This window comes from Centropristis striata, chromosome 12 (genome assembly GCF_030273125.1).
Source record: "Centropristis striata isolate RG_2023a ecotype Rhode Island chromosome 12, C.striata_1.0, whole genome shotgun sequence".
In the NCBI taxonomy this organism is placed as follows: Eukaryota; Metazoa; Chordata; class Actinopteri; order Perciformes; family Serranidae; genus Centropristis; species Centropristis striata.
This window is the reverse complement of record NC_081528.1, coordinates 24,624,044-24,766,447: the sequence shown is the minus strand read 5'-3', so window position 1 is coordinate 24,766,447 and position 142,404 is coordinate 24,624,044. Positions and strand designations below refer to the sequence as shown.

At 40.5% G+C, this 142,404-nt stretch overlaps 10 protein-coding genes across 19 annotated transcripts in view; 4 read left to right on the top strand and 6 right to left on the bottom strand.

Moving 5' to 3' along the window:
• Positions 1-9,276: 9,276 nt before the first annotated feature.
• si:ch73-43g23.1 (serine/arginine repetitive matrix protein 2) lies at positions 9,277-17,453 on the bottom strand. Its single transcript, XM_059345455.1, has one exon. The coding sequence runs from the start codon at positions 17,451-17,453 to the stop codon at positions 9,375-9,377; it is 8,079 nt and encodes a 2,692-aa protein (XP_059201438.1). The 3' UTR covers positions 9,277-9,374.
• Positions 17,454-22,481: 5,028 nt separating this feature from the next.
• rmnd5b (required for meiotic nuclear division 5 homolog B) lies at positions 22,482-28,640 on the top strand. Of its 3 annotated transcripts, none has more exons than XM_059346639.1 (10): positions 22,482-22,567; positions 24,106-24,282; positions 24,439-24,581; positions 24,665-24,802; positions 25,004-25,104; positions 25,412-25,578; positions 25,834-25,999; positions 26,193-26,295; positions 26,387-26,541; positions 26,668-28,640. In XM_059346639.1, exons 2-10 carry the CDS (start codon positions 24,144-24,146, stop codon positions 26,729-26,731), a joined length of 1,176 nt encoding a protein of 391 aa, XP_059202622.1. In that variant the 5' UTR covers positions 22,482-22,567; positions 24,106-24,143; the 3' UTR covers positions 26,732-28,640. The 3 variants fall into 3 exon arrangements, with proteins under 3 accessions (XP_059202622.1, XP_059202624.1, XP_059202623.1); XM_059346641.1 differs by having other exon boundaries at positions 22,492-22,523; XM_059346640.1 differs by lacking the exon at positions 22,482-22,567 and adding an exon at positions 22,687-22,823.
• A 1,904-nt stretch (positions 28,641-30,544) lies between these two features.
• n4bp3 (NEDD4 binding protein 3) lies at positions 30,545-70,987 on the bottom strand. Of its 2 annotated transcripts, none has more exons than XM_059346392.1 (10): positions 70,808-70,987; positions 37,379-37,650; positions 37,104-37,275; positions 35,000-35,209; positions 34,199-34,320; positions 33,853-34,048; positions 33,678-33,770; positions 33,332-33,583; positions 32,896-33,148; positions 30,545-32,346 (listed from the first exon to the last, which is right to left on the bottom strand). In XM_059346392.1, exons 2-10 carry the CDS (start codon positions 37,615-37,617, stop codon positions 31,949-31,951), a joined length of 1,935 nt encoding a protein of 644 aa, XP_059202375.1. In that variant the 5' UTR covers positions 37,618-37,650; positions 70,808-70,987; the 3' UTR covers positions 30,545-31,948. The 2 variants fall into 2 exon arrangements, with proteins under 2 accessions (XP_059202375.1, XP_059202376.1); XM_059346393.1 differs by lacking the exon at positions 70,808-70,987 and adding an exon at positions 63,112-63,198.
• On the bottom strand, positions 39,162-41,812 carry LOC131981887 (uncharacterized). Its single transcript, XM_059346394.1, has 2 exons — positions 40,344-41,812; positions 39,162-39,743 (listed from the first exon to the last, which is right to left on the bottom strand). Exon 1 carries the CDS (start codon positions 41,693-41,695, stop codon positions 40,763-40,765), a length of 933 nt encoding a protein of 310 aa, XP_059202377.1. The 5' UTR covers positions 41,696-41,812; the 3' UTR covers positions 39,162-39,743; positions 40,344-40,762.
• Positions 70,988-72,674: 1,687 nt separating the features above from the next.
• On the bottom strand, positions 72,675-77,893 carry LOC131981733 (platelet-derived growth factor receptor-like protein). The gene is made up of 7 exons (XM_059346164.1): positions 77,729-77,893; positions 77,352-77,503; positions 77,099-77,241; positions 75,830-75,981; positions 75,381-75,674; positions 73,578-73,717; positions 72,675-73,229 (listed from the first exon to the last, which is right to left on the bottom strand). The coding sequence occupies exons 1-7, from the start codon at positions 77,805-77,807 to the stop codon at positions 73,029-73,031; spliced, it is 1,161 nt and encodes a 386-aa protein (XP_059202147.1). The 5' UTR covers positions 77,808-77,893; the 3' UTR covers positions 72,675-73,028.
• A 923-nt stretch (positions 77,894-78,816) lies between these two features.
• On the bottom strand, positions 78,817-84,702 carry LOC131981732 (cationic amino acid transporter 2-like). Its single transcript, XM_059346162.1, has 11 exons — positions 84,333-84,702; positions 83,540-83,695; positions 83,285-83,450; positions 83,051-83,187; positions 81,944-82,166; positions 80,805-80,941; positions 80,610-80,712; positions 80,377-80,513; positions 80,059-80,225; positions 79,680-79,788; positions 78,817-79,596 (listed from the first exon to the last, which is right to left on the bottom strand). The coding sequence occupies exons 1-11, from the start codon at positions 84,700-84,702 to the stop codon at positions 79,463-79,465; spliced, it is 1,839 nt and encodes a 612-aa protein (XP_059202145.1). The 3' UTR covers positions 78,817-79,462.
• Positions 84,703-89,118: 4,416 nt separating this feature from the next.
• Positions 89,119-105,820, top strand: anxa6 (annexin A6). 3 transcript variants are annotated; one of them, XM_059346123.1, is made up of 24 exons: positions 89,119-89,248; positions 90,283-90,338; positions 92,832-92,916; positions 93,034-93,242; positions 93,343-93,433; positions 93,522-93,601; positions 93,722-93,778; positions 94,457-94,550; positions 95,339-95,434; positions 95,524-95,582; positions 95,760-95,882; positions 95,978-96,036; positions 97,296-97,374; positions 98,430-98,511; positions 98,597-98,691; positions 98,881-98,994; positions 100,811-100,901; positions 100,984-101,063; positions 101,282-101,335; positions 101,432-101,525; positions 101,641-101,736; positions 101,852-101,910; positions 102,603-102,725; positions 105,346-105,820. In XM_059346123.1, the coding sequence occupies exons 2-24, from the start codon at positions 90,336-90,338 to the stop codon at positions 105,403-105,405; spliced, it is 1,983 nt and encodes a 660-aa protein (XP_059202106.1). In that variant the 5' UTR covers positions 89,119-89,248; positions 90,283-90,335; the 3' UTR covers positions 105,406-105,820. The 3 variants fall into 3 exon arrangements, with proteins under 3 accessions (XP_059202106.1, XP_059202105.1, XP_059202107.1); XM_059346122.1 differs by having other exon boundaries at positions 102,603-102,740; XM_059346124.1 differs by lacking the exons at positions 97,296-97,374; positions 98,597-98,691; positions 98,881-98,994; ... (6 more) ...; positions 102,603-102,725; positions 105,346-105,820.
• Positions 105,821-111,557: 5,737 nt separating this feature from the next.
• Positions 111,558-123,461, top strand: tnip1 (TNFAIP3 interacting protein 1). Of its 4 annotated transcripts, none has more exons than XM_059345951.1 (18): positions 111,558-111,621; positions 112,716-112,898; positions 113,467-113,610; positions 113,759-113,844; positions 114,054-114,113; positions 114,823-115,032; positions 115,693-115,787; positions 116,259-116,424; positions 116,653-116,745; positions 116,858-116,923; positions 118,260-118,391; positions 118,523-118,651; positions 118,732-118,866; positions 119,369-119,494; positions 119,968-120,051; positions 120,607-120,732; positions 121,002-121,086; positions 121,794-123,461. In XM_059345951.1, exons 2-18 carry the CDS (start codon positions 112,751-112,753, stop codon positions 121,883-121,885), a joined length of 1,977 nt encoding a protein of 658 aa, XP_059201934.1. In that variant the 5' UTR covers positions 111,558-111,621; positions 112,716-112,750; the 3' UTR covers positions 121,886-123,461. The 4 variants fall into 4 exon arrangements, with proteins under 4 accessions (XP_059201934.1, XP_059201932.1, XP_059201935.1 ...); XM_059345949.1 differs by having other exon boundaries at positions 120,517-120,732; XM_059345950.1 differs by lacking the exon at positions 111,558-111,621 and adding an exon at positions 111,643-112,568 and having other exon boundaries at positions 120,517-120,732.
• On the bottom strand, positions 123,324-128,901 carry gpx3 (glutathione peroxidase 3). Its single transcript, XM_059345953.1, has 5 exons — positions 128,762-128,901; positions 126,906-127,053; positions 126,686-126,803; positions 125,811-125,910; positions 123,324-124,149 (listed from the first exon to the last, which is right to left on the bottom strand). The coding sequence occupies exons 1-5, from the start codon at positions 128,834-128,836 to the stop codon at positions 123,931-123,933; spliced, it is 660 nt and encodes a 219-aa protein (XP_059201936.1). The 5' UTR covers positions 128,837-128,901; the 3' UTR covers positions 123,324-123,930.
• A 4,629-nt stretch (positions 128,902-133,530) lies between these two features.
• Positions 133,531-142,404, top strand: part of dctn4 (dynactin 4) — an 11,414-nt gene continuing 2,540 nt past the window's right edge. Inside the window, exons 1-12 of one of the 2 annotated variants that reach the window (XM_059346592.1) lie at positions 133,531-133,721; positions 134,476-134,546; positions 134,685-134,863; positions 135,068-135,111; positions 135,726-135,833; positions 136,705-136,725; positions 137,285-137,358; positions 138,944-139,056; positions 139,152-139,261; positions 139,369-139,442; positions 140,297-140,351; positions 140,943-141,050. In XM_059346592.1, coding sequence (XP_059202575.1) covers positions 133,587-133,721; positions 134,476-134,546; positions 134,685-134,863; positions 135,068-135,111; positions 135,726-135,833; positions 136,705-136,725; positions 137,285-137,358; positions 138,944-139,056; positions 139,152-139,261; positions 139,369-139,442; positions 140,297-140,351; positions 140,943-141,050 — 1,092 coding nt within the window. In that variant the 5' untranslated portion in view covers positions 133,531-133,586. The remainder of the gene's footprint in view (positions 133,722-134,475; positions 134,547-134,684; positions 134,864-135,067; positions 135,112-135,725; positions 135,834-136,704; positions 136,726-137,284; positions 137,359-138,943; positions 139,057-139,151; positions 139,262-139,368; positions 139,443-140,296; positions 140,352-140,942; positions 141,051-142,404) is intronic. The other variant, XM_059346593.1, reaches the window with a different exon arrangement.

Below are 142,404 nucleotides of genomic sequence, written 5' to 3'. Positions count from 1 at the left end.
AGTGATATAGATGCAGTGGTGGAAAAAGTATTCAGATCTCTTATTTAAATAAAAGTACTAATGCCACACTGCAGAAATACTCCACTACAAGTAAAAGTCCTGCATGCAAAACTTACTAAAGTAAAACTACAAAAGTATCAGCATCAAAATGTACTTTAAGTAAAAGTAAAAGTACTCGTTATGCAGAAAGGCCCCACTCAGGTTTTTTATTACTATTCTAAATATATTATTGGATTATTTGTATTGAAGTATTTATGTAAACAGCGTTTAAGAAGATATCGCTCATTTATACTGCTTTATATCATGATCATATTTTATGTTAAATCTCGACCTGAAAAGTAACTAAAGCTGTCGGCTAAAAGCAGTGGAATAAAAAGTACAATATTTGCCTCTACGATGTAGTGGAGTAGAAGCATAAAGTTACATGAAATGGAAATACTCAAGTAAAGCATAAGTACTTCAAAATTGTACTTTAACACAGTACTTAGTTACATTCCACCACTGTATATATGTCACTAACAAATTTAAGTATGGCCCTTTTTTTTTTATTCTAGTGTCCCAGTAAACTATGCCAATGTGACAGAGATGCAGGATCCTGAGCTTCTAAATTAAATTCAACCATCTTTCATTTTTTTTATCTACATCCATGCATTTCCAACTGTGATATTGCAAAATGTCTACTGTAAAAAGGGCCTATTGTTTGACTCTGTATTTTGTTCTGCACTGAGCACATACCAACCTGCATAACATTTTCCAAAACATACCTTTTTGAATGCATGCCCTGTTCATATCATATCAAACAAACGGCTAAGCCTTAGCAGTGCCGCTTAGTGCTTCAGGGAAGGTATGACAGGGAGCTTATTAATCTGTTATCACACTGTACCTCCACCCATCAGCACAAAAACAAACTTGACTGGAGGCTGACTTTAATCCCTGATATGAAATGTTCTGCATTCTATCATGTTTTGTTTCTGGTGAGAATCAAATGTCTCAAATGGGAGATTACGAATGTCTTCTTGAGAACACAAAAACAAACACTTTGCTATATGTTGCATGTTGTCTGTAAAAACATCTCTCTGGCTCAGGCATGGAAAAATAAACATGACACCTATTTGATACTAACCACAAGCAATCCGGGGGCAAAGACCTGCATGACAAATGATCCAGTCAACAAAACTATTAAGTGGAGTTTCCGGCACGTATTGTTTGTTTGCTACTTTGGATGCTTGTGTTGTTAATCCCATGGTTACTGTGATTGACAGGATGAGTGGGGTTATTAAATCCAATCTAAAATGCTCACTCCTGTAATTTATGTGTAGTAGTCACTTAAAATGTGAATGTGTCAGTCCCCCTCCGTTCTATAGAGCTTTTTAGTGTCCTTGAGCTCATTTTGGGGGTTTTCCCACCCACAACGTTCAGTCTTACTGCTGTCATCGTGGGCATTTCCAGCTGTGGCAGCTCTTTTCAGTGAAAAATGTTTGAAAGTGCTTTAAACATGCATTCTTTATAATAACCAGCAGGGGGGGACTCCACCAGTTGCTAAAATATGTCAGATTTTATAGAAGTCTATGAGAAAATGATCCCACTTTCCACTTGATTTATTATCTCTACCTCTAGTGGAGATAAAAAAAAAATAAAATTGACGAATTACTATTGAACTTACATGTAATTTTGCCACAAATACAACTACAAATGTGGGCTAATGTTGCTCCTTATCTGTTTTATCAGCAGTTCCCAAACTATATTAGTAGACATATAGTATAGTACAAAAGTAGTACATACAGCTTCTCAAAATATTTTCTTTATTTTGCATTAATAATTAATAATCATTATTTCTTCTGTTATACACATTCCTTGTCATTTCAGTAAACACTTCTCTTTTGTTAGGCCTATTTATTCATTATGTTCAGTGTCCTCTGTTTTTAAAGACATATAATAAAATAATAAAAAACCTATATCAAAGTTTCCGCAACCCCTCTGAGGGTCAGGACCCCCACTTTCGAAAAAGTGTGCTAGATAACCCTCACAAATCTGTCAATGCATGTTGAAGACATTTTCATTAGTGTGACAAGGTGTTTTTCACCATTTTATGCCAATGTTGCAGTTCTTTGGTATCACACTAATTGATTAGAAGGAAATGGATTAAAGGAGCAAGTTCAAACTCATAAAGGAAAAAAAGCATCTCAGATAACACTGATGGGGAACTGAAATGACTCATTCATTCCAAAACACCTCCACAGAGGCTCCACCAAACCCATTTTTCTTGCAAAACTGTGAAAACACAAATTAGCTGCTGACTTCTGTGCTGGTTGTGTTTTTTCTAAAATATTTCATAATAAAGGATTCATGAAAAACAGCCACTTGTCAACTTTGATCCACTTAATAAAGGAATATTAAACTGGATCGCCAGTACAAAGTCCAAGTGTGACGTCAACCTTGTCTGGTAATTTCTCACCCTCTGTCTAACTTGCACACACCTCTCTATCAACTGTTTGGCACCTTGGTGTTGACCTGCATAGTTTCATGCATATTTTTGTGCTGCAATATCTTAAAGTCTTTTAAAGTATGTACCATGGACAATATCAATAAATATTCCTGTTTCCTCAGAAAACTGTGACATGGCCGCATTACTATTATTAGTTTCGGCTCTAATGTCTAATAGTTGGATTATTAAACGTCTGATGTCTCCGGTCTGTGAGGCCAGGGCCACCCTTGCATGACTCATTACTTTTACCTCATGCTGGAGGAATCCAGTGACCCACACACACCAACAACGAACCTGACCACTGAACGAGACCAAAGGCCGATTCCCAGGAGATTCCCTCACGTTAATCTCTGCCAGACCTCTCTGCAGTTGGCTGCAGCCCATGTGGGCTAACATCACAGTCCAACTCAACATGTAGAGCTTTAAGGACCAGTGTAGCGAATAGCTGACATGGCATGGTATCAATAAGAATTTAGACATGTCATCAGCTCTGAGTGATTCAGCACGGAGGCAGCAAACAGCTTGTTCCTGTCAATAACTCACCTCTCTCTCTCTCTCACACACACACACACACACACACACACACACATGCGCTCAGTTTCTCTCTGCTCATTCCTTCCATTCCTCATTGATCTACCATCCAGGTCCTGGGAGGAAGAAGAGGAGGAGGACGGGTAAAGTGATCAGGCTATGACATCATGTTTTGGCTACCTCATCCTCAACGAGTGTGTTTATGTGTATGGTGTGTGTGTGTGTGTGTGTGTGTGTGTGTGTGTGTGTGTGTGTGTGTGTGTGTGTGTGTGTGTGTGTGCCCCAGTCTTGGAGACGAGGCTAGACTCATGCAATAAGTAACAATTTCCTCCCTAGACATGAGGGGTCTTGGGACACTAAAGAGACTAGACTAGTCTAGACTAATGAATTCCATGATAAATGAAAACATCTTCTTATAAAGCCTTTTTTTAGCCTGTTACAATGTAGGCCTTCGTAGCTCATATAACAGTAATCTTGGGCGAGAACATTGAGTGTACAAGTGTAATGTAGCACTCAGCCAAAATCAATATTTAAAAACAATTGTTGTGGTTACTGTACAGGTGAGTCATGTAAAGCTTATTAATTTATGGCTGATGGGTATTATTACCGGGCTGAAGCAATAAAAGGAGATGACGTGAAATCAGACAGGTAGGCACCCCACCTGGTGGAGAGCGAGGGACGTCTGGGTGACACACTCTGGCGCGCCATTATTATGCTGTGGTTGCGAGGCAACAAGGTGAATGCCGGAAGCTATGGTTTCAGGTGTAACGTCTCACATGGCCCTCCTTTATCTTATCTCTGCTCTTCTTGCTTCATGCACCGTCTTTCACAATCAGCACCTGCACGTAGGCTGCCCCGCCCACTTCCTCCAGGAAGACAGCCTTTTATGGACATTAACCTGAAGGTACAGGTAAGGCAATGTTTGAGAGAAAGAGGAGTGAATTTTGTTCTCCCTCTCTTATTAATCAGCATTTCTCAAAGTGTCTTCTCCGCTTTTACAGCCTTTCATAATCAATTAGATTTGCCTATGGTAGTGTCAGGCAATAGCTTACTAATAAAGAGCTATAAAGGAAAACTGGGGGAATGGTGGACATTAAATCAGGAGGAATAATCAGATGTAATCTTTATATGAACATTTTTGCACATCTTCGCTTTTTTCAGGATAAATGCCAGCAGTCATTTGGTTGCACATGAGGCAATATAGGCACAACAACATATATATTATTGATGCAGTGAGATGTAACATGTATTTTAATGTTGTGGCTTGCTCAAAAATTCTATTCATTTTTTATACTGTTCAGAAGTTTAATTTACTGTATAATAATGCACTGAATTTCATATACCCTTCGTAAGTTTTCAAAATCTTAATCTGCAAGGCAACTTAACACATCACATCAACTTAGTCAACTAAAAAGTACAACATTTGCTTCTGAAATATAGTTGTAATGGAGTAGAAGCCTAGGACAGGTGTTTTAAATCAGGTGTTTTTTTAAAATGAGGACTTACAGTAATAATGTTGGCGTCTTTTCTCAGCTAAGATTGACCTCTGTTTGTTCACATATAAGGTTTCCAGCCAGACACAGGTTACTAATATCAATGTCTGACAGGGACCAGACATTCTCCTCATGATCTGGTCTCCTTCCTTTGATCGATACATCATCACACACACGGACAGTCATGGACAGACTAACTGACACACAAAGTGCTCCTTTATTTCTGTCTGAGTTGGCGATACAGTCATCATTAGTACGCATTTCGCTTTTATAAACTATTGACATCTAATCTGTGACCGCACAAGCAGAGGGCATTCGCTGGAAAATGTCAGGAAGCACATTGCACATTTTATTCCAAACAACTAACTTATCATCCCTTAAAACGCTGCCTGTTATCACGCTGCCTGGCCCATGCCACCCACTCTTTTCTACATCCCTGATAGGAGAAAGACAATGCAGAGAGGAGTTTTCCATTTCAGCCCCCCCAGTGGGTCCACATCAAACGTGGCTCCGGAGTCAAACCCACCCACTCACCCGCTCACTCACTCCTGGGTGCGGCATGCATGATGGGACTCCTGCAATGTGTGTGTCCTCACATCGTGGGGTAGAAAATTGGTCACAGAACCATAACAATAACAGACACACTGGAAAGAGCCCAGAGCCCTCCTAATGATGTCATGGCGTCTAATAGTGTGTTGTATGATTGGAATTCACCGTAGTCTCACACACGATGGGAATGATGTGTCTGGAAAATGTTGATGAATGTTAAATGAAGAAGCTACATTATTATAGTAACGTACTTTGCTAATTGAAATCAGTTAGTTAAAGCAATTATATCTCCACTGTACTAAGGGTTTCAGGCATGAGATTAAGAGACAAAAAGCCCAACCTCTCATACATGCAAGACACACAGAATTTATAGTTGTTGAGCCTTTTTTTTTTGTAGTTTTGTCATTTTTAAGTAATTTGAAGCACTCATCCCTCTTTGCTTTGTGTCCGTCTGCCATCATATTTGTAATTGTTTTGGTGTTTTTGGAGTGTGTCTCTTGTTGGTCGTTTTGAGCCTCTTTGTGGTTCCTTGTGTCTTTTTGTGGTCATTTATGTTTTTTGTGGGCCCTTTTTCATAGCTGTTGTGTGTTTCTTTGTGTCTCTTTGTAGTTGTTGTAGGTGTATTGGTGTTCGTTTGAGTCACTTCCTGTTTGTGTGCCTCTTTAAGTAACATTTTATAGGTGAAGGCCTATGGGGACCCTGACACTTCAGAGCCCCGGGCCAGTGCACAGTAGACTCTAACAGTAATCCATCCATCCATCTCAGCTAGTTTCTCATTTTAGACACAGACTACTTTAGAAAAAAAGACAACACAGCTACACAATATTGGGATTTGTTTCAAGAAGCAGGTGTACTTCTAAAAACATTACAGAACAGGTCTTTAAAAAAAAATTAAAGTCCAGGGTTTTACTCAGTAACATTGGACTCTGTTGAGCTGCCTCTTGGAACGGTCCCAAGGTGTGTGGAAGTGTGTGTATTTGTCTGGAAGTGATTTATTAGGTGTGCCAGGAGGTTTATATGGATAAGTGTGTACTCCAAAGGTGTGTCTCTAATTGTTATCCAGGTTGTGACAATACAGGATGAAGGTAATAAACTTGACTATTTAAACACTACATTCCATTGAGTGGGAGGAAGTTATAGGGAGATGCATTCAGTCTGGGTTCATTTTCTATTAACTACTAATAAACAAGGGCTCATTTTTGAATTTGAGATTATTTTTTAACCTTTGTTCTATCCTTAGTGTGTTGTTGTTACATGCTGTTGCTGTGCAATTATTACTTTTTAACTGATAGACAAATCGGCCACCTCTCCTCTCAGTTTTATGACCTGCCACGATTACACAGGTAGTGTCCTCCTTAGTCACACATTGGCTGTTGTGGGGATGAAACCTAATCAGTAGGACATTATAGCATCTTTCTCTGATTCAGCGTGCGTACCTAATCATAAAAAGTTGTAAATTAAACTCCCGGGCTGAAAATTACCCATATTTAGACACCACACATTATACCAGGTGCTCTCAGTGTAATATCCCCTCCAGATGTGTTCCTTTGAGCTGCTTATTTCACATGAAACAGTGTTTCGTTTAATCAGGCACACACACACCCACCCACACCCACACACCCATACACACACACACACACACACACACACACACACACTAAATCCCCTCTCAGCTACTGGTCAGACCTCTCATTAACTTTACTGCCATCCACATCAAAGATAGGGGAGACTAATTTTGTCCCTCTGGACGAACAAATTGAGCTCTGGTTTCACTTAACAGGGTCAGGTTTTGATTAAGAAATCATTAAAAAGTGTTTTACGGTGAACAGGTCTTCTCACGAGAGGTTAGGAGATTCAGTCATACCTACAGGGTTGGACTTCCTGTGCTGCTCTAGTGGTCTCTGGCGCCCTCCAGTGGCCGGAGTAGCGAAATGCGCTGAAACAAATTCACAGTAACATATAGGGGGGACCTCTTTATAATGAACGTTGAAGCTTTTTTCTGTCTGACAAACATCTTTATGAGTTAATATGATCATGTAACCTAGAAATCAGCACCAACACCACTGTTTGATGGATATAAATCAAGGTTAAAGGCAGGGTGGTGCAGAGAAAATAAGAGTGGCAGGTGCTCAAAGTTTGAAAAAACAAAACAATGAAACAATATTAAAGCGTATCAAAATGCCAGACTTCTTGTTGTGCTTGTTAGTGTTTATAAATATTATTGTTGTAAAAACTTTAATTATCTCCAATTCAAGTCAAGTCAACATAATTGATTATGAAAGTAATTAAAGTAAAACATGCCTTGATATCATAAGTTAACAGCTTACCGTGTTAAAAGTTTGAATAATAAACTATACATTTCTTTACCTCCACTTAAAACCATGTGGCATAAAAGCTGCAGTAAGTAAATATTAGTACCCAGTACATACAGAGATAGAACCAACTCAGATAAAGAGGCACTGATAAAAATTGAGCTATTAAATAACAAATAATAAATAATTAGATCCGAAACTTAAAAACCTTATCTCAGATATAGTAGACATTCTTTTCAGTCAAATATCAAATATAAATATATAAATAAATTACCATAAAAGTAGAGAACACCAAAAACACATCAATAAGTAAAATGCATGAGATGGTTTATCGATGCACAAGTCATGGACACATTCTTAGCATACACAATATATACAGTACTATAAGGTTATGAGTTACAGATCAGTGCTAAATAATAAAAAAAAAATATTAAGACAAAAAGCAAATTAAAAAGTTATTTCTACTATTACATATATATATATATATATATATATATATATATATATATACACAGAACCACTTTAATTCAGGATGAACAAAGTCCTCAGTTACTAGCAGACCTGCACAGATTCATTCAACTGACACAAATCAACAGGCGACTGAACAAACACGACATGCAAAAAGGAAGAAAGTGCAAATGGCTTAGAGTTCTGCAGTTCTGTCCTGCTCACTGTAACATCAGCATCAACAGCTTTAGTGAACAGACGAACCAAGCGCAGCACATAATGTGACCTCAACCACTGCACAGCAAGCAGTTAATACTCACAGACAACCACAGGTGAGCGTCACTGTGAGTCCAGACTATTTATCAGAAGAAGCAGCACTGCGTAACGCTGTGACTATAAATACAACAAAAATGATAATCAATAACTAAAAACGCACCATCTAAACGCTGCCACTGAGTGTCATGCTGAGTCCTGGATCACAGCTGCACGTTAGAATAACGGAGGCTACGTCACGTGATGACTTTTCACCTGCCAAAGGTCATCATGTGACGTAAACAACCTGACAGCAGTCATGATTTTTATAGCGAAATTATTAATAATTGGTACGTTTTATTCTCTATAAGAGCCACAGATGGGCTTTCAGAACAAAAAACAAAAAGGACATGAAAAAAAATGAAATACTATTATAACTTGATGAAATAGCACTTTGGACATCAAGGTGCAAATGGGCAGGTGCTCATGCTCTCTCAGCTGCATCCTCATCCACATCAAATTTACAAATTTTTTACTCTTACCTGTAGTGCTATTTATCAATGTAGATGGTTTTCCCCCCTGAAAACCAAACATGAGAGATTACACTGTCCTGAATTTAACACAATCTCTAATGAAGTTACAGGTTGAATTAACATTTCAGATGAATGTCGAGCAAGCTCGAAAGTTTTAGTATTTAACACCTTACTTACATAATCTGGCTGCACTCCAGAAGGGATATGTTGAAAGGTAGATAAAAGCATGGGAGAGCTGAGTTCATATGTGACATATTTTATTGGCATTATTATTGCAGACATGATGTGCACAAACTCACTCATCCAATATTAGAGAAACACAATAATAAAATAAATATGAGGTTCTTTGAAAACAGTATTTTCAAGTTTGTTTGAAGATATTTGTGGTTAAAGTACACACATCAGTAAATCAGTGCACCTATTCATTTGTATTACCTGTGCATTACTGATCTCAGTATGATGTTCTTTCCCTGTATCAAAAGTGACAAAAATTGCAATAGATCATTTTAGATTTAGGTAATAATCTTAAGAACACCTCATAAAAAAGCGTACTCTCTTGTGTTTTCAAAACTATTAACTCAAGAATCATACATATATTAAAGCAGCCTAGCACAGAACAAGCAGCAGCAAATAAACAACAACCAAAGAATTGCTGTCTTCAGATGCAATGTGAAAACTCAAATAACATTACAGGCTAACATTAGACACCCCCTCTGTACACTGTGTATTTAAAACCCTGCAGGCTCCAGGAAGGCGGCCTCTGTCCTCTATTTCAGGACCTTTTCCCCCCAGTTGGGGGAAGGTTGGGGGGATGTTTGTGGTAATAGTCCGGTGGGGTGGGATTGGGGCTCGCATTCATCCCTGTAGGGACATAATACATACTCTCCAGGTAGCTCTGGTCCAGTGGTGGATGGTTCTGGGGCTCCGGCTTTGACCCCTGACCAGAGGGATTCCTGTAGCTGACCCCAGGCCCACCTGGGTGCATTGTTGGTGCAGCTGAGGCCTCAGGATATCGGGGTGGCTGAGGCTGAGCCTGGGGGTGGGCTTGGGGAGGAGGAGCTGCATAGGGCATGTACTGCGGAGCAGGGGCATACATGTTGGTGTTGTGGAGAGATGTGTAGGGGGCTGCTGAGGGAGGATACAGACCTGAATGTGACATTGCCTGCTGTGGGATGAGCACTTCCACATATTGGCCAGTCTCTGGGTCAAACAACATTTTCCTCAGTGGCTGTACAGGCACCTCGATGTAAAAATACTTCCCTGTCTCAGGATCCATGAGCACTCTGCGAGGTGTCTGTCCAAAGCTGCTCTCGGAGTACAGACTGGAACTGTCACCCCCATATTCAGAGCCGTAGGAGGGCCCTAGACTTTGAGGGCCACACAGGTACTGGGGATCCATAGGGGGAAGGCCAGGAGAGTGGCTGTGGGCAGGATCACTGTAAGGAGCCCCAGCCATGCCTGGTGGCTGTTGCTGGGGGGATCTGTGGACAGGGGGTCGTCGAGGGTCAATATGCTGGGCTGGCTGCAGTGGCCGTTCAGCAGGGCAGGCCTGCATGAGTGAGGGGTGAGGAGGGCAGGGAGGAGGCTGGTGGAGAGGGTGGTACATGGCCGGTGGCTGGCTTGGACCAATAGGACTTGATTTTGGAGAGCCGGGCTGATAGCTCATCGGCTGAGGGTCAGGTCGGCACTGGTGGGGACGGAGAGGTGGCTGAGGGACTGGGTAAGGTAGTGCCTGGCCTGGAGAGTGTGGAGGGGCGGGAGGGGTGAGGTTATGAGGGCTGCGGTGATGGTGAGGAGGGGTGAGGCCAGGGTGGGAAGGGCAGCCAGCTGTGCAGGAGCAGGGAGGAGGGCGGGAGGAGGGTTGATAGCGATTTGACCTTCTGGGAGTCAGATCTGGGAGCATGAGGGGACTGAAGCTCTCTCTTTCATCGTAGCTCGGAGGGTCATCTGAGGCATAAAAACGCAGGTCGTCTGCCCTTTGGGAGCGCTCGCTGGAGAGCGATCTGCGACATGGTTGGTGTGAATATCCTGGCACTTGTGTTGTGGAAACAGCTGCGGGTTGTTTTGTGTTGTTTGAAGTTACCGGCATAGCTTGTTCATAAGGGTAAGCCGTCCTGGGATACTGTGGTTGACGGTCTGGATCCACAACAGCTGGCTGACTTGGTTGGTTGGCTCCAGCGGAGTCAGGTCCAGCAACAGGGTTTACTTTCAGGTCAGATGCTGGACCTGGAGCTGAGGTCAAACCTGGCCAAGTGGATGATATTGGAGCTGTAGCTAAAGTTGTGGGTCTTTGTGTATATCTAGAGCTCTGAGGTGAAGCCCCTGGCTTTTGCTGCTGACCTCTGTCATTAGACACCTCTGTCTCTGGTGATGCTGTGGGCTGGTTTGAGAGGCTGGAGATGTTGGTTGCTGTTGTTTTGCAAGGCGGAGGCTTGAGGCTGGATACTGCAGACACTGCTATCTTTCTTGTATAGTTTGATGTTGATGTGGACTCATTGGAGATCTTTCTATAGATTGTCGGTGAGGACACTACAATTGTTTGAGACCTCTCCTCTGCTTGAGGTTTTACAGTAGATGTGGTTGCTGATGACCTTTGCACTTCAGTTGGCATTGCGCCTAAATCTGCAGGTTTAAATTTGCAGCTTGGTTTCGGAGGCACCACAGGCTTTTGAGAATTTTTAGCTATAGATTTCACTTCAATGGTTTGGGGCCTGCTGTTTCCTGTCGTGTTTGTGGGCGTCTCTTGTTTCTGTGTTTCTTTAGACATCGACTTGACCTCAATTGGCTGTGGTCTGAATCTTCTCACTGCAGGAGACCTTGGTGGGAAAGTTGGATCTAGTCTTTTCACTGCCTCAAAATCTCCAATTTCCTTCTGTTTGGTGGGAAGTGGCGTTTGCTCCTGCGTATTCCTCATTGGAGAAACACTTTTTTGCTTAGCTGTGTCTTTTACTTCAGGCTTACTGCTCACTTCCTCTTCTTCTCTGGTCTTTGTAAGAGGGTCTGTGTTGTCAGATGCTGCTAAGGGACCAGATGTGGTGGATGAGGAGGAGAATGTCCTTTCTCTGTGAGACTCCATGCGTCCTTCATCTGCAGGAGTGATGGTCTGAAGGGGGATCTCCAGGCAGTTGACATGCTTCCGGGGAACCCCTTTACTTCCAGCTGCATTCTGGTTGTCACCCACCACTGCTCCGATGTCAGCTTGGTAGCCTTTTTCCTTTAATAACATGGAAACTGAGTGACCACTGCTACCGCTAGGAGTAGTGGGCCCAGGTGAAGGTGAAGCAGCTGGGGCTTGGGTGGGAATCTCTTCCTGGGCTGGAGATGCAGATGTCTTGCACCTGCTGGATCCATCCCTTATCAACACAACAGCAGTGGACACCTCTCTTTCCTTACTGGGCAGTTTGGGGAGGCTCCCGAGCATGGGGGGTTTCTTGTCTGTTCTCACCACCGCAGGTTTGTCCTCATTGTCTAACACTTTATGCATTTCTGTCAAGGTCTCTGGTGTTTCTGCTGCCATGTTTAGATCATGCTGACATGGCTTTGCAACTGCAGTGTCTCCTGTTGTGTAATTCATTGTGTTTGCATTCGAGGGTGATTCTCTGCTCACCTTCGTGACAAGCTTCGGAGAGGCCGGGGGTTTGTCAGCTGGTTTCTCTGAGTCTCTCTTGCTGCAAGACATTTTATTTTTGTCTTCTTTCCAGCAAACAGCCTTATATTCTATTTGCATTGGCTGTGAACGAGACACAGGACTTCCTTTGCTCTGAAGAGGTGGAGTTAAAGATAGAAGCTTTGAGTCTTTTACCTCCTCTTTCTGCTCCTCTTCCATTTCCTCCCTTCTTATCTCGTGCCTCACCTCCTTCTCCTCCCTTGTTATGATCTCCTCACTCCTTTCCTCTTTAATTTCTCCCCTCCTTTCCTCACTGAAAATGTCCACCCTTTCTTCGTCCACATTTGGTGGCACTGCAGCACTTGTTGCCTTGAAGGACAGATTATATGTGTTTTTTACAAGCCGTCTCACATCTCTAACTTTATGAATGGGGACCTTAACCTTCCCATTTCCTTCTTCTTCTGTTTTCTCATCTACACTGGTATCTAGCCTCTCCTCCTTTATATCAGGTGAAGAAGCCTCTGGTTTGTTTTCTGCCTCAGGTGTGAGACAGACATTTAGGGAGGCTTTCTTTTTCTCCACGGCTTTGACTGTAATCTCCTGTGTTTGTGACATGTACGCGCCCTTGGCACCCTGTTGCAGTTGTTTATGGTCCTCTGTGTTTTCACATTCCTGGTCTCTGTTTGTCACCCTGGCCTGCATGCTGCTGGCTCCAGTAGCAGAAGGAGCTCCTGCGTTCCCGGTAGTGGCATTTGCTGAGTCACCGCCTTCCCTCCCGTCCCATGTTTTACCGTCATCTGCTCGTTGCACTCCAGTTCTCGACTGTTTACTATCAAATGGCACTTTTAATTCCGATCTCATTTCAGATCTTGATGAAGTTGCATTCCTGCTGTGAGAATCAGCCTCTTCACTCTCACTCAGTGAAAAGTTAACACTTCGGCTGCTGCTGGATGAACTTGGCCTGTTACTGGATCTCACTCCGAAGCATTTTGGAGGTTTGGCTTCATCCTTTGTGCTTGGTTCTCCTCTCGCAGGGAAACCCTCAGATGAAATACTATAATCTGACTGAAGACTGGAGCTCAGATTATGTGAGTCAGGTTTTGGGGATTCTTTGATTGGCACCGCTGCGCTCTCTGCTGATGGGCTGTTTAGCTCAAAAGTGGGGCTTTCTTCTTCTCCTGCTTGCTCATCGGGTGTTTTATCAACACTCTGCATCTTCTTGGACAACACACTCTTAATAAGACAAGTGGCCATCTTGGTTTTCGTGCACGTTTCATCCAGAGAAACAGATTTCTGGAGTTTTCTTTCATTTTGTTGATTGGGCTCAGGGCTACGCTCAGAAGGGTAGCATTCTTGCATTGCTGCTGGTGTACTGTGTTGTCTCATCAATGTTTCTCTGGAGTGACTCTCTAGAGAGGGGCTTTCCGGCATCACTGGTAACCCAGGACTACTATTTTCACTGCTCTCATCCTGCTTTCCTTCCGCATTACTCTTTCTCTTCAGCTGGATCTGTCTCTTTGGCACTCCTCTTCTCACCCTCCTGGGCTCCTCTCTTTCCACAGCAACATCCACACACTCAAAGCTGCCCATCTCATAGCGCCTTGATGGATCCAGGCCATCTGAATAGTATGCAGATGGTTGCTGGAAGGAGAGTTCATCATTGTCCAGCTTGGGAGCAGAGCCCCTGAAGTCAGCGTAGGCCGGCCAGGCGGTGCTGACCCCAGCTGGGCTCTCCTGGGTAGATGGTTGAGAAATGTTGGTAGATGAGCGGTGGCTGGAGTTGTACATGTCAAGGTAATCTACCTCGGGGCTTGACAGGCTGCGGAAAGCTAAGTCTGTAAACCACTTCACCTCATCGTCAGCATCATCAAGCTCACTTCCCATGCTGGAGCTGGAGCTCTGGCAGGGCCTGTTTGTGCGTCCAGGAGCACTGTTCCTGTGGTGGGGTGCAGGAGGTTGAAGCCGTCTGCTGGGACCACTACCCCTGGGGTCTTGTTGGGAAGCAAGTCTGAGCAGACTTTGTTGTTGCTGTAGTTGTCTGGTGGCAAGCAGGCTCTCTGGATAGGAATGCACTGTTGGCAGTCCCTGACGGGTCTCTCTGCTTGTGGGAGCTGTGCTGCGACTCGCAGGCCCTTTTCTATTCCTGGCATTGAATGACAGCTCAACCTGTTCCCCTCTGTAACTGGCGTCCCCCTGCCAACCCATCCCCTTTTCAGGAACCCGCTCCTCCCTCTTTCTCTCTCTCTCCATCTCCCTATTCCTTTGCCTCTCCCTTCCTCTATCCTCCTCTAGCTGCATTTCCCTCTCCATTTCCTGTTGCCTTCCCTGCCTGACCCAGTGGGCCTGGCTATTATTGTCATCATTGGGGCTTTCCCTATGTGTCGCCACTTTCTTTAAATTACCACTGGAAGAGGATTTTACAACCTGAGAGGGGCTGCGGCTTCTGTTCTGCCACTGTCTGTAGGGTTTCTCAGGGGCTATGATGTGGACAGGTGTAAACCTGGTGAGTGGCGGAGAGGGAGTCCGTCTTCTGTTTACATGGTGGGCCATGTCCTCTGGTAGCCTCTCTCTGTTTTCACGTTTAACTTTGGTTGACAGCTGTCTTCTGGCAAGCTCAGGTGTAAAGGCTGGTTTTAATGGGCCGCTGTTTTCAAAAGTTAGGGGGTAAGTAGTGAATTGAGGCTGAGGGTTTTCAATTTTCTGCACAGGTGAGGTGGATGTAGTCTCTTGGACAAGTGAAATATTTGGACTACTGTCCTTCGGGACAAGGAGATTAGGGGAGGGGGACTTGATTTCAATGGGGGGATTATTATTATTATAAATGTCTTCTTTCTGAACAAAGATGGGGTCTATGGTTTGTTTTTTCTCAGGGAAGGAAGCTAAACTTGAGTTATCCTGAAGGTTTGCTTTCTTTGGTGTTGCTTCTCTATTCTCTACTTTTTCCTCAGCTAAGAAATGCGAAGTGGACACAGGGGACTGAACGGCCGCCAATGGTGAACTGCTTTTTATTTCAGCAACAATTAATTTGTCTCCCCTATCTAATTCAAATAAGGGTGACACACTCTCTTTTGCTAAATTTGTTGGGTGCTCTTTTTCTGTAATATCAACTGAGAAGGAATCGCACTGAACCTCAGGAGTATTTCTTAGAGGCGGAGTAGGCCGTGTATAGTGAGGGTGGTACTCAGTCGAGAGGGTTGCTGGTGAAGGCTGACGATAACTCTGCTCCGGAGATAGGGCAACAGGAGACAGATCTCTACTTATTTGCTGAGGGGATGGACTTTGATACTTGTCTGATAATGGGGTTTGATATCTTGGCTCAGGTGAGGGAGTTTGATGCTGTGGCTGAGGCAAAGGTGTTAGGTACCTGGGTTGAGTTATTTCAGGCTGCAGGTCAGAGCTTGTGAAGCCCGATATATGAGGTGAGTCTCTTGGTGTCCCAGGTGCTATACTGCTCTGTTTACTGTCTCTGCTTGGGGTAGGGCTCCTTGCTTCAGGGGACAAAAGCGGCCTATCTGTTTCTGGGGTGGAGAGACGGGAGAGCTCAGGAAATGGGGGACTGTCCCTGTCCTCCGGCTGAACAACAGAGTAAGAAATCCCTGTGATGTGAGGGGATGAAGTGAGGCTTCTTGATGAGGCAGGGTGAAGCTCTAGGAAAGGCGATGCTGATGTTGTTTCCACTTCAGGAGACAACGCTTTCCTGATGACCTCAGGTGAGGATGCTGTAATCCTGATTTCAGGTGAAGGAGCAGTATGTCTGCTGCTCGCAACTTCCGGTGATGGAGATAAGCTATAACTAACAGGTGAAGACACTGGGGTCCTGCTTTCAGAAGGTGTTGAAATGTGTCTTATTTCATGTGAAGGGCTGGGAGAAGGAGTCCTTGTCCTAGCTGGAGAAGCAGCACTGAGCAGGCCAGGTGAGCGAGCTGTGCGTCTTAAATCAGACGAAACTCGACTCTCCACAAGCTCAGGAGATGTTGCTATTGAAATGACAGGTGAGGGAGGTGTGTATCGTGGAGCAGGTGTAGACACAGCACTCAGAAGTTCAGCTGTATCTTGGCTCTCAGGAGAAGTGGCTGTGTCTCTTCCTGCAGGTGACTGATTTGAAATCAGTTCAGGGGTAGGATCTTCGATATCAGGCGTGGAACCTCTGCTGAGGAGATCAGGCAGGGAGACCCTTCCTCTAAGCTCAGAATAAGGAGATGATGTTTGAGTATCAGGGGAGTAGGGTCTATTCTTCAGGTCAGGAGAGGCCAGCGTTTCTCTCGACTGGGATGATAACTCTGTACTACTGCTTGAAGGTAAAGGAGATGAAAGGTTGGCTCTAGATTCAAAGGCTGATTCTGTAAAATCTAGAGAATAAACTTTGGATGTGGGCTCAGGTGAGGGACTGCTGTGTTGAATAAAGTAGTTGCTTGTTTGCTCAGGTAACGATTGGGTGTTCGCTGATTCAGAGGAGGCTGAGCTGACACAGTTCCTCGGCTCAGGGGAGGGACTTGGAGATAAAGACTGATGCGAGGGGCTGTTGTACCTTTCTTTGACAGTGGGAGTTGTTCCTCTGGATTCCACTTCTAAGTGAGCTTGTCTAGGACTAGGTGATGATGGTGAACATCTTTTTTCAACTGAGGAATAAGACAAGGATGACGCTCTCCCCTCTGCACTGAGGGTATAGGGACTATTATGTCCAGGAGAGGGGGTACTCTGACCACTGTAGAGGCCTTCTAATGATGGGCTAGCTGCACTTAGCTGGGGTGATTTGCTTTTTGGTTCTAAATTTGGGCTACTGTCCTCAGAAACTTCTGGATGCCCTGAGCTTAGTCCCTCACCCTCCGCCTGCCTCCCCTCTGGAGAATCGCTCTGCAACGGCGGGCTGTAAATCCTTTCTGTTGAATCCTCAAAGCCCTCTTCTCCTTCACTGGAGCCCGGCGCGGTGTGGTAAGAGCCTGATGAGTCGTTCAGATCATCCGACGGAGGTGATGCGGCAGCTGTCCCGTCCACCTCCCTCTGGGAAGGGACAAAAGCCCCTACAGCAGGGCTGCTTGAGAGGGAGGTTGACTCACAGTCGTCTCCAAAAATGTCACACAGGCAGGTGGTCTCAGAAATGGCACTGCGCTGACTAGGGACGTTGATGATGTCGAAGATTTCGATGTGGTTGGGGGTGCCGTCACGATGACACAGGGAGAAGGTGTGGCGGGGTGCACTGCGCAGGAAGGAGTAGCTGTCCCCCTGGAGAGTCCAGCTGTCCATCGCTCGTCCACAAGCTCCAAATTCTCACTGTGGCCAGTCCAGTCTGCTCGTCTCGTCTGCTCTGGGCTCTGTTCCTGGACTGGAAATAAGATACAGTCACCTGGGAGATGTGTAGCTCATTCATTTATATCACCAGTAACAGTGATGAATATCATTAACAGGCATATTAATAGCAAATACAGAGGCTAAAGAGTGCATTGTTCCTGTTTTGTTAGCATACAACAGCAAATGTAGCTTTTAACCTTCACATTTCTGAGATATTGTAAACTTCCAAGGTGTGCAAAACATAAATATACTTCTTTCATTATGCAATTAAAAGCAACAGCAAGCAACTTGAAATTAACACAGTTGACACAACTCAAACATTCACTTCAACCTAATCAAAATATTTTAAATTCATCTCTACATGTGCTTAAAAGCTACTATTGTGCAACCTATTTTTACTTGCAAAGACTGAGGTTTATTCATTTTACATATAGGGAAAGTCACAATAGTGAAATACGCTCTGCCCCATACATAACCTTTATCTAAACTTTCCACATTGCCTTGGTGTAGGACTGATTAAAGAAAGAGAGCATGCTCCCCATGCAAGTAGAGACAGACAGAATGATTGGTACTGTACCTTTGGCCAATGATGAGGCTTTCCCAAGGGCATCGAGTTCCTCTGTGTTGCGATATCTTGCCCTCATCCACCAAACTGTCTCTCAAAATCCACAGCGCACTCCACATTTACAGGACCCCTGTGCATTTGCTGAATCCAGGACTGAGCAGCTCTGTACAGCCCAGTCTGACAGAGCCACGCTGGCCAGACCACTTCAGAATGTAAAAGGCACTGCCATGTATCGGATTTGAATAGAAAGAGCAAAGAGGGGCATCTCGCTCGGACCCATTACATCCTGTAACGCTCCCATCTCTATTTCTGCCCCTCCCCTTCGAGGTGGCCTCAGAGAAACTGCTTACAGAGTCCAACCTGGATCTTTTTTCTTCTCCAGGCTGGGGTTTGGTTGGACATTGGCTTTCCTGTGTGAGCTGGGCTAGGGGGCGGCGCTGAGGGGGGTGGGTGGGTTTATAGTTAGCAGCAGGTGCTGATCCAGCCAGGACGGATGAGTGCGCCTGGAATCTGACACTTACAGCCAGATCAGTCACAGGGCTCCTCTATATATAGACCCATACTATCGGGGCCAGATAGCCATAGCTTTAACTGTTGGCCTGGGAACACTGGTGGGGAAATACAAAGCTTGAAGTACAGCCCACACATTGTCCACTTAACCTCTATATGAGGTTAAACTTAACACTTAGGGTGTGGTTACTGTTTTATTATTTGTGTGTTTGTGTGTGTGTGTGTGTGTGTGTGTGTGTGTGTGTGTGTGTGAACGCTAAGGTATAGCTGAGGTACCACGGGTCAAAGGTTGACATAGACCACCCAACTTTGACAGCTCACATGCAGAACTCCTGTGAACAACATTCGGCAAGGTGCTCTCACATGTCTGAAGACACGTTTTTCTTTTTTTGGATATTTTATGTTCCATGATCACTACTACCAATTATTATTTGTTTGCTGTTTCAAATTCAAATTTAAGCTTTCTTTTCATACAACACAACATCTGATCAAAAGGGATCTTTATTATATTACTGTACTCATTATTGTTGCCACAATAGCAGTACCCTTTAAGCCACATTGTGGCTGTCTGGGCACGTTTGATTGCAGGGGGTTTGTATAAGCTCTCTGTCCCTAACCTAATACCTCATGAGATTATCATTCATTCTCAGTCATTAAGTCACTCAAAGCAAACCAATGGAAAATCTTTGATTGCAGCCAGACTGAATGTTGCATAAGGCTGCGACTGAGGGTATATTATATCTGTCATATCAGGCTGTTTATACAATACTGAAAAGCAACTATTATATGTATGGCATCATACATAATCTGGTTGACGTGTCAGACATACGTTGCCACAAGTGCGCACATTATTAGTCTGGCTAGCCATATCCATGACCTTGGTTAGCTCTAATCACTGAGCCTTACAGCAGCTATATATCATTCTTATATCATTAATTCTGGATAAACTCATTATTTTTCATAGACCCCACTTCAATGATATCCTTTAAATGATTTCATATTTTACTAGAGGCTCTAATGACACGAGAAACATGAAGTATCATCCCTCTTTACAGGCACTAAGGAGAGGATGGATGACATGACACACATACAGTAAACTGGTGTATACTATTTCATTATGTGTTATAAATACACAGATATTACTTGAAAAACACTGAGTGAAAGTGTAAAACATGATCAGAAGAATAAAGTTGGAGAGGACAGCACACATGCATGTGTGTGCTGGAGATAGTGTGAACTTAAGAGCGCAGAAGTGCTGATAAATTTGAACCTCTGTGGTTATGGCAGCACAGTAGACTGGAGGAGGACTCAGAGGGAAAGAATGATGAGCTCCTCAGCAATGGGGAGCTTTAGTCTACATCACTGATAGATTAGTCACACCAGCCTGCTCAAGGCCAAAGACCTCACCCACCCTCAGCAATGCAACACACCACTGAGCCGTGCATAAACAATTTGCAGTGTGGGCATCTATAAGTGAACAAATGTGTAATAATCCTCTAAATCAACGGGCTTGGCAGAGTGGCTGATCAGCACCCACATGTTGAGGAAATGTCAAATGTGGTCTGGTATAACACTTCCTTATGTGTGAGGATAAATAAACATGTCTTACTTTTTAAAATGTATGTCATCTGCTAATGTCCTATCTGTGGGATATGATGCTAAACAAGGGTCCAGTCTCATGATGGGTTATTTAAGACCCAAGTATTTATGACAAACAGTAAGAATATAAACACAAGATCACATTTCAAATGTATCTTTTTTTTAACTGACCTAGTTCTGATTTTAGGTCAAGCACTATACAAGCCACATTTCTAATATTCAGTGGTAGAATGTAATGTAAGATTTGCAGCTTTATCTTATTATAAGTTATAGCGATATAGTATAATTATTTAGAAGACATTTAAGGGGCATTTCTCCTGATTTAGTTTCATTTTGCAAATTACATAATAATTGAATTAAACAAGAAAGCAATCAGCAGATCAATGAAATAAAATAAAAAAAATGCAGCCATATTTACAAAAATAGGTCTCATCTCAGCCAATTACAAGACATTTTTTGGATGATTAGGTTATCCTACAATCATGGAAAAAAATTATTAGACTAACCTTTTTTTCTTAAATTTCTTGTTTATTGTGATGCCTGGTATTTGTTTGGACAAATATAATGATAACAACAAAAATAGCTTATAAGAGTTCATTTAAGAGCTGATATCTAGCCATTTCCATGGTTTGATTGATAACGATTTTGGTTAATATCAAGAAAACCAATGGAAAATTAAAGTCTTGCGAGCTATTTTTGTTGTTATCATTATATTTGTCCAAACAAATGTACCTTTTGTTGTACCAGGCATTAAAATGAACAAGAAACTGAAGAATACAAGGGTGGTCTAATAATTTTTTTCCATGACTGTATATACAATAACAAAAAAAAGAAAAGAAAAATAGCTCCCCATTGACCAGCTACAATGAAAAAAAAAGTTGTTGTCTTCAAAATGCCCCAGGGCAAGAGATACATTTCGTCACACTGTTAAAATAATCGCCTAAGTCATTTTTTGTCAATTTTTTTTTTTTCCTAAATCATCTCCTCATGATGCCGGCCACCTAGCCTGGCTAACACCAGATCTCATTTGAGATTTGGTCTGGACACCAGCCGTTCATTTCTCTGTAGAGGAGGTGTGGTTTACGATCCTCCAGAGCCGTTTATTGGGCGATTAGAATGTCTATCAAAAGCGTCTGTAGGTAGCTCTTAGCCAATCAGATCAGTTATACCAGATGACGTAGTAGAGCAACAGAAATGGATGTTTGTTTTGTGTGTGTCTGTGAGAGTGTTGCTTGCTGCTTTGTTTCTCCAGTTCTCGCTTTCTGCAAGATTATTTATTTTCACGCTTTATTCCCCCTCATGTCATTCAGCCACACACATCCACTGATTTTATGGGCAATAATCAAGCTGCTGCGGGTCTCTCGGCGGCTCTGCTGTCCCCCAGCTTGTGGCGAGATCACCGGCGGTGACCGGCGGTCTCGCCGGTGCGGCGCTACGAGCCGGCGCTACCGGTGATCTCGCTACGAGCCGGGGGACAGCGGAGCCGCCGAGAGACCTTTCGCCTTTCAACTTTCGCTCTAAACTATTTAAAACACCATCTACAGCTAAAGAGAGTTTCGCGTCTGCAGCAGCCATGTTGGATCCGGAAAACCACAAGCTTCCAAGTGCCGAGGGCTAAGAATGCTTCCTGGTTTCCAGACTGGATGGAGGTTCGAAATTAAATTCGAGCGCGCAAGGCAGTCTGGGTATACCCAGGCTACCGGCCACCTATGGTAAAATCGCCTACATCCTCAGTTAATCAGATCATGTGATTTTACCCCTTTAAGATAATGGCCTATGTCAAGTGTATGACTTAAGCTGATTTATTATGCCTAAGTCGAAATAAAATGTGACTGAGGCAATTTTTTTAACATGCCTTTGTGACTCAAGCAAGATATGGTAACACGAGTTACCATAAGACTGACATGAGCGTGTCATAAACATGACATGGGATGTGTCATGAACATTAATGACACTTTGAAGTAACATTAATGCTCATGATACTTGTCATGTCATGTTTCTGACAGGCATTCATTCATTCATTCATTTATTTCTCTTAAGTTACATAATTTACACACAGTGTTATTAGCCTACTTACTGTTATTCCTTTTTCAGTGAAATGATCAATAACTGTCATATGTTACACTTTTGGTGAAGTTTTTTTGTGTTTCCTGCAAAACTTGAAAAAATGAATTCGGTGATTATTTTACCAGATGACGATTTGATTCAAGTGAAGCTTTGATTGTAGCCGAAGAGCAGCCGGTGTTTGATGTCGCAGAGAAGAAGACTTTTATTGTGAAATGTCCAGTAAGAGCAGAATGCGACACAGGAAGTTCCGCATCACGACTGCTGGTCAAGTGTTGCCATAACAGGCAAGTGGCTAACGCTAATGTTTGCTAACTAATTAGCAGGATAGGTGAGTGGCATTTATTTAAACATATCGTATAATTCAGTTAAAAGCCGATAGGTGTTTTAAACGTTGGGATATTACAAAATAATGAAGACAAGCGGGTTGTCATTGTCTCCTGAAATGATTTGGGCCTCAGCAGCTGGCTAACATCAAGCAGCTAAGCTAAGCTTCTGTAGCTAGCCAGTCACTGTGATACCGTTTGTTTATGTTAGCTGAGCGGCAGCTTTATTTTCTAAATTACCGCATCGAATTGAAATACATGGTTAGTATTTTGTGGCACCCCGTCTTTATCATCTTTAGTGAGTATTATAAATACAAAATGTGGCTTTTCAATATCATAATAGAGGTGTAGCTGTCGTTTATGTTGGTTAGCCTTATTACGGTGACTGCTAGGTGGACATTTTCTGTGTTCAGCTTATGAGCGGTGAGCTACAGCAAAGCTATCACTGTTTATATGTTTTCTAATAAGAAAATAAGGATGTTGGAATACAGACCAGCTCCTTAAACAAAACTACTGATCAATATTTTCTTTCGTTACCTGATATCTACCGTAAATTATACTTTGTCTGGTAGAGACGCTAGTGGAGTGACGTTAGTAAACACCAGGCCGCAGAGTACACAGTGTGCCTGCGTTTAATGCTGTTAAGGCCTCACTAGTTGTTACACCAGGCCAAACTTTTAATCAGGGCAGTGCTGGGTCGGTTTGCCTTCGGAAACGACTCTTGTTTTACAGAAAATTGATCTTAACCAGCTGTCAGAGGTCGTTTTAAAATGCTGTACCTCAGCGCCTGGGCTGTCCTGTTCAGGTGAAAGCTGTGTGACACTCATTTGATTGTTAGTATGACATCGGGTTTATCAAATATTAAAGGCAACTGGTTTGTGACATTAAAATATGGGAATGGGGATCCTCTTTCATCTTATCGATATGTCTACAATCCAAGTTTGTAGGATTTTCTGCTGTTACATCCACTACAGAGAAACCAAAACATAAATATTTTGAGTCTAACCAATACATCAGCTGTTCTAATTACTAATCACTATTGGCTTGTTTGATGGCCAAATATAGTTTAAAGTAGTTTAGAAACAGTGTTGCCATCACATGGCATTGAGATTTTTAATTTTTCCCCATTAAAGGGGCATGCCTAATATGTATATTGATCAAAATTCTACAGTACAATAACATATATCTGTAAAATAATGTAATATGCTTTAGATTGAAAAAAGAAAAAAGAGCTGAAGTGATTTCCAACTTCAAAGTGCATATTTTTAGGTTTTGTGCTGTGGGTAAGGTGAGACAAACCGTGGAAAGCCATTGCCTTTGGCTTTAGGAAATCAAGATCAACATTTTTCACCACTGTTAACTATTTAAGTCAATAAATTGTTTAAATGGTTTATTTATTTCTAGTCCCCAAAAATCTAAATAACATGTTATACTTTTATTAAATTAATTAATATCTTTGGTCCATATATATATATATATATATAGGCTTTGACCTGTACTTTTCTCTCATTATGTTTTTTTTTCTTTTCTTTCTTAAATCTAGGTGTTGTCGTTGTGTGTGTGAGTGTTCCAGTCTAAACCATGGAACAGTGTGCGTGTGTTGAGCGGGAGCTGGAGAAAGTGCTTCATCGCTTTGTAATGTACGGACACCAGTCTGAGGAGAGGCTAGACGAGCTCCTGCGCAGCGTCTGCGAGATACGAGGACAGCTAGTTGCTTTTGGTAAGAAAAACTGATAAACTCAAAGCGACTGAACAATATGACAATATAAATAAGGTCAATTTAATGTTATTCATAGCAGTATTAATTTCTTTGTATTTAAATTAAATGGTTATGCTTCATTCATTCTGTACATTTCTTCCTTTTTCTCACTTGCAGGAGTACAAGATGCAGACTTATCAGTCCTATCTCAGACTATGGCACAGTGTTGTAAGAATATCAAAGAAACAGTGCAGATGCTAGCCTCCCGACATAAGGACATCCATGGCAGTGTGTCAAAAGTGGGCAAAGCCATTGACCGGGTAAGGACGGGTAGAACCATTCTAAAACATTTAAACTTTGGTATCCATTCTGTATATTTAACCCCCGATATGCTTCTCTGCAGAATTTTGATGCAGAGATCAGTGCTGTAGTGGCAGAGACGGTGTGGGACACCCCAGAGAGACAGAAATACCTGAGCGAGACCATTGTGGAGCACCTTTACAGACAAGGGATGCTTAGTGTAGCAGAGGATCTTTGTCAGGTCAGTAACTGTGAAGCTTTCATAATGTTTTTGGTCTAAATACAGTCTGAATGGCTTTAAAATGATTCCTTTCTTAATTATATAAATGCAAATTAAGTAAAGCAATAATATGGGGCTTCAGATCTAGTTTAATCCTTGTTTTATGTGATGATTATTTTTGGAAAAGAGAGCTTGATAACTCAACACTTGTCTGTTTTGTAGGAGTCTGGTGTAGTTATAGATATGAGTATGAAGCAGCCTTTCCTGGAGCTGAACAGAATCCTTGAAGCTCTGAGGATGCAGGACCTCAGGCCGGCACTTGAGTATGTTTTATTTTTCTCATTATTTGTGTCTAGACCATCATCATCTTTTGTAAAGAGAATGAAAGACTTTCCACAAATAGGTCGAGACAGAGGTTGACGTTCTAGCTGTTCAATGGACTTTATGGCCACTTAAAAGTTATCACTTGTATAAAGCCTAAATTAAGTGGATACATTTCTACTAAGTTTAGGTTTACTTAGGTCAATCTCTTTTGAATACATTATGATGATTAAAAACTCTCTTTAGGGTGTTGATAACTTTAAGTGTCGACATAGTTGAATTAACATATTCATGCCTGTGCTCTCTTAGGTGGGCTGTGACGAATCGGCAGCGCCTCTTGGACCTGAACAGCAGTTTAGAGTTCAAGTTGCACCGCTTGTACTTCATCAGCCTGCTCAGTGGTGGAATTGGCAACCAAATGGAGGCCCTGCAGTATGCCCGGCACTTCCAGCCTTTTGCCTCTCAACACCAGAGAGGTAGATGGCTTACAGTGTCATCACTGTGACAATTCTGACACAAAAATGCTTTACTTAAGTCGTTTCACCATTTTTCTTAAACATGAAAGAATTTGAAGCTCTGACTCTTCTAAGAAGAGCCCCGTACAACAATCAGTGAAGTGTTTAATGTTCCTAAGTCTAATACACAACTATTTTGAGGCTCAGATTTTTTATGTAATGTTTGTTTTTGTTGTTTTTTCATACTTTTACTTTTTTTGGTTTGTTTTCCTGCAGATATTCAGATCCTGATGGGCAGTCTGGTGTACCTGCGTCATGGCATTGAGAACTCTCCGTACCGCAGTCTCCTGGAGACAAATCAGTGGGCTGAAATCTGTAACATCTTCACCAGGGATGCCTGCGCTTTACTGGGCCTCTCTGTAGAGTCTCCACTCAGTGTTAGGTTAGAAAACCATGGACAACACACAAGATCTAATCTCTGATTCTCTGTAAACTCTTTACTTTTATACCAAAGTTGAGGCTAAAGTTGAAACTTTTTGCATTGTCATTGCTGCACTTTAAGTTAAGCATGTGTGCTTAAAATATTTAAATTACAGTCAAACTTTATCAGCACTGCCATGTCTATTTCTCTGCAGTTTTGCATCAGGCTGCATGGCACTGCCTGTACTGATGAACATCAAGCAGGTGATAGAGCAGAGACAGTGCAGCGGCGTCTGGACGCACAAAGATGAGCTGCCGGTAAGTCTGTCTGAATTCCCAAACACCATGTAATGCTCCTTTTCATTCTTTTTTATCGTACAATTGATTCAAATGGTGTCTTTTCTTATAGATTGAAATCGACCTGGGGAAGAAGTGCTGGTATCACTCTGTGTTCGCCTGCCCGATCCTCCGGCAGCAGACCTCAGAGAGCAATCCTCCCATGAAGCTCATCTGTGGTCATGTTATCTCCAGAGATGCCCTCAACAAACTGACTAATGCTGGAAAGTAAGTCAGCAATACAGCTAATTCATTTATTGTGATATGTATTCATAAGCCAAGAGAATAGTCTGTTTAAACCACATAACAAAGGACACACTGTAACAAGTGTTCCCACTCTCTTCTCCTCCTCAGGTTGAAATGTCCGTACTGCCCCATGGAGCAGAATCCGTCACATGCCAAGCAGATCTACTTTTGATACCGCACACTTTCTTCACGAGTAAGGATGAAGTTCCCTGGAGCTCTTTGCATTTCCAGGACCATTTGCTCTGGCCCTTTTTCCTCTGTCCCTGGCCTCTTGGCCTGTTATTGTAAGCATTAAGGTTTTATCCCAGTGCTCCTCTGGACAGCCTTGGCCATCCCGTAACCCACCTCGGACCTTCCAACTTTGCGTAGTATACAGCGGGGATGGTCCAACTACAACCTGTAGTAGAGTGAGGAGTCTGTCAGTAATGAGAACATCCTCACGAAGAAGCACCTCTGAAAAATGTTCATTCATTGAAACTCATTTGCAAATGCCTGCAGAGTTATAGGCTTATCTTTTTAAAGTATGTAATACTTTATAGTGTTTGTTTTCTCGGCTTTATCGACTGTTTGAGTTGGATGACTGCTTCTTTTTTTTCTTTTTTTTGTGACAGAAGCAGTTGAATGATTATGGATGGGTGAGTGTGGGTAAATGGTATGGACAGACAGTTTCTGGTTTCAGAATGGTAATAAACTTCTATTACACATGAGAAAAAAACACAGAAAAACAAACTGTGTTTAAGGTTTATTATTTGCTGGTGAAGGGAACTGTGGAGGTCTCACTCGAATGGAACTCTTGATTGTGACCCATTACTCCTCCATAATGTAATAAAGGCCTCACGTAGCTTGAAAGTCACTGTTGGCTGATCAGTAAAACAATTAACTCATGAATGGTGGAACAGCTTTTTTTCTTTTTTTTTTGTGACTGACTGCACCAGCAAGATTTTCCTCATTGTAGAAGCCATTTGTCTTGTTCTATGTATGTATTTAACAAACAGTGACAAAAAGGAAAAGAAACAAAAAATATATACTACTGTGAAATGTGCTTTGTTTCTATTTTTCATTGCAACCGCCACAACGGCTCATGTAAAATAGTAAATTAAACTGAACAGCAACGTGCATAATCAACACTACTGCGTGACTCTCAGAACTACCGACTCAACAGTTCTAGTCACGGTTGTGCCATCGCCTCACTCTGCCCCTGCATTGTATATCCTAAGCTTGCAAGCCATGTGATTTGGAGATGTAAAGTGGTGTGATGGTAGCCGTATGGTCTGACTTGCAGTGACTGTAGGCTTGTGATTCAGCTTTACTCGTCGTGGGTGGGGAAGTCCTTCAAACATTGTTGTTTAATATATACTTAGAAAATGCCTCTGCTGCATAGCGTTTATTTGAGATGGAGTCAGAAAAGTACATTAATGCATTTCCTCAGGGCTCATTGTAACAGTTCATACCACACTTTGCAGTTAAAGTTGTACATTTATATAAGGAGTCTTGAACAAAGATTACCCATATTTCACTGGTGAGGCTGATAGTCTGGGTTTTATTGTATATATTATTCAGCTGGTGATGTGGAAGCTAACACTGGGAGAAAGGGTGCCACAAGGTCCAAGGAATTTGGATGTAAAATACAGTATGTTTAGATCAATAGTGCAAGTTCCCCGGTGTCCTCTTGAAAATGGTGATGTCACCTCACACTCTAGTGAGGCTCATTTGTTCCGCAAGCACCGCACCAGCATAGCTCACACTGACAATGCAACACTACACTCAGTTTTAAGTCAGAGTTTAAACATTTTTATCTTGGTTTAATTTGGAAATGGGTTTAAGCACATGTTTTGTGTGGACTTTCACTGAATTTCCTCAGTTTTTTTCTTTCTCTCTTTGGTTGACAATCATTCATTGCTTCTTCGAGTGTTCCTTCAGATAGACTGCTAGAGCTCCGTACTTCTGTCGTATTAATTTTGTTGAATGTTTGCATTTCCTGCTTTTGTGTGTTATGCAACTTTTATTGTAAATATTTATCCTCTAACATGTTTCATATACTTGCATCTGAAATTAAAATAAAAATTTATACTCCGAGTCGATTTGGAGGCATGTGGTGGCATTTGGTAGTGGCCTGCTCTCACCATAACTCACTGACCATTTTGCTTCATGTTTTAACATCTACTTGGCCTTCCTTTTATCACCACTTGGTGGTGCTATTGCTGCATTATTGATACTCAGACTAAAGCTTCAAGTCTGGAACAGGTGAAACATGAAACTTGGTTGTGTTTTTCTTCAGTTTGTCATTCTTCTGTAGAAGTTGAGTATAGACTTGGGGTTCGTAAAAAATCTTGAATGCTTAATTTGATTAGGAATAACCTTGGATTACACTGTGCTCTTTGAAAAATGCTTGGTTTTCAACATAACTGACATTTTTCCACAACAGACACTGAGTCCTTATAGTACAAAAAGCACAGGTGACATCGATAACATTAACGATGAGTTCCCCTAATTGGAATGCAACCATTATTAGCCTTATTAAATACACCTGTGCTTTTCCTACTGTGAGATATCAAACATATCTGGTGTTTCATCGACACAATCACTCATAAACCAACATTTTTTGTAATCATCCTGTCACCATATTTTTAGTTGTCTCAGACAAAACACAGTCAAATGAACAGCTGCAAGGTGACAATGACTGCTGTGGGTATAAAGAAACTCTATGGCTTTGAGAGTCTGGGAATCTTTGGTTTGATTACCAAAATGCTTGAAAAGTGCTTGTTTACTGTATATGCTGCTTTTAAATATGTCATCTTAGAAATGCACCTTGAAAGTACTTACATTTGGAAGCTAGAGGGTTTTATTTGAAAAAGTTACACAACAAGGAACCTTTTTTTCCCTGCATAAATTCTACTTATGTTAAATAATCATGTAGATTCATCAGATAAACAGCAGTGATGGCATTCGGCACTGCAACCCTCCTACAGAGTGATAACATGTGAGAGGTAAGAATCTTTTCTCATCCCACTTCAGTAAACCACTCCTGAACTGTGCAGTTATATTAAGCCCCAGTTTATATAATGTTTTAAATGCCTTGTGAGTCAGCTGCAGCTCATAGCTATTCAGATTACGACCCGGTATGAAAAATAAACCTGCGTTATGGACTTACATGTGCAACTTATTTTTCACACTATTTTATAGATATAACCCTACATAGACATAAACAGAACACATGGATTAAAAAAAAAAAAAAAAAGTCAAGTGTTAAGCTTTCATCCCTGCCAAGAAATCCTTGGCACTCTGTTTTAGTTTGATGGTTTCCATAGAAGTGCTTATATTCAGGGATCCTCCTGTGTTTCCATCTCAGCTGACCTTCCACCTCCCCTGCTGTCTGTACTGCAGGAGATGGTATGTGAAGACTGGCTGGGGCAGAGCAGGGAGGGCCTCAGGGAGAGGCCGAGATAAGGATTCAAGGCTCAACCTCTAAATGCCACATTAGTCCCAAAAGCCTCCACCGCTCTGTTGTTCATTCTGTCATAAAGCTCCTGTCCTTGGGTTTTATTGGCACGCTCTGTGGAGATTTTAAGCCCCTTCAGAGCAGGCAGGCAGGCGTCTGAGCCCTCGGGTGAATGCCATCAGTTACACTGCTAACAATTTGACAAGCGATTCTGGCGAGTTTAATTCAGGAAACGGAACACAGAAAAGCCTGTTAAAAAGCATTTTTTGCTGCCTTGATTTACACAAAAACGCCATCAGGGTTTGAAACAGCTTTCACACCACTTCATGAATGTTTATTATGAATCCAAAACATTATTATACTGTACAGTTTTAATTCCAGTAAATAGACAAGAGTCACAGTATGTTGAAAGGTCGGTTGATAGCTGGCATTGAATGTTCATATATTAATAATAAACAATACAAGAGAACAACTGTGTGTGCCATGCATTTTATAATGTTATTGGCTGGGTATGTGCACCAATAAGCAGGGCAGTCATGTTCAGCATCTTAATCTGTTGATTACATCATTGCAATCAAAACTTGTGCCCATTTAAGACAACTGTGTGCTTGAAATACAATGACAAAAAGGCAGATTAAATCAAAATCACATTATGTACAAAATATATATATCTCACCTGACAGGAGCTGGAAGTAAGAAAACAACATTTCTTAAGTATGGTACACAGTTTTCTTGATGGCAAAGACATAGCATTAGTACCTTGGCACCAGAATGCTTTAATCCTTGTTAGGTAACCCAGAGATGCAGCTCTCCTCACAGAACCCAGGTGAACCCTGAATCCACAGAACCTTCTGCAGGGACTGAACAGCTGCTCAGATGTTACTGGGCCACACTAAATCCCTTTGGTTTCCTTTGGTTACTATCAAGACTATACACCAGTCCAAACCAAAAAGTAACACGAGATAGAAACAATCAGGTTATCAATTTTCTCATTTACAGGTTTATAATTGGACAGGAGTCTTGAGCCCGATAGTCTTGGTGTTTGGCTATATTTTTTTTACAGAATTGACACCACATCACCAAGGATAGACCAGGCACAGACAGCAGTGCTGTGCAGCTTCCCTTAGTATTTACGTGTTCTGTAGGATGTTATTGGTCCAGTCCTTGCAGGATCAGGGCATCAAACAATCAACGATGGTGCATGGGCAGAGAACAGGAAAGGGACATGAGACCCGTTTTGCCAGGAGAAGAAGAAAAGTAGAATAAACCCTATGGAAAAAGACATCTGTGAATCAGTTGATGCATTTTTTGTAAGAAAAGCTCAGATTTTGATCCAATTGATCCAATAACATTTAAAAGGTCTAAATGAGCTCAACGATAATATAATTTTATCTGCATTCAAGTTAGCGTATCGCAAAACCAGAGGTAGCCAGCTCAGCCAGCGGAGGTCTCTAGTTTGCTTGCTCTATAGTCCCATAGATGTGAAAGATCTGTGTAGTTTCATACACAGAAGTTGGCTTCATCGCCACGACCAACTTTCATAGGAATGAACAGGGCCCTGTAAACTGACACTGTATAGGGTCCTTTTAATGTGAAAGGGGCTGTTTTCCCCAATGAAGCGGAAACATAAATGGCTCATTATTTAGACTTAGTAAGGGATCATTTCTACATATTAGCTTAAAATTACACATCATTTTGTTTGAGGAATGCAAAAAGTAATTTGACTTAGAAATTCTAAATTGAAATGATTTAATCATACTAATTACTATCTAAATTCATTTTTACTTTGGTCAAAACTTGTTTCTTAAAATGCTTATCTTAGTAAGTAAAAATGTTTTTCAACTCAGTAAGTCTATTTTTTCTCTTCTCCTGGTGGGCGTGGGCTTCTGTCGAAACCATACTTGAGGGAGAAAACAGTTTGCATTGCAAATGCTGGTAAGTCTCTCACATTTAAATTTCAGAGGATTCAATTCTATCTATCCATGGCAAACCAGACGAAGGCCTGTCTTCTTGTTTTTCACCCGCTCTCTCACTCCTCAACTCTGGCACTTCCCTTTCCAGTGTCCCATTCCTGCTTCCTCCACCTCCTCCTTCTCCTCCTCCTCCGCCTCCTCCTCCTTGCTCTCTGCCGGCCCTCAGCAGGTACAGTTCCCTCTCCAGCGCTTCATTGCGGTGGTACATGTCTAAGTAGCTGGCCTGCAGCTCCTTCTGGTAGCGGATGACCTTGTCCTTTTCAGTCTGCCATGTCTGCCTCTCCTCTTCAAAAGCCATGGCCTGGGCCTCGCTCTGGCGTCGCTCCAGCAGGAGCTCTGCACGCAGACGCTCCTCCGTAGGGCCCCCGCACCCTCCTGCAATGAAAAGGTTCACATGGCTTCAACTACAGTCCAGCAGAGCCGTAGGGGAAATATAATGAAAGACATTGGCTGCTTTTTAAATGTGCAGAGAACTCTGCTCCTGACCTGGTTAGTGAGATAACCTGATTTTGGTTCCAAGCTTATAAACATCATAACTCAAAATAGCCCAGATGAGCTCCAGCTGTGTTGATAAGAGACACAGTTTGGATGCCTTACTTTCTGTGATATTAAACAGGCATGTGGCATATAATCATCTTCCTTATTTTACTAAATTGCCTCAAGTTTTCCATGCATGTCAGCTTGGCATGTACAGCCTCAAGTAGGTTAGAAATACTGTGCTATTTTTTTTCCTGTGGTTAAATGTTGATGGGTTAGATCTCGTCTTCTGAGACTTGCTAACAAATCAACAAATGGCCTTCGTGTCTTATCTGTGCTTCTGGCGCCTCAGCATGACTAATGTAAGGTGTGTTCCTTCAAACCATCAAAGCAGGTCATTAAAATTCTGCCAGTGACGATTAGTAAGAGACAGATACATAAAATTACCTGTTGCCCCAGCTGCAGGACTCTCCTCAGCTCCTTTCCCGTCCTCATGTGCATTCTGAGACCTGCGGCGCTGCGTCCCCTGCAGGACTAGCTTTAGCGCTTCTAGCTGGCCCTCCCTGTTGCGCAGATTTGTGCGAGTCTCCCTGAGCTGCGTCTTTAGCTGGAAGATCTCACTCAGCTTCTGGGTCACCTCCGCCTGGGAGTCCCTCAGCTGCTGCTTCAACAGGGAGATCTCCCCCGACTTCTGGCAAACCTGAGAGATAGAGTAATGGGAAAATGAGGGATAGGGGAAGGAAAAACATACATTTTTACTGACTCCTGATTATTTAAACAGGACAAACAAGGAAGGAATTCAGCTATCTCCCCTGTCCCCTGTAATTACGGCTGTCTAAGTGCTTCTCCCTGCTATAAAGTGCCTCTCCTCCCAAGGCCGTACCTCCCACTGCGTCTCCTCCAGAGTCGGACTGGTTCTCTTTGCGATGGCTCCGGCCTCTTGGCTCTTTTCTTTATTCAGGCTGTCGAGCTCCTCTTGCAGTCGGTTCTTCTCCTGCTGGGCCTTGAATAGCTGCAACTGCAGGCTTCGCTGGGAGCGCTGGGCATGCTGGGAAACCTGACGCAGCTTGGCGGCATACAGGCGTTTCAGCTCCTCCACCTCCTTCTCCCACAGACGCTGTTTCCCTTCGAACACCTGCATGCGGCGAGCAGATGGGGGTCAAACTTCAAAAGAGAGGCAGATGGATGAATAGAGTGCTGGTGAGGAACAGACAGACAATGAGATTCACCTGAGCAATGGCGCCCTCGCTCTCGTCCAGGTTTCTTTTCATCTGTTTCAGCTCGTGTTCTTTCTCCACCAGGCGCTCCTCCAGGTCCCGAACCTGGAAAACACAACACTGTTACTAATCTGTAAATCATTCTGACCGGCTCATCCTCCCATCCTTCCATCTGTGCAGTACTCACCACCTCCTCAACAGACAGGGAGAGTGTCCATTCATAAGGGGGCGGAGCCTCCCCTCCATATGGAGCCAGACGGCTCAGGGTTGCCATGCTCCGGCATGCCATCTCTCCTATGGCCACGCCCCCTGGTCCTACAGCCTTGGGGCCCAGAGAGGTGCGGTCCAGGGAGCCAATGGTGTTGATGTGGCCCATAGATGCACTAAGGGTAAAAAAGAACCCCCCCAAAGGCTATTAAAATCTCTTCCATTATAACCACCCACACAGTCATTAAGTTTAAAAAAAATCAATTATAGCAACACTTCTTTTGAATATAAAGTAGAGCTAAGAAGACAATAATGCTGCAGCAGACCTGATGTGAGACAGGTGTGGGCGGAAGGGAGGCCGGTATGGCGGCAGGCTGCTCATGGAGTTATGGCCCGAGTCTGACAGGTTATCATCCTCCTGGCTCATCCCACGCACCGAGGAGAGGGCCTACACAGTCATAATTATACAGTTATTCATCACTGCAACACAAATGAGATTTATTTTAGTCCAAAATAATGGTTGAATAAAATGACAAATCGTGAGATGTTAATTGTTTTGCTTGTGTAATCAGTGCACAAAGACTGAATTCAGTTGTTCCATGTCCCATAGTTTCACTTTAACTGAAGTCTATGAAAAGATTTTTGAGATATTTTGATAAGTAAACAAACACATAAATTGGCGAGCCATCTCCTTGGCAGAAGCAATAACTGGGCATGGATTTCAGATTTCTGTTAAGATGTTTCCTGCTTCTTGGTGTTTTAAGCACATTAACCTTGTAAATGCTCGGCACCTGTTCATTCTGGGCTTTTTTTAGGGCTGCAAATAACAATTATGTTCAATATCGATTAAATGATTGGTCGTTTGTATCTAAACTGAAAAAAAAAAAAAAATGCCCATCACAATCTCAGCTACAGATGACATCTTCAAACGTCTAGTTTTGTCCGACCAACAGTCCAAAACCCAAAGATCTTACAAATCACGAGTTGAGATACTGGATTTTTACTGAATTTTTTTCATTTGTAAAAAAAAAAATGACTCAGGACAATAAACTGGTTATTATAAAAGTTGCACACCTAATCATGTGAACTGAATCAAGACCTGAAGTACCAATAATGATTTTAAATACCTTGTTACCACTGGAAGTCGGTCCTCCATGACGGGAGGGCGAGGAGGAGGAGGAGGAGGTGGAGACAGCTTTGGGGACGTGGGCGTAGGCTCTGTGCAGGCCGTTGGAAATGCCATGGTCCACATCCTCCGACTTGGAGGAGGGAAAGAGGTTTTGCATGGAGCTGAAATTTTTTGGGGTGACCGGCTTGAAGGCAGACCTTAAACGACCCTGAAGGGAAAGAGTTGATGGCACTTTAAGAGGATGCAAAGATATAAAGTAGCAGAGTGAAGGCTAAAGGGGAGCGAGAGACCTTACTCACAGCGAAGGGTACAGGGACAATAAATCACAATGTTTCTATTAAATCAATGCTGTCCCACCCTCTGTGTTCTTAGCGTTGATCAATTCAAGCAAAAAAAAAAAAAGGTGAGATTTGATTGCTGCAATAAATTCAGCAACACAGCAAGTGGCAGACTTTCAATCTGTGCTGGTGGACTTGTGGAGATTTAAGGCTGATTTATGCAGTGGGGTGCTGCACCATGTTGCCAGAGATGTATAAATGTGATACTGATCAATTTAACACAGCCCCAGCAGCCCGTCACTGGCTGTTTATCATTTATAAACAGAGCACAATGGGAAGTCATTCAGCTGCATCTGTGAGGCTCCTCCTTCCTACTGCTTCACTTCAAAGTACCATAATACCTTCAAGATTGCCCTGATTCATTCAATCTGAAAAGTATCTGTTTGATGAAAGCGGGTCTGGTTTCAGGATCTACATTGGTAATAGTTCAGTGTGTTGTGGCCTGATCACAAGATATGTTTGACATATGCACATGTGCATCTGTGTAGAGGTGTGCAGCTGGATTTTTTTGTAACAATGTAGGTCAATTTAGCATTTATTCATTTACTGTCTTTGATTTTTAACTATGTGCTTGTAGAGGCACTCAGTCTCATTCTTCGACTTTTACTGTACCGCTTTTTGGATTCAACAAACGGTATTTGCAATGCAAACGGCACAACAGCACAGCTTTCTTTGTTTTAAGATGTTCAACTGAAAACTTGAATTAAAATTCATGTTCAACGCACGGTCAAAAAACTGTGTATCCATCAATATCTGAATCAAATTTAAAGCATTTTTACATTACAAAATTATGCATTTTAGACCATTTTAAAACTTAGGAATTATAATGAAATTATCATGAGCAGTTTTTAATCCTTTTTAAGTTAAATTATTATCATTAATCAATAAGTCCTTTTTTGGCTCTTACAGTGCTTTCTCCTGTACAAACAATCATTCTGTGCAATATTCTTTACCGCTGCTTTCCTTCATTTTTTCTATACTTCAAGTGCACTTACTCTCAATGTTTTATATATTATACTATACTACTATATTAAACTGTAGCTATGTACATCGTCGATTTTATAAAGTTTCATGTTTTATGTGGTTGTCAGGTTTTTAAAGCAATAATGGAGTGGCACCTGTAATCTCATTGTATTTATTATATAATGACAATAAAACTTTCCATCTATTCTATCTAGGGCTGGGCGGTATATCGTTATTACGAGTTATACCGATATATTTTAGCAAGAGATATGTAGTTGAGACACTATCGCCATACTGATATATAATATCTTTTGATGTCGCCTTAACTCATGACCGCTATTTGTTTGCTCCCCTCTGCAAACAATGGTTCTGTAATTTAGGGGGTATTTCAGATTGCAGATGAAGAGAATCTGAATCTGATGAAATTGCTTCAACGAGTTGGAAGGTTTTGAATTCGATAAAGTTTTAAAATAAAACAAAATAAATAAAATTCTTATGGCGTTGAGTTAAAACGAAACACTTTGCACGTTTTGTTTAAAATACCAATATATATCGTATATCACCAGTCGGATATGAGTTTTGGTCCATGTCGCCCAGCCCTAATTCTATCTAAAAAGTTTTTTAGTCTTTAACTATTTTACTTTAACTATTTCACTCTTTTAATAATGTAATGTACCTGATGCTCAAGAAAAATATGTTCCTTTGATAAAATTCAAGATTAAATTTAAGATTAAATCATCCAAAAATAACACAGATATTATAGGATTGACATTTTCCTGTGTGTAAAACTACAATATTTACCTTTTCGTACTTGCCCCCACTTGGCAGTGAGTTCTTTGTCAAATCTACTTCGGTGCCGTCTTTATGGTAGACCTTGGCGTATAAGCTGTCCTCCTCACGGCCGCTGGAAGAGCTGAGGCCAGGGATAACGTCCTTCTTACCGTCACTGCTTGCGCTTCCTTTTGGCTCTTTTCTGGTTGGAAACACAGAAGGTCAGCTGGGGTCAAGTCCTGTCATGTTTTATAGCACCTCCCAGACTATGTTTAAAGCTGCAGCATGTGAAATGGGCTTCTCACCTGGTAATGTTGAGGTAGTTGAGCAGCTCTCTCTGGGTGAAGCCTTTCTTCAGGAGGCCGTTGCTCTGTTTGGGTCTCACCTGGGGCACTGCACGGCTGGCTTTGGTCGGGGACACATCTGGCCTCTCCACCAGACTGCCTACGCTTCCCATGCCGCAGCGGGACGAAAGGGGCAGCGGGTTACGGTAGTTTTTGTTGGGGCCACGGGTCAGAGGAAGAGTTTGGACTGAGGTTGCCATTGGTTACAGGGTACTACGGGGAGGTAAGGTGCTCTGTAGAAAAGAAAAACAGGAAGGTAAAGTAAAAAGACCTGTTTATAGTAAATAATAAGATGATGGCAACATATGATTATAGGCTTTCTTTGAAGAGGCTTCCTGCTTCATGTCAAACTGTTTTAAGCACAGCTGTTCATTGTGGGTTCAAAGGATGCTAATAACATTTATGTTCATTACTAACTGAATTTCTCAAGTAACTGATTAGCAGTTCAGTTCACAAAAAATGTCAGGAAATGATAAATAAAATGCCCATGGCAACTTCTCAGCATCCAAGGTCTTCAAATGTCTTGTTTTGTCCAACCTAAAGTTGTCACAATACTAGAATTATCTAAAAAAATATCTAGTTATTATCTAACTACAATAACCAAAGTCAAGTCTAGATCCAGACTGATATGGGTTTTTGAGACATATGCCGACACTGATTTTAGAGGGGTAATAACTGATATGGTGGCTGATATGGAATTTTTTTTAACTGGGATGAAAATTAACAAATTAACAAAAAACATTTTTAAACATTATCTAACATTGCTATAAATTATACAAATAGTGTATTACATTGTTATTCAATTCTATGAATTATAAGTGAGAAAAAAATAATAAATAGGAATAAAACACCATTTCTTAATCACGGCAAAAAACATTTTCTACATTATATATTGTGTAAAAAAGTTGTCAAAATGGCACATGTCAAACAGAATAGACACAGATACTGATATGCCTTTGATAGGCCAATATCGGCCGAAAATATCAGTCAACTGAGATATCTGTCAGGTTCTACTGAGGACCATGAATCATAGCGACCCGTCCAATAGCTGTTGAGATATTTTAGTCTGGCTCAAATGGATGGACTATCCAACAATGCCATTAATAAAGCCATGCTGCTAGTATGGCTAAAAAAAATGAATCTCTGTGTCTTCTCTCCTCTACTGAAATAGACTCCACCTCTTGGCCCTTCACTACCCTGTGTGGATGTTGGTCTCTGGAGGAACAGTCGGAGCCGGCAGAAGTTTCATCAGCTGTGTTTCTCGGTACAGACAGCTGTCTCAGAGCACAGCTACAACAACTCAGCTTCCCACAACATCACAGCACTTTACTACAAAACAAACACAAAAACTGACCTCCATGAACACCCCATTATAGGAGAACAACGGATGTCACATTACAAAGAAGACAAATCCCAAACCAATCTGAAAATGTCTATATTTCATAATGCAGCTGTTAGAGCATCAGCGTTGCCTCTGAGAGGCTTGTGTTATCCTCTACCAACAGACAAATCCAAAGACTACAGGATCACGTGGATCTGGGATGGTTGTGTTGTTGTTTTTCTGAGGTAGGGCAGCATATGTCACACTACAATCCTGCTACATAACCCTGATCCAACTAGGTTACTACAGCAGGGCTCATTTCCTTAAAAAAAGTGAAAAAATCTGACCGAAGTCTTTTGGCAACAGTACAGATTGTGGTCCATAAATCAAGTGCAGCGGCAGCTTATTTTGTTTGTGTAACCCGCTAGGTGTAATAAGGTTACTAATGAATGGACCAGGACTAGGTTCGTAGAGGAGGGTTGGAAGAAATGGACAACCACAATGAATAAACGGAGCCACGTAGTAGTTTAAATGTAAGTTCAATGTATTGAACCAAAAAGTTTGAATGGAAAAATAAAAATAAAATAAGAAAATAAATTCAGTATTTTTACAACTGATCTTTCAATATTTCAGTATTTCTTTTCAATATAAAACAACAAAAAGTGTCCTCATAGGAAAGGTAATGTCCCTTTAATTGTCCTTTAATGTTCCTCAATGTTCCTTCAGTTGTCCTTTAATGTACTTGGTGCTGCAGCGCGCGTTATTCAAAAGTCAAGTCAAATCAGGGGGAAATAAAATAAAATAGTCAGGGGCACAAAAGTCAGGTGTGTGTGTGTGGTCCTACCACAGACACACTCAGTTACGGTGAAGAAGGGCTGGATGTCCTCCTCAGGCTCAGGTGCTGGTTCTCTGCTCCTTTGGTATCACTGGCTCGCCATCTCCTTCCATGAGGAGAATCCCGATCCATATCTACGGTAAGTTCTGAGGGTGCTCAAAAAACCTAGCCTGTATAAAGACAGGACTATTACTAAATCACTCATCAAACTTCTCTGTTATGGCCATATTCAAATATCTCAACACACAGGATGCAATACTGGAACTCAGTAGTGATGGAATTAATTATCGTTTTAACTGTTTACCATGAGATATGGTAATTTTAGATCAGTTTCCATATGGAATATTATCAATTTTAACCTTTTTTAACCATTGCACACATGTTCATTAAGTTATGAACTGAAAAATGACAGAATGCACCTTTAACACACATTAAAATATTAAATTCAAGATTCCAGAGTGTCTGCCTCTGTTATGAATTAACCTTTTTAGCAGTTTTCAACAGAACACACATCTTTAACCAGTGCATCTTGAAATAAACACACAGAAAAATACCCACAGCAGTAAAATAAACAGCACACCCCATTTCTCATCAGATTAACCGAGCAAAATGTGCAGCTTTACCTCTGGACACACACAGTAAACAGTAGCGGCAAGTCACGTTCATGTGTTTACAAGTTTTCGGCCGTGTCGCGGCCCAATACACACTGTGGCTACTGCTGTTAGCATTAGCTAGCACTAATTAGCTCTAAGTTAGCTCAGGTAACTCACCAGGTCTCTGCCGAAAACAACAACACACAGGTCCTCGACAATCCCTCTGCTCCCGTTAGGTGCAGTTTCCAGACTTTTTCTGTGCTCTAAAGTGAGTTAACAACCGCCGGTTTTTGTTTACTAAAGAGTGACTTGCTTCGGTATTTCTCACCTGCTCGTCATGGCTGCTCTCACTCTGACTCTCGCGAGAAAAGGGTGGAACTACTTTTTTTTTTCGAAAAATAATATACAAATAAATACTGGGTGTGTGCAAAATAAATATAAATGGGAAAATAATAAATAAATAAATAATAATCAAATAAGGGTTGATAAATAAAAATATATATAATTTCAAAGAACTAATAATATTTTTATCCCCAATTATGTACTGGGTTACACCCTCCCCTTTTAATTCTCATGCACGTCCCGCTGCATGTTTATTACTCTACAATAGGAGTGGTGATTTCAAAAGCTTGACTCTGGGACCAATAATCCTTATTGTCAGTATTCAGGGAATCAATAAAAGCTTCACTTAACCCTTGGAATAGTGACTTAACGACTGTGACTAATGGGTTGCCTAACTGAGGATAATCAAGTCTTTTCATTGGCTGACGAGTTCTCTCAGATCTCCGCACAGGTTGAGATGGGTCTGAGTTGTCACTTTGGGTCATAGCCACTGGTTGGTCAGCCACCACTTGATTTTCTGTCTGCATGTAGCTCATTTCAGGTAGGTCTGACCCATCTGCCAAGGTGTTATCTGGCATGGATGGAGGCTGGTTAAAGAGACTGTCTCCTGCCTCAAGGTCAGTTTCCTCATTTGCTGTGACTCCATGTTCAACATCTGTCTCATTTGATTCACTCTCATTTTCTCTTTCAGGTGGTTCCAGATTGGGCTCCCCATCACTTGACCTCTCCATGGAGGGACTTCCAGGTAAGCGTGGGGCTCCAGTTGACATTTCCCGTAAGTTTGTTCCAGTTTCAGGTAGGTGTATTCCAGTTCCAGGTAAGTGTATTCCAGTTCCAGGTAAGTGGTTGTCAGGTTCCTTTCCAGGTTTTCCATGTCCATCCTTTTGTTTGTCTGAGTTCAGTTTTTGTGTCTCATATATTTTGATGAAATGTGTCTCTTTTATCTCCTCTGATGGTTGAAACTGATAACAGATTTCATCATCATCATTCTCTTGGATCAAGTCGTTATCCTCTGCTTGAGTGAGACTTTGTCGAGTTTGTGGTCTTTGAGGCTTACTGATACGCTTGGGCTCCTCTTCTTCCGCCTGTGGAAGAAAACCACAGGGGAGCAAAAGGTCTCGGTGGAGCGTTCTCAGGGGACCATCTTCTTTCTCTGGTTTCAGTGTATACACCGGTAAGTCTCCCATTCTCTTGGTGACTACATACACTATTGGCTCCCAACGGTCTGCCAGTTTGTGTTTACTTCTGAGACGAAGATTTCGGACTAAGACCCGATCCCCGACATCCAACGTGGACTCACGGATAACCTTGTCAAACCTTTTCTTGTTTTTCTCAGCCACTTGGCGAGAGTTCTTGGTGGCTACTTCATAGCTCTCTTTAAGATGAGTTTTCAAGGTTTTCACGTAGTGAGAATGTGAGAGGGTCTGTTTGTTGTTTACTGGGAGTCCGAAAGCGATGTCCACGGGCAGCCGTGGCTGTCTGCCAAACATTAGCTCGTATGGGGAGAAACCGGTAACATCATTTTTTGTACAGTTATAGGCGTGTGTGAGGGGTTTCACGTAGTCACGCCAGTGGGTTTTTTCTCTGTCCTTCAAAGTACCCAACATACTGAGCAGGGTTCGGTTGTAGCGCTCTACTGGGTTCCCCCTAGGGTGATACGGACTGGTTCTTACTTTTCGTATGCCTAGGAGGGAGCACAGTTCTCGGATTGTGTGCGACTCAAAATCTCTCCCCTGGTCACTGTGGAGACGCTCGGGGAATCCATAGTGCACAAGGAAATGTTCCCACAGGCACCTTGCCACCGTGGTCGCCTTTTGATCTCTTGTGGGAATTGCCACAGCATACTTAGTAAAGTGATCTGTTATCACTAGAATGTCTTTTGTGTTCTTGCTGTCAGGCTCTAGCGAGAGGAAGTCCATACATACGAGCTCTAGCGGCCTGGTGGTCTGGATGTTAACGAGTGGAGCCGCCTTATCTGGTGGAGTTTTTCTGCGGACACATCTCTCACATGTCTTTACCTTTCTTTCGACATCTGAGGCCATTCTCGGCCAATAGAAACGAGACCTTACAAGTTCGACTGTTCGCTCTATCCCTAGATGGCCCATTTCGTCATGAAGGTTTTGCAACACAATGGACCTGAGAGTCTCAGGGAGAACAAACTGCATGATGATTTCGGTTCCAGAGAAGCGCTTTCGGTAAAGAAGATCATCTTGAAGCTCAAGACGCTTCCATTCTTTCAAGATCAAATGAAGGTCAGAGGAGTCGGCTTTGAACCCAGCAGGTAAGTTACTTCCTGATTCTAATAGGCGGATGACTTTGCCAATGATAGAATCGTTTCTTTGTGCCTGCATGAGATCAGAGTGACTGTACTTCGGAATTGTGAGGAGACCATTGTTTAAATCTTCCTCCTCAAAGACAGTAGGAATGGCTGCAGAGGACATGGCAAGAGACTGCACAAGGCCAAAAGATGGTGCATCATCTAGCAAAGCTGTATGCCTCTGACAGGTTGCAGTGACAGTATCTGCAAGGAGGAGTTGGGGTTCCGCGTCCCTTACAGATGACAGAAGATGAGACCTGAACTTCTCGATGCGTTGGCATTCCTCTTGAGAGACCACGTCGTCCACAAGCGCCCCGTGAGGCCTTCTGGATAGACCATCGGCGTCTAGATTCTGTCTGCCAGCTCTGTATTTGATGTCGAAGGTGTAAGTTGACAATGCTGCAAGCCAGCGGTAGCTAGCGGCGTCTAGCTTCGCTGAAGTGAGCAGGTAGGTTAAAGGGTTGTTATCTGTAACAACTGTGAAAGTATTGCCGTACAGATAATCGTGAAATTTGTCTGTTATGGCCCATTTAAGGGCCAAAAACTCCAACTTATGAGCCGGGTATCTGGACTCACTTCGAGATAAGCCTCGGCTTGCATAAGCGATCACGCGTGTGGTTTCTCCTTGTTTCTGATACAGGGCAGCCCCCAACCCTGTGGTGCTGGCGTCTGTATGAAGGAAGTAAGGCAGCTTTGGATCAGCATAGCCAAGCACAGGTGCAGAGGTGAGTTGTGCAATGATTCTTTCAAAGGCTTGCTGACATGAATCACTCCAGCGTTTCCCAAAAGGTTGCTTGGGGTCAAGGTAGTTACCGTCAGTTGGAACAGGTTTGCGACCTTTGCGCCGAGGTGGATAGCCGGCGGTGAGAGAGGTAAGTGGTTTAACTATTTTTGAGTAGTCCTTCACGAACCTCCGGTAATAACCGGTAAACCCAAGAAATGACTGGAGTTCTTTCAAGGTTTGAGGTCTTGGCCAGGTTTTTAACGATTCAACCTTCTCAGGATCTGTCTTTACTCCCTCCCTGGACACAATGTGTCCTAGATAGCGAACGGAGGACTGAAAGAACCAACACTTTTCGGGTGAGAGCTTGAGCCCGTATTCTCTCAGGCGTTCAAGGACATGAACAAGCCGGGTTTCATGCTCTTCGAGTGTGCTGGAAAACACTATTAAATCGTCCAGGAAAACGAGAACCTCTTTCAGGTTGATGTCTGTCATACATTTCTCCATGAGCCTTTGAAAAGTGCTCGGAGCATTTGTTATTCCCTGGGGCATACGATTAAATTCATAGAACCCAAAGGGGCACACAAAGGCTGTCTTTGGTTTATCTGCCTCACACATCTCGATCTGATAATACCCCGATTTAAGGTCCATCACAGAAAACCATTGCGACCCGGCAAGGGCAGAAAAAGACTCCTCTAAATTTGGTAATGCGTAGGCATCACGGATGGTCTGCAGATTTAGTTTCCTATAATCTACACATAACCTCACATCACCATTCTTTTTTCGCACCACAACAATGGGCGAGGAAAACGGGGACTCAGACTCTTTAATGACACCAGCATCTAAAAGGGCTCTGAGATGCTTTTTGACTGCCTCGAAATCATTGGGGTGAACGGGTCGTGACCTCTGTTTAAAGGGAGTATCGTCTTTGAGGTTAATGTGATGCTGAACCTTCGTCGCATGACCGAAGTCGAGGTCGTGGTGAGAGAAGACATCGGAGAAAGTGTTTAATGTTTGTGTGATCCTGTGTTTCCATTCCTCAGGAAGTGATGATGAACCAAAGTCGAAGTTCAAGGAAGACTTTGGGTCCGTGCTCTGCTGTTGGGCAGAACAGTTAGCAGTGATCGGCTGGTCACTTTCCTCTGTGGGCGAAGGATTTGGAATGACACGATCAGGGGCAACTAGCTCAGCGATCACACAGTTGGCAGGAAGTGTGATGTCATGATTTGTCTCGTTTCTCAGGATCACTGGAACTTTGTAGGGACCATGCTTTGGCAGAGTGATGAGGCAGCAATCGACAAAGACACCGCCTGGCAAAGATGAGCTAGTTGGCTGTTCAAGTAATGCCCACTGTTCTGACTCAGCTTGGTTGGAGTACACAAAACCCTCAAACAGAACTTTCTGGTTTGCAGGTAGAACATAAATAGTTTGACCTTTAAGTTTCACCAGACCAATTTTGCCACTTTCAGTTTGTTTCTTTCTGACCTTAAGTGTTTTCAAGACCTGCTGATAGCCGTATGGAACGGACTGAGAATGAGGTAAGGACTCGCAGTGCAGGTCATACAAGGGGTCAAGAGTGTTTGTGCCAATTAGCAGAGGGGTATCACTGTTTGAACGGAGATCAGGGACAATGAGGGCCAAGGTGAGTATCTCAGGTTCAGTTTCCAAAAAGTTTTTTGGAAACTTTATGTTTGTCTCCACATATCCTAGATATGGGACGGTTTGGCCATTGGCCCCCTCAACTTCAAGAAGCTCAGAAATGGGCTTAATGGGGTGCTCAGCTAAATGGTCTTGGTAGAAGGTCATGGATATGGTGGTGACTTGTGAGCCGGTATCCAGTAAGCAGCTGCAGTCCACTCCATTGACAGCCACTTTGGATGTACACTTGCTCCCCACAAGTCGACTAGGCAGTTTCTTGTTGTAATGTGCGTCAGTGTTTAAGCTTATTGCTTTCTTTGTGTTTTTACAATTGGGACGTTTCTCATCCCTAGCTTCTGTCTGTCCCACAACAGAAGCTTGACTTAGTTTAAATCAGATGTGTCAGTGGTACTATTGTAGCTTTCCCACACGTGCTGCTTTTCTTTGAGTGCTTTTCTTTTGGCAGCTACTAGCGCTGGGTTTGGGTCTTTGCTGCATCCTGAAGCAATGTGAGCATCCTCCCCACATCTGAAACAGTACCACGGTTTTGGTCTTGGTACTTTTGCTGTGATTTGTTTGATTTCTTTAGCGCCTGGTTCAACTTTTGTTTTTTGTTGCTGTTTTTTGTTCCCTTTTGACGCAATTTTTACATGTTCGTCTGTGCATCTGGCTTGGAGCTGTGCTACTTGGGCACTAAGACTTGCAAGCTGCTCCCTGAGATCACTATCTGCAGTGGGAGTATTATCAGGAACCATCATGGGGTAAGAAATGCTCGTGTCTGGTATGCATGTGGTTTGTAACTGTGTGACAGCTCTTGTTTTTGTCATCCCCAAATGTTGCTTCATTCTGGTTGCTTTACTTGACTGCTTATCCTCCTCAGTGCGCAGTAGTAGAAGCAGTTCAGCAAAACAAGGAGGGTCGTTTTTCCGCTGTTCAAGCTGGAGGTTGGTCAGCAACGAGCCATCCCAGCAGCCACGACAAAACTGTCGGAGAAGTTGTTTGTCCACATCACCAGGAGGTATCCCGCCTCTGCTGATCACTGTGCTCAAAGCAGTGTGTAGTCTCTGCAAGAAATCAGAAGCTTTTTCACCAACATTCTGGTTAGTGTTCAAAAAGCGAGCAAAGAGCTCATCACCATCTTCCACTGCAGCATAAGCTGAATCAAGCAGGGTGAGGTAAGTCTTAGATGTAGCTGTTGGGCCTAGTGATTTCACTACATTGGCTGCTGGCAGTGAGAGGCTCTCCACAATTTTTCTGACAACTTGGGTATCTGAGATGGTGGGGTCATTTAGGCAAAACTCTACACTGCTGCGCCAAGCATCATAATCAACTTCAAAAGCTGGGTGGGGAACTCTCCCAGAGAAAGGCTTCAGCTTGTAAGACAAGTTGGAATGAGAAGCTACTTCACTGCTCTTTACAATGTGCTCGACGATGACACGTTGCACTTCTGGTGTGCTGATCAGATCGGCTGGGATTTGGGGGGATTGCATTTGTCTGTTTTGGAGCACAACAGTTTCAGTGGTGGTTACAGCAGGGTGAGATGTGACACTGACTGAGCTTGCATTTTCAATTGCAGGGGAAGCAGGTGGTGTGGCTTGAGATTCACATGTAGGGAGTAGTGGCTCTGGTTCTGCAGGAGTTTCAGTGACATTGGCTTCTGCCCTTTTCCCCACTGATTTTCCTATTCTCGCCAACTCTGCCCTCACAATGTCTTCATATGATCTACTGCTCCTCATTGCTAGATCTCTCAACTCAGTCAGGTAAGCTACTGTAACAGAAGCACTGATCTCAGCACTGTAGACACTGGCTAGGCTTTCAATGTGGTGAACGACACCTGGGTCTGTGGTGGGTCGATGTAAAGGTAAGTATTTCTCTAACTCATCGACTGTAGCCTGATGTTGAAACTCAACAATAGCCTGAAACTCTTTGTCTGTAGATGGAATTTTAACCACCCTGGCTACTGGCCCATATTCTTCCAGGAAGTTAAATGCTCCTTTATCAAGTTCTGAGTTAGTTAGCCCACTGACTAAAACTGCATTCTGAATTTTAATGTTTTCTGTTTTGATTACAACCTCCATTTTTCAGATGAATGCAGAAAATATTTTTGAATCAGAAGACGATCTGCAGTCAAACTCAAGGTAAGTATACAAAATTTACTGTTCGTGGCTCCAGTTACTTAACTGTGGTTTGTGTCAATGTTTAGTGAAAGGGTCTGATCACAAATAAAACCCTCCTGGCTGGCTCGCCAAGTTTTTGCCTGTAACCCGCTAGGTGTAATAAGGTTACTAATGAATGGACCAGGACTAGGTTCGTAGAGGAGGGTTGGAAGAAATGGACAACCACAATGAATAAACGGAGCCACGTAGTAGTTTAAATGTAAGTTCAATGTATTGAACCAAAAAGTTTGAATGGAAAAATAAAAATAAAATAAGAAAATAAATTCAGTATTTTTACAACTGATCTTTCAATATTTCAGTATTTCTTTTCAATATAAAACAACAAAAAGTGTCCTCATAGGAAAGGTAATGTCCCTTTAATTGTCCTTTAATGTTCCTCAATGTTCCTTCAGTTGTCCTTTAATGTACTTGGTGCTGCAGCGCGCGTTATTCAAAAGTCAAGTCAAATCAGGGGGAAATAAAATAAAATAGTCAGGGGCACAAAAGTCAGGTGTGTGTGTGTGGTCCTACCACAGACACACTCAGTTACGGTGAAGAAGGGCTGGATGTCCTCCTCAGGCTCAGGTGCTGGTTCTCTGCTCCTTTGGTATCACTGGCTCGCCATCTCCTTCCATGAGGAGAATCCCGATCCATATCTACGGTAAGTTCTGAGGGTGCTCAAAAAACCTAGCCTGTATAAAGACAGGACTATTACTAAATCACTCATCAAACTTCTCTGTTATGGCCATATTCAAATATCTCAACACACAGGATGCAATACTGGAACTCAGTAGTGATGGAATTAATTATCGTTTTAACTGTTTACCATGAGATATGGTAATTTTAGATCAGTTTCCATATGGAATATTATCAATTTTAACCTTTTTTAACCATTGCACACATGTTCATTAAGTTATGAACTGAAAAATGACAGAATGCACCTTTAACACACATTAAAATATTAAATTCAAGATTCCAGAGTGTCTGCCTCTGTTATGAATTAACCTTTTTAGCAGTTTTCAACAGAACACACATCTTTAACCAGTGCATCTTGAAATAAACACACAGAAAAATACCCACAGCAGTAAAATAAACAGCACACCCCATTTCTCATCAGATTAACCGAGCAAAATGTGCAGCTTTACCTCTGGACACACACAGTAAACAGTAGCGGCAAGTCACGTTCATGTGTTTACAAGTTTTCGGCCGTGTCGCGGCCCAATACACACTGTGGCTACTGCTGTTAGCATTAGCTAGCACTAATTAGCTCTAAGTTAGCTCAGGTAACTCACCAGGTCTCTGCCGAAAACAACAACACACAGGTCCTCGACAATCCCTCTGCTCCCGTTAGGTGCAGTTTCCAGACTTTTTCTGTGCTCTAAAGTGAGTTAACAACCGCCGGTTTTTGTTTACTAAAGAGTGACTTGCTTCGGTATTTCTCACCTGCTCGTCATGGCTGCTCTCACTCTGACTCTCGCGAGAAAAGGGTGGAACTACTTTTTTTTTTCGAAAAATAATATACAAATAAATACTGGGTGTGTGCAAAATAAATATAAATGGGAAAATAATAAATAAATAAATAATAATCAAATAAGGGTTGATAAATAAAAATATATATAATTTCAAAGAACTAATAATATTTTTATCCCCAATTATGTACTGGGTTACATTTGCAAATTTCCTGTCCCTCATGAAAAGCACGTGTATCCAAATCACACAGTGTGCTTTCATAAGTCTAGTCTGGCCTGAATACATTTTCCACAGATATGATGGCTGTCTGTGTGCCATTAAGTTTCCTGTCAGTCACTGCAGGCAACATTTTGTGGAGAAAAGAAACACGACAATGACTAACACTTTCTCCTGACTTTGACAAAACTGAACCAGTTGCCAAGTTACCCTCACACCTACCTAAGAGGCACTATTGTTTTGTCAATTTGAGTTTGAGGCTCTTCAGCTCGACGCTGCAAATCTTCTCTCAACATCGTCTGTCAAATCACCCACATATCCCCTCCCTTCCTTCCTTTCAGACAACCTCATTAAGGCTTACTATTGATTTCACCCTTTTGACCCGCTCTCTTCCCGTGCATAAACACCCCCAGCAGCCATAAACCATTCTCGAGACCATAAAACACACAAACACGCCGCAGCCTCTCTCACTATAAACAGGACCCGAGGGAGGCAAATTCCCCTTTTGTGCTCAGCCAGCTTATGTGGCGTTCATAGAACAGGTAGAGTTTAAAGGGCCATACCGCACGTTTTACTAGTTTTAGCCCATTAATAACCAATATTGAAAACTTCACATTAGTGCTAATCATTTTTCAAACCACATCATAAATCTTAAGATTATTTTCTAACAAATATGTTGTTGGTTTGAATGAATTTAATTATGAAAATAAACCAGAGAGGCTTAAAAGCTGCTTCTGATTGGTAATCCATCACAAAGAACAGTTAAAAATGCAACTGATATTAGAGACAAGGCTGCCAAAAAACACTCTACTGTAAAGGTATGTTGTCACAAGATCCAACCTGAAAGATCACCAATATGCAAACATGTACGCTGTTTTTATTCCTGCACTGGAAAAGGTGCTGTTTGACAGATGACTCTTAAGCCTCAGATATTTGAGCGTCCTTAAATGCACCAACGAGATGTGCTTTCAAACCTGTTCCTGCTGGCCCCTGCACTACTGTAAAGCAACAGTAAAGTAAAAAATGGCCACTTGGATGATTGATTCTATACCTCAAGCAAGATTCAGGTCGCTGCAAGTTGTATGTTTGACATTAATTGGGCTTGGAAGTTAAGAAATCATCATGTGGAAACTTGGTTTAAATAAAATGTACATTATGTACATGGATGATTGGTATGGTGGTTGCTTAGGGGATCAAACCTGGGCTCATCACCAGGCAACATGGCCAAAACCTTATATCTCCATATCTCAAAAACAGCATATACTGTATATCATGATATAGCACAGCAATATATAGGGGAGGGCGATATGGGCAAAAAAAAAATCTTAATTGCTTTTTAAAATTTTCCGATAACAATAATCTAACAATATCCTTTGAAATGTGATTTCTTTACCAAAAAAAAAAGTTAAAAGTTAAAATTCTAGTTGCTTACCTACCTCATCTGTGGGTGGACAATGTTTTAGAACAACAGATCGTTTATTTTCTTTAAACTTAAGCATTCAAGAGACTCCCAGTTAAATTTCAATGTAGCGACACCAAATGGGTAAACACCAGTTTTTCTTTTTGAGATATTATAAATGCTCGATAATGTAAAATTGCATATTGTCAAAACGTTAACGTAGATGATATATATTGTCCACCTCTATCAATATATCACAATAGTTCTCTGGTAAATAAAAAAATAAAAAAATAAGGGACAACCACGTGGTAAATATTTTGTTTACTCCATACTCCATGTTGGTGAAACATCACCTCTATGGTACAGCGAAGCTAGCCACCGGGAGAAATCTATTTTGGTTAACTAAAGCTAGAGTTTAAACTAAAAAATAATCAAATTGTAAATGTACATGTGGTACAAAAATATAACAAAATATCCCCCCATAAAAGTCACAAAGCAGCAAAAAATGCCACTTACTTGAGTTCACTTGTTTATAGCTCCTACATAAACAAACAAAAAAACTACTATCCATGGCAAAGTAAAAGGAATGCGGGTTTTTGTTTTGTACACAATGTCCTTCAGTCAGCCAGCCTTCAAAAAGGAGAGTCTGGGTGAGGCTAGTGCAACTCTTGGATGAGTTAGCCAGGTATTTTCTTAAATAGCATGCAACAACTTCTCCAAAATTTGAAAATAGCTACAATCAATACTTATGACTCATAGAAAACTAACACCTCATGTTTATTTTTTGCAAGAAAACCAAAACAACAGCTATAAACCAAAATAAAGACTGCTAAAATGCCAAACTCAAGGCTTCAAAACCGGAGTCCACAAACCATTGTGTGACATCAAAGTCACTATGTCTAATACTTTTATACAGTCTATGGCTGTGGTTTTTCAAGACTGCGATACAAACGCTCTAGAAAAATATATCCAATATACACAATTCTAATCATTTTGGCCATACATATGGTGATACCGCCCAGCGAGACACCTTGCGGTCAGTCCTCAGTCAGTACACACTCACAAGACATAGTAGCTCAATGTGATCTCTCTCTCTTGCTGTCACACAGAAATATACTATGTATGAGCACAGACACAGCAGTGACACTCTGGGATCTCCTCTTGCTTCTAATACAATCCACATTTATCAAGTGCTTTGCACTGCTGGCCCCCACAGTTATAACAATTATGCAAATGGTTAAAATAGGCAGTGAGAGCTGTGCAACGGCAGCTCCAGCCCACTCCACTCAGGGCTCTCAGCCAGTCCGAGATCAAAGCAGCCCAAGCTGCTCATGTTTGTATTCATGAGGTACCATTTCTCCCAATGTAAAACTTTCCACTAAAGCATCCGGCTCCTAATTAGCCGATATAATACAGGCTGAACTCAGGCTGAGGAAAGAAACCTGATCATCGATGATGAAGAATACAATCAAATATAATGTGAGAACTTCTCTTTTGCCGTCCGACCAGGAAGTCTTTCTGTGTCTCGGGTCAGAGTGAGACATGATGGATGTGAGTCAGTGCAGGTCATGCTGAGTGTGTATGTGTCTGACACCATATGAATAAATCATGAGTGTGCCAAACCTAATGGCCACTGGCCAAGGTCTGACACAGTATTTTTAGGTACGATATTTTACTCTGTTTGTGTCTTGTATCTGCCAAAGACATGAGAGGCCAATCGATGCTTGACGGGAAGCTGGGGATGAAGTGAGGGCGGGTGAGGCAAAGCAATTCCTTTTGGGTAGATGGGAAGACAAAAATCCTTTTAGTCTGCAACCACAAATCTTGTAGGACTGAAGAAATCTTGCATCCAGTTGTTTTCCATAATTGCCTTCTAGTTTACGGGCCCCGAGTAAACCAGGAGACACAGCAAGATTTACAGCCCAGCCATGGGGCCCTGAAATGCAACACACATCCTTAAATCACACACACACACACACACACACACACACACGGATCAAAGCAGTGCTTCCTACCAGCCTTGAACAGTTATGGTCTAATTGAAAAGTGCTCTGTTCCTGATTTATGCATCTTTCAAAGCAGCGATGAGATTTTACAGAAGCTGCTAACTTTGATCAAACGCAAAAATGTTAAACATCAGTGTATCAAAGTGCTGCGTAGCTAACACGTGAGCCTCTCGATCTGTCTGACGCTGTACACTTTTACCCGCATCTGCTGCTGTGCTAGTTTCTGGTAAAGTTATGGGATGTAAACTGGAGCTCTAAAGTCAAATTAGTGCATGAATGAAGCTCGTTTACGGACTATATCTGGCCAGCCTGCTGCATGGAGCTGAGCATCAGTTTAACTACTTTGTGGGACAGCACTGTTTATCTTGAAATAGGGAAAGAGTGATACTGAACACTGCAATAGGTATAAAATCACATTACTTTAACTGTTATTGCTGTACAGTTCTGGTGATATAGAGTGATGCATAATAAAGAAGAAAGATGTGATGCTGCTGAGAGGTATGAGTCTCCAGATTTCTCAGGGTGATATCCTAACTCGTCCAGAAAACCATATAAGTGACACTTTACTACACCACAAAGAAAACAAAACATGCACCCTTCAAGAGGAGGGTTTCAAGGACGCTCTCTCTTAAAATATTGTAATCAGGTGTCCCGTGGGGAAAACAAAGCTTTCAATGAAATGCCTGAGCGTGAAGAGGGGACATTTCAAACCCTCAGAAACACAAAGGTCAGCGCTGGGACCGAGACCGAGGAGACAAGGACAGGGAAGCCAAATTCCAAAGATACTTTACAGAACACAAGCTCGGGCTCGTCAGTTTTTTGATGCACAAAACGCTCACTCCCACGGACGCTCACTCACACTCGTGTGTGCGCGCAGGTCACTCAGCACAGCCCCGAAAAAAGCATACGCACGGCTCGCAGCTCCGATCCTCTGCCCTCTTCCCTCGGCGCTCTCTCTCCCCTGATCCGTGATCAAAGTTTGTTTACGTTTGTGGGGTAACTTTGCAGGTTACATCTAAAACTCCCACACAGCGCACACTGTTACATTATATAAGCTCTATCAAAGCTGTGCTTGCTAGTTTTCACAGCTGTTAGTTGTGTAAAACACTATAGTGCGATTACCAAATCAGCCACTGGCCTTATTTCTTCTATTCTACAGAGGACTGCAGTATTATATTTAACTCCTGCTCTGCCAGGACAGGAAATCATGGGGGTTGTTGCAGTATCATGCTGAGAAAAAAGCACAATTGGTCAACATGTCGGACAAAAAACAAGGACCTCATCCATTGAATAAATATAACGTCAAGCTGCAATGATGGGGGTGAAAGCAGACTGAAGTCAATGAGCAATTGTGAACATACCACATGCATAGATTGCTGCATTGTTGGAAAGTAGGACTTGCCCCCCCGCAAGATTTGAACCCTGGACCTTTGAATCCCAGACAAAGTGACTCACACTGCACCACTGGGAAGACACAGCTTTTCCATGCACCTTCTAGCAACTTGAGGCAATGATATAACAAGTGTATTTTTGTGCGTTTAAACTTAAAACACTCACAACGGTCAAAAATTCTGTTAGTTTCTGGTGTATTGTCAAGTAAAGTATAGAATCAGCTGAAGCAAGATATTGAACATCACTGCAGACTAGGGTTGTCACGATACTAAAATTTTCAACTCGATACCGATACTCAGGAAAATATTCGATACTCGATATCATTTTCGATACCACAAGGATAAAAACAAAGACCCCAAAATTTAAAAGAAATATTTTTATTATCAAGAAAAATGCAATATGTAAAAGTTAACAGAACCACAGGTTAAATATTTATAATCAAAAACAGTTGTGCAAAAAGAAACTGCAACTATGATAACAAGCTTCAGGTCTGAGGTAGTGCAAAAAAAATAAATACAATAAACAATAACAATTAGAACAATATTTTGAGGTTGTATGCTGTGCACAATATTAGGCAAGATTGATAAAAAAAATAACAATTTATCGTAAGTATTCATTCCTTGGCTAGGTATCGATACTTTTGAAAATGAGTATTGTATCCAGATACAACGTTTTAGTATCGATACTTTTTTGAGTATCGATATTTTTGACAACACTACTGCAGACTCATCATTTGACACGTGTTATATCAATATTGTCTGTGTCAGCTTTGGTAGCATTTGAATGAAGACTTATGGAGGTGTATCTTAATGGATTTTGCACATTTTTAAAAATACACAGCAACAGAATTTTGAATTGAATGCAGATTGTGCCGAGAGGAACTTTTGTCACAATTCAGTGGATGTTGTGAAAAAGATTCAAGCTCTCTGGGTTGCATGGGTGTTTTTATTTGGTTTTTGGAACTTTGTAAAGTGCAGAAGTGAAAGATTTACACTTTGACAATGTTTTGGGATGAATTTTGAGAAAAATTTAGAAAATGTCACAAAAGTTGATATTTTTTAGAGCAGAAACCCATTTGAAAATAATGCAGATAAATGTATTTATTATTATTATTATTATTTATTTCATGTTGGTGAAGTTCGCAAGCGACCTGTCAATTTTAGTGATTTTTATTCTTATGTTTTTTTGCAGTATAAACACTTTCAGCAGAGAAAAATAAGAAAGCAGAAAAATAATGAGAACAAACACAAAAGGACTCCAGCTGCGAGTGTCGCTTCTTGGACCACTAATAATGTCTATTCTGCATGACTTGTTTCGACCCCAGAAAGCAACAAAAAGAAATTCCTGTAAATTCAAGTGTGACTTATATTTGAGCTGCGCTGGAGGCACACAAGAAACCCTACATGTGAATCAAAGGAGCGCTCCACTCTCTGATTGACTTTTACATGCTAGCGTGTAATGAGTGAGTGTGAGAGTGTCTCTGGCTGTGGGGCATGACAGCAAAGGGGCGCTCAGCAGCAGCCTCTAATTATTAGCAGGTTATTCAATATGGATGGGAGACAATCAGGCAGACGGAGCTCGTTCCTCTCCACAGACCCCGAGGCCATTCAGGGGAGCCAAGATGTTGAAAAGCGGGGTCAGAAAATGTTCCTTTATCTGCACGTCTGAAGGCAATTTGTATGTCATGTAATGTCAAAAATCTGAAGAGCTACACACAGACGTGGAAATGTGGTCAAACGCTTCATGCTAAACTGCCTCGAGGTGATTCTTGTCTTCCGCTTTCTGAAGGAGAGAACAGACAGAACTTTTCATTTCACTCAAGATGATGAGCGGCCTCTCTGTGAAACATGGGGCATAATTCACTGGCGGTTAGACATGGTGGTGCTAAAGCTGAAGGCCTAGTGTTTAGTGTCACACTGTCTCCATTGATGAGCAACACTTGAGTCTTTGCAGAGGTCAGCGGGTCGTATTTGGTCACGGCTGTAGATACAGGACACTATTGAGCACACAGACGTTTAATTCTACAAGCTCTGACAGGGGGGAACTGACAGGAAAGCAGACTGCATGCCAAACTATACTACTATAGGCATGACATACACCCTGAACTCATGTTTGCAATGTTTGATGCACTAATATGTTTCGTTGAAGAAAAATTTTACTTTAGCTAATATAATAAGAGTCTTGGTACAAACACAGCTACTTTACATACAGGCACATAATCTTAAATTCAGCAGAGTGTATACACTACAAACAGACTAACCAGGTTCATGCTTCCTGTAGTGTCCCCGTCATGAGGATGCACACGCGAAAAATTATGTTGTCATGCTCTTTGCATTGAGTGCTAACTTGGTCATGCATTTCTGAATTTTTCTGACAAGGCTAGCGCTGGCGGAAGATGAGCCACAGTATCTGTACAATAGCGACCACAGTGCAAAATGATATGTTGATGTTTTTCATTATGCCACAGTCTCTATTACACTTTAATTTTATGGACAAATCTCAAGGTTTATCTGTAAATATGACTGAACTGTAGAAGTAGCCCGTCTAGCAAATGTACATTATATTGAACCAATTGAAAGAATTAAATAATTCCTCACCAAATAGTGCCATGGCTATCATCCATCTTATTATTTGATCTTAATATCTACAGTATGTTAAACAGCATTTTAGTGTTAATAGATTTGAGCTGGTTCTTTCTCCAAACTCATTACTGAGTAGATGGATGAAACTAAATGCTTTCAAACTGTCATTAATAATGTCCACAGCAGCCTCTAGTATTGCTGACCCAGAAGAGAAAACTTTGAAAACTTAAAATCTTGGGACACATTGGTAAAGAATGGCTTCCTTAGAGGATTTGTAGTCTGTTTAGAAGTCTCACAGTCCTGCCAATGACCTGCTGGCTTTGACCTGGACTCACTCCACAAATCAGCTGTCAGGACTCTGAGGCGGACCAGCTGAGGTGGGTTTCCTCACTTTGCCTCGGTTAGCCTATTGATGGCAGCCTGCACAGTGCACTCCGGCCTTTACTGCCTCTGCTGACTTTACAGTATTGTATTTCGGCACAGAATTCAATTACTGGCTCTGACTACAGTAGCAATAATATGGGGTTATCTGGGGTGACTGGTTGGACTGGTGCTTCATGGAACCTTATTGATCTGAATCTGACTGATGTTACGTAAGGCTGCTTCAGTGCGAGCAGACGACACCCGAGGGAGTGTGTTCACTGGGCCACCTCTTACCTCCAGATGTATTGGTAGTGTTATTTATTCAACAACAACCCTGCTGTGGTTCTCTTCCAACAGTACAGTCTGTTTTGTTAAAATATCAAAGTCTCTTTAATTTGTGGTGTGAAAAAGGATTGATTACATAATCTCTAACTTTGTTAAGATGAATGCCCTTGTTGATCCATCAGTGAGGTTACAAGTTCAAACTTGATGAGTGTGTGTGTGTGTGTGTGACAAAGAGAGATTAGTACCAGCAGCATTAGGATAAGTACCTGACCTCAGTGTTGTTTTAAGTGACATCCACTTGACCTTCACTCAACCACGCATGCATGCACATAATAGTAATCTACCAAACTACTGAGTGATAAAACAAGATGCTAACTGAAAACATCAAATACTAGAGGTAAATCTGATAAAGGCAATATTTTAAAAAAAACGACTGTGTTCCTTCACTAAAATAGACTTTCTTATTTTATACATTTCCAGGAACAACAGCATGTCTCACACTGTCCATCTGTTCCACCTTCAACAGTGAGTCATGCATTAGAAATCTTGGGGTTGAACTGAAGCAAATTATATTGGAACCAATTGAACTAATTGTTCTAAATTATTATTGCTAGACTTGTTAAACTTTCTATTCCAGCACGGCACGTAATACATCAAAACAGCACATATATGTATGTTGCAGAGTGTCAAGTAAGTTAGCATGTTAGCACCCGGGGGTCTAACCTCTCAAACTCAATGAGGATTTTGAATGGGTTTTTGGTTAGATGCCTGAAATCAGGTCGGTGGTGAACACAAGCTAAAGAGATGTTCACGTTTTGTTGTGCGACATAAAATACATTAGTTAATCCCCCCACTTGTGAATTTTGACGTTTTCAAGTGTCCCTAAAAAGGCAGTTGTGGCTAAATGAGACTACAGTGGTTGTCGGAGACATTAAAAGTCATCACGCCGAAACCCTCTCACTAGTCCACCTTACAGTCTCTAGTTGTGTTTTTCAGTCCTCTTGCCAACACTTCTAGAACAATGTTAAAAAACTATTTATTAGCCTACGGTTTTTCTACCTTGTCAAAACTGCTGGTTAGCTTGTTGGAGACCGTCTGAAGCTAACGGTAGTGACGTTGAAGTCATGTGACTGTTGTGTAGCTCGCTATAGCATAACGTCAGCTTTTTACTTCTGTCGGCTTCAATCGCTTCAAACATAATAATAGTGGTGTTCATGTGTGAAGATTATCCTGCTGAACAATACGTGTCAGTATCAGAAATGGTGTATTTGCCACAGAGCTTATTTCTGCAATGACCCAAAATCAAATGCAAAAATCCCAAAAGAGAAATCTCAATAGACCTCATGGTGATGCTACTTCCAGGTTGGTCGACAAAAATACGTAATTTCGTTCGCTTTCTATAGATAGCAACAAATTACAGTTTGTCCTTGGTCCCCGGACAACAAATATAAAGAGCAGTATGGATAGAAAACAACAACATGCTGTACTTGGGGCTTTCAGTGTACAATGATGAACAAAAACCTGCAGCAACATGGCCCTTTCATAGATCAGTTTGACAACCCTGTTAAGGTGATGTAGTACGGACAATTTTATGTCTCAATAAAATCTGCTGACTTGTGTCTGAGCGTCAGTCTTTCTGAACATCTTTACACTGCTGGCACAATTTTGACCAATCTTGGAAGCATGACACATTTTGGCACTGTGTTGTTTAGTTCTTGTCTGGATGATGATTTTGGCACTACGTCCAGGTATTAATATAGGCTATGAAGTACAGTACCTGGCATGATTTGATTTCTATAATTAAAAACCAACATGTTTACTTGTTTTGAGAAAATTACAGTGCTGAGATGAATATGCCTCCAGATTTTTCCCATGTAATCTGTTTGGCCGATTCCATCAGCCTTATATCTCAGATATCACACTGGATAAACACACTGGCCCTCATTTATCAAACGAGCGTACGTCAGAAAGTGTGCGTAAAGTGGGCGTAAGATGATTTCTACGCAAGCCTCGGCATTTATCAATTTGGACATGAGCGGACGGTGCAATCAGATCTCATGTCTGCTCTCAACTCGTGTACGCAAATCTGAGTCAGCGTGAAGTCCACACGTCTGAGTCGGAGAATTGATCTTAGACTACCGTATCGATGCCTGGAGCTGATAAAACTCTGTGGTGTTTTGATTTTTAATAGTGACAAAGCAAAACATGTTTAGACCACATAATTTATCATTAAAACATAATCCAAAAATAAATAAACCCTGCGATCGTGAAATTCTTTAAACAGAATACCAGCCGAGGACATTAAATGTTGTTGTCTTCTGCTGTTTACTGTTACTGTTTACTGTACCGGAGCGTCAGCGTCTCCTTCACCAGCGGTGCTGCCCGAATAGAAACATTTCCAATCAGCGCTGCCACACGCTCCTCTGACTAGGACATCATTATTAGTAAATGTAAAGAGGTGAATAATATCTCTCCATCATAATAATAGCAACATTCGGATATTATATAGATTATTAGGCTTTATATATCACCATGTAATTACTCAAACCTCGCCGGGAGTTTAATGGTCCGCTACTCTGCTGACAGCACCACTGATTTCCTTCTTTTTCACTTTTTAAGCTGCCAAACAAAACCAGTTTGTTGTGTTGCTGCTGTTGGACGTCAGTGTTTCACTTTCTGACTGAGAAATTCCTCTTCTTTTAGAATTAAAACTTACTTTAAAACATTGTTGCTGAAAACTTCTAAGTCCGTGCTCCAAATGTAAAATAATCACTGGACTTGTTTGAGTTTATAACTAGAAGTACTTTTATTTCATAAACCTCCGTCGCTGCGTATTTCTGTAATATGTCTATATTGCCCCTATTGTTAATTGTAACGGTGCACTTTGCTAATAAAGCTGACTTTAGAGGGTGAAAAAATCCTCCTTTTGGCCGCATTGCGCCCTTCGGTGTCGTAAACTCTGAAGGCGAGTCTTCTGAATCGGGTATATATTAGGGTGTGGTATTTAAATTACGCTTGTTTCGAGCCGCCACATTTATCAACAGCCGATCATTCTTACGCTGTGATTGGCGAGATACGATCGTTTGATAAATCACACGTGGACCCTGTCGTAAGACGAAATATACACTCAGATCTGCGCTCGTTTCTACGCTTGCTTGATAAATGAGGGCCACTGACTTCTAGTTTTCCCCTGATGTCATCAAGGAGGTCAACAACTGCACCATACAGAAATATTTCTTCAATAACATCATTGGAATTTGTGAGAAAGTAAACAGCAGAGTGACATGGAATTTATTTCACCCTATCCTGGATTGAGTACAAGTCTGTTTGGTTTCTGTTCACCTTGTTAACAAGAAAAGCCTGTACAATGTTTGCCAACTGCTGCTATCAGCAGTGTGCTCAGCACAGAGCACAAGTTCAGAGGGAAGAATGTAAAGGGAGAGAGCGATGTGAGGAAACAAAGTTGCATTCCTTACATTTCTCACTAGGTAATTATTAAGTGCCTTCACATCGTCCATAAACATACAGAAGTAATGTGGACAAGAGCCTGTTTCTCTAAAACGTCTATTATACAAAGTTGGTTCCCGTGGGAGCTAAGTTGGTAATATCAGACATTTAATGACTGATAATTCTACCACCTAATCAGAGCAGGGGAGACATGCAGTGTTAAATTGAGCTGATAAAGACAAAAGCATGAGCGCTAGCTTCTTATTAAATTCATCAGAGCGAGGAGCAGGGGAGGATGTGAGCAAAGACTCTCTTTCTCTTCTCTCTCTGTGGCTTCTTTGTTTCCTGGAGCGGTTCATGTAGGAGTCACCGTTCTGTGATTACAGAGATAGAAATCGAGTGGTTCCCACATCGACCCACACCTGAACCGTTTCCACTTAACAGCTGCGGTGAACGTGCGCGCATCCATCCACACACCCTCAACGTTAGACCACACACTCAGCACAAACACATAGCAGGGAAACGTGTGGACTACAGCTGAAAATTGTAGAGCCCAACCAATATATCTTGGCCAATTACATGTATAGCTCAGTGTATATGTCGTCTGATAAGGTGAAAGGTTTTGTTTACTGAATATAATGCAGAAAATGATACTTGGGCGATTTGTAAATGGTGTCATCAGTTTGTTCAGCAGAATGCACTCTGACTTGCAATCCAGTGGCAAGCAGCACAGAGTTTGAGACAAAAAGCTGCTCTTAGCAATGTCAACTCTATAGTGTCATTCAACACAGGTCACTGTCACTGTAGCTTATTATGTACCTTGCAAGGCAGCTTGGTTCTCACAAAATCACAAGATCACAAGAGAATCATAGATCACATATCACCAAATCCATCTGGTCAGGCTTCAAGTAATGCGTTTGTGTCCACTCTACCAGCAGTTGAAACAATTCGCTACCTGACAGGGACAACTGGCAGCTATGGTGTGTCATCAAAGGCATGACTGTTTCATTAAAAAAAAAAAAGTTGCTACTAAAGAAGATGTAATAGCTGCAGTTATATAAGAAGTGAAGAGTGTTTCTTCATTGAATGAAGAGCGAAAAATGACACTGAAGGCTTTTGCTCTTCTACTGACTGGCTTAGGCAGTCCATGATTGACAGTGATAGACAGCTGGCTCATCTAATCACCTGCCAGGTATTTTTTTGAAAGTACCTGCCTTTTTCCAAAGAGGTTCCAGTGACAGCTTCTCAGGTGGTTCTGTGGAACAAGGTTAGCTAAATATAGCTGGCATTTGTATTTTGCAACATAAAATAGCAACTACTCCGTTCTTGAACATTATAACTAGGAGTGTTGCATAACAGTACAAGTCTATATATCTAGATGTCACTTTGAGATAAAAAAAATATCGGGATATATATCATATATAGATATTCTGCCTAAATATATCGGGATATGACTTTTGGTCCATATCGCCCAGCCCTAGCACAGTATGACTGCTCTAAATGTTAATGCTTTCAACTTCAAGCCTAAATAACACACAAAGTTAAAAAGCTCTCAGCATCCCAGCAAACCTTTTCCTTTGATCTCATCTGCACTGTACCAGCAGCAGAAGAGCAGAGCAGGCTGCGTGTCAGGTAGTAAACACTGATGCTGACGCATGCTGATGCCGAGTCAGAGGATCAGCACTTTTTCCTCCCGTGGAGTTTCTCTGTAAATAAAGTGAGTGTTTGTTGTCTGTAAGTGCTGAGAAGCAGCACAGTGAGAACTACTCAAGATCAGCGTGTTCAGCTGACACGGGTCACAACTTTACTGATAACAATGACAGCAAAACAACAAGAAACAACAGAGAGGAGAATTCCACCTTGTGAGACTATGACGTTTTGCCTCAAGTTCTACAATTCAATTCAACAATACAAGGCAATCCAATGAAGTCTTGTTACCCAGCTCGGGTACAACTCAGGGGGAATTCCAGGAACGCAAATAGACCATCAGACCAACAACCATAAAAAAAAAAAAAAACACAGAAAGGAATGCAACCAAAAGAGGGTTTAATGAGGAAATCAAGATGCACAGCTCAGTGGAGCAGATAATCCCATATATTATTCTTCCAGCACCGTGTGGCTCCATATTGGGACGTTCAACAATTAAGAGTTAATTAGCATATTTGTTCTGTGCTCGGAGTGAAAGGGGAGGCTGAGGCTGCAACTCAGTGTGACGTCACTCACCCGAGAGGAAAGATTAGTTAAAAAGTTAGCTAATTCCAATTCTGCAAACAAGCATGCCTTGTGGGATGAGTAATTAACAATCAGGCTGCTTTCCTGGTCTCTCTGCAGCTTAAGCTGTTCTTCTGACAACGCAGCCTTAAAACAGCGAGTTCACAGCACGTTGAGCTTTGCTGGCATGTAAATAAGTGAAACTTTCCCAGCAGTAAGCTCAGGAATGTATTAAATATACACACACAGGTTAGGCGAGGTCTTGCTTTGATCTGAAGCCCAGTTTGACACAGTAGACTTTGGAGTTAGGTACTTTCAGTATCACAAGACTTTCCTAAGCAAATACAAACCCAAATAAAAGAGAGAAAAATAAAAGATTAAAAAAAAGGAACTTGTTTACCTGTTTGTTTGTCCACCTGAGACTTCACTTCTCTGCTCCTGATCCCATGCTCACTCTATATTCCTCTGTCTTTCTGTCTCATGCTCGCGCTACTGATTATCACGCCACATGACTTCCTGTTTCTCAGTCTGTGATGGCAGAAGGGAGGAGTGGATGGGCGGGAGCTGCCTGGTCCTCACGGCTGACCTGCTGGCCACGGCAGGATGACTTTGTACTGATCTGACTAATCTGATCTTAAGCTGTGCGTGAGCATGGTTTCAATACAGACAGGAGTATCACTCATGATCTACCTGTGTGTTTTTATATAGGAAACTAGGAGAAATAAATAATGCCTACCTTACATCTATTTCCTTTTCGGGTGATTTCTCTGTCCCAGACAGATTTCCCATATCAGAATAAAATAATGAGAAAAATTCTGCTCCTGTGACCTTGATAATCTGGTAGAGAGCTGAGGTTTAGGTTAGGTGACGAAATCCAAAATTTAAGGTTTTAACGCAAAAAAAATGGATCTATGGATTTATGGATCATATTGATGCCGAATTAACAAGGATACTGTCAAATTATGACTTTATCTTGTGTTTGTAGAGTTATGTTTTTGCAGACACAAAGGAAATGTTAGTATGTCCTATTTCTTAAATGAGTTCGGTCAGGAGCAAGATGAGGAATCTCAAAAGGAATCTAGTTGTATTGCAGCAAGTAGCGGCCCTGCAAGATCCCCAGTCTTTGCCAAATCTGTGACTAATAACTCACATTGTCGCTGGATGTGAGAGGGTGTCAGACTTCTAGTGTATGGTCGGCATATGTTGAATTCTGCAGCAGCTACAAGTCAGTTTTTACTCCCCTGAGAGAACCTGGTACTTTCCTGCTCACCCTACACCCTCTCCTTTTCCCTCCTCTTCCCCTCCTCACCTGCTCATCTCTTTGTGCTCTTTCAGCCCTCTCAGGGGCCAGTGTGGTTGGACTTGTTCGCCCAGTTTCACAAACAAAAGCCCTGCATGAGAACCAGCTTTGAGATGGTCCATCCGGGCCCTGCACTGACATATGAGAGCCAGCCTCACTGGACAAATACCAACTATACAATGTACCTTGTTTGTGCACGGATAATAAGACAATAATGAGGGATCAAACTTGGGTTAGGAGACAGACAGCAGGAAAACAGAGAAAGAGGGATGAGGGTAGGAAAAACTGAGAGAGCACACATGAAGGAGGAGTGGAAAATGAGAGCATGTGGGGGTTGTCTCAGCGTGGACCGTCTGGACAATAGTCTAAGTGTAAGTCCCCCTTCCTGAGGCTGGGTTACTGGACGGGTTCTTCATCGTATCAAGTTACATAACTCAAACTCACATTTGAAAGGGGATAAAGAGAGGACATTGTTCTCTGCTCCTTGACCAGGAATGAGTGACTTCTTTCTACTTTCTTTGTCATGTGATGCAGGCCGCAGAGCTGAGCTGAGTGAAGAAGGTATCTGGACTTCTTAAAGCTGGCACCAATAGGTGGGCACACAGGAATCCCAGCTAATAATGCACCTTGCCAACCAGAGGTGCACAATGTAGCAATTGGCACACTGTTAAAGGCATTCCAGAGCAGGGATTTGATGTTTTGCAGTGCACTTTGGCCTGCAGAGTGCAATTCGAAGAAAATCAGCTGAAAAATGAAAGGAGGGGATAACCTCATCAAAGCTTTGCAGCCCAGTCTAACACTTGAGCAGGTGCCGCTGCACCCCTGTCATTACCTCTGGGCCCCACAGGCATATTCAGTCTCAGATTCCACAGATTCTCAGTTGTAAGTCTCTCAGCTGGCGGACAGAGCAGCGCCAACAAGTAAGCTCTGGGAACCTGGAGCAGTGGTGAAGGTGGTACGTGTGTGTGTGTGTTAATGGATGGGAAAATGGCAGCAGCAGGAGGGAGGACAGGGTGAGAGAGAGTAGGAGTGTGGAGGTCTGGAGATAGAAATGCAAGGCAGGAAGAACAGAGATGGAGTAGTCGAGGCCTGATTACAGATACTGTACCTGTCTGACCAGTCAAAGAGACCAGACAACAAACCCAAGCTAGACTAATTTCCTCTGCATAAGCTCTTCAGGGCAATAACATTACAGGAAGAAGCTATGGGAGGCAAGCTTGATGTCTGGTTCTCGAAAATAACATTATCCTGGGTCAGACATCCACCTCAGCTCGGTTTATTCGTCTGAAAAACTTGACATTTTGAAATCCCGTCAGGAAGGATTTAAAAGATAGCAGGAGTTTCTTTTTGAACAGTGACAGATTAGGAGTTAGTTTGGCATTTTGGGAAATGCCAAACTAAATAAATTTTTTGCCAAACAAAAATTTATTCATCTACTTGCCAAGAGTTTTTGTGCATATTATGGGATCCTCAGTTGGTCCCATTTCCCAAGTTTCTGACTTTGGTGAGTTCATGAGCTTCAAGTTAAAATGCGGAAACAAGTCCAGCTTGGTGCCTGTCTGCAGCCTTTTATTCCTCTATAAGCCAGTCCGAGATTTATTCTTGTCCGGCGGCCTCTTGCTCTGTCACCCTCTCCTTGATATACAATTCTCCTCCAAAAATTTCCTCTTCTGTCTTGTGGCCTCTGCCATGATGTCCATAGAGACTGCTGAACCCGGTTCTGTTGCCTGCTTGAAGAAACCTTCTCGTTCCAATGGTCCAAAGCTTATGCTTGCGGTGTAAACACCAACACTTTGGTGCTCTGAGGAGCCACCTCTCGATGCAGTTCATACCCGTCCACTGAAGTTATATGTGTGTAGCTAGACAACAGTTCAATTCCAGCAATTGGGCCGTGATGATATACAGTACAAAATCACAACCTTCAGTATAATAGTGCTCAATTACCAAACAATGATTTATCAAGCTTGTCATTCTAACACTAAGCAAATTCAAATGATTTATCTAAAAAACAAACAAGAGAGGTAAAAGTTCAGTGCCAGTGACTCTTAACCACCGTTCCACTTTACTACCTGTGTGGCCTGAGTGAGACATGCGCAGGTCATGGCCACTGAATATAACCTTTAAATCCACTGTATTGATTTCATGTAAAAGAACAGGTTGTGACAGCAAACTGAACTGCTGTTGGAGAGAAGAGAGCTGGGGCTGCCTCGACGACTGCTGCTCGTATGCGCAGATAAAAATAAACAACAATGCCCACTCGCAGAGGAGGGCTTCGACTCGTGGCCTTTTGTTCTGTAACGCTACAACTCTTCAGACTAAATAAAAGAGACAAGGGCCGAGTACTCTGCATGCACACAATTCATTCTGACACACACACACACGCACACGCACACACACACACACACACACACACACGGTAAGCATTGCTGCTGATATCTATAGAAGCCAGGTGAGGAGATAAGCCCGATCAATAAAAACACGAGGAAACGATAAGGCCGGGCTGACTCATGGGGAAAGAGGCTACATTCGTTAACAAGACAATAGTCCCAGGATGAGATTCTGCCAGAGTTAGCAGCCATTTCCGAGTTCCCTCTGAATTGGTGACATTTAGAAACAAAGGTCACAGCATGGGGTCCGTCCACCCTCCTACACTCTCAGACCTCTCCCCTCTGAAGGTCACAGGGTCCCGCTTGTCCCATGAGGAGAAATCTATTGTTCAGTAGTCAGGTGGCAGGTCAGCCAACCACGCAGTAAGTAATAACCCAGGAAGTAATGGACTGACTACACTTTGCTGTGATTAAATATGAAATATATGCCAGGTTCATCTGGCAGCAGATGGGATTTTGATTGATAGAAATAAGCATGTGAGCTACCAAGCTAGCTCCTCATTATGCCAAATCCACCCATGCACACTCACACTTAGACTAATATGTACTCAATCTGTGATGTTCCATGATTTTTCCAGAAGTGTTGTGTTATGAAAAGTTTTCAAAAGTTGTTTTCTGGCAGATAATATGGTTTCATTTGAGCTTGTTCTTAAAATACATTAATTAAAAATGGGACTTTAATTTTGGCCATTTCGAAATTGATACAATAATATACTTGATTTTCAGTCTGTAAGCAATCAGACCTCAGCCTTAGTGGTCTGTGCTCCACCAGTGATCCACAGGGACGTCCCATATTTGGGATTCTTTTATTTCTAAGTGACACAGTTAAAATGGTTTAACCCCAATTCCAAATAAGTTCGGATGCTGTATAAAAAGGAAATGGAAAAAGATTGTACAAAAACTCATATTTTCAAAAACACAAGTTTCTATGCTTAACAAACAGGGTTAGGGGAAGGGTTAGGATTAGACCAAAGAAACTGCCAAAAGACAAAGAAAATCACTGAAAAGAACTGAATATCTTCTAGTTTCTGCAGTTCTGTTTGTTAAGCATTTGACTTAAACACAACCGAAACTACATCAACTAACCCTAACAGAGGTCAGAGGTCAGGCAGAATTGGGTCATACTTCTCTGTGAGTTTGTCACTACAAGCAACTCCAAAGTGAGCGGAGCATATAAAAGCTATTGTTTTGTTTTAGTTTTCAATCTGTCAAGGAGAAAGGTCAGGGACCATCTTTCAACGATCAATCTTCTGCTATAAGGAAACACCTGTCACTTGGTGATAATGATTAACTTGGGTGTGTTCTCAGTATTACCTGTTGGAAAAAAACTCAGGTCAAGCCTGTGAGTCCTACAACTTTACCCATTTGAATTCATGTAAAATAAAACAATGTTTAACTGAGGCTCACTCGAACACACACAAACGAATTGTGTGGTTGATTTGGTTAAACAACTAATCATCTAATGTACAAAAACATAGAAAGTATACTTCTGACTGTTACTTACACAGACAAACACTTTCTTTCAGTTCTACTGACATGAATGTCATGCAAACTATTACCATTTACTGTGATAGCTTTGAGCTAAACAGTCTTATATCCAACAGTGGCAGAATCTAGGCAGGCAGCCCTGCACTCCTGGCCAAGCCCCACAGTGATTTTCTTAACCCGGCCAGGCTTTAATCGCAGCGACAGACGGCCCACAGAGCGGATCAGGCCCAGCCACGGGCAGAGAGATGACTGAGGAGTGAAAACTCCAAGTGTAAGAGCACGACACTTTCTCCTCTGAGTGATCAGGCACGGTCTTGTCTATATAGAGTCTATAAGATGAGTGCAGACAGGAGGGAGAGAACAGGGTAATAGGATAAGCCACAGATTAGGAGCAAACGGGGAGAAAATGGGGAGAAAGAGGAGGACAATGTGAGGAAACAGAGTTGAGAAGGGGAGGCAGAGCGTACAGTGTGGAAAAGAAGGGCTGATTAGTGTTTGATTAGCTGGCTGGCCTGAGGCTGGCTCTCCCCGCTGCACCATCTGCTAGACTGTAGCATGCATGACTGACCTGCTATGCACTTACACGCTACAGCAAGGAAAAGTCTAGTATGAAGTTCACAATGGGGATGTTGGATTTACTGGGCTCTGACAGGACAAGTGTTAAGTTGCACCTTTATTTAAGCTTCACATCAGGACTAACATCATACTGTGGGAATACTGAGGCGTGCAGTTTATTCAAACTTACTGTGCTCGATGCAGAGAGGAATTTGTATCCTCCTCTTTTGGTTAGCCAACAAATGGTCAGCAGACATCCAACTGATCAGCAGAATTAGTGTTTCATCAGCTGCCAGTACTTTAAGAAGACACATGTATGCACAGACACACACACAAACACACACACACATAGGGGAGTGTCAACCCCCTGGGAGCTCAAACAGCTGAACGAAGACATCACATCAGCTGTCTGCCTGATTCTGCTGAGAGAAGAGCAGCAAGGAGACGGACTGTGCTAATAGGTTGTTGTCAAAAAAATCTCCCAACAGGCTTTAAGCTAACAGATAGGCTTTGCAATATTGACAACATGAAGGATCATGATACAAGAATAACCTAATGCTGATAATATGGCAATAATCAGCAGTCATGTTTCCATCAACAAATTTCAAGTGCAAATGGGCACTTTGAAGATTCACAGGAGAAAAACTTGATGGAAACACCAAAATTTGATAAAACTTTCGAAATGCGTGGAAAAGTTACTCACTTGGGATGGTCTTTGTCAAAATGCTCTAAATGGGAGATGGGAACACTATTTCCAAATAAGTACTGTCGTAGCTACCATTAAGCATGACATTAAAGAACAATTGTTGATTAATTCAATAAGTTGCCTAATTGAATCCAATTCCTGAAGACTTCTCTCGATTTTCTCTCATGGTTAGCCAAAGTTGTCCGACTAGCAACCTCTTTTTCGTTCTCTCTTGCTCAATCTCTTCTTCTTCTACTGTTTACTGACAGATTAGCCTGCAGCAACACATTACACTGCCATCTTCAGACAAACGCTTATTCATGCAGCTTTGTTTATTCGCTCTAAACCAGTTGATGCTGCAGACCACGAAGTCTTGGTCCTTGTAAGCAGAGGGCCCCAGATTCGAATCCAGCTTGGGGCCCTTTCGCTCCCCTCTGTCTCCCACTTTCACTCTGTATCTCACTATCCCACTATCAAATAAAGCCAAAAAATGCCCAAAAAATAATCTAAAATCATAATTAGTGTAACCTATTTAAAAAGTATTTAGATTTTTCTTTTAAAGCCAGGGTAAGTAGTTTTTCCATAAAATGCAAAAAGAATTAACTGATTCATTAAACTGTAATCTTGCAGCCAATCCTGACTGCAAGATCCTGACTCACAAAACTCCAGCTGACAGTGAACTATTCTTTTGCTTTGGCTTGATAAAGGAGAGCTGATTGCAAAATGTCATCTCTCCGTCACCTCTGTGTCATAAAGCTGTGGGCTGGAGAAGATGGAAAAATGCATTTTTGTGCGGTGACTTGTACCCTAAACAATACTTAAGCTGTCTCTGTGATTATCATGCAGTGATCAGTCATACGCATTCACACCAGCAGAGACAGCAGTATATCACCCCTCTATCTAGTCTGTGGATTCTCTATAATCTGTTCCTAAATTACAGGAATGGTTACCACGCAGTCTCCAACAACAGATCACACATCTATTGTGTCTCTATTGTCAGTCCGCTCCTTCACTGACGTCAGTACGCACCCACCACCTCCACACTCAAAGGAGTCCTGCAACGCTCCATGAGTCCTCAGGTCAGAGGTCACCTGTGGCCTCTGGTCTCCACGACAACACCCTGGCAGTCCCCAAGACCGAGCCGGTGTCTTGCCCCCCGCCTTCACCCGCACAAACACACACTCAAGGCTCTCTCACACACAGAAACAGCTTTTGTCCCCAAACTCCTGCGCATCAAAAGAGACCCTGGAGTGGGAGCTTCCACCCAAACATTTACAGCCTGAAGGCCAAACACTATTCTGCAGTGGAGACCACCATAGCTGCAAAGTGACAGGAAATAAATGGCCAAAAAAAAAATCATTGTTCATCCATCAGTCTCCTTTTTTCTTCTTTTCTCTCACAGGCTGCCAGTTGCCAGATCAACAGTGAAAACAAATTGCAAGGATTAACTCTGATTTAGGGACTAAAACTCTGTGATCCAGTTGAGAGTAGAACTGTGTCACTACTTTAAAGGCTTTCACCTGCAGATTCGAGCATATCTACAAGTCTGCAGAAAGTTTTGAACATGTCATCAACATGGACCACAACACACCATGCCCCAGCACTGACACAGATCCAGGCTGCAGTGCTGCATGTGCAGGAGAGAGCGGATCACGAAAATATTAGAAAAATTGGCGCTCACCATATTCTGCACGCAGGACATCTCTTGGACCGGCACTGGTACTCTGCTGCAGTTTAGTCTCTCGTTGGTTATATAAGGAAAGAAGCGGTGTTTACGTGGCTCCGCAGGATATTTTCCAGGACTTGGTGCGGAGCAGTAGACAACGATCAGCCTGCTGGCGGTGCGCACACTGGGACTGTCTCTTTTCCCTCTCGGAGGTTTGAACAGAGTGAGAGGCTGGGAAACATGTGCCTGGCTGTCCCCCGGTGCCTGGACTGACACACTTCAAGTTGTGAAGGAGAACAACGCCATCTAGCGATCAGGCGTGTTGGTGCGCTACATAGACAAAAAAGAAAAAATCAGGAGCACCAAACCCGCATTTTCCTTAACCAATGTGCTTCCAGGGACATGTTTTGACTTCCTAATTTTAACTTACATCAAACCGTTACCACAGGGCCAACTGACAGGAAGACTTTTTTTTATCCTTCTAAGGGGATAACATAATTATCTTTCCCGTTAGGTGGCAACTAACTATTATTTTCATGACTGACAATTTTTAAGAGCTCAGTGTCATTCTGCCTCCTATTATTGAGAATTGGGGGTTGTATGCAGAAATATCCATATGCAATGGGATAAAATATTACATGACAAGAACCAGTGGTAGAAAAAATATTCAAATTCCTTACTTAAATAAAAGTACTAATATCACACTGTTCAATTACTCCACTACAAGTAAAAGTCCTACATTCAAAAGTAAATGTTAAATGGACCTGCACTGATATAGCACTTGGCTCATTCACCTGTTCACACACACATTCATACTGGTGGAAGAGGCTACCCTAAACGGTGCCACCTGCCACCATTGGGAATTCATTCACGCATCGATGAACGCAGTATTGGGAGCAATTTTGGGGTTCAGTGTCTTGCTCACTTTAAATTGATCATGTTTTCATTTTAAATCTCGACCTGAAAAGTAACTAAAGCTGGCAGCTAAATGTAGTGGAATAAAAAGTCCAATATTTGCTTGAATGTAATGAAGTAGAAATATAAAGTTACATAAAATCGAAATACTCATGTAAAGTATAAGTGCCTAAAAATTGCACTTAAGTACAGCATTTGAGTAAATGTATAATAGTTTGCCTTATATATTTACCTATTATATATTTACTTATTAAGCATTGCATTGCATTGTATTATCATAAAGCAGTCATTAATGTAAAGAGAAGACCCTTAGGGGGCATTTTCATATAGATATCTTGAGGTCAAAGGTAAGAGGCCTGCTTTGAAAATCCCTAAAATAGCCTAACTTTTTTGATTTGCCTGTTGTTATTTCACCCCCTTCTCAACATATCATGACATGGTTGGTACCAATTAATTCTTCAGATCTTATAGTTTTAATATAATAACTGAATATTGAGCTACAGCCTCTAAAAAGAAAAAAAAATCCAGGGAGTCACATCTCTTGTTTTGTCTGAACAACAGTGAGACACCCACATAGTCAAAATACAGAAACTAAAGAAATCACATTTGAGAATCTAAGATATTTTTGACATTTCTTCCTAAACTAACCTAATTCAATTTGAATTGTTGCAGATTAATTTCTTGTCAATTTAGGTTACTAACAGACCTTTTTTTGCTTTGTTTCTTGGTATAATATTTATCAACTCATCTATTTTTGAAAGTTCTAAAAAAATGTTAACAAAATTGTGAGATGATTGTATTTGTGAAAAATAAATATGAACGTCACAACAATAATCAACATAATCTTTACATAATGTATCACATTATGGAAAAATTAAGCTACATGTTTATGGATGCATATGCATATTTTATAAAAACAATATCATCACAACTGTTTATTTTTTTTATTGTATCGTATTTTATTTTATATGCCTTCATCTTTGGCAAGTCATGCACATTATGAAACAAGTAGAAAAAGACAGGAAATAATATATGCATATAAAAGTTTGAATACACAAGCTTAATGCCCAACAATATACATACATTCATCTAAACAACAAAATCTGTTATTATTGTGATGCTGCAGGGTGTTTCTGCTACTCAAGGTGACAGAAGGAGAAGATGAGTTGTGTTGTAATTATATATTCATGTGAGACTGATAAAATACTGTTTAATACTGTGACGGAGCAGCACCTGATCTCCACCTCTCTCTCTCTCTCTCTCTCTCTCTCTCTCTCTCTCTCTCATCTGAGAGAGGGTGATGTCATCCAGATTTGATGCTTCATGGTTTTTTAGGTTTTGCTTTAGGGACAACTTTAACAGCGATAGACACTGATTTGGCTCCTTGCAGGTTCTGGGCGGTGCAGGTGTATGTTCCCTGGTCCACCTCCCTCACCTCGTCCACCAGGAGGACAGACTGAGACTGCTGTGTTCCTCCACCGACTGGAGTGAGGCTGTCCTGTGTGTACAGGGGCCTCCCAATCTGCAACAGAACAGGTGCTCAGTTCAGTTTGGATAAAAAATACATAATGTACAGCATTAAAGTGAAAGTGTCATCTTTACAACAAGTCTCTAAGTTGGATCTTAAAAGTTAATAAATCATTAATAGATGATTAAAGGCCTGGATGCTCTGCAGTCCGTAGGTTGGATGCCTGCTTACTAATAATGAACTAGCTAAAAACACAGGGTAAGCTATATGATGCATACACATCAATTACACAGATCCTTCACTTACTTTGTCTCACAACCAACCCGAACTTTATCATATAGTGAGTATGCCATATTTTAAAGCAAAAAGCTGTATTTAGCCCCCTCTCTTTGAGTGTCTGACCTGCTGTCCTGGGTATTCCCAGGTGAACTCCACAACCACGTCCTGTTCCCCCACTGCAGAGCAGCTGACACGCAGATTCTCACCCACAGACACTGAGCTCGATGAGGCCTGAATCACTGGAGCAGGAGGAGCCATGGGGTCTGGGGGCAAATGTGGAATACAAGTCAGTAATGAAGGTGATAAGTTACCAATCAAGAATCCAGAAACAGGCACTTGGATCAGTCAGCATAGTGAAACTGCAACTTGCAACTTTCTGTGCAGAGTTTGCATGTTCTGCCAGGTTTTCTTCTGCCATCTGAAACATGCATATCCATAAGGAGTACTGCAATGACCTCTTTGAGAAGTAGTGCTACTTTATGTATAAGTGCATTAAAAAGATACTCAGTGTAACAAGAATGCCAGGACAAATCCATGATCGCCCATAAAGTTGGAATAATTTAGTTTCCTCTGTTAGTTGTGGTTTCATTTTAATATATGTTTGGAAGAGCATGATTAATAACGTTTTGAGAAGATAGAAGACACTTCATCTGTCAATAATAATTGACATTGTCACAATAATTTCATGGAAAGAGGTAAAAAAACATTTTATTCCAACTTTATAGGCGACTGTGTAGTTACTTCTAGTGTAGTATTCTGAAGAAATTTTAAATGATTAAAATTCGCAGATGAAATGTTTACAACGTTAACATAATGAAACTACAAAGCTAAATAGTCAAATAAGCTGCTGCAGGTCATCATGTGATGTAGCCTCCATTATACTAACATGCAACTGTGACCCCTGCAGGCCTCTGCAGACACTCAGTGGCAACATTAAGATGGAGAGTTTTAAGTTATTGATTATCATGTTTTATTTATAGTCTCAGTGTTACGCAGTGTCATTACGCAACATATATTGGTCCTGGCTGCTGCTTCTTCTGATAAACAGTCTGGACTCACAGTGACGCTCACCTGGCTGTCTGTGAGCATTTAACTCGTTGAAACTCTTAGTGTTGATGGTATCGCTTGGTTTGCGTGGACAGGGACAGAGCTGCAGAACTCTGAATCACTTTGTGTTTGTTTAGTCACCTGTTGATTTGTGTGAGTTGAATGCAGGTCTGCTAGTAGCTCTGGTTGTTATGGGTTTAAGTGAAATTGTGCTGTATAATGAACCATTAGCTGCAATAAGTGTGTTTGATACATGCATTGATACTTTTTTGATGTGGACGTTACTATTAAATCTTCTTTTTGTGTTCAATCTGTGTAGCATTCTGTACTGGTCTGCAGGCTAACTCTGAGCTTTGTAGCACCGTATATATTTTTGTTGCAAGTTATGGGTCTATGATATGTCTATAATATACTAATTTATGTGTTTTGGTGTATTCCACATTGTTGTAAAATTTGATTTTCACATACATTTCTTAACACATTTGACTAAAGAGAATGCTGCTCACTGCATCTGAGATCAGGTTTTAAGTTTGGGATATCATTTCATCCATATTTTAATCATTCACTTTTTACGAGTGCCTCTTTAACTGAGTTGAGTTTACAGTCTATTGAACTAGTGCAGGTAAGTGTTAGGTTACTGCTGTTACAGTAACAAGCACTACAAGTAGTCTTTGATTGGCTAATTGATTCATTTACCACCATTTACCACTGCATGCAAATTAGGTGGACTCTAAATGGCTTGTGATTATGATCCTCTGTATCTTTATACTGTACATGGTATTTCTCTGCTTACCTGCCTGATGCATGCTGGGAGAGGCTTTGTCTGTGATTAGCATTATGGGAAAAATTAATTCAGAATTAAATGAGTGGTTGACTCACAGTTAACATAGATGAGCATGTACTTGGTGGAGCTCTGCCTCAGGTTGCCCAGACTGGCGACACAGAACAAGGCTCCAGCATGATAAGGCCGGGGTCGATGAATGGTGAAGCCCTTCTTGACGTTAAAGGAGATCTCCGTCCCGTCCACTGCCACTTCCGCTGGTGGGAACTCGCGGTGCAGAGTCACTTTAGCCTCAGGTGACGTCACCTGGCAGGGGAGGAGCGTCGGCCAGTTGGTCCTCAGCTGAATCACCTCGTAGTAGTCGGCAGACGGAACAAATAGTTCTTGCGGGTCTGAGTGGTGCAGTCAGAAGATATGGCAAGATTGATGATAAGATAACATGTGACTGTAAACTGGATTCATATCAAGCTGGCTGGGAAAATAAAGCAGAGACGTGCAGTTTTGAGAAGTGCACATGTAAGCAACAATAACAGTTTATTCACTGTACCGGGAAAGAAGACAAAGACTTTGACAGCTTTGTCATACTCCTTCCTGCAGTCGGTGTCTTCACAGTACATTGGATAACACGTGTACTCCCCTGTGTCTGCACCAGTAGTGTTGACTAATGTCAGAACGCCATATCGCTCATGTTGGACAGTCCTGGAGAGCCAAAACAGCTAAGTCATTAAGTAATTCGAATGATTTTGATTGATTTGTTCATCATACATAATTTAAGAGATGGTTTGAATGTTTGGAAGTGGGGTTTTATGAGGTACTTATCCTTTGTCAGTGTATTACCTACAGTTAATGGTAATTGGTATGCCCCCAGTTTTTAAAAGCAGGAGTACTGACACATAAGCTAAGAAATGTACTGCTGTGGATGGAGGCAGCAGCAAAACATATTTTAACCTTAAAAAAAAAATCAATATTAGTTGAAGTGTACACTATATTTAGAATGTTTTCAACTGCTTCACCTTGCTGTAAGACAACCCTGTTTAAGTTAATGCAAGGGGAATTGACTGTTTGCAAAACTCCTCCCCTGAACACTCCTCGTCCAATCATATCTTAGCAACCGTTATTAAGCGAAGAAGGTCCATCAAGCTATGAGCAACATGGTGAAACGGTGTGCATACTGGACTTGAAAATATGACGACAGTCACCCTCAGAGTTTAGCAGGATGAGTCATTTTTTTCCCCTTTTCCAAAACTCAAAAAACAAGAGGAGCGTTGCCGACTCTGGATTAAACACTGTGGGAGAGCCCACTCCCAACTTAATATCTCCAAGATCAAAAGACACATATGTCTGCTCCAAGGTAAGCTGCTAGTTAGCAAACATGAGCTAACTAACGATTGTCCAGCTGTTAGATGAGATAACCCGAACTAGATTTAACAGGTATGGTTCATGTCAACTAGTATTACCATTACTAGTGCAGAATTAGTCGAACAAACTTATGTTAATGATAATGTCTGTAAAATTAGCACGCTAAGCTAGCTAGCAATGCTGCTAGGAGCCTTTGACAAAAACAGTTATTTTTTTCTCACAGAACACAAGAGTTGCTGGTCTACCGCTGCCCTGACCGCTCAGTTTGTTTGTGTTGTTTTTTGACTTTGGTGAAACTAATCTACAGTTATAGCTACAGTTCCTCTGCAAAAACATACATAGGACATGAATGTATTCTAATTAAAGCTATACTTGACTACAGGTAAGTACCGCATACAACCTCACTTCAAAAAATCTGAACTTTACCTTTAAGATTTTGTTTGACTGCTTAGCTTACCTGAGCCTTCCATCATCATCCTCCTCCAGGTACGTGGGGACGCTCCACCGCACAGGTTTGCCCCTGCACCTCAGCTCCAGAGTGTCTCCTGTCTGCACACTTATAGTTTCTCCCACCTTCTTAAATTTCCCTCTATTAAGCACCTTTATGTCAGAAATAAAATCCCACAGTTAGATTCTGATGCAGTCATTTTTATGTGTTTTATGAGTTTTCCTCGAATACATCAAAACTTATTGTGTCCTAGATCAAAAACCTGTGTGAGGAAGGTCTGTGCCGGGGCTACAGGTGTAGCTTTGATCTTTGGTTTGGCTGTTACAGCTCTGGGTCCTTTATTTGTTGCTTTCCCAAGTTTTGGTTTGCTTGGCTTGGGTTTCTTCCCTGGAGTGGTCCTCTGTTCTTGAGCATCTTTTTGGCAATAAGCAACAGAGTATAGCAGAATATGATGCACTAATAGTTCACAAATATACATACAGGCAAGTATTTAATGATATTATTAATGGCAATGGTGTCATTATGCCACATTCTACATTAAACCACGTCATGCTTTAGGCCAACAGAAATCTCCCCTTCTCACTGATTCTAGGAACACATGTTCACAGAATTGTTCAGCAAGTGATTAAAGTCACTTACCTAACTCAAAGATTACGGCACAAATAAGGAGAGCGCTCAGCACCAGCCTACTCTTTGATCCAAAGTTCCCCAAAGGCATGGTTGATCAGTGGAATAATATCAAAGTGGTCTGTGGATTGTTAGTTCATGCAGTTCAACACAGAGAACATACTGCAGAAATCAGAGAGAAGAGGAGGAGGGCAAAGTGAGCGGTCAGCTGTTTACCAGAATCACACAAATTCCTCCTCCTGAGAGTGGCATTAGTACCTCAAATTCCTCCTGACTGGCTCAATGGAGGCTTTCAAGCCTGTCCGGACCAATGAGGGTCCAGGGACAGGGGCCCCTGCGTGTGGAATCGCGCAGCCTGTTTGCTTAGCTGCTGGACTGGAAGTGTGCTAGCAGCATGAGTCTGGCCCTCCGAAACACACCACACAGCCAGAGGAAGACTGTAGCAAGGTTATTACAAGCATTTGGTGCCCATCAAACATTTGTCCTACATGAACAGATGGTCTTTGCACAGGCAAAACAAATCCCTCTATATCTATATCTAAATTTATTTTTACTTTGATATAAACTAAACAAAATCATTCATAGAAATAATCTTGTAAATCATTTAAAAAAAAACATTTTTGGTGTTTTATGTACTGCATCAAATCCTCCTTGATGTGCGATTTTTCTGTGAAAACAAGATTTTCAGTAGATGCTAATACATCCATGAACTATCCCTTTTAACATAAAAACCCGCAGTATAGATGTTAAAGAGAATTTGGGCTTCAGTATATAATAAATCTAACTTGACACATGGTTTTCCTGTGTTTCTGAACAGCAAACGAAATCACAATTTTGCAAATTTGATTAAATCCATAGCATGCTGTACACAGTGAGAACAATGTAACTCTTTCCTTTTGAGTGACTAGCTAAGCCATGATCTTGAACATGGCACAGGTAAGCTTCTATGAAAGGTTCTTTTGTTCTCAGGGAACTCTGGGTAGTGAGCCGTCTCTGGCTCTTTATCCAAGATTATGAGCGGAACTGGATTTTTTTCTTTTTCTTTTTGAATCTGAATGCTCTGCAGAAAATGAACTCCAAACTATAGTCACCTTGAAAACAAATCTTTCTTTTTTAATTAAGGAATACATTTACAACATATAATTAGAAAACATTTACAGTATTTGTATTTACACTTTGAAACAACAAACAATTTAAAGTAAATATTTAATTAAACAAAGATCAGAAAAATATATTTCACAAGATTTTCTGTATCTACATTGTAACTCTATATTTTGATATGTAAAAATACCTTATAATTGCATACATTTAATTTAAATTTTTACATTTTACAGTTGACATGAAATGTGTAAACTACTTATTAAAGTGTAATAAAATAGTAATTATCAACAGAAAATAGCTCGAGCCCTTTTTTTCTTTTCAAACACAGGTGTAAACTACTTTTATAGCAGATTCAGAGGCTGCAGGACACTGCTCTGACATTGGTACAGGTCAAAAAATAGTCAGGCATCAGTTCAACGTTGGCATGAGAATATTTAGATAAATTACAAACTGCATCATAATGTGAAGTTAAAAAGTTGAAAATATATCCATTGGTCTGCATTTTCCACACTGAACACCTGCTGCAGTTCGATGTTGAACTTTGCTGGAACAGATCAGCACCGGTGCATGTAAAACAGTAGTTACACACTTAAAGCAGTTACTCACTGTAACATCGCAATCTATTTCTCTCTGCTGCAGCCGAGCTCAGAATCTTTCTTCTTTAATGATGTTCTTGTCTGTTGCGCCGCTGATAGTTTCAATCGGCATTGCATTGTTGCCCATGAGACGGTGCCTCTGAACACTGTTACGGATGCCATAGCCAAAATAGATGAGTAGCCCTGGAGGGAGAGGAGGTCATTACAGTTCAGCAACAAACTCAATAAAACCACTGTGAACCTTTCAAGTAGAAACGTGTTCTTACCCACTGCCATCCAAATAGCATATCGTAGCCATGTTTCTGAACCTAACTGGACCATCAAGTAGACATTGATGAACGTACTCACTATTGGTAGAGCAGGAAGAAAGGGCACCTGTGAACAGAAATAGAATAGAATAGAAAGGACGCTGTCAGAACCAAAGGATATAACATGCGGTGCACCCCAAGGCTCAATATTGGGGCCTCATTTATTACTCATTTATGTAAATGATCTGCCGCTTGTTCTATTCAAAGTTCTATTCAAGAGTGCATGTAAACTCAATTGCCTTTACTGGAGAACAAAGCACTTTCATCTTACAATAAAAACCACAACTATCGTGTCATTTTGATTGCACCTGCTTGTATACAATTAAAACTCTCTCACCATAAAAGATGCCTTGGAGCTATTTTGTGGGTGCCTCCAGATGAGGAAAACATTGATAAGCAAGATGGCACCAAGGACACAGACAAGCACCAGACTCCACACTTCCAAATTAGCCAGAGCATCTAAGGCTTGGGTTAGGATGACACACAGTGCAACCACAACTGCAACTGCAGAGAAGGAAAAGATGAATGAAATAGATCACTTTGTGGACCAGAGAAATTTACGAATTGTCTAAAGCAAAGAAATTGGTGGTCAAGAAAACGGTGCTTATGAAATGAAAAAGCCATAAGTGCTTCAGTGACGTTTGCATTTGCGTACCAGAGATTATTGTTATGGTTGTGACTCTCCTTGAGGTGGATGAAGTGGGAGTGGATGGAGGCTTCAGGAGGCTAAACTTGGTGTTTGATTCCATGATCTTTAGGTCTGTGTCTTCATCAGATTGGCTCACTTGGTACCTTCATTGAATATAAAAACAGATGTGTAAAATAATTTGAGCACTCCTGGAAAAGGTATAGGGATATTGGGGAAGACGTTGATAAAGTAAGACATACCTCAGTATTAAGATGCATATGGCCACAAGTGTGTAAGCAAACAGAGTGCCGATGGACATCATTTCCACCAAGGCTTCCAGGTCAAATAGCAGAGCCATGATGGCTAACGATAACAAACGGAATATAGAGTTATTTTCAGTCCATAAACCTCACCAATTATAGAAAGAAGCAGATGAACAGCTGGAACATCTGTACCTGCCACAGTTCCAGATGATATTGTAGCTAAAGCAGGGCTACCCTTGGCGGTGACTTTGGTCAGGGGGCTGAAAAGCAGACCATCTCTTGCCATGGCAAACAGCACCCGGGGCATCGGAAACATCGACCCCAGCAGGCTAGAGACACAAACAAAAGCAGAGTTAATGAACAGCCATCAATATGCTTTTAATATCCGGCGTAAACACTACATGTTACCAAGAAACAGATTATTCTATATGGCATCTTTATTATTTGTCAGTCCTGCCCAAGCACTAACCTCCACTAGTTGCAAAGGGAAGTCAGATTGTGCAGAAGTCTCAGCCTCAGTTAATTTATTACATCAGGAAACTTTTCTGAATTTGTTTATGGCCTGAGTGACTAGTGCTAATGTTGGTGACCTTGATGCCAAACTGAGACTTTGTGTTGTTTTTATCAGTGTCGTTTGAGGCTCTTCACAAATGGCCGTTCTTGAGAAAATTGAAGTTGTTTTTGGTTATCATATCTTGTCTCGTTTCATCTTGTCAGACAATCAAACAAAACCAATTATTTGGTAAAAATGTGACAGTTTCCCCCAACAGAAGCACTAGTAGGATGAACCTAATCCGAGAATCAGAGCATGCTTTGTTATTTCAGTAGACTACATTACAGTTGATATAAAAACAAATGGAGTTAGACATCCCCCTGACGTTTGGTTGCAACCTAAAAGTATTGGCTTTGCATTTGTGTCAAAAAGCAAATACTTGTGGCAGGTTTTTGCATTTCCTACATGCATGACTAAAGCATTTGCACAAACTGAGTTGGTAAGCAGCAAAGATTAAACTCAGGTGACCAGTTGGCAAAAGCTAGAGCATTCAAAGATGATGGATTGGTGTAAAAGCAGCTTTAATAGAAAGAAGTGTCTACCGCCATGCCAGCAGCCTCATGAGGTGGTATTTAGACAGAGCTGTTCTTTGAGCTAAATGCTAACAGCATGTTAACTGTGACGATCCCAACATGCTGATGGTAAGCAGGTATAATGTGTTGCTCACTATCTTGGTTTAGTGTTAGCATTCTTAGCACTAGACACAAAGTTTAGCTGAATCTGATGGGAATGTCATTATGTTTTGTTGCTACACTCTTAGAAATGGAGTAAGACTTACCTGGTGGACAGGGCACACAGAGATCCCACAGCCACGACATATTTGGCGGGCGCCCAGCCGATGTAGTCAAAGGCCACTGGCAGAGGGCTTTTTTCATTGAGCAAGTAGTAGGGCATCATCAAGGTGAGAGCAGCCGACACGGCAAAGTAGGCCAGGAAACAGATGAGTAGTGAGGCCACGATGCCCACAGGGACAGACTTCTGAGGGTTCTTCACCTCCTCGCCTACCAAGAAAGAAACAAAGAAGTCAGGGATACTTTTAATGGTAGTCATTTTCAGCTTTATAGGGTTACATGGAATTAAAAGATGATTACCTCCTAAATATGAAAAAAAAAAAACCTAGCTCGGAGACTGTCTTGTACATAGCAGTTTCAAAATTACAATTCTGAGGTCCACTTACTGGAAAAAAGTTTTTAGCCATATATCACGTTTATCAGACAGTTTACTCATGGAGATGGTTCAGTTGGTATGATATCACCGGTATTTCATACTAAGGTCACATGAACCATCTCTGAGAACTCTTAACACTCATGAAGGCCAAGTCTAGATACTTTCATTGAATTTAGAGAAACTACAGGGAACTTTACTTTCATGTTGATTTTGGCGTCCCAAAAGTGGTAGTGAACACTGCCCTTTGTTCTTAAATCGAAAGCCAGTGAAAGAAAGACAGAACTGATTGTGAACTTTGCATGGGAAGATGTTAACATAAACTCTTTTAGTCAGTGTGCTGTTAATCTTTTCATCTGAATTGTGGACAATAGTCCAATCTTCTTGCTGATGGTCTTGCTTGGTTATGTAACTCGTTTATCTGCATTGAATTGAGACTGTTTCATAACTACTTAAAGCTGCTGGTAGTTGCTCTAATTAAAATTCATTGAGTTGTAATGGATTTTAATAATTATGAGTAGAATGCTGCATTTAATTGGAGGTATCATATCACATAGAATACTTATATTTAATGACATTTTAGCAATAACATACAAAGTTGTTTTTTTGCATAGTTTGGTTCATATTTTTGTTTTGTCACTGTGTGTCTTTGATCTTTATTTAGTAAAGGATCCATATACAATCCCACTGATACTAATAATGTGAGATGTTGTCCTCTTACCAGTTGTAGCAATGCAGTCAAATCCAACAAAGGCGTAGAAACATGTTGCGGCTCCGGCCACCGTTCCACTAAGGCCGTAGGGGAAAAATCCACCCACTCCATAAATACTGGTCACATTGACAGTAGAGGTCAGGTTTCTGCAGTTGGGGGGGGAGGAAATGTGTGTTTATTTCAGAGATATCAACTGGATCCAGCACACACCCAAACACAGACAGCATTATATCGCTCTTTTACTTGTATTCTGCTGTTGCATTTATCAGAGACTCTTCGCTGATGTTCCAATTGGAGAGGTCCCCCATGATGAATCCAGAGATGGCCACAAACAGCAGCACCAGGATGTTGATTGCTGTGAAGATCTTATTGATAGTTGTGGACTCTTTCACTCCAAATGCCAGCAGACCTTTCGTCGGAAACATGATACAGTAAATGTTAATTTTTTTCAATGCATCACTGTTGACATCATAATGGCACAAATTTTCATAATTTTACCTGACAGTATCATGATGAGACCCGCAGCAAAGACATCTGGGTAAGGTGCCAGGCCAGGGAGGCCCATGTGTGCATGTACTTCAAAGTATTTTGATATGTGGCCCCCTATGAGGTCATCAAATGTCCCGCTCCATGCCAGTGCAACACTGGATGTCCCTGAACAGATAGTAAAAGAAAGATGCTAATCAGCCTGAGTCACCATGTAACTGTAGTCATAAACAGAAAACACAGGTTATAACAGGTATTTAAAATTACAACCCTGGTTTATGGGCTGACTGAGATAAAGGCGATTAATTTAAGTGGTTTGGATTCTTTTTTTTTTTTTCAAATTTTTTTTGTGAAAAACAAATAAACTTTCACTGTTATGACAGCCATTAAGAATCTGCTTGTAAAGCAGCTGAAAGGTCACAGACATGTTAAGGTCTCATGGTGATGGTTGATCATTTATGAGTGTCAGTGTTCTCTGTGAGCCAAACATGTTACATAACAGGAAAAACATATGTTTGTCATGGGACGGCAGTTAGAGATTTATATTTAGACAGAGATTGAACCGAAATTAGATTATTTTCGGTACATTTTTGGCAAATCTAAAAATATTTATTTATTTGTAGCTCAAAATTGCACATTTTCCTCGACGATTTCTACAGTCTGTAAAGGGTACGACATCATCTGTCCTTTGACCCTTACAGCGGACATAATAATAAATATTACAATGGAGAAAATCTACATCACTGAATAACAGACATGATAATCGACTGTTTGTGTGATAATGAATGAAATAAGTCCTGATTACCTATGACGTATGAGAGCAGCAGATTCCACCCCGTGATAAAGGCCAGCAGCTCTCCAACAGTCACATAGCTGTAAAGGTACGCTGAGCCGGTTTTAGGAACCCGGGACCCAAACTCTGCATAGCACAGCCCGGCAAAAATGGAAGCCAGGGCGGCGATGAAGAAGGAGAGGATGATGCTGGGTCCAGCTGTGTCTCTGGCCACCTCTCCAGACAGGACGTAGACCCCGGCCCCCAGGGTGCTGCCCACACCGAGGGCCACCAGGTCCAGAGTGGTCAGGCATCGGTTAAACGTGGACTGCTCCCCTTCTGGCTCCAGGGGCTTCCTCCGAGAAAGGCTCAGCAGACAGGACTTCACTACGCCGCACGACATGCTTCTGTGGGTTTGAATCAGGATGGAAAGATGTGGGAGTTTTAAAGGAAGAGACAGGTGGGAGTGCAGTTTGATGTTGTGGAGAAAGAGGGAGTAAGTGGGAAAAAAGAACGAGGGGACAGGACAGGAGAGGAGTGGAGAGGAAAGGGCGGATCGGTGAACTTGTCAGTGAATAATTGTCAGACATTTCCTCTTGAAAGTAACATTATTCTCTTATCTATTGTGAATGTTAAACAGTGTCAAAGGGAACTATTTATTAAGGCATGACAGGAAACCACTAAATCATACAACAAATTCCATCCAGTATTGATATAATATATAATATTATTATATGTTAAACTGTAAGTAAAATGCTTTACTAATTACCCCCTGAATTTACACTAGAAGAAAAAGCAAGACTGCATTCACTCACCTCTTCTACGCAATCCCTTGACTTGCAGGTGTGCTTAGAAGAGACAATTAATAGCGTCCGCCATCGGCCCAAATTACATTATTCTTTTATATGTGCACTCTTTATCACCCCCCTGATATGATATTGCTGATGCCTGGAGTTTTCATTGCCGCCCACAGCACAAAAGCAACGCCCTGCTCGAGGACTGCACTTTACTCAACCTTCAATTTCTTACACAATTGCTTCCTTTAACATTTCTGAGTAATACCGGAGGTTAATTAATAATTTGTATAATGATCTGGCATTACAAAATATATTGCTTTGTAATTTGCAAAGTGTGTTCTCACCTCATCAGAGACAGTCCTTCCTCTCAGTGATTCAGTGCTTACTATAGTTTACACATGTGCTTGTTTTGCATTAAAATGCATTTTTAAATTTTCTTTAAAATACCACTTCACCTGTTGGGAACTAAAAACTGTTATTTTTTATGTTTTATACCCTCTGAACAATACGTTATTTACAGTATATCTGACACTGCAGGGACAAATTGAGTGAAAAGGAAATTAATCAGGGAATATATTGCAATTATTTTTTTACTTAAAAAAAAATATGACTACTCTTGTGTGACTCATTCTTTCTGTAATGTAAGTGGGAGCTGCCCGCTTTGATAATCTTTTCATGATTATGCCTTCCAGATAATCCAAGACTTTAAAGGTACACATTCATCTGTGACTTTGGATTTTGTCCTTCAAAAACGGGAACCAATGAAAAAGAAACATCTAACTGTGGCAAAACTCTGACTGCATCGCAAGTGTCACACATTGATTAAAAAACACTGTTATTTATAATAGTAGAACGTGTTGTTTCTTTTCAGAAAGTATGGCATAATCCCCAAACAACAACACTGGATGTTCTTAAAGTGTGTTTATGTGTTACCCAGAAACAAGCCTGCTAGCTTATCACTGCAGCTGTTTTTCTGTTTATAAGAGCCGTGTCCCCATCTCTACCTGGAGGTGTGAGCCTGGCAGTCTAACAGGGCCGAGAGTTAATGAATCAGAGGAGGACAAAGCAGCTTTCATGGCTTATGCATGCAGCAGGCTGCACACTTACTCTCTGAAAGGTAACTTTCGCCTTCTCATCTCCCATCAGGGGATTTAAGCTCACCTAATCCCTCCTGGCATCTACTTCAGCAGGCAGGAGGCGAGAGAGAAAGCAGCCTGTGTGGACAGTCACATGACCTTTGACCAAACTTAAAGCTCAGGCTTCCTATCTGCAGATCTCCCAGGTTTCAGATACAATTTCCAGAGGGACACAGAGGGTAATGCTTAACTAAATAACAGCTACTATGCACGTGATGTGCAGTTTTATGATCAGATGGTGTAATCTGGCTCGGTAAATGTTCCCATAATTGTAATTTATGACTGTAAAGTGTGCAATTACAGAAACATATCCAATACGGTACAGAGAATTATTGCTTTCCAGCATTCAAAATCACAATTCAAGGTCATGGGTTTTAAATCTGACTGGCAGATGGTCATTTTATTCAGTAGATACACAATGTATTTACCTTGTCTTCAGTCCTGGTGACTGTGTGGTGAAAAATAGCGCAGTGAAGCAAAAATATCCGTGCTGTTGACTTGGATGAAGGAAACATGATTTTTACTGCGATATATACAAGACTGGCCTGTGTGACCCTCCCACTCAATGGAATTACTTACAAAGTAGCCTTTCTCACTCCCGACCAGTTTGGATCATAATGTGCTCATTATTGCATGGAAGGCACAGGGTGAGAATTGTGAACAGCAAATCCCATCCAGAATTTCAAAAATGCTTTTGTGCTCCCTTCATTTGTTATTTTGTTTTCACAAGTTTTTTTTCTATTCAATTCATGAATTTGTTTTGATAGATAGAAATACATTTTACAGATGCTTCTGGTTAGTTTAGGTAACAATATTGGGCTTAAAGTAAAACATTGAAAAAACATGGGTGCAATTCAAACATTTATAAAGAATAAAGAATTAAAATCCTTTAAATATATAATAAAGACATATATATATTTATGTAATCAGACTTTTTTCAGTTCTCTTACTGTTTTCCCAGCTCTGTCTGAGTTTGTTCAGTTCTCATGCAGTGCATTTTCAAAGCAGAAGAGGTCAGTATACAACAATTACTTTTCATCACTGGTGCCTCCCACCTCCTTCACTGGCAGATTTTTTTCAAGAAGCTCCAGTATAATATAATATGAAGATGTAAGAAAAATTAGAGAACTTGTCAGAAACAACCATATTTGTCTAAAATACTTGGTACAACATGACATGCCCATATGGAGTTATAAATAAAAAAGTGTACTTGTTGTTTTTTAAGACATAAGAGGCTTTATTGCCAGTAGTTCTACAAGGAAACTGCCAGGGAGGCAATAAAAAGCAGTTATAATAAAAGCAGCAAGATAAGAATTGGATAGTTAGGTGGTGCCAGGGAAACACTGATAGTAACCACACAGCCAGTGACACTGAGGATGGCTTCCAGTCAAACATACAGAGTCATGTTCCTGCTATGTGCAGCACTGGACTGTCTGTAAGCCTCTGGGAGTCAACTCTTCTCTCTCATCAGCACTTCTGTACAACACCATACTACATTTAATATCACCACAAATGAATGCAACAGTTAAAAAAAGAAGCTACACAAAACATTACTCTGCAGCAGTGGAAGAAATATTCACATCTTTAGATAATAGTGAAATATTACAGTGTGATAAATAATAAATAAGTTCTGCACACAGAACTATTTAAGTAAAAGTTCAAAACTAGCATCAAAATATACTCAAATAACCAAAAGTCAAAGCGGCTGTGGCTCAGTTGATAGTGGTCACCTATTGATCGGAAGGTTGGTGGTTCTGTCCCCGACCGTGGCCGCCTACATGTTGAAGTATCCTTGGGCGAGCTACTTAACCCCAAATTGCTCCTGATGCTGCGTTTATCGGTGTGTGAATGAATTCCCAATGGTGGCAGGTGGCACCAGTGTGCCCTGGTCACTTCGGCCACCAGTATGAATGTGTGAATGTGCATAGTGTGTAGTGTAAAGCGCTTTGGATAAAATCGCTATGTATGTGCACTCTATTTACCATTTACCAAGTAGTCAATTTGCAGAATGATCCATTATAGATACATATATCTTATGAGATTGATAAGATTACACACACACACACACACACACACACACACACACACACACTCTCTCTCTCTTATAATTTATTAGTTGATTATATTTTGTATTAATAATTTAAACCTACAAAGTAACTTGTCACTTAAGTTATCAAAAAAATGTAGTGGAAAAATAAGTGCAATATTTCCCTTCGAAATGAAGTGGAGTTGAAATATAAAGTGATCTAAAATGGAAACATTCAAGTAAAGTATCTAAAAAATTGTAGTTAAGTACAGTAGATTGTATTTATTTTGTTATATGCTGGCACTGTAAAGCTGGGGCCTATAATGTTTTTGTTTTTTTCTTATGCCACTCAAGTTTGTATCAGTGTTTTGCCTCATATCACACCACCACTGAGAGTTTATGGGAAACTGTGAATGATTTATTTAATATTATACATTTTCTTCCTGCAGTCCAGTGCTGACATGGCCCCTCTCTGCCCCCTCTACCCCTTACTGGAATAGACGCCTGACTGGACAGAAATAGAGCAGCAGCAGCAGCTCCGCTCTGTTTAATTCACATTTGAACTCTCAAGTCAGGTGACAAAGTTCAGAAATTCCCCAAAACGAGCTGAATGTGAAAACAGTCTTGTTCCAAACGCAACACGAATGTTAGAATGCAGGAGAAAAAATGTGCGTAAAACTGCGCAGCCTCCGCGCGTTATGTTTCAGTCAGGACAGGATGTTACCCGGTCATATACGTTTTAAATAGTATTCCTGTTACCGTGAGACATCCAGACCCCCTCACACACACACACACACACACACACGCACAACTCTAAAAGACACTGCGCGAGGGAGAGAGCGCTGCAGTCGTTGCGTCACAGAGGACACGTAACGGGACTGCCTGAGTCTGACCGGAGGAGACAGACAGACAGAGGACCGGGTTAGCGGGGACAGAGCAGACACAGCAGGACCAGGACCACTCTCACCGGATACTTCCTGTACACAGAAGGTAAGCCATCATTATTAATATTATTGTTATGAGGCCTATTTGGAGACCTCTTCAGTCGGAAGCAAAACTGCTTCTGGAGAAGTTTGCTGATGCGTCATTATTACATGTGCCAATGAACTGCAGGAGACTGAGAGATACCACTGGAAGACATATGTCATTTAATTCAGTCAATTAGTGGATATAAAAGCGATATGATTTACCACAACGTCTTTAAATAGTTACACAGGAAAGACTAAGGTTAAAAAACAAAACAAAAAAACAAACAAACATATATGGTGAATATAAAGCTTCGGGTTTATTCTATAGTGTAGGGTACCGAGAAGGGTGTGGCTCTGTATATATAGAGGCCCACTCCCCCCAGGCCTTCAATCTGACATTAAGTTAAACTGCATGCTATTTTTGGAGCTTCACTTCTGTTTTAAACAAACAGTGCTGCATTAAAAATCTGAATGGTGTCATATCTCCCTTTTTCCTTTAAAAAAGTGAAATGGGTATTGATTTAAATTCGCTAAAAACATGTCTTCTCTTCAATTTGATCTTATCTGTATAAATGTATTGTAATTTTACACTGTAATTGAAGAATGTCAGAGCATTTAAGCAGAAGTAGTCTGTCTATAGTAGCTGTCTCTGTATGCTTTACATGCTGAATGGCTGCATTATAGTTAAGACTATATATGGCAGCATGGAAAATGTGACTAAACCATTTTCCTGCCAATTGACTTAATGCAAAACCTTCTGGTAGGGAGTAATTTAAGGTGAGTGGGAGGTCAAGTCCCTCAAAAACTTGTCTCTTTGTTCTGTTCTGCTGTGTGTTACTGCTTGAGGTGATCACTTTTAACCTGGCAGACAGGCACACTGAACACTGAACAGACCTCCTCATTAGATCTACTGAGGAACAGGAAGGATCATCGTCTTTCATATTATGTCTGTGCAGCATGATTTCCTGCACACTGGAGGGGAATGACATCTTCACTAGGACAGAGAGATTTTGCAATCCAGCAAACATCAGCATTTCTCTCTCTCTATCTCTCTAGGCCTGAAACTATTGATTCCTGCACAGAGTTGATACAGAAGACCAAATATAGAAATGGTAAGTGAACAGGACCATTCTCATCTTGCATTATGTAAGTATGATGAGGATTGTGTCCTACTGCTGAGCAGATCTTGTGTCTTCGGAACATGGATGGTTTTGTGTATCATTGAATGAGGTGTGGACAGAGGGAGGTCATTTTTCTGCCACCTGCTACCAGGTGAGTCCTCCCCATCATAAAGGCAGCAGTGTAGGGTGTCGTTGCTTGTTGTGGTACCTGCACGTCTGACAGATACACCTGGCAGCATCTATCCAAAGGCTTTGTCATCCAACTTTATTGTCCCCAGGATAAGTCACTTGAGGTGAAACTTACTCGCTCTTAATAATACACCAGCACCCAGGGATGAAGGAAGGGGAAGAAATCTATTTATCTACATTAAGGCTTCCCCAACCCTCATGAGAAATGCCAGTAGTTCAGATAATGGCTTGTTGCTAGGGGCTTGTATTTGTGCTGTTGTGATGTGGTGGAGCTCTCCAGCTGTCGTGAAGAATGATGGCCGCTTTAGTGAAGGAGAGGATCAGAGCATGTGCAGTGGCCCCTCTCCAGGGTGGAGAGCATATTTTGGCTGACTGCCTCAATGCAGCAGTAATCTCTACAGCAGCAGCTGCAGTTTGAGCTCTCAATATGTAGGCCAAGCTGTCTTATTTCCCACAGTTAATGAGTTTATAACATCACACCTCCACAGGGAAAAAATGATTTATCACTTTATTTTCAAAAGAAAGGCCTTGTGCAGAGCTTTAGATATACTTTACATGCCCAAAGTTCGTTTGTGTATCCTGACATTTTGAGCCCTTGTATGATAGACCCCTGCAAAGGGAGCTACTGTGTGTGCAACCCGACTCCCAGCTGCTCGTGTCCCACCCCTACACACACACACACACACACACACACACACACACACACTCCTAGCACAGACAGCAGGTTTTCCTCTGCTCAGCTGGGGGTGGGAGAGGTGCAGTCAGCTGCTCTGATGGCAGACTTGGCCTCACCTTCTGTCCCAGTGTCGCGTAACTCCCACTTTTACACCGTTTATTCACCCCCTGCAAGGAAGTGTAGATCAAGCCAGTGCACTGTTAGAAAACAGGCATGTGACCCTGAAAAACCACCTGAGCATTAGTTGGAAAGGTTGAGGAGCAAACACACAGCCAGTCTGTAATAGAACAAAATACAGCTAGGCTTACTCTGCATGTATTTGGTAATAAGGCAAAGTATTGATCTGATTAAACATTTGAACTGATGATAGAAGTATAATGAAAAGTTAAGGTGTAACCAAAATGATTGAAATTTGTCCTGCGGAGGAAAAAAATTGCCTGCACCAAATCTCACAGCAATCCAATAGTTATCGAAGCATATAGCAGAAAATACAAAAATGTCAACCTCATGCCGGCATTAGAGGAAAGGGGGTCAGAGGGGGGTCAGAGTCATTAAAGTCCATAGGATTCAACCTCTGGACCATGAATGTAAGTACCAAATTTCATGGAAATCTTTTGAACATTTCTTGAAATATTGCAGTTTCTAGAGCAAATAAATATAAATCACAATACAATACAATATCACAAACAGTATGTAATATAAAAGTCTATAGGTGTGTTTCCACTGAGTACTTTGACTGTTTGAGTGTTTTTGACTACGCCCACTAGTTAGTTCCCCTTGTCCCTGTTCCCGTACAGGTACTTTAGTAGCAGCTAATCAACGGATTTCAAATGTGACAACAGACTGACGCGGCAAGCAGTGTTGGCAACTTAGGGACTTTGTCGCTGTATTTAGCGACTATTCAGACCCCTCTAGTGAACAAGCGACTAATGACACATCCATCGACTTTTTCTGGTTTTATTCGAGACTTTTGGAGACTCGTTTGTACTCTTCTTAATGAGCAGGCGTCGTCCCAAAGCACTCACAAGCTGCCCAGTCCTCCCGCAGCAGTCTCTCCCAGCTGCAGTCAGCAGAGCAGGAGATGTTAACCCCTCAGCGTCCAGTTTGCACCAGTCTGCGAATGAATCACGCATGCACGATATCGCTGCCTCAACCATATCCAATCAGTGTCGCCTAGTTAGTAGCATACTTCCTGAGCTACCTGAACCTGCTAAATGCTGAAGGTTGGTAAATCTTGGGCGGATCCTCTCTCCCAAGCCACACCCATAGTGGCTCACTAGAGGCAAAGTACCTAATGGAAACATGCCTTATAATGTATTTTTGCTATACCAACAATTACCAACGTATGCCCCAAACAGGTGCAAAGTGTAGCTTGTTGAAATGATTACATATTTCTGCCTTTATTGTTGTTGCTTTGAGTTTTTGTCTTTTCTGAGCTGTGGCTCGTAGCCAAACCTCAACACCAATATGACACACTCAGCTAAGACTCAGTCCCAAACATAATTTTAAATCCTCCTTCAGATACACTGGTGTATTAACACTTTGCTCTGGAGTCATCACAGCTAAAACATATCATCTCACCTCTGAAATTCAGTTTAGCTCTTTTCTTTTTCTTGCAGGTGTTCAGAGGCACAATAACAGATGCTCCGGACTTTGATGCCGCCGCTGATGCAGAGACACTTTACAATGCTATGAAAGGCTTCGGTGAGTGCCTCACTCCTCCCCGGCATGATCTCACAAAGAATTTCACACAGTGACAGTGATGCAGTCAGAGATCTGTTTCTATGACTTAGATGAATTTTGCTGCTTTGTGTTCCTCAGGTAGTGATAAAGAAGCCATATTGGACCTGGTCACCTCAAGAAGCAATGCACAGAGACAGGAGATCACCGCAGCATACAAATCAAGCTTTGGACAGGACCTGATTGAGGATCTGAAGTACGAGCTGACAGGGAAGTTTGAACGTCTCATCGTCAGTCTCATGAGAACCCCAGCCTACCATGATGCCAAAGAAATCAATGATGCAGTCAAAGTAAGACATTTGGAAGTAGTAGTAAGATTCTTCATGGTACTCCAGTCACATCTCATGAAGAAGGAGATACTTCATATTTGAATTAATGTTGTTTTTCAAGGGAACTGGAACGGATGAAAGATGCCTTATTGAAGTCCTGGCATCTAGAAACAACACACAGATCCATGACATGGTTGCAGCGTACAAGGACTGTAAGTGACAAATAAGATCTCAATTTTAAATCAGCATATTATTTGCAGAGCATCTCTCAACACTCAACATTAATGTCTGTGTCTCCAGCTTATGGCAGAGACATGGAGGAGGATGTAATCGCAGACACGTCAGGTCACTTTAAGAAGATGCTGGTTGTCTTACTTCAGGTCAGTTCACTGAGGAGTTGATGTCATTACCAGCAAAGTGTCCAGTCAACCAAACAGTAACCGTCCCTTCGCCACAGTACCTTTAACGGCTGACTGATTGTTGTGGTTTGATGGTTCCAGGGGACCAGAGATGAGTCAGGAGTGGTGGATGCAGACTTGGTGGAGCAGGATGCACAAGTAAGAATTTGAGCACTATGACAAGCAGAGAAGTACAGAATGCTTGGGCATATTTACTTTATAAGGCCTTCATTCAAAAAGTATTGGAATCTTTATAGAGTAACTTTTATAACAAACTGATATAAAAAACTGAACATCTTACTTGTTAGATACATCTACTTTATTTAGTAATGCTGCCAAAGACTTTTATTTTAATGCAACAAATAGCTGACAGTAAAATGGCCGCACTCAAATATTGTCACTTTGTAAAAAATATTTTGCCATTTTATTCAAGACATTGTTGAATCAATAGTCAACAGCCATGCTAGCAGCATTGTAAGCCTGTACTTTTACACTGATTTTAGCAAAATTCTAACAACAGCAAGCAAACATTTGTTAATTAGCACTTAACTCAAAGTGCAGCAAAACTAATGATGACAATGACATTCATTGCAAGACAAACAGACATTTTAACACGATGATGATGATGATGGTAAGTCAGTAGAGGATCTCCTCTAGGTGAGGATGAGTGGTTTTCAGATGGTTTCAGTCTGCCATCTCACCACTAGATGCTGCTATATCCTGCACTCTGCTCCTTGAGGGTAGATAAGGTGTGCATGCAGTGATAGACGTTGGATATCTGTTTTATTTTCTCTTATCCTTCATTATCTCACCCTGTGCTTTCTTACCTTTGCGTAGGATCTGTACGCAGCCGGAGAAGAGCAGTGGGGGACAGACGAGGCTAAATTCATCATGATCCTGGGAAGCCGCAGTGTGACCCACCTGCGCATGGGTGAGCTGAGGCTCTCAGGATAATTAACACAACTGTGAGGCATGCAGACATTCCCACTGTGACCTGGAGTCTCTCAGGAGTTAACGGCACTGTAAAAGTTATTGGCATGTGCTTCATTTCCACTGCATGGCTTGACTCGACTAAACTCACTTTTAGTCTTTCTCTCCTTTTCTGTATTTAATTTCTTCTGTGGATAATACCCAGCTGATCGCCATCGCGTGACATAATCATCAATGCACCACTCACTGAATACTTTCATTGAAGGTCAAACAGACAAACAGAGGAAGATCTTCAGTTCGTTATGAGCCTTAGTGTACGGTGTAGTTTGGCCAGTTTGAAGCTTGGCTAATAAAAAAAAGATATTATCACTATCAGAACATTATTAAGTAACACATTATTGGGGGAGGGGCTACACGGAAGTTCACCCTGTGTCAGTATGAGTTCCCACCAGGTACTCTATCTTCCTCCCACTGTCCAAAAACATGCACTTAGGTTTAATTGGTTACTCTAAATTGCCCATGAGAGCGTGATTGTCTGTCTCTATGTGTCAGCCCTGTGATAGTGGCAACCTGTCCAGGGTGAACCCCACCTCTCCCCAGTGTCAGCTGGGATTGGCTCCAGACCCCGCGACCCGAGTTCAGATAAGCTGTTTAGGATAATGAATGAATGAATGAATGAATGCATGAATGCATGAATTAATGAATGAATGAATGAATGAATGAATGAATGAATGAATGAATTATTTGGGGATAAATAACATAACCTAATGTTGTCTTGTGGTTCTTTAGTTTTTGATGAATTCGAGAAGATTGCAGAGATGACCATAGAGGACAGCATAAAGCGTGAGTTGTCTGGAGACTTTGAGAGGCTGATGCTGGCTGTTGGTAAGAAACACTAAAAGCACTACTTCATGAAGTTGGGGGTGTGAAGTTGTCAATTTAACATACGGCGTTCTTGTTGGTTTTTCTCTCAGTCCACTCCATAAGGTGCGTTCCCATGTTCTTTGCCAAGCGCCTTTACAAGTCAATGAAGGTAAAGAAAATTTAATAAATTTAAATAGCCATTCAGTCTCATTCTATATCACTTGTAGACAGATGATCCTTAGCACCGCAGTCATTATTTATTCTAAGTGTCAGATTGCAGTCTAATATTTATATGTGATATTTAGAAGGACTGACCATGAACACTCCCTCTCTCCTTCATTTCTAGGGTCTTGGTACAGCGGACAACACCCTGATCAGGATCATGATTTCTCGCTCTCAAATAGACATGTTGGACATTCGAGAGTGTTTCCGTTTAGCGTATGAAAAATCACTTTATAACATGATTCAGGTGGGTTAAACACTGAGAAGAGTTTAAATAGAATTAAATAGCATCAGAAGATTATATATCTATAACCTGATTCTGTGTATGTTTAAACTTCTCAGGATGACACATCAGGGGATTACAAGAGGACTCTGCTTAAACTGTGTGGAGGAGATGATGAGTAAGTTACAGTGAGGCTGCAAGCAACAGCAGCAGCCAAATGGGGGTGGTAGAGCATCACTTTTCAGATGTTTGGGCCTCGTGCAACATTCTCGCATTCTTACCCTAAACTTCTCATACTCATTTTGGTAAGATTTAATTAGTCAAATGTTTAAATGTTTGTACATTTTTTTCACATTACATAGTCAAATAATTTTAATCGTGCAGCCATTTATTTTGCAGAGCTCTCTTAAAGAAAGTCAGAAATTTGGGCTGAATACCATTACCAGCCCTTACCCCTACCCCTCTGTCTGAGTCTTCCCCTGGCCCCTCAATACAGAGTTGATGGTGGTAGGGGTAAGAACGTTCCTTGAAGAATCAATCAACACACTCCAAAATGCCGTCCACACAAGTGGCAGAGGCCACCTGCCACCATTGGGAATTCTTTCATTCACCAATGAACACAGCATTCGTGAGCTGTTTGGGGTTCAGTACCTTCCCCTTAGGTTACTTCATACTACCACCAACCTTCCAATCAGTGGGTGACCACTCTACTAACTGAGCCACAGTCGCTGTGATGTCAGTAGAGGCTGCTGAACTAGGGTTTGTTGACTGCTTGCCGTGCTCTACTTATGGCACAACAGCATTCCTCCCACCTCTGGCCTGAAAACCTTTTCTTCCCTGCGGTCTAAAGCTCCTGGGCTAGTGGTGTAAACACACCACTCCCCCAGCCCTCAAACAGTACTGACAGCAATGCTAACTGAGATAACTATATAATGATAATATAATGCTACATTTGGCAGCAGTTAGAGCTTATCTTAACTTTAGCAACAAGTTAAGCTCTCTGTCAATCAGTAAACTTCTAAATCACTGAGAGTTCAGGAAGCAGTTGGAGGACATAGGACAGAGAAAAAAGAAAAATATTTTCTCCATAAAATATAAAAAATCCGTCACATAAATGGTGATATGTTAGTGCTAATTTAAAATGATGGTGAAAGCTGTTATTCATAGGTAAACTAGCTATGTAATGTCGCTTAAAGAACAGATCTTTTCATATGAGAGGTTATTGCATGAGGCCCATCATCTTCTGAGGGGAGTATAACTATGTTTATTGACTTATGGGAGAAGACTGATTCTGTTTATTGCAACAGTAAAGAGACATATGAAAACTACATGCTGAATTTCAGAAAGTAAAGCAGCAGAGATCCCTGTTTCCAGAAATGTACCCAGTCTGCACCACATTACTGACCGTGCTGTCTTGTGTCAAACTGATCATTACAGCTTAGCTGGAGAGTTCTTCCCTGAAGCTGCTCAGATAGCCTACAAGATGTGGGAACAAAGTTCCATGACCAAAGTCCAGGTTTGGTCCCCATCTGCTCTCACTTTAGATGTGTCATTGCATGTTTGGCTTAGCAGTGGCATGCATCCTAATTACCTGCTGGCCCTGCAGTGACCTGCTTCTTGCAGGGCCATGAACTTGTGATGATAACGCTGCTCCTTCGACACAGCAAAGGCTTTGTGTAACTGCGGATAGGATCAGAATGCTTTTCACTCAAAAACAAATCGTTTTTGTTGTAACTTGCTTTGTCCTTGGAGTGAATGTCAGAAAGATCTCAGCATTTTACTCAACAAAAGCTCGTCTCACTAACGTTCTATAAAACTGAGATTTTTTTCAGCCGGCCCACCTTTTCATTGTTGGTGGTGTCATGGCCTCCTAACCTCAAGAGGTCACACTCCCTCTCAATAAACCCTTTCTCTTCCGCATAACTATTTTAGTCCTTCATGTTGAATGCTTTAAGCTTATGGGGTATTTAATCGTGTTTAATTCAAAGGGGACCTATTATACTTTTCCTTATATTCTGTCATATATATACTATTACAATGTCAGATGTTCATATTAAAAATGGGCAAAGTTTCTCTATTTTTGTAATGCAATGAACATATGTAAAAGGTGGAGCCGTTTTCCAACAGTTTTTTTCTACTTTTTCAACTGTTCCAGACATGTTACCGGAATGTTGACATTGAACCCCCCGTATGCTAAGCTAGCTACATGCTAATGTCAGGGAATCCTAAAACCTTGGTTACCGATATTTTCGATTTCTCTCAAATTTCAGATGACATTTCTGGTGGAACATGTTTGGATGTGTAGTTTTTGATGTAGAAATATTTAGTCGTGTTTTATATGGTAGAAAGCGATATTCTGTTAAAGTCATTAGAAAGAAAAAACAAAGCGTATATGCAGAAGACCAGGAAACACTGACCAATCAAAGCAGACTGGGATTTAAAACAACCCAAATATTGACATAATGGGTCCCCTTTAAGATTTTTTATATTCTCAGGTGAGACTGTCTCACATTATGTGTGTACATCATTTTTGAATCTCATACCTCTAAATGTGTCATCCTACTACTTCAGCTAAGGCCAACAATCCGCCCTGCATCCAGTTTTGACCCTGCTGCTGATGCCCAAGCACTGAGGAAAGCTATGAAGGGATTCGGTAAGCAACCCTGAAAATCACATTTACACTGCTACATTTCTACAAAATATGTTTAACTAATGTTTCTGCCTGCTAATGCTTACAGGAACAGACGAAGATGCAATCATTGACATTGTCGCACAAAGAAGCAACGCTCAGAGGCAAGAGATCAGACAGGCCTTCAAATCTCTACTGGGAAGGGTGAGAGAAATAAATTATTAAAAATAAAATAAATAAAGAAATAAATAGCATCCCAAGCTGGAACGTTTGTCTTACTTCTTAATGTTGATGCACATGTACATCTTTTAGTGGATATGTTAACCTTAACATCTGATACTCAGACCCTTGTTAGTCATTTCCTTCACTGCAGTATGTTTGATCTGTTCTCAGGACCTGATGAAGGACCTGAAGTCTGAGCTGTCAAAGAACCTAGAGAGGCTGATCATCGGCCTCATGCTGACACCTGCAGAGTTTAATGCCAAAATGATGAGGAAGGCAATGGAGGTAACACTGATTCAAATCCCCTTTTTAGTTGTTTGTTCACATGGTTGATTTATAGTACATTTATAGTAAAAAGGGAAGCTCCTGGGTGTAATTATCCCCTTCATAAATACACTCTTAGTTCATTTTAATGTCCAGGATGGTGGATTTCGGGCTCAGAGGGGTATAGTTAACTGGTCCCCAACCTGTGGCTCCTGCCCGTCGCTAGGGGTCGCCAAAGCTTCATGGTGTCATGAAACCTTAAGTATGTTTGAATTTTAAGAATAAAAAAAATACAGACAGAGAATTGCATTTAATTTATTACAAATAGCAGGAAAACTCACCTCTGATGCTACATTCACAGGAAATAATCTGATCAACATTCATCCAAATCACTCATTTTACGTTCTGCTGATATTATATTCACTTTTTTAGGGTAAATTGTGCAGTTTACATGTCATTCTGTAGAATTATTGTTATGCATTGAAAATAATGTGAAATATCCAGTCAAGGGTGATCAGTTTGTGCAAGGATAGAAAAGGGATTTGTTTAGGAAGATGTTGGAAACAACGGGTATAGTAGGTGCGTGACTGTCACGACAGTTACACAGAATGTATTTGGAAGTCAAATAACTTTGCATCAAACCCTGACTGAATGGCCTCTGTGTAGAAGTCTGACTTATTATTTACTCTGAACATTCAAGAACTGAGTGAAAAGTTGTGTTGTACAATTCAACCATCAGTACTATCTCCCTATTATGTACATTTTGATGTAGTGGAATTTATTGATTTGCTTATTTGAAGGCATACAGTCCAAATAAATACAAGGATTTAATATATGTTACTCGTTAACTACATTTATTGCAAGTCATGAGCTGTCACAAGCACTGAATTACCCAATGTGCTCTTTATTTGATATTTCACAAGACATCAACAAAAGACATGGCCTGATCAGTACAATATGAGGAAGATCTGACACTATGCAAAGTTAAGACCTATAGGATCACTATTGAATTTTACTTCAAATCCAGCTATATCTATGAACCATAATCATGATAATAATAAAAAAAACAGATGCTACTATTAATACTTAACCCAAAACATAGAAAGTCCCTACTACAAACATGTGGCTAAGTGACTTTACTCACAAAGAATGAGATACAATCTTATGGAAACTTTCCATATTTTTTATTTTTTAACTTTGGTCACCTCTGACTTATTATCTCACACGTGTGTCCTTAAATTAGCACTTGACCCAATACACAAATGTAGAAATAGAGAAGGAGCAACACATTTTGGAGTTTTAGTTATTATTTATGCATATTGCATTTAATTGCATGTATATACATACATATATAGGAATATATGTGCTCATAGATTAATAGGCATTTTTAGGTTTTTCCTAGATGTTTTTATCAATCTACTCCTTTAGCTGTTTTCTTTAATGAACTTTATTACCTGTGTCTTTTTATCTACTGCCGATTTTAATGTGTCTCTTAGTCTTTTGTTTATTTTGTTTCTGGTTTCTGTAGCACTTTGAGATTTCTTCATGAAAAGTGCTTTACAAATAAAATGTATTATTATTATTATTATTATTATTATTATTATTACATGTGCATATTTCAACATGTTGAAATAGCATTTGCCAGGAAGCTCTGCCATTAATATACACACTTAAAAGATTTTTTTTAAAATGGATCAAAAATAAATAATATAAAAAGATATGGTTCATATGCATGTCTCTTCCTTGCTATGTGGTGTGGTTCGGGTTTATGTGGCTTATTCTTGCATTTATGTGACTCCCCTGCCTTTTTGTGCTTAAATCTCTCTAATTTTAACAGGGGGCTGGGACAGATGAACACGCTCTGATTGAGATCCTGGTCAGCAGGAGCAATGAGGAAATTCATGCCATGAATGCTGCTTATCAGGATGGTGAGTTTAAAAAAAGCGCATTAAAATCACTTTCTTGTTGTGGAAACTTTTTTTTTTTACATGCAAACCATTTACATCACAGCCTATAAGAAGTCTTTGGAGGACGCCATTCACTCAGAAACATCAGGCCATTTCTGCCGCATCCTCGTTTCTCTCGTGCAGGTAATGTTCATTATCATGAGAACGTAGACTGTGTTTTGTTTCCACGCCCACTCACTGGTTGCAGTCTTTCTGCTGACTGTGGTAGAGAACAAAAAAGACTCATTTAAATACATACACAGTCTTTCATAACCTCTTATGTTATAAAAAAAAAGCAAAATGTGAACCACTGATATTTAGCAGATCAAAGTTGAGTATTTAACCGTCTTTACTCTGTTCAGGGTGCACGAGAGGAGGGCCCTGCAGATATGGAAAGAGCTAATGCAGATGCTCAGGTGATTAGTTTATCCTGTAACATTTTATCGTGTTAAAATATGAAATTGAAGAATGGAATGGAAAGAATAAATGTGTGTTCCTGTTGAACTTATCAGGAGCTTGCCGATGCATGCAATGCTGACTCTGATGACATGGAGATGAAGTTCATGAGTATTCTGTGCACCAGAAGCTTCCCCCATCTTAGGAAAGGTAAAGTTCAAGTCAGATAGATTACAGTGACTAGTTAATTACAAATGTAAATGCATGTTTCTCTAGCGAAATGGAACCGATCCAGCTCGTAATGACTGATCTTTACTGTTCACAGTGTTCCAGGAGTTTGTCCGGTGCAGCAACAAAGACATTGAACAAATCATCAAGAAGGAGATGTCGGGAGATGTCAAACAGGCCTTTTACGCAATCGGTAGTTACTGTCTTTGACCTTATTTTACTTTTGAGTGTGTCATTGTGAATACTGCTGACAACATGTGTTCTGCAACTCCTCCTCAGTCCTTTCTTACTCTGTCTTTGCTTTGCAGTTCGCAGTGTAAAGAACCAGCCCTCTTATTTTGCAGACCGTCTGTACAAAGCCATGAAGGTATTTATTCAGGATGCCGTCGTATTGTTCTAGCGGCATGTGATCAGAGCCCTGGATCATAATAAAATAAGTAGATAAATTAAATGAAATTATAATAATTATAAAAATAAGTATTGAATGAGATGGATAATAAAAACCCACTTGATAAATAACGTTAAAATAAGATAAAAATAATACAACAACATGAAAATAGAATACAAAGAATGCATAACTTAAGATGCAAAATGAAATCCACTGAATAATAATAATAATAATAGTAGTAAAATTAATAAAAGTAATAGTAATAATAGAGTTAAAATAATAGAATACATAGCATGCATAAAAACGGATAAAAAACATAATTGTAAAAGAATTGCATCTCCACAAGTGTAAAGAACAGCACAAAAAGCAGTTTCAGGCCTTCATTCAGAAAGTCATAAGTGGTAACGGCTATAGTGAAGAGAGATGTTTTAAGCTTTCTTTTAAAAGTATTGAGCGAGCTGGCTTCCCTGATATCTATACTTTCTGGAGTGTGATCTATAGCTTTGGGGTATATTTGACACCGGCCAAATCCCAGATATTTGATAAAGGTCATATTGATGTGTGTAGTACATTTAAGTTTTGTATCTTTGTCTGTGAGCTTTCTTTAGTTACATTGTACTGTAACTAAGTCAACATTAAAAAATCTATGTATCTATCAATCTCTGCTGCAGGGTCTTGGTACAGACGACAGAGCGCTGATCCGCATCATGGTGTCCCGTAGCGAGGTCGACCTTTTCAACATTCGTAAAGAGTTTAAGGAAACTCATGATGTTTCCCTCCATGAATTCATCCAGGTAGAAACTATGATCGTAAGTCTGAGCTCTTGTCAACTAACACTCCTGGTTTTGTTGTCTTGTTCTCATCTCTGTGTCTGTGTGGAGGTCTGTCTCCCGGCCTTTGTTTTTGCTTTGTGTACGTGTGTGTTGCACATCCTTCTTCCGCTGCAGTGGTGCGGTGGGGTGGGGTGGGGGGGGGGTGTAGGGCAATCTATAGCTTCCTGCGGTGGACTATGGGTCTGCGGCTAGCACAGCTAGGAATTTCCCTTGTTTGCTGAACTTCCTCTCTACATCAGCTTGTGATTGGCTGACAGCTGCAGAGACAGGAAGTACCCAGAAGCAGTTCTATAATAACTTACAGATGAAATCACTGTGACACCAATACAAACAAGCAAGTAGGGTGCCCTGAATTGGCTCTGCCGAAAATATTATCAGATTATGCAACAGCAATGATTGCTTTATATTGTTTATTCTGAAGTGTGTATTTAGGAAAAATTACAGCCCTTTGTACATGACTTTGTTGGAGTTGTGTAGTTCAAACTTTAAAAAAAATAAAAACCATGTGTTCATGACTCTGACTGTAATCTGGGAAAATACTATATAACTAAGAAGGCAGTTTCATCAGTCCAGTCACCAGCAAAAATGGTTGGGATTGTAGGTTTCTGCAAACCACAGATACGTTAATTTGATTTTTGTCCAGTAGTGAAACAATATGAGGTTAAAACCCATGTGAATATGCGGGCAGGAGTGGGCGGATGATACCAACCAATCAAGGACATTAAATTGGAAGACCTGTTTACGTCCTGTTGTTGCAAGTTTTATTCACAATTAGTGTTTTTGTGTACCATTGTTGGAAGTTTACAAACCTAACCCTGTTATTTTTCCTAATCTTAACAAGGTGGTTTTGGAGTCTAACCTTAACAAAAGTGTTTTAAAAGTGTTTAAAACAGCAATTGTCACATGTTTACAAGGTGTTGTCACGTTTGCAGCGCATCACAATGAGAACGGGTTGGAACGGTTTTGAAACCTTCATATTCAACATACATTCATGGAAAAAAATATTAGACCAGTCTTGTTTTATTAAATTTCTTGTTCATTTTAATGTCTGGTTCAATTGTTTGGACAAATATAATGATAACAACAATAATAGCTCATAAGAGTTTAATTTAAGAGCTGATATGCAGCCATTTTCCATGGTTTTCTTGACAATGATCAATAAAGCAATGGAAAATGGCTAGATATCAGCTCTTAAATTAAACTCTTATGAGCTATTTTTGTTGTTATCGTTATTTTTGTCGAAACAAATGTACCTTTAGTTGTACCGGGCATTAAAATGAACAAGAAATTAAGAAAACAAGGGTGGTCTGATTTTTTCCATGACTGTATGTGGTTCAAAAATTATCAATTGCTATCTGTTGTTTACAGAAATGTATTATACCATGCCTGGGTTCAGTTTTGTTCTATGGGAACTGTTGAGAAATGCATTGAGGAAACCTCACCTATTTCTCTGCACTGATCGTTTGATGGGGAATGATGAGCAGGAGACGTCCGAGTTCTCAGTTTTACTTTATTTTATTACAACACAATATATCTCTTTGTCAGTTTATTGCATACATGGACACGTCATGTCACCAAGCAGAGAAGACACTTATCTTTTCTGCTCAGCACACCATGTACTTGACCTGATCTGTTAACAAAACATTCAAAACACAATCTCCGCCTTGATAGGACTTGCAGAGATATTATTGGAGACACAAATTTTGCAACAAAACAATAAAACATAAAATATATCTTTTTGTGATTATAGAATCTTACTCTAAATGCAGATGCAGTAAATTTATTTCGTTTAATCATATTTTAAAACAATATTAGCACATGATCATTGTATCAAAGCATCTTGCATGCACAGAGAGGGCACACACACACACGCACACACACACACACACATATAGTGAATTACGTATGCAAAGATAGTGATGATCGTCACACAGAGACAGACAACAGAGACAGAATATTAATGATTTGAATGATTATTTCTAACAGAACCCAGTTTGTCTAAAACTACCAGCTCTAGCTAAAATGTGCTGGTAGGTGGATTTTGTTGTTGTCGTACAGAGCTAGTCTAGCTGTTTCCCTTCTCTTTCCAGTCTTTTTGCTAAGCTAAGCTAACAGTCTGTGGCTTTATATTTACCATACAAACATTTACCATACATTTACCATACAAACATAAGAGTGGTTATCAATCTTCTCATCTAACGCATAGCAAGAAATAAAATGATGTGTAATTCCCAAAATGAGGAACTAGTCCTTTAAATAGATTTTGTCTTAATAATTGTGATGATGATTACACAGATAGAAATCTGTATGAGTGTCAGCTGATATAAAGGGTAATTCCACTTTGAACTCCCTTGTTGATTTTAGTTGATTTTGTGGCTTGTGAGTTCTGCTTGTTCCCATGACTCACATTCATTCAACATTAAAGATAAACAGGGTTTTGCTATTGTGTGTGTATGTGAGAGAAGAATAAACTTTGCTTTCCAGTTTCGGCTCTGTGATGACCAAATGTCAGCAGACAAAGACAGCATTTCCCAATTTAATTCAAGCTCCTTCTGTGTGTGTGTTCTCCATCATTGTTCAGGGCGACACCTCAGGAGACTACCGTAAAACCCTGCTGCTGCTCTGTGGAGGGGAAGATTAAACTTGTCAAGTCCCTGCAGCTCCGTTCACAGGCTTCAATGAAAAACCACGAGACGAGCCTGATGACAGAGTGAAAGTGCAGCGGTTAACGTCAGTATCTGTTGTCACTGTCCCTAAACTGCTGCCACTCCTCAGCCAAACCAAGTGACCTATGACTTCCCAGCCTTTCAAGCCAGTTTTCTGCTCTCATGTCTGATTGTCATGTCCGCCAGGATGTCTCTCTCTCTCTCTCTTTTTTTTTTTTTTTTTTAACATATAACATTAAGATGTTAACATCAGTGTAGATAGGTGCTTCACATGTACAGTTCGAAATTAACAAGTCAAATAGTGCCTTAAGTTAGCAGGCCGTCCAATGATTACTGTGACTTTAAGGTATCATAAACCTTCAATAAAATGATTAAAACACACAAATAAAATGTTTTCTTTCTTCTTTTTTTTGGAAATTAATACATCTTATACAATTTGTGTGAAATTTTAATCACACTAGCTCACATTTTGTCTTGCTGTGCCTTTTTTTCCCAGTATGTGTTCTGGGTGGGGTGCCCTGGTTTGTGTTTGGCAGGGCAGTTCAATGATTAACTGTGTTGATACTGGCAATAGTGAAAGGCCGCACAGAATGAGAAGTAGAATATGTAACATGAGGAAACTCCCACTCTAATTCAATGCCTCTTCTGCTTAACAAACTCAAAAATACAGAAAAAAGGTATTATTGTTCCTAATGGTTAACCATGTGTAAATAAAGACTTATTAGCTTTACATTCACACTGTGGACGTAAAGCACGACTTCCTCACTATCTGCCTTCCTACTGTGACTAAACAGTTCTCTATACCCCTACACATTTAAATGAGCAAAAAAAAAGTCATTTACACTCATTAACATGTCACTTAACACTTCATTTTATATGCCTCAGTTGTATACGTGTTAATGCAGAGAAAAGCACAAGACAGCTGTCTCCCTTCTTGTCAACGTCTCAGTTCACTGCGTATGTGTGAGCGCAGCTGTTGTCAGGCCATCTTTGAGTTAAAAGAGGAAAGAAGAAAAAAGACGTATGTGGCGAGGAAATCCCCTGCAGTAGGCCAAAATCCTAGGCAACAAATAGAGTGTGCAGCAGTCAGTCACACTCTGGTTTTAATGGCACACCCAACCTGAAATTGCTCTATTTGATGATAATTATGAGAGATTAAGCGATAACCTAAATAGCACATTGTTAAAGTGCAGCCAATGTCAAAATATACAATTTCCCGTTTGACAGCTGGGGGAAGTTTGCACTGTGGTGTGGCTCCGAGCAGATTGCACAGCATGAATTAGATAGGCTGAAGTTTACATATTTCAATGCTGTTATGTCCTCAGAGAGAGTTATGGGTGTTGCTTCAGACTTTTTTTTATCTCCAGTCTCCATGATTATAGTGGCACCATGATGCAAAAAGGCACATATGCACTGTATATGCAAGGTAGTACAGATTATAGAGGTCAACAGTACATGTTTGTTGAATGCTGCTCTCTTCATGTCGTGTTATATTTTTGTGGCCTTCTCTATTTATTCAGTTTTGTTGACATGCATTCATGTGTGCAGACTGTTCTAGATGCTGCAAGCTATTGCACAAAGATTAATCAAATGCATTCAGTTTTTTCTCCTCACATGTTGTGTTATTCAGTAAAGGCAGGCCACACAGTTGGACAAACAGGTTGTGTTCGAGCTTAGCGTACAGTATCAGGCCTGGGTTATGGGAATTCCCCATGTCTCAGTGAAATTGCTTCCCCCCCTATTCACCAGTTTCCTTAAAAAGTGCCTCTCTCCGACACAAGCTGAATGTGTGGGTGAGTTGTTGTTTATTTGTTTTAACATTTGAGGTGTAGTAACGGAGTATTTTCACTATTTGGGGCATTGTCTTGTTTTTTTAAAGTTTTTTTATTCAGGGCAGAATGCAGTATGTTGACACTAAAATGAAGGTTGTTGCTGTATGTTTGGAACATTACCTGGGAGGGAAAGGTAACTATCAAAAGATTAAGTTCTGCTCTATGTCAGAAAAAAAGCTCTATAATTGCATTGTATTTTCTGTCTTAAGGGGTACTTCCTATCTTAAGCAAGTACTCGGCTTGTAAATAACTCTAAATGATTGCAACATGAATGTGGACATAAATATATGGTCAGAACAATCTAACATGATTATATTTTAAAAATAAAATGTTTAATTATTATTATTATTTTTTTACGTAAGCCTGAGAGAAATTTACCTGGCAATCTGTCACACTTGGTCAGACTTTCAGTCTTAAAGTTTCAGTTTTCGAGAAAAAAGTGATATGAAAAGCCTGTTAGAGTTAACATTAAAGCATATCTGCTGCCAGTGCACATGTTGTCCACATTTTTTGCATAGTGATAGAGACTCTTCAGCGAGGATGTCCCTGGTTTAAGGCCTCGAGAGGACAGCTGGAGTCACTGGTCGGCTAACAATGGGCCATTTTGTATGAAGCAGCACAGAGTTAATGACTATCAGCTGCTGATTTCTGCTGCTGGGAGATGGGAGACTGGACCGTCCTTGTGTCTCAGCAGGGTGGGGTGCATACTCTGTGCTTCAGTCTGGTGATTGCTCTCCTTTCCCACATGTCATCTGCTGACTTTGTGCTATGAGGAAAATGTCTTAAAATATTCTGAAATAGGAGGGTGGTGAAAACATAGTGTAGAGTTTGTTAAGGATTTGATAGGATAGGACTAAATGATTGGTGACATTTCCTGTATCCTCTGGCTTTTGTTTTTGTGCTGGCAGAGTCACCAGCATATTTATTGTTTCTGCATCCTGAGATGGAAACATTGTGCACCTATAAACAAGGACAAGATGTTTGGTGGCACGGCATATGAGCTGTTTGTTTTTTCCTGTAGCCTGCAGATAACAAAAGTCCACATTTTATCTTTTCTGGCTAAATGTGACACTGCTGTTCCACACACGCTATGGTCTAAAATATTATAGTTTGGCTTTTTGTTGTTGTATGTGGTTTTAATTGGAGCATGAAAATCTTCATTAGTATATGTGGAAATGCTTTTTTCAAATAAGATTTTAATAAAGAACACAGTCACACATTACAGAGTAGACATATTATAGTCTGTCAACCCACTCTCTTGTTTTCTCTCCTCTCTCTTTCTTTATAGTATGATTTTGAGAGTACAGCATAGTACAGTGAAGATGTTTTAAGTGTATACAAGCTATTGCCAAGCCAGTTTCTCTATTACAGCTCCTTTAACATTAGCTGTACCTCAGTATTACTGGTGTGCAGTACCATGCACTTTTTTTGTCTTAGAGGAAGTAAAAATGTTGGGCACATAAAGAGAAAAACAAGGGTGTGACTCTGATTAGTTTATATTAATCTATCATAAATCATGTTATATATTGCGTGTTTCCTGTGTTAACACGCTTCCCGATAAGACTTTCAAAGGCCAATGCCCTGAAATCTAAAATCATTATGTCTGTCTTTATTGTCTTTGTGGACGAGTAGCGCGATGTTTTTACTTGTGATTCAACTAACACTTTTTAGTAGTTAAAATTATAGTTTTGACTCATTATAGAGCCTTAGAATTACTCAATACTCAGTTGGGATTACCAATCACCCCTATATGATTCAGTCTGATTGTACGCAGTCACAAGATGAATTGCATCAGAAGTAGTTTGTCCTTTCTGAACAATGATCTATTTAAATCCCAGAGGAAGAAATTAGACTATAGATTACCTGTTTGTTTATTCCCACAAGATGTCACTATTGCTCTAAATCATTCATGTTTGGTCAGTCAGTCCAATAAAGTTCTGACAAATGTGACAAAGTCCTCCTCAACAAACACCTATTAATTTGTGACTGACAAATGTAGCATAAAGACATTTTTTGGACTGGTTAAACTTTATTGTGGTATTATTTTAAAGTAAAATCCCAGGTGATATTAACGGATGACAGTCACAGCTGAAAAGATTAAATCATTAATCATTTAATTCATTGACTGAAAGAAAACTAGTAAGCAACTATTGTGATAATAGATCAATTATTGTAGGCTAATATTGAAATCCTAAAAAATATTAAGTGTATTGTTCTTTTGTACTATTTTATAGTGTTTTGCTTCTATGATAGTAAACAAGTGCCTTTAGGTTCGCAACTGTTTGTTGGACAATACGGGAGATTGAGCTTCACAAGTTTTTTTCTTCTTCTTTTTTCTTGTTACTATTTTCAGTTATTTATAGACTGAATCAATTGATCAATCAGCAAACATTCAAGAATTATTTTTATAGATTTTTTCACTTTTACTTATTTTATTTTTTTCCATTATTCTAGTCAACTTGGTCCCTTTTTACTTAAAAAAAATAAACAATTAATTGATCAATAATATTTTAAAATAATTAGTTTTGAAAACTTTTTATGTTATATTAATCCATAGTATTTATACCATTCTGCCATCTCTATTTAGTTGTTGTGTCTGGTGTTGGCATAAAAAATAATTTCACTACATGTTGTACTGTGTTGGATTTTGTATGTGACAAATTACCCTTGAGAAGAAAAGAAAATGGTTTTTATGTCATCAGATATGAAACGTTATAAACTTCCTCAGAATTTATGGCAGAGCGGTTGCATTGAATTTCATTACATGTAATGTACTTGTACTTGTACATGTGTACCTAATAAAGTGGCCACTGAGTGTGTAATGTGAACTTAAAAAGGACAGTTCATCTCCAAATCTAAAAAAACATTTATTTTATGTTACTGTCAGTGCTATTTATCAATCTAGATTGTTTTGTGTCAGTTGCTGAGTGTTTTAGATATCACCCCATAGACATGTTTGCCTTCTCTTGAATATAATGTAACTATTTGGCACTTTACTTGTGGTGCCATCTAGTTCCATCATATTCAACTTATCACCTACACCTTGATAAATAGCACCTGATTTAACAGGAAAATGTGTGTTTTCGATTTTGGGGTGAACTGTCCCTTTAAAAAGCTCAGTGTAACTTGAACTAGGCTTATATTGCCCTCGTAGTTCAGAGGAAATGTGTGATGCAATCACAGAAACCCCCACCAGCCCCTTGTCTAAATTTATCAATGAAGAAAAAAGTCATTCTGTGAAAATGGTTGGGTATGTCCCTGGACTATATGGGAGGGGGTGAAAGGGGAGATAAAAAGATTAAGAAGTTTGTTAAATTAAAATATTTACAAGTCAAGACAAAAAAAGGCTGGTTTTGATAATCAGTTTTACTTACCCTTGTGTCATTGTGTCATATGAGCCAATCTTGCTATGTGTAAATGTTCATGTATATTTTTAATAGTGCATTATGTGTCATTCTGGTAAATTCTCTACTATGACATATGAATATCGTCACCCTGTTAAAATAATCGCCTAACTCATTTAGACTTCACCAAAAGTGTAATATATGACATTTATTGATCATTTCACTCAAAAAGGATGTAACAAAGGATGGCTATTGGCATAGTAATAACACTGTGTGTAAATGATGTAACTTAAGAGAAATAAATGACTTAGGCAATTTTTTGAACATACCTTTATGACTTGAGCAAGATACGGTAACACTTTATTTTGAAGGTGTCTACATAAGAGTCACACAAGCCTGTCAGAAACATGACATGACAAGTACCATGAGGATTAATGTTATTTCAAAGTGTAATTAATGTTCATGACACATCCCATGTCATGTTTATGACACGCTCATGTCACTCTTATGAAGACACCTTCAAAATAAAGTGTTGACATATCTTGCTTAAGTCACAAAGGCATGTTCAAAAAATTGTGTTAGTCACATTTTATTTTGATTTAGGCATAATAAATCCGCTTAAATCACACACTTGACATAGGCCATTACCTTAAAGGGGTAAAATCACATGATCTGATCAACTGAGGGTGGAGGCGATAATACCATAGGTGGCCGGCGCCATGGGGAGATGATTTAGGCAAAAAAAAACCAATTTTGACAAAAATGACTTAGGCGATTATTTTAACAGTGTGACGATATGTGGAGCATTTTGCTCCAGTGTTTACATTACAGTCAGTGGCTCCTGTTGGTGCCCCACTGACAGAGAGCTGCGCTGTGATTGGTCCGCTGAGCTGTCAATCAATCGCTTGTTTACATCAAACGAGGTGGAAATTCCCGGGTTACAGCATAGACCAGTAGACCACTTCCGCAATAGATGTCTGGCAGAGAGACGAGAGAGGCCACTGCGAGCTGAAAGGTATCCAGACAAAAGACACCTCTTTGTTCTTTTGTTTTTCGTTTAACTCCGCGTTCCGACTGACTTACCGTATCGATAAAAGTGTCCGTAGTGGGTAAAAAAATAAGAGCTAGCGGCTTCCTGTCCCGCACTGTCATCTAGTGTTAGCTAGCCGACAGCTAACGAGGATGCTGCTAGCAATTTGCATGACAACAGCGAAAACTAATATTAGCCTTCTTCAGCCAATCAAGGTAGCTATCATTTGCTAGATTGTGCTGTATTTGACTCTCGTCTATCGGGGAGATGATTGTTAGCACGGTTCGCGTAACATTTGGTATTTTTTACTCTGCTTTTGTCCTTTTCCCCCTCGGATATGAACGTTGTACTTGTCATATTTAGCCATCACAAACGTTAGCACATTCTTGCCATATGTTTCACTCTGGCAGGGTAGCATTATGGTGATATTGTTGCTGCTTTTGTCCTCCCAAAAGCTGTCGGTTGGTCACTATTTTCTTCACCGGGCTCCACCGATAGTTTCTTGTCATAAATTATAAACTAAGAGAAGGGTCTGAAAGGTTTTTCTTGCTGGGTAACTCACAGTACGTACAGTAGCATGTCTGAGTGGGTGGTATTTATTTAATCTGCTATTTGAGGTGAACATAATACCATTTGTTATATTTCTAAATGGTTGTAACAATGCTACAGGACAATCTGTGGTTCAGGGGGATTTCTAGTGTGTGATGATGAGAACTAAGAGGTATTGTTTAAGATACTTTTTTCATAATGCTTCTGTTTCAGTTTCCTTCCTCTGCAAGGACAGTTTGATGTCGACATTTAATGGTGGTTGCTCTCATGCTGTACCAACGATACCTTCCAGTTGCCTCTATGAGCAGTACATCTTTAACTCTTCATAAATATGATGTTGTTAATGCTAAAGTTGTTTCTCTTATTCTGAGGGGTCGAGAACCGTAACTCCTCAGTCTTCTATGTTCAAAGGCTTTACAATCGGCACTTTTTCTTATGAGAAAGGTCAGCTTTAAATTGCTATATAGTTTCTGGCACTTCATATGTTTTTAAATAAGCTCAAAATAACAGTTTTTGTCTTCTTTTCACAGTTCAGAGGATCATGTCTAGGAAGTGAACGACGGCGATGGAAGGGAAAGGCCCGTACCGCATCTATGATCCAGGTGGGAGTGAGGTCAAGGCCCGGGAAGAGGCCGGAGGGGGAAGTAGCTATCGACAGCTACTGGAGGAGAACAGCATACTGAGGGAGCGGATGAAGGGACTTAAGAGCTTAGGTAGGTTCCTAAAGACAGCATGGTTACCTCAAACTTGTGAACGGAGGCCTGGAACCAGTCTCTCTTTGGCATCACACATCTGTTGTGTGTCTTAACACACACCTTTCTTTATTTTAGTTTGTGAAATCTAAAACAGAAACCGATTGCATTTTGGAGCATCACTAAATTAATTATTTGAATTTTTTTTTACCTGATGCACCCACAAAAGCATCGTACAATGTATTCCATAACAGATTACTCGACTGAATTTCCAGTCAAAATATGGAAACACAAGCAAACTGTCTTGCAGAAAATAAGGTGGAATGTAGTGAAACCTGATGATCTCCTTTGGTAGTTAGTTGAAAAGCTTTCATGGGAAGTCAACAGCCTGACTGCTTCTTTTGTGACTCACCAAATGAGTACTACGTGCATTTAACTTTTTGCTGAACTTCCATCTTATCATATGTGATGACTGCTCATGCTGTAAGATCTAGTCTTGGGAGTGTTTGTCAGAAAAAGTGAAGGTAGATCAAATGAAATTCAAGTAAAGTGCTGCAGGACAAAGACAAGATCTCTCTCGAACTTGCAGGTGATTTGCTGGAAGAGTCTCAATCAGAGGCATCGAGGCTTCGGCAGCGTGTGGAGGAACTTGTGAGAGACAACGAGGCCCTCAAGTCCTCCAGCTTTGCTGCCAGTCTGTGTATGGGAGGGCCAGTTCAAACTGAGACACAAAGTAGGTCTCAGATACTTGATGATAATTATGAATATAGCTTTGTAGACTTATCTTCTTTTTGTGGATTACTCTGACAGAGTTGTAAACGTATTGCATGTTGTTCTACTTTACTGAAACCTGCATTCACCTTTGGTGTGGCTTATTTCAGGTAAACCCTGTTTACACCCCACTGCTGAGCAGAAGGAGGAGCAAACAAGCTGTATAGGGAGGACGCTTCAGCCTGAGAAGCCCAATGTAAGTTATTTGTACTGTGAGAACATTCGGTATAGTGCAAAAACAACTTTTTGATGATTTTAAAATTATGTTACAAACTTGTTAAAGAGCCTAGACTATGACATCTGACTGCTTTAAAATGCAGGATGTTTGCTTTATTCTAAAAGAGTACTGATGCGATTATAGTCACTCCGTGTACTATGGTGCTATTTACTTTCTGGTCGTTACAGGAGGCCTTAACGGAGTTTGAGGTCGTGAATGTCGATGGGAAGACTTCAGAAGCCTTGACTGTATGTACCTTTTTGTGAATCATTAAGTAATCATCTTATATATATATATATATATATATATATAAATATAAATAAATGAATAATTGTTCAACTACTACAGCTACTCAAAATTTGTTGATATATCTCAATGCTCCTGAAAACTCCCAAAAGTAGTTATTTTGTGTAATTTATTGAGGCTAAATTCAACCTTTCCAGTCTATGGCCATTTCCTCAATATTAGGAAAATATCCGCGGTGTGGTGACTCACCAACAAACTCAATACTGGTAGCTCCAGCCTGAGTCAGCCAGGGGAAAGTCCAGGATTATTACTGATTAGAATTACACTGCTGATTCATTCACATACTACATCCTAGGGGATGTGTTAACAGGACAACATGCCATGATATTTCAGGCACACTCAAAACGAATGTTACTGGCTAGCCTGTCATATTTTAAAATGTTGTAGCCTACTTTGGCACAGTTTCAGACCTGAACAGAATAATTAGGGTAAAAAGTGTTACCACAGACAACCATAATCACTGAGGCCTAAATTTAGATCCAAACAGGACAAACTGGTTTGACTCTTCAGATAAATCAGCTGCTACTTTTCTCAGAAGTAGTAGCACGATGACTCTTCCAGTATGTTGAACTTTCAGTCTTGCTTGTTGAAATGCATGTGTGTAATACTGAGTCAGCTTGAGTGACAGTTTACCTGTGTGGGTATCTCTAGGCCGGGTCAGTGGCAGGCGTAATCCCCGTCCTGCCTCAGGAGAACATCGAGCTAGCCAGCCAGCTCAAGAGACTCGAGAGCTCCTTCAGCATATTTGCAGAGGAGTCCAACCCTAACCAGCTGTTGGCTCACCTCGGCCGGATGGCTGTGGAGTTTCACCATCTTTCCTCTAAGGTCCAGAAGAATGAACAGAGGACTTCCCTCCTTCAGGTATACAACACCAATTTTATATGACAGAAATAAAAAAATGCCAATATGGCTTTCTAAAGTTTCATCATAAAGTGGGAGCAACTAAAATGGAAATATGAAATAATTTATCACAGTGAATAAAATTAAATGTTTACATTCTATTTATTAACTGTAAACCATTCCCAGGCTGATTTACATTGTATGCATCAGAGTGACTTTAATAACATGCCGGCTGGATTCATAGATATGATGATATTATAGGGCTACACTTTAAAATCTACTTTATCTCTGCAAATTGTAAAAGACATGAGCTGTGATTTAGGAAAGACATTTTTTAGTAGTATAGAGAGTTCTGAAACACATGATGGCCTAATTTTAATAAAACGAGTCAAGCAACATTTGCAGTAACTTGGTCTATGTTTACAGTGTTTTTTTAATTTTTCTAACATTAACTTTAAAAAAAAAAAAATAGAAATATAAAATAGGTCCATGTGTTTTTGTGCCACAGAGGTGGAAAGTGTTGCCTCATGGATCAGCTCATACACATGTACCTGTTGTGTTGTACCACTGTTTTGAAGGGAATCGGGTCATGCTCTGTTGTGGCCATGCTGATCAATAAAAATGTTGATGTCATTGTACGTATGCCATATCGTGATAATGACAGTTTTTTGTTTCTTTTAGACTCTCTGTGAGCAGCTCAGACAGGAGAACAATGAGCTTCGAAAGAAAATGGAAGAGGATCATCATATCAGGAATCGAGACTTGGAACAGCTGAGGTAATGTTTTTTGTTCTCTTTGACATTTGACTGGGCTTTGTGTTGCTTCTGCTGGAGCAGAAACCTTTTTGTTAGTTAGGTCAAAAAGAACAAAGCGTGTCATCTGCTGCGGCATCCCACTACAAATAATACAGACACACTCACACCTCATTCCTCTGGTCTTTCTTTCTTTCTTTTTCGGTACTATTTTGTTTCTCATGGACTTTGAATGCAGTGTGAATCAGCCTCCCATTACTTTTATGATACTATGAACCCTGCACAACTTTTACTTTGTCCTGGATTTTGACAGTTGACCATGCTTTCACTTTTCATGGGGGATTATTCCACTGCTTTCTGTTGGCGTCATTGCACCAAGGGGGTATCCTAGGTTCTTCCCAAAGGACGTCCTGACGCTGTGTAAAAAATGTAAACAATCTCTGGACATAGACCGTGACTCACAAATACTATCATTTTCGTTTCCTACCAATTCAGACAGGAAAATCAGAAGCTTAAGGAGCTGGTCACAGGCGGAGCAGCAACAACGGCAACATCATCCACAGCGCCAGCAGACTCTGAAGCTTCAGAGGCCAAAGAGGAACCTGTGAAGGAGGAATCAGCTGCTGTGAGACCCAAGATGGAGGCCACCACACCGCAGAAGGTAGTTAAAAATTAACTTTTTAATTTATTCTTATGTGTGTTATTTTGAATGTATATATCAATCAATTTTATAGTTATTTTTTATTATAATCTTGTAAAAAATCTTCTAGAAATACAAGATTTTCTCAATGAACCTGTGACTTAAATTCCCCATGTATTAACTCTTACCGTGCGGGGTTAGAGTAATGGAGAAATGTTGTGGATTAAGAAATGTTTTGTGTGCCCCCAGAGTGGAAAAGCTGCAGAGAAAACCCCAACTAAACCTTGTGATGTTGAGGTGTATGAAAAGAAGATCAAGCTTTTGGAGAAGCAGAGAAAGGATGTGAGTCTTTTTTTGCTCTTACTGCTCATCCTCTTTTGCCATCAGGGAAAGTCTCTGTTATTTTGTTTCCTATATGTTCAGTGTCATTTGTTTCATTTTCTGCTGCTTAAAGGTGCTGGAGGTGAACAAGCAGTGGGACATTCAGTGGAACTCCATGAAGTCACAGTTTGAACAGAAGGTACAGTGATGACTTGACAGCTGTTGTGAAGGGTGTGGGAAGTTATCGCTGTCTCCTCAACTGATATAGAGCAACTGGAGGAGAATCAATACCTAATTCTCTCCAAATTCCTTTGAAAAACATGCTACATCAATATAAATGAACACCAGACAAAAAAAAACCCAAATTAATAAAAATACATAAAATTAAAAGATATTAAAAATGTATACAATAATAGAAATTTGAAATAAAAAAATATGAAAAAGATTTAAATAAAGATTTAAATCACTAAAAACATTTTAATTTGTCATTTTCAAATCTTATTTAAAAAGTTTTTTTTAAACTGTAACTTTAAAAAAAAGTTACAGTTGATCTTTTTAAAATAACAATAATAATAACATTTAAATAGTTAGACTTTTAGGAATCTTTAAAGACCTTCTAAATCCCATGGTGCTTGTTAGATTCAAACCAAATATATCATAATTTTCTCAAGAATTTATTTACATGTATGGTACAAAAAGGACATTGAGTACTTATCCAGCATTTTCCATAACACTGTCTCAATATCGGTAATGTATCTGCGTAGAATAGACAGAATCACCAAAGGTTTAAAATGAACTCTATTCAACACATTTTGCATTATGTCAGTGGAATAATATTTTTTTTCTTTCACCATCAAAGTTAACACGTCTTTCATATAAGTAGCAGAGTAGCATGGATTTTTTTAATTTGGGAAATTCTTTAAGGAACAGAGGACTCTTATGTGTGTGTGCATCAGATGGCAGTGAAGCAGCTGTGTGTGACTTTTCTACATGCTTGTCCAGTGGAAAGGTGCAATCTTGCAGTAGCTTGCTATCTGAGCATACTTACCACAATGCCTGTCACACCTCAGTAAGAATTCCCCTTACCTCTTTGGTACCCGCTGACTTCCTCCTGTGGTGACAGTCAGAGGGCAGCAGAGACACACATATGTACACACTCTCACACTCATGCTCACACACCTACGTGCATGCACACCCACAATCTACATTCACACTTTTTTGAGATGGGGACACCATGTAGCCTTGGGTTTTGACCGCGGAAGACTAGATATATCCATTTGCGTCACTAGGTCCGTCCATATTTTACAAAAAAACAGAACTGCGTGCGCTTGCAAATGGGTCCTTGTTGCTGTGGTTTAGTTTAGAATTTCATAACCCACATTTCTAAGGATGTATTTTGCACATGCAACAGCTGATCTTTACCAGAGAGTTATCGCTGATCTTTACTTTTTTTTTTATTTATGAGAATTGTGTCTCTGAACTATGATTACTCAGTGAATGCTGTCCTCAACCAAATGGTTTACATTGCCCCTCAGATCACAGACCTCAGACAACGGCTGGCTGAGTCCCAGAAAACTGTAATCGAGTTGGAGGCAGAGCGAGAACAGAGGCAGCGCGACTATGACAAGAAGCTGCTGCTGGCAAAGTCCAAGATTGAAAATGTACAGGTGAGAATACAAGGACACAGCCTAGGTAAAATTGGAAAATCTCAAAACAAGGACACAGAAACACAGAATAAAATGTTTAAGGATACCTTAACATAATCAATTTTTCATTGTTTTGGGTGTGTATAATTTAGGGTGAGAAGGAGTGCCTCAACTCTGAGACCACTGAGCTGAAGCAGAAGATTCGCTACCTGCAGGATCAGCTGCTGCCCCTCAGCAAACAGAGGGAGTACCAGGAGAAGGAGATCCAACGCCTCAACAGGGTGAGTGTGCTCTTTCTTTTTGCATCTGTTCAGCAAAGACTTTTCCCTTCTGTGTAATAAAGTGTTTTGTCTGGCTTTAGGCTCTGGAGGAAGCCTTAAACCTGCACACCCCTTCATCCTCCCAACAACCACCTGGTCAGGGTAACTTTGCCGATGCAGCCAATAACCTGAAGAAACAGGAACTGCTCACTCAAATTGCTGTACTAAAGGAACAGGTCAGACATCCAACAAACCATGCACACAAATATACATAGTTCTACTGTAATTATACACACATTTCCTCAACTGCTTTTATGTATTTGTTGTATAAATGTGCATTAAAATATGAGTTCTTTAATATAGCTGTCTATACTCCTCTCCTGCTTCTTCTACTTCTTCTTCCTTCTTCTTTTTCTCTAAAAATAATTTATTTTGTTTCTATAAACTGCCTTATGTAAAAGTAGAATTTTACAGAAGGATTTGTTGGAGTTTTTAAAATGTAATTTATATACCGTGAAAAAAGAATATGGATGTTTTTAAATAAATAAATAATAATAAAAAAAAAAAAACCAAAACATTTAAACAAATTAATTAAAGTGGGGGAAATATACTTTACCCACTTACATACATAATATTGTACTATTCCTCTATATGAGGTGTCTGGCTTAAATTGAATTGAGGAACCAAAGAAAGGATTATAGTTGGTATAATAATAATAATAGTTGTTTTGTACTTAAGGTAAAGATCTTCGAAGAAGACTTCAGAAAAGAGAGGAGTGACAGGGAGCGAATGAATGAGGAAAAAGAGGACTTGAGGCGGCAAGTTGAAAGACTCCAGGGTCAGATTACTAATTTGACCAATCAGGTAAGCTCTGTGTTTACAGTTTTCTCTCATGTATATGTGGTTTTTTTGACTAGGAAAGCTTTAGCTTTTGTTTCTTCTTTTAATCACAACTATAACGGAATTACTCTCTATGGAAATCCATTACAGCCAAATGTCAGCCTTATGATGGCTCCAACAGCTGATTTTAAATTATAAACTTCAAGCAGGTTCAGTTTTTATTTGAATCGACTGTGTTGGAGCAGGGAGAGAGTTTTTACGTCATTAAAATGAGATACTTTCTCAAAAAATTACCTAGTATCTCAAAGTAATGACATACTATTTCAAAATATAGACTTAAGAAACTTTCACAAAATATACTTTTGTTGGAATTGTATCATTTTAATGAGTTGCAGGATATTCTTTATTTTTTTTCATACTACTGGAGGAAAGGGACTTCCGTACCTCTCTAATATGATATTTGTGTTTTTTGTTTTTATTGTGTGTTTGTGCTTCAGCTTCATCAGGCACAGAACGAATGTCAGAGAGAACGTACGGAGAGATGTAAGCTGGAGAGACTGCAGATGCAGCATCACAAACAGGTAGTGCTTGCAGCTCAGGTCTGAACCTGGTAGTGTTGAAGACCTGTTGAAGCTATAAATTAAATGGTGCCGTCAGCCTGGATAGGTAATATGCTTGGTCATTTTGGCCAATGCTTTCAAGTATATTTAGTTAGGGCCAGGGATTCACTTAAAGGTGCTCTCCAAGCCTTGAAGTTGTGGTAAACCTTGTAGACTAGTGCCCCCTTGTGACAGAATGCAGTCACTTGTAATAAGTTCATATTGGACCACTTAATACTCCAAGACAAGAAGAGCCTCACTCCAGCTAGGTTGTTTGCCAGTGCATTGGGGATCAGCAGGTGGAGCATTCACACTCCTCAGTGGGAGGCAGCTGCAGGAGGGTTAAAGGTCAGCAGTGGCCCATGCCATGACAGGGCCACTGCACTCGCTGAGAGTAGCAGCCGTGCACTGATTGGGGATCACGTGTGTACTTATGATCCCTCGTAGGGGCAGCAGCAGGAAAGACGTACCTCAGACCCCACGTCAGGCTCAGTGAACGGCCCGCTGAGCCCTCCCTACTGTGGTCCCTTTGTGCAGGTGGGACCGCAGGGCCTTGAGGGCTGGCCCGTACACTTCCCTCCCCGGATGCCCAATGCAGCAGGCGCCACAGCTGCAGCCGCCGCAGCACCGCCCCCTGTACGAGACTTCCAGCCTGTTACCCCGGTAAGGGTCCGCTAAGGCCCCTCTGTCTCTGTCTCTGGAGTGACTCTGGTTCACTGAGGAAACAAGGCTCTTCTCTCTCTCTTACCTCTACTCCCCTTATCTTTCGGGAGGAACAAGCAGTTATAATTAGGTCTAACTGTAGCTCAGCCAAGCCACACTTGCATTCAATAACCATTGTTGGGCTACAGCAAAGACTTGAGAGGCTGCTGGTTGTGATGAATGGTTATATTTGGTGATTTCAGCTAATGTGCTGCTTTCTCTTTGGTCAGGGTTTTCCTTGGCAGTCGTCATTCCCGCAGCCCAGAGGGGCCAGAGCAGTAGGAGAGAGTTCGAGACCACCACCAGAGAATGCAGGTATGGTACAGCCAGCCCACAACAATATTTAATACTTGTTTTATAAATCACATTTTTGTACAATGTTTAATTGCCCAAAGGATATGGCTGGTGTTTTCTCTGTATTTTTACCACTCTGTCAATTAATTCCCATCAAGAGACCAATACCAACAATGTGTTTGTAGTAGTATTCATTTTCTCAAAAGTTCTCTGTCCTTGGCTACATAGACAACATTTGTTAGTAGCATCTAGGGATGTACTTTAAGCAGCCATGGCTGAGGGGATTCTCCCAAAGAAGACAGTGAGCTACAGCCCCGATTGCAAAAAAAAAGTTGCTACACTGGAAAATGTAATAAAAACAGCATGCAAGGGTTGAATACAATACCAGGCAATATATCTAATGCTCAAACTGCCAAGGACACGGAACATGGAAAGTATGTTCGAGCCAACTATGACTCGGTTGCCTGCTTGTGATCGATTAACAAGGGTCAGCTATCAGTCATTAAAAATAAAAAATCTGAATTACATGGCTTGTATGATCAATTCAGTGTGGTTTTGGTCTTTACATGACATTTCATTACAAGAAATTACAATCATATCCTTTCACGCAAATCGACTCATGAGCCAAAATGTTTACCATATTTATTCCAATTATAATAAGTAGCAGTAAAGCTTATGACCTCGAAGATGAGTCCTTGTTCCAAGATTGTTCCTTTGCATGTCTGCAGATCAGTCCGCGGCGGCAGCAGCAGCAGCAGCAGCAGCTGCAGCAGGATTTGGAAAAAGGGAGCGACAGAACATTGATCCTGGAAAGCACTAAAGCATCACCGTACCCACCAAATGGAGTCTGGGTAGTAGCATGAAATCAGTTTGTTTTTGAGTTGACAAGGTGTGATTTGATCTATAATTTTCCTACTGAACTGTAGATATCCTATTGTAATGTTGTTTATACTTGCGTTTTATAAGGCTATTTGTGAAACACTTCGCTATTCTGAATATATACATGAAATATTATTTAGGTTTTTTTTATCAGGAACTGAAGTCATTTGTTAAATAGGTTGGAATAATTAACATTGTTCTTTTTTTCCAGAAAATATACCTGTGTGCTTGTATCTCTGCAAATATGTAACAACTTGGCACTTAGTTTGTTACTTGTAGAGTTGCAGGAAGCCATTCCCCAATATGACTAAGACAACATATACTCATTCCAACAATGAATGATTATAGGTACATTGAATCATAGAATTTACAATGTGAATGTTGATTGATTTATGAAGATTTCTTCAGTACCATCGATGTTATAGAAATGTCCCATACGTGTAACTGTTCAAAAAGTGGTTGTTGAAATACAAAAATTTTGGGAAATGAATTTTGATGGTATCATACCAAAAACATGATTGTGATTATTGATAATTTATTTATAACCTGCTGTTTTGATAGTTGCATTGACTAAGTGTAAATCATTGTCTTTAGTAATGCTGTTCTTTCTATGTTGTTAGTGTAATCCCAATATATTGTAGCTATTGACATTGTATGTTTGTATCAGACACAATACACAATGCACAGTACATACACAACCTTTTTTTCCCCATGATGATGGACCTAATCTCATTAAACACAACACTTCTACTTGACCACAATTGATTTGATGATTTGACCACTCATTCATACTCATCTTACTGCATCCTGTACTATTGCCCACAGTTTACCCCCACATACTTGAAGTTACAGCACCAAAACCTTTAGGCAGCAGCGATGATGGTCTTCCTCTTCATATGGTTACTTATGAGTTGTAATCAGTGGAACTGGTACACCTAGAACTGAAACATTCAAATTCTACTCGAGCAACAGAATGAGGAAGATTTTCATCAGTATTTGCAGGTCTGAGAGGTCGAGTGTTACAGCAGTACAGACGCTCCTCAGAGGAAAACCTCTGCAAGGACGTGTGGCTTCACTCTCTTTCCACTTCAAAGACCAGCAATCCATGCCATGCCGACTGTCCTGTGAACTGCTGTAACACGAAGGATTCACACGAGATAATGTTTGTTACATTTAGAAACAAAGATCCAATCCCAAATCAATCAAGCCACTGTTTAACTGAACACCCATTCAATTTCCTTAGTACAGTGTATGTCAGGTAGTCAGACGAAGGGCTTCAAAATGTGTGAGGATGAATTAGATAAGGCTCCATTTTTATCAAACAAGTTACAGGGAACAACAATCCTGATGGGTGAGAGCTGAAATTAGAAGAATTGCACTTTGAAAGGTATGCTGTAATTACTGGCAGTTGTATTTTCTTGGTTTGTAGCCCTTATTCCTTTTTTTTTTTGCTGTAGGCAAAAGCACATGTGAGACTTTTTGTATTTGACTGGCTTAATAAATCTATTCTAAATGTCTATTAGCATCTTACCCTGCTTTTTCATGTTCATATTTTTATTGCAAGATAGAAAAAACAGGGCTGCAAATTTTGCTACATCATGTTGACCTTTCCATAAAATGACACCCATATAATATCAGTTATTTCTCATAAACAAATGCCTACACATCAGCGTGTCTTTCTCCATGATTTATTAGAAGTAATTAACATTAAGGTTGTAATGGCTAACAGCTCCTGGGATGAGAAGATGACATGATGCTGTGGGATTGCAGGGCAGCCTGAATGCACTGAAAAGCTGGCCTGAAGCCCAGACTCCGAAGAGGCACCACAGAGTTCCTGTTTTCAAGCCTCCTCTTCATTCAGCATGCCATCTTCATGTGTCAGAAGCTGTTAACATTACTCTGTTACATTCTACATTAGCTCTACCTGTTCTTTGCTTCTAATTACAAGTACTTCTTGGATGGACAATACAACGTGATGAATCACATCTAATTCAAAATCTGCTGTGTGTATAGCTGGAGCAGATATCTGCGAATGTCAGCGTGGATCTCAGAGATGTTGACACTTGGGTGCCACCTCTTCACCGGCTTCCCGTCTGGTCCCACCAGAAACTTTTCAAAGTTCCACTTGATGTCGCTGAGCTTCACTGGCTCCCAAAACATCCTTGCAGGGTCGCCCAAGAGGTCTCCAACAGGGGGGCAGGAGTTCTGCAAGTTTACACATCATAATATAGACATTGTCACAGTATAATAAAAAAGAAAATCCTCCTTATATTAAAAATTATACCACTATAAAGGATATTACAAGGCACACCTCAGGTACTTAAGCACAAATTAGAGCTGCTTGTATTTTACTCAAGTATTTCCATTTTATGCATCTTTATACTATTACTCCATTACATCTTGAGGCAAATGTTCTTTTTACTCCACTACAATTGTCGACAGCTTTAGTTACATTTCATGACCGTTTTCAACCCATCCCTATCTAGTGAAAAAAGTGTCTACAGATTTGCTGACTTGAATGTTTCTAAAAAATCTGGAGGATGAAGTGTTCCTTCGTGTGTTGAGAAACTTCTCAAACTTTTTAAGCTGCACAGCAGGATCCTTGGATAGACTATGATTCAAGTATCCTGCTGGGCACTGAAATGTTGATTTCTTTTTCTCTTTGATTTAAAAACCCTCTTGACTCAGCATCCCCACAAAGCTGAAAACGGGGCAGTTTTTCTGAGTTTGTGAAAAGTTAACTTTTTAGGAATATGTGGTTCTCGCAGGACAGCAACACTACAAACATGATGATCTTAGATGATCTTATAGAATATGATGCATTACTGTATATTAAACTACCCAACAGTATATAAAGGGAGTTTAAATGAGCACAATCTTAATCACCTACAGCAGTAAAAAGCAACACACAGGGAACATTTTTCTGCACAATAAGTTATTTTACTTTTCAGTATATTTTGGTGATAACGCTCACTCATACTGTAAGGCTTTGAATACAGGACTTATACTTGTAGTGGAGCATTTTCACAATGTGGTTACTGAAATAATAGATTTAAATACTTCTACCATTGTCAATTACAGGAAACCTGATGAGAAGGTTTTTTTCAGTGGATCACAAACCAACAACTCAAAAAGTTACTTTGCTGTTTGTAGCCAATAATGAACAAGATTGAGATTTTTTTTTCTCAAGAGAAGATACATGTTGGGATATAAACTATACAGGTGCATCTCAATAAATTACAATATCATAGAAAAGTTCATTTGTGTCAGTAATTCAATTCTAAAAGTGGAAATAACACATTATATAGGTCCATTACACACAGAATTAAACATTTCATGTCTTAATTTATTTAATGGCTTCTAATTATTATTATTATTATTATGGCTTACAGTTAATGAAGACCTAAATTCAGTGGGCAATTCAAAACATGTTTAATATCACAAAAGAACAATTTTAAAAACTATGTTTAATATGGAAATGTTGGCCTCTGAAAAGTATGTCCATCTATATGACTCAATACTTGGTTGGGGCTGTTTGACTTGAACTACTGGAAATGGACTTTTCCATGTTACTCTAATGTCTTGAGATGCACCTGTTAACATGCTACCAAGGCAGATCCTAAAACTGACCTGCATGCTAGCAAGTAGGTGTAGGGTTAGACTAAAATAACTTTGTTTGTTAGAACTGATGCCTTAACTACATGCTACACCAGCACATTTGCAGAACTATTTCAAAAGAAGCATCATACATGCATTTCTTCTCTTATAAGCTTTGGCTTAAACAAACATTTTTTGATCTAACCCTACCTGGGCAGGTGGGTTTTAAGAGGCTAATCAGAGCTCACACAGAGACCATAATAACGTACCTTAAGGAAAGTGAAAACCCCTTGCTCTTCCTTTCCGTTCACATCACCTTTCTCAAACAGCAGGAAGTTTGGAACAAAGCCATTGCCCGGTCTAACATGCCTGGAATCCAGAAACAGGGCAGCTTATCAGTGGACAGAGCACTTAGTAGCTTGGCAGCTGCCCTAGATTCACTACAAGCTGAGGAAAACAACACAAGTCTATTGTGACGGCTTTGCTATGTATATAATGTGACTGATGGAACCTGAGACATAAATTCTATGCGTGTAAGAGAGGCCGCTAGCAGAAACTGATCTTATTGCCAGAGGATGTTTTCTAGGATTAAATGAAGCTTTGTTGAATGACAGAGGATTTACCAATATTACAAATTCCTCTCTATATCCAGCTTTAAAGGTTCTTATGTTACAGACCATCACAATGTATACTGTCTGGAGCTTGTGGCTCAAATTTAGGGGATTTATAATAAAAAAAAAATCATATCCTCTACAAGCTGAAGAGAATCCAGCATAAGTGTATTTCTGTCTTTATGATTTGTTGTCAACTGATCGGTTCACTTTTCTGATCATTTGTGTGCTTCTCGTTGACATTTTTATTTTTATTTTCCTAGTCTCAGCCTTTCAAGCCCGTTTCTTGTTGTTTTTGTTTTATTTTATTCATTAAAATAAAAAATAAAGTATTTATTATTTGTTTTTCTTGTTCTCATTATTTGGAATTTATGTTGCTTCATGTGTGTGCAAATAAAACTAGAAAAATATATAAAAGTAGGTTTTTACCCAACTGAAATTATGGCCATAACCTTTCGTAAATTGTTTGGATTCATTTCATTTAATGAGTCATGGCTGACCTGATTTGCATTAAAAAAAGAGAAATTTCTCACTTTAAAGCTGGCAGAATTTCCTGGTTATTTCCTGGTTCTTGTTTCCCAAATTGGTCGCAGGGAAAGCCGAGAATAGTGAATCCAAAAGATTTCATCTCCTCGTGTAGTGCATTCAGTTCTGACAATAGAAAGGAAATAGTTGAAATCAGGTAGAGAAGCATTTTTTATATTATAAGCACTGCAGCAAAAGAATAATAAAGCCTGAGTTGCTGTTTCTTACCCACATACTGGAAGGTGTATCCTCAGTATGTGGCCACGTTGATGAAGAGGACACTCTTGCCCTTGAAGTCACTGAAGTTGACAGTGCGACTCCCGTTCAGAGTCTTCGCCTGGTATTCATAGATGGTGCCATCTGTGGGTTTACAATGCTGAGAGTACATACACAGGTCAAAGCAGTTTACATTTGTTTTAACTGGCCAACAGCCAACACAACCATCACCATTTCTTCAGTGTAGTATTATGCCTATAAAAGATGATTTGTGGATAGATAAGGTACGTGTGTGACGAAGCAAATCCCTTCCATATGGACTCATTCTGCAGGACATGATACGGTCATTATTTGCTTTTAGGTTTCTACCTTCTACAACGCCCATTTACTAGCCAATGGTAGGCCTTGACATGGACTTGACCTCTCCCACTCACTTCATACAAATGTTTGATTATGGCTGGTGTGTTTTGTAACATTTAGAGTCACCCACTCCCTTTAATGACTGTTTCACCTGATTCTTTTTCTTGAAACTTTAAAACAACAACAAATAACCATTACTGTATAATTAAAACTGAATATATTTATGGCACTAGAAACAAAGGCTATTTTTATTGGACTGAGAAATGTTATGTAATGACCCTGAACATAAACCAAACTGTCTTTTGTTTACTGTCTTTGTGGTCTGGCTGAACACATCACAAATGCAAATATCATAGGCTTATTTACCAAATGGATCCCTTCCTCCTCATGCTCCGGTTGTTATGTGTTCTAGACTTAACTGACATCTGCCCAGCTACAAAACACAAGCCCAGCGTCATTACCAAGAACCAGAGGCAGTTGGTGAAATAGGTTAGATTAACCTTCACAGAACTGTTTATTTGTACCCAGTGAGAAAATGTCCTCTTTACCATAACTAAAACATCACAATGATAATTTTATACAGTTCAGAGTGGATCTCAGTGTGTGTGCATATGAGATGTTGAAAACAGAAGCTGTTTGTCACACGGGTGTCCTGCTCATTGACATGTTTGCTTTTTATGTAATTTGTGTGTTTGCATTTGAGGCCAACATATGCCATTATTTATAACAATTGTTGTGGCTGTTAAACTTAAAACAAGCTACCAACTAACTTTTCATGTTGCTCAGACCATTGGTGGAAAAAGTATTCAGATCCCTTACTTAAGTACTAATACCACACTGTGAAATTACTCCACTACAAGTAAAAGTCCTGCATTCAAAACTTACTGAAGTAAAAGTAAAAAAGTATCAGCATCAAAATGTACTTAAAATATCAAAAGTAAAAGTACTCGTTATGCAGAATGACCCCACTCAGATTGTTTATATATTATGAATATCTTATTACATCATTATTATTATTGATGCATTTATGTAAGCAGCGTTTATAGCAGTATAAAGTTAAATAAAATGGAAATACTTTAAAAAAAAAAGTACACATACTTCAAAACTGTACTTAAGTAAATGTACTTAGTTACATTCCACCACTGGCTGACACAAGCCCAGAGACTAGTCACAATAATATATTATATAATACCACATAGAACAAATACCAGGTGCTGCTAAATGTGTGAATAGTATTTGTATATGATTGCCTATTATCTGTTTTGAGCATAAGAGTCAAATTATGACAAAACTTTCAAAGTGAAACTACGCAGGTACCATCATATATTTAAATAGATATCACCTGCTCCTGCTACAGCCTGATTAGGGTAAACAGCGCAGGTGTGAACAGCGCGTTCTCAGAAAATACAGTGATGTCAGCAGGTTGTCACGTCTGTCTTTATATATGTAACCTAAATCATTCTATAAATGTGTTGTGTGTGTGAGTGTGTGTGGATATCAACAGGTACCTGTGTGAATGAGGTGTCGGCGGTGCCTGGTCGCAGCAGCCCGAGCAGCAGCAGTGGTAAGAAGGGCCGCATCATGCCGTCCTTCCACGACACGGTGACCGCTCAGTGTGACTGCGTGTCCGCTGCTCCCTCAGGATGAACTCCTCCGGCTCTGCTAGGGGCGGAGGGCCGCACAGCTGGCTGAGAGGACGCCCTCTGCTGACGTAACGACGTAAACAGTGGAAGGCCTTCTACAGTCATGGAAAAAAATATTAGACCACCCCTTTTCTTCAATTTCTTGTTCATTTTATTGCCTGGTACAACTAAAGGTACATTTGTTTGGACAAATATAATGATAACAACAAAAATAGCTCATAAGAGTTTAATTTAAGAGATGATATCTAACCATTGTCCATGGTTTTCTTGATAATGATTTTGGTTATTATCAAGAAAACCATGGAAAATGTCTAGATATCAGCTCTTAAAGCAAACTCTTATGAGCTATTTTTGTTGTTATCATTATATCTGTCAAAACAAATGCACCTTTAGTTGATAAAGGCATTTTAATGAACAATACATTGAAGAAAACAATGGTCTAATCATTTTGTGATGACTGTATATGTTGTCATATCACCAGCTCTAGTATATGATATTTTGTACAGTGTGTAGTTTGTACAATTCTTGCACACAGTCTGATTAAGAGCATGCTGCTAAGAATATATATATGTAGAATTCTGATCTTACAAGAGATTCAGAATCATTGACAACGTCTGCTATAGATCCTGTGCTATAATCATCCTACTGGGCATTATGCAAGGAAACCTTGAGAGATTTATTTAGCAATATTTATCCATTTTCCATGGTTTCCTTGATAATAATAATCAAATAATTATCATAATCATAAGAAAGATCACAAGAAAACCATGGAAAATGGCTATCAGCTATCAGCTCTTAAATTAAACTCTTATGAGGTATTTTTATTGTTATCATTATGTTTGTCCCGTATTATGTTGGTCTAATAATTTTTCCCATGAGTGTATAAGTGTATGAATGCATCTTATTGGGCTAAATTAAAAATAAATAAATAATAATAATAAAAAAATATATATACGTATATATATATATATATATAACATTGAATTAATAGTTATTCATTAGGCCTGTATATAGTTAATTTTACATCCATAAATTCAAAATAATACAAGTCATAATCAAATAAATATAATAAATAATATAATAAATGAATATATGAATACTCTCAAACTTGTTAACACTAACAGTTAAATTGTATGGTGAACTCTTCAAAGAAATATAGATTATATTTTTTTCTTATTATAATTTTACATAAACAGTGTTTATTTATCAAAACTCTTTTTAAAAATATTTTTTCTATTAACTTAAATCGATATTCTTGTTTTTCTGTGCTATTATGTTGAGTGCATGCAGTGTTTGAATATTTGAATGCTTTTTCATTAAAGTGTAAAAAGGAATATTGCATCTATAGCTTTCAGGTAGATGGAAAGTGAGAAATGAATAACTTTTCTTCTGGTATCACAATAAGCCACTGTTTAAGTGCTCTTTTATGAGGCAATCAATATTTCTATCATTTAGTAGCAGTTATTTTGTTATACATAACTAAATGATGTTGTCCCTTAACAGTGGCTTTCCCTAATTAATACAATTCGTCAAAAATAAAGCAAGCACAGTTGACTGGGTCTCTGTGTGTGTCTGAGCATGCCTGGTGCTTAACCTACTGTGAACATTCATAAACAGCACTCACTGAGACTGTGGAGGGAAATTATACAAGATGTTGATGCATAAAAAAGACTATTGGAGAGGCAAGTTGAACTTTGCTGAAAGAGGAGAAATACTGTTGGTTTTATTTTTATTCATGGATCATTTCTCCTCTCTGGGATCAGCTGTTGCCATGGAGAGTTGGTACTTGGCCATATGCCCTGTGAGTGGCTGACAGGCCTCTTTCCAGTCCCGTTAGAGCACCCCATTATCTATATTTTACACACTGTTCAGTTTAGATCTGTAGTTTCCAATAAGGCCACATAGGCCTACATACATTTTTTGCAACAAGGCAACATGATTATAACATCATAATATATTTGTGAATTTACCAATCCTCTTGAGGGATAAAAACAAAAAAGAAGGCTGAATCAAAGCTCTATACTGTAAAATGAACAAATATTTATTCACTGTAAGGTTAATTCCTTAAAAATAAAACTGTCACTACACACAGAGACACAACCCCTCTAACCCTGTGTTAACCATATTCATGTAGGGTATCAACAGAATCATCATAAAACACAACTTTTAGAACCAAACTGCTATATAGGCTGAAAAATACCCACAAAATTATTAAGAATATACATTAATTATATTAAATAAAAACTGACACCTATCGTTTTTTTGTAAGGGTCCTATGTACTACTACTTTGGCCACTTTTGGCCATTTTGCTTTTTCTTGGTGTCATTCAAGATATTTTGATTCTGAAGCTAATTATAAGTGCAAAATGTAGCTGGGACCAGTATTGTTTCATGCAGGATCTGAAGACAGGCTAAACTAAAAGCTCCTCTGTCTGTATGAGTCCAGTGAGCCCATACCAGTTCATCTCTCCTGGGTGTGGGACCAACAGTTTTAATACAGACCACAGGCAAGGCCGGATTAACCATAGGCAGCTGGGCAATTGCCCAGGGGCCCCCGCCTTCAAAAGGGCCCAGGGCAGTGTGGGCACAAGCAAAATATCTGGTTATCTCTCTCTTATATTAAACTGTACATCGGAGCCGTTGCTCAAAAACGAATTTTGAGGTGACAGGGGGATTTCTGTTTAAAATGAACTGAGGACCAAAATGCTACTTGATTCTAGATTCTTGACTTTTGTTTGTGTCTTGTCTTCCTCTACGATGGCTCTATCAATTCATTTGTGCTGGGAATAGGTGTTGTTAAATAAATACTGGATGCTTTGAAAGTGGTTGCTTACTTATTTTTTTGTGAAAATTGAGGACACTTCCATCCCTGTCTTTTTCTATCTTTTTGTATGGTGTCCTTGAGTGCCAAGAAAGGCGCCTTCCAAATAAATTGTATTATCATTATTAGGGCCTCGGGGCAATCGCACCGAGCACTGGTCCCATACAGCAATTAGCTGTAGGGACCAGTGCTCGGGGGTGAAATTTTTGCGAAAAACTGCCCAAAATTTTGCATTGAAATGAATGGGACGGCCGAAAGAAAATGAGCAAAAAAGAACATTAATTGAAGATTTTCAGACGTCTACTTCTCCGGCATAATTTCACCTAGAGACTCCATTTAAACTTTAAACAGTAGACACAAGTCTTGTGTATTGGTGTATTAATTTGCATTTCGATAGGTCATATAGTTTTTTATCAATCCCTGTTCAATGACCATGATCATTTTTGGAGAAATTCTGAGATTATAATGGGTGTGTATTGCACGGAATGTTCGTGTCAGAGTGTGTGATGCCATCGCTCAGAGTGTAGAGGGAGAGGTAAAACTGTCAAAAAATAAATTTGAAAACTGCACCCCAGGCCGCAAATTCCACTCTTCAGAAATAATTTATACATAGAAACGTAGGAAAATTTGTCTTCTCACTCACAATCCTCTGGTAAAGCTGTCAGAGTTATAGTTTGGGCGTACGACGCAAAGATGTGCCACCAAAACCACCAACAGCCTCATTGGGTCCCATATTAAAAACGCAGGAAGATTTTGGAAAAAGTGAGATTTAACTGTTTTTTTAGATCGCTCTAACAAAGCTATTTTTTCATTTTTCTTAAAAAAAACATATGTAGAGGTTCAGGAAGAACTCAGGACACTCAAAGTGAAGTCGGATCAATGATAGGTATTATGGTTTTGCCAAAAATGCTTTCTGTTCGAGGCCAGAAATTTCACTCTGCCCACCTCTGGCTGCTTTCATTGTGCCAGAAGATTCCACAGCTGTTAATTCCGTTGATTGCTCTGCTCTGATTGGTCGACCCCAACGCTTTGATGCTTTGATGTAATTACAGTTACAGATACACGCAAGCACACACACACACACTGGTCATTTAATGTAATATCAGTTAAAGATACACGCACGCACACACACACACTGGTCATTTAATGTAATAACAGTTAAAGATACACGCACGCACACACACACTGGTCATTTAATGTAATATCAGTTAAAGATACACGTACGCACACACACACACACACACACACACGCACACTCCAAATGCAAATGTTTCACACACACACACACATTTTGAGGTTAAAGGGCATAGGTTGCTGTATAAATAAATACTTGAAGAGGAATGTTTGTTGTAGGTGTGCTCCTTGTATATTATATAGTATCATAACATTACTAGTATTAATTGTTTGAAATCTCTGAAGAATCTCATCATAGTGTACACACACCGGCAATAGCCCCCGTGGCCCTTTCAAAATTTCCCCAGAGGAAATTTTCTAGTTATTATTATTATGTAGGCCTAGTGGGTCAATTTTGCCAGATGATACTGATGCCGATGTGTTTTGTTTTCATAACATCATAGTAAATGAGTGGCCTTGACAAGAGGACATCGTGGTGCATTTGTAGTTCTATGAGCATTTGCACATCTGTACATATGAAAATGCACTTGATGACAGTTAGTTATTGTGATTATGGTGATTCTGGGATCGGGATGATGGGGCCCTTGAATATTGTTGCCCAGGGTACAGCAAAGTGTTAATCTGGCCCTGACCACAGGAGGTCGACATTGAGCACGGTGTCTCTAGACAACTAGCGGTGACTTGGATACTAGCAGTGCAGTCAGTGAGCCCCGAACTCGGCTGCGCTGCTCAGAGATGGCGTCCCTTCTGCAGCCAGACAGAGTTAACTATCTGGTTCGTGGAGAGAAAAGGATCAGAGCCCCTTTATCTCAACTTTATTTCTGTCGCTACTGCAGTGAACTGCGCTCTCTGGAATGTGTGTCTCACGAGGTACGTGAACGTTTTCCCAGACTATGTTTAAGCTAGCTGCTAGCTTCATTTAGTCAGCAGCTACTTTGTTGTTAGCCGGCTCGCTAGTAGCTTTGACAGGTAGGCGGGATTAACTCCAGCCACTCGCGCTTTGAATGGCTCAGCAGCTTGTCAATCAAAATGTTCTCCGACCGTCTCCTCATCTCATTGGCTGTAAGTGATGCTTCGACTTCCGTTGGAGTTAGCGTTATGTCGAGTACAGCATAAATAGGCTAACAGGCTAGCTAGCTAGCTCTGGCTATTCTTTGATCTTAACGTTAAAGTATCCACTTAGCTCACGATTAAAGAATATGTCCAACAAGTATAAACGATTTATGACAACATTAGTCCACCCCATCCACGGCCATCGCTGTCGAAATCCACCTTGTTAACGTGGCTGACAGTTATAGACACCACACCCAGAGTGCTTAAGATGTTTCACCTACTGCAACTTCAGATTATTAGTCAGTGATTTTTCTGTGTAAACACATGATTATGCTACTAGGAAAAACCGCCAAGGCTGCCCTCGGGGAAAACTTTAATTTCCCCTCTTCGTTATTCTTTCTTACTGTCCAAGTGAATGCTACCAGTATTTAAGGCTAATCACGTTTGTTAACTTAGAAATAATCAAAACACTGATGATCCTACAGTCAGGAAATCAGTATGACATAAACTTTAAGATGTAGACACACAGTTTGACTGACCCCTTCGCTGAACCCCTGTTCCTGGTGATTAGGTGGACTCCCACTATTGTCCAAGCTGTCTGGAGAACATGCCATCTGCAGAGGCTAAGCTGAAAAAGAACAGGTGAGACTGATGTGCACACGCCTATAGAGGGCCTCATACATAATACAGCACTTATACCTGTCTGGTCTCCATTACTTCACAATATTTACATCTTTATTATCCATGAATTAATTCCTGATTATCTGTGCTCTGTTGTAGGTGTGCAAATTGTTTTGACTGCCCTTGTTGCATGCACACACTGTCTACCCGAGCCACCAACATCCCAGCTCCTCTACCTGATGATCCTACCAAGACGGCCATGAAGAAGGCCTACTACCTGGCCTGCGGCTTCTGTCGCTGGACGTCCAGGGACGTGGGAATGGCTGACAAATCAGTTGGTGGGTGTGGATATGATGATAGAAACAGTAATATGGTCATATTAACTGTATTTTTACAAGTTTAACTTCAAATAGGAGTAAGAAGCGCCAGTATTACAATCATGACACAAGCCCAGCTGTAGGTAGAGTTCATTAGTTACGCTGCTCTATTTGTTTCTTATGGCTGTCTAAATCTCATTTTCTGGTGGATTTTGTTCACTGCAGCCAGCGGTGGATGGCAAGAGCCAGAGAACCCTCATACTCAGCGGGTAAGTCTTCCCCTGTGGTCATTTAAATTCTCACAAGTTGCTCACATGCTTTCTGGTCATGCATTACTTCTTTTTGAATAGTCTCTGAATAAGTGACACTCAGCCAGAGGCAAAAGCAAACCAAGATGTAGCTTAGTTGCTGAGGCCACAGATGTGCCACAAACAACTAATCATGAATGCCCCCTTTATTATTGTTTCATAATTCAAGTGGTTGTTAAAGGAAATTATCTAGTAATTTTTTGGGTTCTTTTTTAATTTTTTATAGCACATTACATTCTTTAGAGCATGTAAGTGCTTCTTGCAGTGATTGCCATTGTAATTGACCATTATTCTGCACTTTCCAAATTTCATAAATTAAAGTGTGACACCTCATTTGTTGAATGGTGCCTATAATGCCTTCCTGGATTATTGTGTTACATAAAAGTACCCCACATTCTTGGATGTCAAATCGCTGTGTGATGTATTTTACAGTTCCCTTGTAAAATATTTACTGTCCTCAAACGCCTAAAACTGCTGTGTAACTGATCAAAATGTATTTGCGGGTGTGAGTGCTTAGTATACTGGGCCTAATTCGTCATCACTCTTAACCAGGATCAAATTTTTGTTTCCTCCAGATCAACAAGCTGATTGAGTATTACCAGCAGCTGGCCCACAGAGAGAAACAGGAGAGAGACAGGAAGAAGCTGGCCAGGAGACGACAGTGCATGCCTCTGGCGTTCTCGGTACTCCACTCCCTCTGAGCCCAGTTCAGCCTTTTCAAAAATTCTGCACCTTCTTTAACCTTTTCAAATGTCAAACAGCTGTTGTCTCACTGTAATGTGCTTCACAATGTGCAGGTACTGTTGGAGCACAATTCTGATTAACGATTGTATGCATTTAAGTGATTCATTCAATACAGATAATCAACTCAAAAATGTCTATAATATTACCAGGGTTATACTTAACATATGTGTCATTGGTGATATTATATGATTAGCACACCTTAAACGAAAAGAGAAGGAATTAATTAGCTGCTGTCCTGTTTGGTTGGAGTGCAAGTTTTACACCATGTCTATATTTATGTAAATAAGTATGAAAATGCTTGTAACTTTTTGAAACAACATCAACATTCTGGGTTACTTTCCAAACGTTTTTCATCCACATTGGCCTCAATCAGAGCAAGAACTTTCCAACTGTTCGTATCACATATCACACATCTGTGAGTTTAGTTTAAAGCAAAACAACGGTTGGCTAAGGACAAGTGATTTTGGGGTTAGCGAGCAATAATTAATAATAAAAAAAGCTAATTTAGTGGCCTGGTGTGGACTTGTCTTCATGCTTCTTCAGCTTGTTGGCACATGGTTTTACACCTCCTGCATTCTACTTTTACAATAATTAACATCCAATAATCCACACCAGTCTTTGCTGTCGTGTATTGGAACCATTTTAAACACTTACGCTGTGATGTCCTGCGGTTCTTTTTCATCACTGATGCATTTCTGTTGCTGTTGCATGTCACTAATCTTTGCTAAACTGCTTTGGTTTCACCTGGTTCTTTTTTCTCTCTTTGTTTTCTTTGCTTGTGCACTCTGACATTTTGGTTTTTGCCCCCAGCAACACACTATTCATGTGGTGGTGAGTTGTATTTTTCACAACTTGGGTAGTCTCGTCTTTACCATAGCACTGTCTTCTGTTTATCTCTGTTTCTGTCTAATCTGTTACTGAGTGGCCTCACAGATCACATGAATGTCTCCTTGGGTTAATGAGACTGATGTCCACACAATGGGAGCCTTTATGTTAGGTAGAGGGGGAGAAGAAATACAAGACTTTGTTGAAGTCTGTGTAACCAGATCAAAAATATTTTTCATATTAAATCCTGAGCCCTCAGTCTGTCAGAGTTGATTCTCCCCCACTATCCTGAGCAGAAGAGCTCCTGTTGTTGTCTCTTACCACAAGACAAATGAAAATTGTTTATGGCTTATTTATTGTTTATTTAAATGATAAATGCTGTTTCTTTCCATTTTTATTCTTAAAAGTTGTCATAAATTTCCCTTTCGACCTAGACCCTGCGTTAAAAGTTGTCTTGTAGAAATTGGTTGTAGATTAGATGTACTTTCAAAATTTGTTTTGAGTTCTCCTTTATTTTTACTTGGCAAAATGCCTGATCTTGTGTTCTCTTTTTCCCTTAACTTAGGAAAAATATGGCCTTGGAACCAGGCTGCAGCGGCAGAGGTCTGGAGCTCCCATATCAAGCCTGTCTGGCCTTTCGTGAGTGGTCTTTTGTCATCTAAAAGGAAATTACTTGTGCTTTTGACTCCACACGTGGGACTTTTTTTCCCCTAGTTAAACTACGTGCATATTATGGGTGACTTAGATAAATTGATTTCTTACCACCCAGCAGCCATTGTTTCATTAATTTCAGTGTGCCGTGAAAATCAATTTGCGGAGCCTTGAAACTTGGCTTCAGATACAAAGGTAATCCATCACAGTGAACTGTTCGTCACCCTTATTTTTTCTCAAAGTTACATCATCACCTTGTAGTAATACAGTTGTGAGCAATCACCATTTTTATATTCCACCACAGGGATGCATTCAAGGCTCCTGCTTTAAGTCTAAAAATTACAAATAGTCTGACAAAAGGTGCTGTATTGACAAAGTGGGCTGTCAGATCCAGGAGACTCATGTAAAACAGGCTAGGACACAATGGAAAATAATTATGTGAATCCAGTCTTGTGTTTAAAAGGGTTTGGGCTTTAGAAGTCTAAAATCTCACATATCAAAGTGTCATCAAAGGTACCAACACTGAGTTTTCAAAAGTCTCCTTTTTATACTGCATAACCAGCAGCTTTAATGCTATCTGAACAAAGCAGAAAAAAACCCTTCTGGACTGTAAAAGGAACACTTCTTTATTTTTCAAACTGGACCAATCTCATGATTCTGGCTGCAGCGCTGCTCAATACTGGACCTGGACTGTGTGGCATCTTCCACATTGTTGGATTCAGCAAACTATTGAGCTTGAAACTCTTTTAGATAACATTTAGCTGAGTTTTCTCCTCTCCAACACATCAAACTATTTTAGGCACTCCTCTTCAACTCTCTCACTCAGCAGTTTTCACTGTTATCTTCCAGTCACCTCACAAGATTTCAGAAGGACACTCTTCCTTGAGTTAGTCTTAGTTACACAATAACAAACAAAATCAATTACTCAAAAGGTAAAGAAGACACTTTACAATCTGGGCCTGTTAGTGGCAAAACAAGCACTTTTTTTTACATCACAGCCCTTTTCGTGGCTGATGGCTGCACTGTTTTTGCTCAATTCTGGGCCAATTTAAAAAGTTGTTGTCCTCATTACTCACTCAAAAGTATAGGAAAATAGGGTCCAGGTTGAAAAATACTGAAATGTACCTTTAATTGGATTAACTACTATAAAGACTGTTGTGAAAACCAGTGTCTATACAAAAAAGGGTCGAAGCTTTAGTTCATGCTGGGAAAATGTGTCAGTGTCAGATATATGTAAGTGGTCTGGGTGGTGTAAACCATAGAAATAGAATGAAAGTAGAACAGACATCGCTCTGTTGGCCGTGGTCAGTTGTCTCGTTAAATCAAAAATCACTGTGCATTGACCCGAGAAAAATAATGACTCTATAATGGCAGCTGTACACATGAAAATGGCCTCCGCTGTGACCATCCTGCTATGTTCATTTGAATTTGAAACAAATGTCTGTTCCACTTTCACTTCATTTCTATGGTTTAAATATTGGATAATCTCACTATGTTTTCAGCTAACATTAAATGTCATCATTATAAGAGATAGAACAGATGACTGATAGTAGTATTTCCGTAATTACACTAGCCTTAAAGAGGGTGAGGACCAGAAGGAGATCTCCATCGAACCTGCCCAGGCCCTTGATGAAGTGGAGCCCCTGCCTGAGGATTGTTATACTCGGCCCATCAGCTTACCGGAGGGTAACAATTTGTTTTGAGCTTGCTAAACAATACTGATCATCCTTGTCTCTCTAATTGAGGTGGAGTTGCATCTAAGACTTCTTGTGTCCTTTCAGTGACCACGCTGCGCCAGCGGCTCCTGCAGCCCGACTTCCAGCCTGCAGGAGCTTCTCAGCTCCACCCCAGACACAAACACCTCCTGATGAAGCGCTCGCTGCGCTGCAGGGTCAGTGCCACTCCAGAGTTTTACTCTGCGGTATCAACCAAAGGCTGCTGTTTTTATGTAGATCACATTTAGATAATACCTTTTTTTCTGTTAATCTCCTCCTCCAGAAATGTGAGCACAACTTGAGCAAGCCAGAGTTTAATCCTACTTCAATCAAGTTTAAAATCCAGCTGGTGGCTGTGTGAGTAGTGGTCCTGAGATTCTGTGTGAAACATGCATCTTCATGATGAAGCTGGTCTTTTTTTAATGAATAAAAAATAGAAATGAGCCTAAAGCTTGGTGTGGCTTAATTAGATTAAGATCCTAAAGTTACATTGTAGCCAAGTAAAACTATAAACACATGTTCAGGAAATTATCCCTGAGAAAGAAGCTTAATCTTAAACACATTTTGTTCTTTTTAAAGAACAATACAAAATATATTTGACCATAATACAGGCCAAAAATGGTGTCCTGGAAAACAAACCCACCTGACAGTTTTGGGGTTGTCCGTACTGTACAAATAGCATGTTCACAGGAATATACAGTTTCGGAATGGATGGATTTTAACTGGTATCACCAAATATTAACTTCAGCTTTTAGTGAATTGGATTTACCCTCTTAAAACCCACCTGCCAGCCTTAAGCTTTATACTGTTTATAGTTACTGCAAACCTCTTTTCAATACTCATTCTTTAATTCTTGAGAGGTTCAGGGACACCAGTGACGCAACAAGCAAAAGCTCTCAACAGGTTAGGCCTTGAGGTCTTTTATTAATGCACAGTTGACAAATTAAAAGGTATGTGGTGAATTGCATAAAGAATACTTTTTTTGAGCCATGACTGAACTGATGTAGCTCAAGTTGAGTTTTCACCATATGCTAAACAGAAAGATATAAAGATTTCAACCTTTCATATGAAACCTTTACATTTGGGTATGCCAAGTCGGAAAATATGTTTTTATTTTATTTTAAATGCAGTGGGTGTTGAAAGGGCAGTGCCGTGTTGAACACTGTCAGGGTTTTTGAGTTTGATTGGCGTTCTGCCTGTTCCTCCCACAGGAGTTACATCCCTGAAGTGAGAATCATGTCCATTCCAAATCTCCGGACCATGAAGGTCAGTGTGTGCACTGGTTCATGTTAAGTATATCTTTTTCATGTTTCATTCATTCTGTCTATTATCTAAACCTCAAGAGTCTGTTACATGCCGTTAAAAACCAAGTATTCAACTCTGACCATTTTCCAACAAATCTCCACTCCACTGAAAGCTTCTTCAATGTGTTTTGAGCTCAAGTCAAGTGAGTCTTTTATTTTCCCACAAGGACATTTGCTTTGCATTCAAGGCATAAAACTGTCTCTCAGATTTGAAAAAGTGCATAAATGAAGTACAAATTTCACAATATTATATATATAAAAATAAGATAATATAACTCATTTAAACAGTATGATGGTAAGTCATCTCACAACAATATGAATATTGATTGATTGCTTCATTTGATCCTGTAATATAGTGTCCTCTTTGTCAAATAACATAAAGTTTACACAAGACAGCTTCTGGAAAAGTAGAGCAGTTTAACTTTTCTATCCCGGTGTGAAAAGACCTTTAAATTGTCTTTTTTACGGATCAAAAGAAGACGAGACCTTACAGTCGGCTTTGAAAGGTAATTTGAGGTAAACTTTTTTTTTTTCCCTCATCCTGTCCATTAAGGAGAGCCAAGTTCTGCTGACCCTGACCAACCCAGTGGAGAACATCACCCACGTCACATTGGCTGCTTGTGAGGATGAAGATCCTGATGACATCAACAGCACTGCAAAGGTACTAAACTCTGCTGGAGCCACAGGAAGAATCAGGGCTGCACTTAAACATTAATTTATATGTTCTTTAGATTCAGTAGTTTGAACAGTGATGTTGTTAAACCTTACTGAATCTAAAGAACAAGTTAAATCTGAAAGGAGTTCCTCATAACAAACCTGTAGAGAACCATCATCCTGCTTTACAGTCTCACAGATTACAACCAAGATATTGTAAGAGTTTAAAGGCCAGTGAACACTGAACATAAATTTGTCAGGTGGTCGGAAACATTTCAGCGGGATGATGATATCTTTCTGTGTTGTCTGCCAGTTACACAGTTGTTTACTAAAAGCACTTTATGAGGCAATAATATGTCAGGGCTGTGTGTTTATCAGCTTGTTTAGGAGCACTTCTGCCCTGCATGGTGGCCAAACATCAGTGAACGGAGCTTTAGCAGCTGGACAGAGCATCATGGCTCAAATACAGAGTGTAATAAATGTGCACAGTCACAGATTGTGGCAGTTGTTTACCACCTGCCTACTCTTAAATATTGCATATTATATCAAGCAGTATCTCTGCAATCTAACCATCCAGCTTCAGAGGGTGCTGGGCAGTCTGCTCCTTCATGCCGCCTGTTCCTTATGGACTAGGTAGCCTTGTCATCATCTCATATGCAGAGCAGTTGGGTCCCATTTTTACCTCCATCTGTCAGCTGTCACACGCACAGCGAAGAGTGCCGTGTTCCTGCGGTAAATGGTCTGCTGAGCTGCCAGTTGCCAGCAGCCGCTGCGAGGCTCTCAGTGACTACAGGCTGTTTGTCTTGGCCTCTTTAGTGATGAAGTCATGGGCCAGACTGGGTAAGGAAGAGCTCCTGGCCAAAACAGAGCGTCTTCATGACCCATTTCCATTCACATTGTGGCCAAACTGAGTGTGCAGTCCTGTCATTCTGCTTGATCTGATATTCAAACACCTGCAGGGCAGCGTGAGCCACAGCGCGCCATGCCTGGTTGATTTCATTGACCAGCTCTTTCAAGGCGGCCTTTGCTCGTCTCTTCCATATATATATTGAAGAGGTTCATTAGGCCTACTGATATAATTTTTTACACTGTTTCTCTATACAAGGCCAATAAATATAACACATCACAGACGACGTCACACCAACATCACGTGACACCTCTGATGAAGGCTACAGAGGCAAGGTAGCCGAAACTTGTCAGGTACAAGAAAATATTTTTGCTTTATTGGCCTTGTATAGAGAAACAGTGTAAAAAGAATAAATAAAAAAAATCTTCCATATATATTATGTATTTTATTAAAGTATATGTAAGTTTGTTGATGACTGTCAGAGTGCAGTATATTCATTTTACAGGTAAATGTG

Bases quoted from the DNA above. Each gene is read 5' to 3' on its own strand.
- LOC131981887 (XM_059346394.1), bottom strand. From the start codon at position 41,695: ATGGGAGACTTACCGGTGTATACACTGAAACCAGAGAAAGAAGATGGT.
- LOC131981732 (XM_059346162.1), bottom strand. From the start codon at position 84,702: ATGTCGTGCGGCGTAGTGAAGTCCTGTCTGCTGAGCCTTTCTCGGAGG. The intron at 82,167-83,050 runs GTAAGAGGACAA...CTTTCTTGGTAG, and splicing joins TGACTGCATTGCTACAACTG to GCGAGGAGGTGAAGAACCCT. The intron at 79,597-79,679 runs GTAAGAACACGT...CTCTCCCTCCAG, and splicing joins TGCTATTTGGATGGCAGTGG to GGCTACTCATCTATTTTGGC.
- anxa6 (XM_059346122.1), top strand. The intron at 93,434-93,521 runs GTAAGTGACAAA...CTGTGTCTCCAG, and splicing joins GGTTGCAGCGTACAAGGACT to CTTATGGCAGAGACATGGAG. The intron at 101,064-101,281 runs GTAATGTTCATT...TACTCTGTTCAG, and splicing joins TCCTCGTTTCTCTCGTGCAG to GGTGCACGAGAGGAGGGCCC.
- rmnd5b (XM_059346639.1), top strand. From the start codon at position 24,144: ATGGAACAGTGTGCGTGTGTTGAGCGGGAGCTGGAGAAAGTGCTTCAT. The intron at 24,283-24,438 runs GTAAGAAAAACT...TCTCACTTGCAG, and splicing joins AGGACAGCTAGTTGCTTTTG to GAGTACAAGATGCAGACTTA. The intron at 26,296-26,386 runs GTAAGTCTGTCT...CTTTTCTTATAG, and splicing joins CGCACAAAGATGAGCTGCCG to ATTGAAATCGACCTGGGGAA.
- LOC131981733 (XM_059346164.1), bottom strand. From the start codon at position 77,807: ATGCCTTTGGGGAACTTTGGATCAAAGAGTAGGCTGGTGCTGAGCGCT. The intron at 77,504-77,728 runs GTAAGTGACTTT...ATTGCCAAAAAG, and splicing joins TGCCGTAATCTTTGAGTTAG to ATGCTCAAGAACAGAGGACC. The intron at 73,230-73,577 runs GTCAGACACTCA...GTTCTGTTGCAG, and splicing joins GGGAATACCCAGGACAGCAG to ATTGGGAGGCCCCTGTACAC.
- n4bp3 (XM_059346392.1), bottom strand. From the start codon at position 37,617: ATGGCAACCTCAGTCCAAACTCTTCCTCTGACCCGTGGCCCCAACAAA. The intron at 34,321-34,999 runs GTATTTAAAATC...ATGACTGTGTAG, and splicing joins CGACTTCCAGTGGTAACAAG to GCCCTCTCCTCGGTGCGTGG. The intron at 34,049-34,198 runs GTCTGCTGCAGC...TTTTACCCTTAG, and splicing joins CCACACCTGTCTCACATCAG to TGCATCTATGGGCCACATCA.
- tnip1 (XM_059345949.1), top strand. From the start codon at position 112,751: ATGGAAGGGAAAGGCCCGTACCGCATCTATGATCCAGGTGGGAGTGAG. The intron at 115,033-115,692 runs GTATACAACACC...TGTTTCTTTTAG, and splicing joins AGAGGACTTCCCTCCTTCAG to ACTCTCTGTGAGCAGCTCAG. The intron at 120,733-121,001 runs GTAAGGGTCCGC...CTCTTTGGTCAG, and splicing joins ACTTCCAGCCTGTTACCCCG to GGTTTTCCTTGGCAGTCGTC.
- si:ch73-43g23.1 (XM_059345455.1), bottom strand. From the start codon at position 17,453: ATGGACAGCTGGACTCTCCAGGGGGACAGCTACTCCTTCCTGCGCAGT.